This window comes from Podarcis filfolensis (genome assembly GCF_964270895.1).
Source record: "Podarcis filfolensis genome assembly, chromosome: 3".
Taxonomy (NCBI): Eukaryota; Metazoa; Chordata; class Lepidosauria; order Squamata; family Lacertidae; genus Podarcis; species Podarcis filfolensis.
This window is the reverse complement of record NC_139606.1, coordinates 62,525,377-62,669,555: the sequence shown is the minus strand read 5'-3', so window position 1 is coordinate 62,669,555 and position 144,179 is coordinate 62,525,377. Positions and strand designations below refer to the sequence as shown.

Sequence of the window (144,179 nt, the reverse complement as noted above, 5' to 3'; positions counted from 1 at the left end):
CAGAAAGGTATGCTGGACATAATAGTTATGATAAGCCCACCAAGCCCCATCACCTTCTGCCAGCAGGGCCAGTGTTCAAGGATGTTGGGAGTTGTACAGTAACTTTTGGAGTGCACTACATGGTCTATGCCTAGGGATGTAAAAAGGCATCATTTTCTTTTCCACCCTACATTTGTCAAATACAGCACTGTTTCCATTCTGCTGCAGTTCATTTTCTACCCAAAACATCTTTCATCTTTCTGTCCGCTGTTGTGAAAATATGTAACTTTTCCCAATACATGCAATTAATTATGTAAATTGCGTAACTAATATACTCATCCCATATGTGGTCCTCTCACATATTTACTTCTCATGCATTAAGGATGTTGAAGAGAGATACTATGGCTTAGATCCTAAGTTGTTCCTTGGTTTGTATAAGAGGGGAGCTATTTCCAAAAGTTTCACAACCTCTGAAGCAATATTTTGGGAGCACCAGGTGTGACGTTACCATATATGAGAGAGTGCTGGAGGGGAAATAGTTAAATAGATTGCACAGACAGGACCCAGGGGGGTGGAGTCAGTGGGTCTATAAAACTAGTTCTGGGAGGAGTCTGGAGAGAGTTCGTTGGGAGTTGTGGGTGGGTAGTTGGTTGGATTTCATGGGTTGGCTGGTTGGGAAAGGCAGTTGGTAATAGAGAGACAGTTAGGGCAGTTGGTTCTTGAGTGTGGGGGAGGTAGCAGAGATAGAGAGAGGAACATAAGACTAAGAAAGTAAAGAGGTATGCTGTAAAAGTTTTGTTTCATGTCTGAAATAAAATACACTCTTCTTTATGAATTGAAAAGCTGACTGAGACTGAAGTGAATTTACCAGGGAGGACCTGGTTGGTGGCAGCAGATTAGTGGTGTACGGGTCAATAGTCCGTGAGACGACCAGGGGCTCCATACGAACGCCACACCAGGGAGCAGGGAAAAGTTGGTAAGCCATGTTCTGTGAACATGAATCCTGTTCTGTTCATGGAAGGTAAGTTGGGTTCCAAGCCTTTAGCATTTTCCCTTCTACTAACCTAGCCTTTAACTAACTGGTGCCCTCCAGATGTTTGGACTACAATTCCCATCAGTTCCAGCCAGCGCAGGCTATGGGAATTCCGATTCAAAACATCTGGAGGGCGCCAGCTTGACAAAGGCTGTGCTAACCAATATCTATGTAGCACATTACCAGGGGAAGCGCTTGTGACTCTCCTGAGAAATATTACTGGCAGTACTTCAGTGTTATGTAAAATTGATATTACTGAGATCATTAGTGGGAAGGCTTAGCCTTTGTAATGCGCACCAGTTTTCATTCAAATAAATGATTTATCATTCTTTCCCTCTCACCCTCAAATAAAACATATCTCTTTGCCGCTAGGGAAAAGGAACATGGCATTAGAAATTAATCCTGCGGTATCTCATCTGCCCTTTCTACCACCAACCCTCTCTGCTTCTTGAAAATTTGTAACTGCAGATAGACCTGGCTGGTATCCACCATGAGGTATGCCCTACGGCTGGCTTCCTTGGTTGCTGTTTGCCTCAGCGTTACCTCAGTTTCAGAGATCACGTCTGCAAAAATCCACCAAACGGTTGCCATTGCAAGATACACTCAGGAAAGAAAATTGCAGGGTTCGGTATGTTTAGTCACTTGAGTGAGCTGATTGGCTGAACATTGCTAAGTGCCTATAATAAGTGCCCCTTTTTAAAATGTGAAAGGCCCATAATTGATGGACTTTGTGGGTTGGAGCAGGCAATTAACACACACACTCACACATATACAGTATGTACATACCCGGCTCTACAAGGAAACTTAATCTCATTTTAGTTCAATTGTTGAAGATTTCAACTTCAACGTTAAATTGTTTTCTTCTGTTATTTGTTAACAGAATTTGTAGGCAGACCTCCCACACATCACTGAGCATAATGCACTCCATATTGCACCATTATTCCTTTCGTAGTTAGGCAGGGATTTCATTATTATGTTACATGAAGTTTCACTGCATATGAAAGATGAACGAATAACTAGGTAGAACCACATGAAATGTTTGCACACACCTTTTCACTTCTGTGATATCCACATTATGGCCCATTAGAAGAAGCTTGATCATGACAAGAACATTTCTCTACTTTGTATCCTATCCCTCTGTTCTCAAGACCAGAACTGGAGATTGCAATTTGTTCCTGACAAGGGATACTTGGGGCATTTGACACTGCAGATTTCACATACACCTGCAGATTTCACATACACACTGGGAAAGAGGGGGACACACCTGCAGTATGTCAACCCAATGATTCTGTGTTCCAGATTTCATGGAATTCTTGAAACACTTCCCTCCATTTGTCAACACCAGGAAACAGGCTATTCAGCATGGTCCCACTTGTATGTTCTCCTTAACTTGCCAATATGCTGCCAGGCCATGTTCAACATTCTTGTGTTTATTCACAAAGCCCTAAATAACTTGGGTCCAAAGGAACTGATTTCTTATATTCCACTGACCACTGAGATATTTGCCCATCTCTCTGAGCTTCAGGCATCCTTTACCAGGAACCAAGCCTTTCATGTGGTAGGCTGTGCCCTGTAGAACTCCTTGCCAACTGAAGTCCAGCAAGAACCATCTTGCTTTCTTCCAGATGCCTTCAAAAAAACCCCAATCCTGTTCAGAGAAACTCCCAAAAAATGTTGAAGTATTTTCATGAGAATTTTTTTTATTGCAAATTGCTGCAGAAATACGAAGCACTGAATTTAATATTGGAAAAATGGGAAACTGAATGAAACTGAAGCGAACACATCCTTTCATCCCTACCAGTGAATAACCATTATATTAACATCTTGGCCACGGAGAATGAAAATACTGGATATTATATGAAGTGCCATATGGAAGCTCCATCTTAATCCCTCTTCCAGGTAATTATGCAAAAGCATTTTGCTTTTGGAATTCTCAGCAGCTAATATGGCAGCAACCAGCATTTCTGAAAGGTGGAGAAAACTGAATTGCACAACCATGTTCACCTGGTCATTTCTCTCTCTGTGTCAGTGTTCAGGCAATGACATACAAACATGCTCCACATGATGAAATCACAACTCATCATGCCCATGTACAGTACAATAATAAAGAAATCTCTTGATACAGGCCAGGAAGTCAAGACTCAGACCATTGCTTTTAAGAAAATAAGGTTGCAATCTCCGGTGCAACATAACCAGCTCACACTGTAACTTCTTAAGAGTCAGCTTCACTCCTGTTGATTGGATGGTGGCAAGTCCCTGAATGAACTATGACTCATGCGGGTAGAATTGCAGGATTAGCCTCTTAATTTACCTTGTGCTAATACACAAAAGGTGAATAATGTATAATAGATGTATGTAGATACCTCCCCAAGGGGTGTGTGGTGCAGAGGGTGCCCTCCCAGGCGTGGGATAGCCACTCAGGTGCCCAGAGCGGGGGGGGGCGCCCTGCAGCTGGGGGGCAGAACGAGCTGCTCACAGGGGCGGAGCAAGCTGCCCATGGCGGACATTCGGCACGCCGCCTCCCAAGCCTCCTCCAAGCTGTCAAAACAAAGGGGGAAGGGGGGAATGCCGCTGGGAAATCGGCGCATCTCCCCCCTTACCCTGACAGCTTGGGGTAGGCTTGGGAGTCGTGGGCAGGCAGTGCTCTGAATGTCACCCCCTCAGTGAGGGTACCCGGGGCATGTCCGCCCCCACCCCCTTCCTACGCCGCTGGATACCTCCTCTTTACAGCATTTTCTTTACAGGGGTTCTTCTTATTCTCATTTCAAGTTTAAGATGATTTAAATCCTGAGCATTAGGAAACCCATTTTTGCCTCGTGGAGGTTTATTAATAGAACAAAAGAGAACACTTACCAGTGTATCACATGAATATATCTCATTGTGTTGATCAGTACACTATATAGTCAATATCTCTTCCTTGTGAAGGGAAGGAGGAAGCCACCACCACCAAGCACAACACAGCTCTACTAATCAAAACGTTTTATAATGTGTGATCCTGACAAACCGAGTCAGACCATATGTTTAATGCAATAATATCGGAAGAGCTGAGAGGGGAAATATGCAATTCAAATTCAGATGAGGAAGCCAAAGAAAGCACAATGAGTGCTCTGAGAGCTAATTGTTCCAGACTGACAAAAGAGTATTCGTTCAAACTAATAAGCAAGCTTTCATTCCTGGAGAGGAGGGGAAAACAATAGAAGTCAAAACTGCTAGACAGCAAGAAGTCTGACTTCATTGCAGGGGCATCGCTGAAAGAAGAGAGCTTACAGAAATAGAACTATGTCTGTTGGCACAGACAGGAACAGAGGAAGATGCACTGGTCCATCTAACTCAGTATTGTTGACACAGACTAGCAGCAAATCTCCAGGATTTTGGACAAGGGATTCTCCCAGCCCTGCTTGGAGACCCCAGAGATTGCACCTCGGTCTTCTGAATTCAAAGCAGATGCTCTAACCACTGAGCGAAGGCCCAAATGCAAACACATTCATCACACGGTGACTATAACATCAAGTGATGATCTGCATTTATGAGTAGGCCATCATAGACCTAGCACCAGAGATGCAACTCATAGGATGCAACAAACATATTGATCTGACATATGCTGAGTGACAGGAGAGGTCCATCTAGTTCAGCATTCTGACTACAAGCAAGTCTCCAAGATCTTGGGCAGAATTATCCCTCACTCTTGCCATTTAAACTAGAGTATGCAATAGCTATGGTCCTTTCAGTGCTTTGCAGTCAAAGCAAGTCACATTTTCAAGCACTGGTTCCAAATAGTTGAATAATCAAGCATGCAGGATAAAAACAGAGACAAGAAGGAAGAGAATATTCAATGCAAGGTTGCTGTTTTAGGCAATAAATGTGGATTCATGCATTAGGCTGAGACTCAAACTTGTCCTCTCAACGCAATGCTCTAGTTCTGTGGTTTGAACGCTGCATCGTCTCCGCACTCAAAAGAACAATATAATGAGGATTTCCCCCTCATAGTGTCACCACTGATGTGATCTCCATCTGGAATGCGGCTCCACAACTGTTACTGCCACCTATTGCATATAATGCTTAGATGTAGATATCAGAAACAGGAACACACCTTTCTTCCTCATGTGACCATCCAGTTTTGTGGTATTCTATACAGTTGTTTGACCAAACTGCGGGAGGCAGTGGAGGACAGAAGTGCCTGGCGTGCTCTGGTCCATGGGGTCACGAAGAGTCGGACACGACTAAACGACTAAACAACAACATACAGTTGTTTGTTTTAAAATATATATCCTTAGAAGTTCCATGCTTCCCTGCAATGCCATTCAAGTGTAGGCATGTTCATCCTTTTAAAACAATAAATGACTAAAGTAAGCCCCCCAGTGATACAATTCAAGTATAAAAATGCTCAAAAAGTCCCTACCCAATGTAATGTTCTCCCTCAAATATCATAACACAGTTATATTATTTAGTTCTCTGAAGATTGGTGCGCTTAGGCACTGGAGAGAAAAAGTACACATCTCCCCACTTTCTTAAAGGGATGAAGAGGAGAGCAGTTATCCTCTAGCAACAAGGCTACATGTGGAATGAATATCATATTGTTGTTGTTTTTTAATTGTGACCGTTTGCCTTGTTGGGCAAACAAAGGATAATATGTGATTGGGCACTCGTTCATTGCCCTGGCACCCTTTTACTCGATTCACAGAAATTTGCTGTTAAATCCACAACGTAAGAAATTCAATTGTCATATTTTATTATGATACCAGCCCTCAGGATTTAGTGAAAAGCTTGGAGATAAACATGGAAGTGAGCAATCATCATGCAGTAAACAGATGATTGGTTTGGGGTGTGTTTCAAACACTTGTCATTTAAAGCTTTTAATGGCCCAGGACCACAACACCTCAAAGACCATTTCTCCCCATATGAACCAACCTGGACCCTGTGATCATCATCTGAGGCCTGTCTTTGTGTGCCTCCTCCGCAAGAGGTCCAGAGGGTGGTCACATGAGAACAGGCCCTTTCTGTGGAGGCTTCCCACTTGTGGAACGCTCTCCCTAGGGAGGCTTGCCTGGCGCTTTTGTTACATATCTTTATGTGCTGGGCAAAAACATTTCTCCCTTAGACTTTGGCTAATTAAACAATATATTGCCTTTTGCTTTTGTATATAATTTTTATTAAATTTTCTGTTTTACAGTTGAAAGTGCTCATTTTTACATCCTTAAGATATCAATGACTTCCCTTCTTCTCTTTCCATGGTTCATTTTACATATCATAAATCCCTGCATATTTTGCAAAAACTATACCACTCAGTATTCCCTTTTTGTATCCCTCAAAACTTATTTACACTGTTGAATTTATCTTAATGCTGCCAGCATTTTCCGCTGTACACAATTATTTCTCATATATTCAATAAACGCTTTCCAATCTTCTCTAAACATATGTTCTTCTTGTTCTCTTATTTTATACATTAAGTCTGCTAGCTCTGCATATTCTGTCAACTTAAGTTGCCATTCTTCTTTGGTTGGGACCTCACTCGTTTTCCATCTGAGGGCTATCAAAACATGGGCCGCAGTAGTGGCGTGCTTAAATAACCTTTTTTGACACCTGGGAATTTCAGTCTGAATTATCCCCAACGGAAAGGACTCTGGGTTTGGGGGGAAAGTACTGTGTACTTTAAAACATTTTTTTCAATTCATTATGGATCATTTCCCAATACCCTTTTACCCTTTTACAAGTCCACCACATATGAAAGAACATTCCCTCTATCTCTTTGAACAATCTATGGCCTTTTAAACTGTGTTGGGGGGCACATTTTGTTTCTTTGTTCCTATGTTATGTAGTTTTGCATTTTATATTCTAAACTGCCTTGTGTTTCTCAGATGGAGGGCGGTATAGAAATTTAATAAATAAAATTGATAAATAAATTTAGGAAGCCCATGAGGCAGTGTGTCTCTTGGAGGCAAATGTGTCAGATAAATCCTGCGTCATGACCCAATAGCACTGACTGGCAATAGATTCTGGACATACAAAAGAAAACACTTCATAAAAGGCATATGTTAATTCATGGAGTTAAGTGCCAATTTGAAAGAGGATTAACCAAAGACAATTGTTAAGCAGGGCATCCTTGATCAGAAGCAGTTTACCTGTAAACACCAGTTGCTGAGGGGTAAAACAAGGGCGTGCCATTGCCTTCATTATTTGCTTGTGAGAGTTTCAGATGCATCTGCCTGGCCACTGGTGGAAACAGGATGTGGGACTCGATGGGCTTTTCCTCTGATCCAACGTGGATTTTCTTAATATGTGCACTGGCTGTAACTCTGGCACTGTTCCCACGGTCCCTGACATGCCTGACATTTGAAGCCATCAAATCCCTGCAAACAACATTTAGAGCCACATGTGGGAACCAGCTGGAGGCAGCTGGCTCCCACTTTACCGCAGTGCTTTTCATGCCTCATTAAGTGCCCATCAGCATATAAACATTTATTCCCCACATAAACCTCCATCTTCAGAGGTTTATTATACAATCAAAAGGATGCGCTTTAGGCAACATCCTGATATTTCAGGGTTCAAACCCAAGTCCACATTCTTTGTTATATGGCTCAGAAGGGAGAATCCATGGGTCTCCTTTATCTCCATGGGCTTTAAGGGAGAGGAGAAAAAAAAGGTTCTCAATATTTGGTTTCCCTTTCTTTCATCAGAAAGCCACTTTTATGCTGAAAATGAAATTTCCCAAGCAATTCATTCATAATATGGGCCATTTGCTTTGGATGTTTCATTATTAAATATCATTATGCAGCCAAAGATATCACAACTTAATATCCAGTTTCTACACATGTGCAGTAAATAATATTGGCACAGTTGCTAGAAGAATTTTGCTAGCAAGTCTGTCACACTTTTCCTGCATGCATAATTGCATAATAAATCAGAACCATCTCCAGTCTAATGTTTAAATAACACACACATACACAGAGAGACGGGAAAGGAGGGGGGAAGAGAGATTTAAGCAACAAACTGGAAAAATTCCAAGTTTATTCAGTCTGCCTGATGATGTATACATATTCTTAAACCAGTCCTTTCCAGAGAGACCATAAATTGAGAAGCTACTGACATAAGCATGATATCTAGATTCTTGTCCTGGTGAATGTTTTTTCTTCAGAATCAGATATTTGGAAGGTCACCAATGAATAATCTAAACCAGCTCCCTGTTTAAATCCATTTCTACCTATTTCCCCTGTGAAAGCATAGGAGATCTTCTGGATCCCACCAGATTTAGCATTCTGCTACCAACTCAGCCAAATCCTTTGGAGGACCTTACATGAAGTGCATGAAGAGAAAAGTCTCTGCTGTTGTTCATCCAAAGCACCTGGAATTTACAGATACATTACCTCTGAACACAGAAGCTCCCTTGAAGTATTCTGGCTTGCAGAAAAATTCCATAAGCTTATCAGGGAATAAACCCCATTTAATTCAAGAGGATTTACTTCTGAGTGGGTGTGTGGTAAATTAGCTTTCTTTTATCAGTTGTGAACCTACTTCAAGCCAACTTCCCTGACTAACTCCATATTCTCAAATTCTACAAGAGCAAGAACATTTATCAAGGACAGGGATAAATTTTCTCATTCTTGTAAGATACTCACAAATTATGTCCCATTCTTGTCTCTCCTTTCCCCTTAGAAGTCCCCAATGCTTCAGGGACAGATTGATCAATCTACTTCTGCGCCGTGTCATTGCTTTATGTGTTCATTCATTGGTTCATTCCATCCCATTTCCACATTAAAATTTGATTTTTAAAAAATCAACCCCAAAAGCCGTATTTATGTCAATGTATGTCAATTTCTACTTTATCATGAAATATGCATTTTGGTACATTTGTTGAGCTGAGAAAAATGTATCCGAATTTGGAAAATGAGAAATCCAAAAAACAATCCATATGAGTTCACTTCAAAATGCTGACCAAATGAAATTCCTCTCCACCCCAAGTTCCAGGAAAGGAAAGTGCTCCAACTCCTTGATACTTCTGTTTGCCATTGTCTATACTGCACACGGTATTCATTGCATAGCATATTTCCTCTACCTGAAGTTTTTCCAGTATTTGTTTCTCCAGTTAGAGAGAATCCAAATTTCCCAGGCAGCTTCTGCTGAACAGGATCTATAAGATTCATAACTCTTCCTATCTCAATTACTATCACCACTGGTCCTGTCCTTGGTAGACTGCAAATAGTCCACCTCTTCATTCTAAAACTATTGAAGCAATTTCCTTCCCTTGCAAAAAGCAAAAAGCAAAAAAGCAGAAGGAAAGAGGAGTCTCCAAATGAGCTATCCAAATGGTGGGAATGTGCATGAAAACCATGGCCATTAAACTGGCCTGAAAATATGGAGAGAGATGAAGGATAGCAGCTCCAAGCTACATTCCTCTCCATTTTTTCTCCCTGCTTTGCCTCTGCTTCCTCTCCATCCTTCCATTGGGACCTTCATTTCTTTTCCTGTGCAGTCATTCATAATGAACTTCTTACATATCTACTCAGAAGTAAGTCCCACTGCGTTCAGTGAGCCACAGGGCCCTTTCAGACTTCGGGGGGGCATTCATGATGATTTGTGGTCATGACGGCATCAGGACAATCCCATTTTCAAGTCTCTGTGTGCTGGAGAAGTTTTGGGGCAGAAATGCTGCTTTATTTCCAATCAGCACATGTCCTGTAGCTCCCTGCTGAAATCCTCTAACTTTTCATACTACTACTACTACTTATTATTATTATTATTATTATTATTATTATTATTATTATTACTACTACTATTATTGTTTTATTTGTATACCACCATATATCCATAGATCTCAAGGCAGTTCACAACATAAAATTACAATATTAAAAACACAAAACACATAATAAAAATAAGAACAAGGACGACTCAATAACCCCCCTATATTTGTTCTCCTCCTCCTTTTGTCCCACTTTTGATCTGCTACAGTACAAGAATGCCCTTCCAGATGGCAATCATTCAAGAAACTTGGGGAAGCATTGCAGAATAACTAACAAAGCAGAATGATGTGTGGACCTTAATCCACCACTAATGCCCTATTGTTGTGTCAACATGTTGCCAAATAACCCCCCTCCCAAAGAAAACCCCCAGTCTGAATGGGTCCTCAAGTATAGACAGCAGCTGTACCAGTCCCTGCTCAGGTCTGCATACTCACACTCATTATCAGCCCTTTGCTTCCAGGATAGAAGCATAGCAGCCTTCCCCACACCCCTAGCCCTTGTAATGCAAGGTATGTTGTTTGCTAGGTGCTGAAGTAGGCCTGAGATGACAATAGAAACTAAAGGAATTGCTGCCATTTGTCACAAGTACCCTGATGCCTTCCAGCAGGGCAAAGTAGTATTCCTCAAGTTTCTATGGCGAAGGGTTGCTCTCCCAGATGAAAGCCTACAGATCCATCAGACCCCACATATCATCGCTCCCTGCAATTTTCAGAGAACACACTTTCTTTTCTTTCTGTGTTCTTCTCAGGCACAATCCAGCCTGCTTAAGCTCTTTCAAATCCTCTTCGTTTCCTAGCAGACTGCTCTCTGTGTCTCTCCTCCCCACCCTACTTCCTTGGGCGTTCATCCCAACTGAATTCAGAGAACTTTTCTCCCAAGGAAACATACACTGGATTACGCTTTCCACCCCCATTAAACACACTGCACTCTTCTTTGATTAGCGACTGCAGGGGTGTTCATGTTGTATTCCTTGTCTTTTGTCACTTTCATTCAGCCGCTAATGTCAGCTTATTGAAATGTTCATTTAGGGATGCAATTAACTGTCGCCTCTAAGGCATCATTGAGACACAGAATGGACTATCACTGTGTTCGCTGCAAGAAGAGAAAGATACATCATACAACCATTGTTCAGGGAAATTGCTACATCTTTTGTAGAGCTGTGGCTGCATGCGCACTATCGGTGTTCATTGGCCTCAGCATGGTGTATTTATCACTGCAAGGTGTTGTTAGCACAGCAAAGTTACTGTTTGATATGTTTAAACCATATTAAAAATAGCGATGGGCAAGTTTTCCTAGCTCAGCTGAGAACAGAGTCAACAGTTCTAAGCATCACTGAAAAACACTTGGGAATTATTTTATTTTTGTAGAGTTCTCCGACTTGTAATGCTTGTAGCACATTGCCTTGAAGTTTTGGACACTAATTGCAATTCAGGAAAAGTTAAGTAAATATACCCAAAGATTTGTTTGTTTGGTTTATAATTTTTATTTAAAAGCTCCATTGAACCAAGGAAAGGGAAAGGGCCCCAGGGTACAATCCCAGAGTGTATCTAACCAAACTGTAGAAAGATGATACAACACAGCCATCCTAAGCATTTTTATACATTCTTGGTTAGCTCTCCACCTGATCTGCTTCCTCCCAAAAGCCTCAGTGTTAAATGTAAATTAGATTACATATGCACATGATATACACAGAGTCCACTTTTGAGAAAGAAATCCAATCTCAGCCATCTATCTATCTATCTATCTATCTATCTATCTATCTATTTATAATCTATTCATCTGGCCATCTATCTGTCTAGTACCTATAACTGATTTTTGTTTATTATCTACATGGCTAGAAATCTACATCATACATTATGGTGGGAAAAGACTGCCAGCATACACAATGCTTCTCCAACTGCAAAATCAGCAGGCATCTTGAGTCCAACAAATCCAGGGCACACCAGAATATAGATGACATAATCTCCTTTTGGCACCCAATACAACCAGATTCCAACTACAAACTTTTTCTATCAAAATATAATAAAAATGGCCTTGGTCAATTGAAATGTCCTTTCAAATTAATCTGAATCACTTCAACTAATCAATAGTTTCTCTGCTAAATGCCCTGTTGTTCCAAGTGCAATTACTTTGGTCAGAGCAATGCTGTTCCATGGAATTTGTTAGGAAACTGAAAGGAAATCCAGCTTTCTGCTCTAGGTATTGCCCACAAGTTGTCATTGAAAGTGTTCATTAGGCTACTTACATTAAGCTATAGATCAGCCACTACATAAATACCCAATAAGACTGCTCTGGACTGCAGAGGTCTGAGTATCTAATGTGGTTTTCATCATCCCAGGAAGTGGGAGCAGATAAACAGATTAAGTTTTTTGTTTTTGTTTTTACTCTTTCATCCTTTTTTTAAAATAAAATCAATCTTGTCCAGGGTATCATTTCTTGAAAGCTAGCTGTCAAATTTATTGCTGGCTAGAAGCTGAGTCAAAGATCAATCTCCCCTCGCCATATTTCCATAAAGTGACTGCATGTGTATGCAAGGCCCTTGAAGATTGGAGAGAGGTCCAGGCAGACCCTCATCTGTCTTCCTTAATTGCCCCAGCCCTATTACAAACTGTACTATCCATATAAAAATATGTCTACTATATTACATTTATTGGTCTGCAAATTTCTGTCGTGGCAAGTTATTGACTCAAAGTAATTGTGTGTGGGCGGTCATAACTGGGGGAGAGGGAGAAGCCATGCTATGTCTTTCTTGAGGACAGTCACCTTTGAAATGAAATCCACCCAAGCAATGAGAGAGTCTAGACCAAAAAAGAAACGAAGGCACCACTCTTGGTACATCACACTTAATGGGGCCACACCAGCCCTACACATTGAAAAGGGATGCGGGTGACACTGTGGTTTAAACCACTGAGTCTCTTGGGCTTGCTGATCAGTGGGTCAGCAGTTCAAATCCCCGCAATGGGGTGAGCTCCCATCGCTCTGTCCCAGCTCCTGTCAACCTAGCAATTCGAAAGCACGCCAGTGCAAGTAGATAAAGAGGTACCACTGTGGTAGGAAGGTAAATGGCACTATGCACTATGCACTATGGCTTCCACCATGGTGTCCCATTGCGCCAGAAGCAGTTTAGTCATGCTGGCCACATGACCCGGAAACCTGTCTGTGGACAAACGCTGGCTCTCTCAGCATGAAAGCAAGATGAGCGCTGCAACCCCATAGTCACCTTTGACTGGACTTAACTGTCCAGGGGTCCTTTACCTTTTTTTTACCTACACATTGAAAGCACTATGATACCATTTTAATAGGCATGGCTTCCTTAAAAGAAACCTGGGAACTGTAGGGTGTTAAGGGTGCTGAGATTTGTTCCCCACACAGAGCTACATTTCCCAAGGTGGTTTTACAATCAATCCCTCTTTCTAGATGTATGGAAAAACAAATGTATCATGAGGAGGTAAGTGGCATCCAACAATTACAACCTTGATGTCTTATCAGACAGACATTGCAATATTTTGATCTTTTAGGCTGCGTCCTTTAAGGGGTTCATTTCACGAGGTAAACAAAGAATCAATATGCCATAGCTTATTTTTAGACTACAGAGATAAGGCAGAGGCAGTAACCTGCATTATCACTACATGAGGTCAACCAGGGATGAGATAGATGACTGAGTCATGGGTTTGCAGGATCAAAGCCATGAGAAGAACAGTGATTAGTATTCCCACACTAACAATAGATGAGGGGAGCTGCCCATCCCTTTGATGTACCTGAGATGATGCCAGGGGCACCTCCTGGCACAAGAAAATGGCTGCCTGCCATGTTCCCAGGCACAGCAGTATAAATATAAGTCCCAGGAAATGTTTCTCAGAGAACACAGCATAAGACCAGTGATCTGGAATGGTGCTTTGCAACAGCTCCAGGCAAGGGGGTTGCATTCACTGTCATTTCTACAGGATTCTCTGATGGCTGAAGAGGCACCATTAGATTATTTTAAGAAGGGCTTTGCCATAATAGTGCTTAACTGCACTGGCTACCAATTAGTTTCCGGGCCCAATTCAAAGTGCTGGTTTTGACCAATAAAGCAGGCATAGGCAACCTTGGCCCGCCAGATGATTTGGGACTACAATGCCCATCATCCCTGACCACTAGTCCTGTTAGCTAGGGATCATGGGAGTTGTAGTCCCAAAAATCTGGCGTGCCAAGGTTGCCTAAGCCTGCTATAAAGCCTTAAAGGGCTCAGGACCACGATACCTCAAAGAGCACCTCTTTCCATATGAACCTACTCAGACCCTGAGATCATCTTCTGAAGCCCTTCTTCGTGTGCCTCCTCCTTGAGAGGTCTGGAGGGTGGCAACACAAGAACGGGCCTTTTCTGCTGTGGCTCCCCGTCTGTGGAATGCTCTCCCCAGGGAAGTTTGCCTGGTACCTTCATTATACACCTTTATTAGGTATTTTGTGGTTTTATATCTTGATTTTATTCTGTGAACTGCCCTGAGACCCCAGGGCATAGGGCGGTATATAAATTCAATAAATAATAAACTGCTTTGCAACTTGCCTTAGACTTTGTGTAGATGGTTCATGTGTTTTTATGCATAAAACCCATAATTGTCTGTCAGAAGTGTGCTTATTGCCTTTGAATCCTTGGCCACACACCACAGAACTCTGGGAACTCTAGCTGTGTGAGGGGAATAGGGGTCTCCTAACACTTCTCAGCACCCTTAATGAACTACAGTGATTAGGCTTCTTTGGGGGAAGCTAGGACTACTAAAGTAGTATCATAGTGCTTTAAATGTATAGTGCAGATGTGGCCTAAGTGAGGTTCTGAACTTGCGCCAAGCTATGCACAGATGTGAATTCCCCATGCACCCACTTCAGAAATTATGCCCATGCATTGGTGGAAAGTAAGACATGAAATGACTGATCAGCTTTGGATTCAGACAAATAAGCAGAAGAAAATGTTTCACCGTATTTGCCTTTCTCTGACAATTAAACTCCCTGACATCAGTACTTTGTTTGTCTTGTAGAAGTCGGCCTCTATTTATCTGGCAGCTGAAGGTGCCTAAATCTTTTCAGTGGGAAATACTGGTGTTTTATCTGCATCGTTCAGCATTATTGTTTTGTTAAGCAAACATCTAAAGTAATTACTCATGATAATGTTTAAAATAAAAAAGCCAGTGTTGCTCTTGCTCTCAACCTCACATAATAAACCTATTAGGATGGGCTTAAGTTCTACAACAGCAGCTTATGTTTAATAACATATTTGTCAAGTGATTTATTGCTTATAGAGGGCTGCTGGAAGACCACTTACATTGTTGTAATCCCAGTGATTTCAAAAGAGGCAGTACGATGCCCAGTGAATAGCTCCTTTAGGTATAATCCTAATGTCTTTAACTCATATATAACAAGCCAACCTCATTTAGATTTTCTGTAAATTTGGCCACAATAGCCTGCAGCCTTAGTTAAGAGACACCGATATTCCTGACTTCTGTTAACTCATCTAGTTCATTTTGTGAGATGGCCATCTCCATTCAATTCCTCTTTGGATCCAAATTTACCCTGATTTGGGCTTCTTTCTAAACAAAGCCAAATAGGGCTGGGTTGAATGTTCACATAGTAATTTGTGTGTCACAGAGCACATGCTTGGTTGGTGATGGAGAATATTTTGCAAAACACCTAATCCAATGACACAAAAACTAAAAACTATTCTGGTTTTTTGTTGTTGTTCAAGATTTCCAAAGGACACTTGAGAAGAAGAAAAAATAAGCATTTACCTCCTTAATTTACCCATTTGAAAATCCAGCAGGCTTGGACTTACATTGTTGATGTATGGATGAACATTCAAAGCGTTACAGTTACTTTTATTTTTAATATCAGATCCTATCCGCAAAGATTGCACTGGAAAAGTAATTCAGAAAAGACCCACCTATCAATTTAACTGGCAGGAGCCTAAAAAAAAAAAAAAAAGACTACAGCAACACCATTTTTAAACGCCTCACAATCAAACTCCTGACTGAATATTTCCGTGTGGCTGATTTATAGCAAAGGAGAAGCAAGTTTTAAGTTATTTAAAAGCCCCACCACCTACACCAGCCAGCTTTAAGACAGCAATGTTTTGTTTTAAAATATGTCACCAGATGTTCAGCAGTATTGGTAGCATTTCAATGAAAAGCTCTCTTTTTTCTGGAAACCCACACTGAGTCTGGAAAGCAACTAGATGAGGCAGACGTGCCAAATAATATTAGGACCAGACTTTGACAGTAACATGTGCTTAGTACGTCAACTTCCATGAGGCAAACAAAAGCAAAACCCAGAATTGTTAAGATTTCACCCAACACCTGTTAAAAATGTGATATAAGGTATTAGCTAAGGAAAGTAACAAGCTGAAAATGTCTTTCTGGCACGCCATCTTTGTGTAGGCACCGGATGCCACTGGATTCACATGTTCTTCTAATGCGATGAGGTGGGGACTGCCACCAATGCAATGAAGATGAAGCTAGGCAGCAAGGCCAGACCACAGAGATGCCCCACAGGAGGTGGAGGCAGCTAACTCATCCCTTCTCTCCCTTCACACAAATCCAGTCACGTGAACATGCCCACACAGGCCATCCATCTCAGTGTAATGTCTCCCCATTTTAACTAGAATGGCTTAGGAATCAGCTCTTTAATAGACATCTTTAAACAGCACAAAGTATCAAACTGTGGAATGTCAAACTGAAGGTCTAAACTTTAGATATTTGATATGACATTCCTTAGTTTAATGGTTTAAACCTTCCATCCCCATGGACAACAGAGCAACAGCAAAGAGGACACTGTCCCCTTGAAAACCACTGTTTCAAGGCACTCTAGACACCTTGAGGTAATGGCTCCTCATGGGGCTGGTTCTTTCATCTCCTCGCCATTGTACCAAGTAATCTTTTTATTGATTATTACAGCTTTCTCCCATTTTCCCGCCAAGGAGCTCAGGGTATCATGCACACTTCTGCTCCTTGCCATGGTATGCTCACAACAACCTTGTAAGGCAGGTCAGGCAAACAGATAGTGGCTGACCCAAGGTCACCCGGTGGGTTTCATGGCCATGGCTTTGGATGCTAAAACGTGAGTGAAAAATGAAGGTATGGGTTACTCATGCTTCCACACTTCTGTAGCATATTGTAATGTCCAAAAGGGGATTGTTCCTCCATTTTGGGAGAAGCTGCCTATGTTGAATTTAGCCCTGTTGTGCAGAGTTTAGAGACAGAGGCTGTGTGTGCAGAAGAAATGGTCAAGCTAAGTGGCATTTTTAATTGTGATCTGGTTTCTAAACCCTGACACAAAATACAACTAGGTCTTTAAAATGCCCTCCTTGAAACCTTATAAGTTATATGCTGGGGGGAAACACCCCCGGATCTCAGAATTAAGTCCTTAATGTTGAAACCATGGAATGATTACCTTGTATGCGCAGTAAATCACACAAAATACTAGACCACATACAAAGAATTAGAGAAGCTATTAATAAGAAGTAGACAAGCCTCCCACTGGTTTATTATCATATATACTCTTTTTGAAAGAAATCTGCTGTCCTGAGCTGGTCTTGCCCCAACACTGCATATTTTGTGTGTGTGTGTTGCATCTAGAACTATGCAGATGTTAAGCAATCAAGATAAAAATTGGGTTAACTTTATAGGGGGGAAATTCCAGTGGCCTAGCACTCCCTTCTACATTGCAAAGCTAATTTTAACCACATAAATTAAACATTTCCTGAGAAGACGAACAGTACAAAAAACAAAACAAATTAGGATTGGGAGGTTAAAATAACAACCGCAAACAACTACATGAAAACTATGCTTTCTCTGAAAAGTTCAAGGTTCTGATTCTGGAAGAGGAATCAGAGGAAGAAGGGAGTAACTAATGTCCGCAGCTGGTGCTCCCCCCAACAAATGCCTGGCCTATATTTGGCCACCAAACCAGTTTTGAGAAGAGGCGTTTAGACTGGTGAAATGGCTCAGGGCAGGGGAAAGGGCTGAACTCCTTTGACAAAAAGGCTGGTCCAACCCAGTTTGAAGCTCTCTTGCCCCTTCTAAGTCAAAGTATCAGGAGATCTTACATATGTGATGCATGGAACACTTCCATAATATAATCCGGCTGTATCTTTCAGGGTTGCTTCCTGGTTGTTGGGTCTAGAGCTGTGAGTCCGTAGCAGCTAGGATGCTGTAGCCGTTCTCTCTTGTGTTTGTTGTTTTGCTATATGTTTTTCCTTTTTTAATATCCAGTTAAAATGCAGTTGAGCAGCTTTTAATACCTGCTGAGGGGAAGGGGCCATAGCTCAGTCACACAACATCTGCCTTGTGAGCAGAAGATCCCAGATTCAATCCCTGACATCTCCAGCTAAGGCTGGGCCAGAACACCATCTTAAATCCCAGAGAGCCTAGATGGACCAACTCCACAGGGGAGAACGAAACACAACCTATTTGTGCTTCTCCTTTCCCGCCATTGCTTCTCTGCAATGTAATGAACTGGCCCCCCAATTGTGTCACATTAAATGAAGATGATGACATTACTTACTCCAAGACTGGCAGATTGTGCACTCCTTTAACAACATGTCGAAATTTCATTTTAAAGAGGGAACAGTCCTTTCTCAGGTCATTTAGAGTCCTGAAATTGTTTATTAGTACAGTTTGTATGATTCATATTATTTTAGCAAACTTTTTTTAATAAAAAAAACTGGCAAGTATTTTACGTTGCACAGCTCCCCTTAATTCACTCAGATGTCTCCATACAGCATTACCAGAAACCAATATAAAAATACCTCCGATAACCCTATTTGTTATGTAGTACAATATTATGAGAGATGTTTCCTCCATATATTAGGTAAGTAATCTTATTAAGAATTGATAGATTATGCCCTGCTGGGCACTGTCATGATACAGTGTTTCATTTCCTATTATCAACACTATGCAAAATGCAGCTGTGTCTTGACAAGAGGGAAGGGGAAAACTATGGGGGAGCTGAAAACCAGTGAAGGTTGAACTACCATAACACGTCGGATCAATATATTTTAGATGGTGAATGTTTCAAAAGGTATGTGGTTTAGACAGTAATGCTACCATATCGTACCTCTTGACTTTCCTTGAGTTTGTGGGAATGTCAGGAAGTGGAACATAAGAACAGGGCAATGGGATTATTAACCCCACAGACCCCGGAGACTATTGAAAGCAGGTGGAGGTGGCTATGGAGTACAGCAATATTATACCTTTTTTAATGAGGGGTGGGGGTGGGAGTGGGTGGGGGGATTTAGTCATACCTCTAAGGACAGCTGCTCTGGCCCAAATCACATAGCATATGATAATCATATAAAAGCACTGAAAGTCATACTAGCAAATAAATCACATTGCTGAAATGGTTGAATAAAATTGTTGACACTTCCCTCCACTTAGCTGGCTGTATGCCCACATTGCATAGGGTAAAAAAAAGGTAAAGGTAAAGGACCCCTGGACGTTTAAGTCCAGTCCAAGGCGACTATGGGGCGTGGCACTCATCTCACTTTCAGGCCGAGGGAGCTGGTGTTTGTCCACATACAGCTTTCTGGGTCATGTGGTCAGCATGACTAAAACACTTCTGGCACAACGGGACACCATGACAGAAACCAGAGTGCATGGGAATGCTGTTTACCTTCCCGCCACAGCAGTACCTATTTATCCTTTCATACTGCTAGGTTGGCAGGAGCTGAGACAGAGCAACGGGAGCTCACCCCGTTGTGCAGATTCGAACCTCCAACATAGGATCAAGAGTGGATCTACTATGAAACTACTGAAGCTTCAGGGGCCCTAACCCTGCAGGAGCACCAGAAGTGACTGCAGTCCACATTGCTTTACAATGTTGGGTTTAGCAGACCCAAGTTGTGTCACACAACTCAAATTAATTTGTTGTTGTTGGGATGTTCACTCATCCCAAAGTCTGAGAGCCAGTAGCAAAGATATTATAAAGATGGAGTGCCACAGTAACTTGAAAACTCTAAGGGATGAGAAATTTTTTATTCACATCTCAGACTTTGACATGTGAGATAGTCCAGTACGGTAATTTTAATCAAAATCTGAGATGTAGTAGTAAACGTAAAGAAAATTGTGATGAACTGTCATGGAACAGCCCCACTGAAGAAGTTAACAGTAGTTACCCAGACCTGGTGTCTGGTTGCAAAGCGACCCTCATAACAGTTCAAGCTTCAGGGCCCCACAATTGAGAGCCCTCCGCTTCACAGGATATACTTTTTCTGAGTAGGCATGTATAGGACTGCTCTGTGAATCTGTCATTTTATAATATTAGTGTTCAAAATCTATACATCTGAAACACTGAACCTGAGCAATTCTTGAAAGAAAACATTGATTCCTCATTTTGTTACTCCCCGCAGAGAGTAGGCTGTTGTTGTTGTTTACCTGCCCTTCACCTGAAGGCCACAGAGTGGGTTACAACAATTAAAACCCTATTAAAAACAGTCCAAAACAACATCCAATACCCAAAATCTGGGCAAACTAACTTGCAAAGTTTGCCCAATCTAATCTTGTTTTGTGTAAAATGTGAGTTTTTAAACATGGACACAGCAATCCAAGTCCATTTGCATCAGTCAGGGGTTGGATTGGGCCAAGGTGTCCCTCTGTCCAGCCCAGCCAGGTTCCTTCAGCCTCCCACCAGCTGCTGCCTGCAGAGTGACACCACTGGCATTCTGATGGCACAGGCCCCACTTCTACTGTCTGTTTTGGGACTTCCCACTGGCTGCCAGCTTCAACCCCATTACATTTCTGGTTGTCTCTACAAGTTAGAGAGTGAATTTCCAAGGCCGGGTGCTCCTGTACTCCCTGTGTATTTTAGAACCATGAAACTCTGCTCCCCCTACCTGCATGATTACTTAAATCAGATGTGAAATGCCAGAAGGAGACTTCAGGGACTAATGATATCCATAAAAAATAGATCCCTTTGTTTATGGTGCCATCAAAATTCAGATATGTCAATGGCAGTTTGGCCATTGATTTAAATGGGATGTTGGCCACACCACCAGCCCACATGCATATCCTTATTATTTTGGGTCTGTTACTTTAAGATGTCAGATCCCTTCCCATGTGTACATGACTGATGGGAATAACTGTAGGAGGTCACATCCTGTGCAGTTTGGGCACTGCTCTCAGAATGGAAACATCTGCCTCTTACCTTGAGGACTTCCTACAATCCTACTTTTGCAGTACGGCACTGGAGGAAGTGCAATAGGAAGCTGTCCTAGGCATTTGCTCTTACTGAGAGGAGGATAACGATTGGTCTGAACTCATGATATCTGCAAATTATTCATGTGCTGCGGTTTGTCAGCACTGCATGATTCATTCCTGAGTTTTAATAGCAGGCCTTTATAAAGAGTGTTAAAGGAAAGTCTCCTGAGACATTTTCCTGTCACGAGACCATTGGAAAGACAGGAATGGCAAAAACGCATTATGGGATTATTATGTTGTCGCCCACCCCTCATTCCAGTGGGGCATGCACAGGGGAACAGAGAATTGTGCCGTTCAGTTTTAATAAAGTGTAACATTTCCTGCTACTGAGGACTGTATCAGCAGCCAACTGTAATTGGAACAGTTTATTTTGAAGCACTAATTCACTGTTAAAGCCAAAGAATCATTTTAAAGCCTTTCAGAAAAGCATTCTGTAAGCCAATTAAAAACTGTACTTTAACAAGAATTTTAGACAAACAAGCACTAAGAGCCAGCTTTGAAAGTGACAAGATCAACAAAGTGATCTAAAGTGCATTCTGCTCTCTAATTAAAATCAGTTTCGGACCACTATAATTGGTGCACGTTGAATTGTTTTGCCCTTTAATAATGGTTCTGATCTTCTCTTCTCCCTGCTCGTTTTTTGGAAGAAAATCATTGAAGTTATTTTAAAATTGGTTAATTAGTTGTATAGTTAGTCAAATGGCCAGAGGAACACAGGGGATCTGAAAATTAAGACATTGTACAAGGTACTTCAACATCCATTTTAAAGACAGAGCTTGACTTTTGGAAGCTTGGATTTAATGAGCAGTCCATTCTTTCATTTCAGTAAAGCATGCATACAGAAACCATGAATGAATGAGGCAGTTCTGGAGGACTGCAGACTTGCTTGTCTTGCATTGATAGGACAAGGTGGGCAAGAAAACACAAACCATAGATTGTCCTCCATGCAAAATTCCAGTTCTAGGACAGCATAACAAATGTTGAATATTATGCAATGGTAGTTAATTTACATTATAATTATATTAATCATTTGCATGTATGCAGAAATTTCATTATGTGAGGGTTGATGACTGTTTCCCAAACCTTTATGTAACATCTTCCCTCTTCCTCTAAAAAGGAAACAGCACAGCTGTTGCACACAAAAATCTTTTATGAAACCCAGAGCTTGGAAGAGGTGAGTCTCTTTTTCTTTTCTTTTCTTTTCTTTCTTTTTTTTTTACTCTACAAAACCACTGGCCATCAAGTTTGCACACAGCCGTAATAAAAGAAAACACTTTGAACTTCCCATCCCAATTGTTACACAAGGTTGTTTTTGAAACATTTGTCAGGGTTAGAGACTGTTTTGCACCATGTCTGTGTTATTCTTTACCTGGACAATACAAGGAATGGAAGATAGACAGGCCAATAAAGACTCTGTCAGGGACCTGATAGAACATTACCAGAAAGAATAACTGTGCTTTCCCCCATTATTCTAGTTCTTTCAAGGAACGGTAATAAAGACGCAAGACTGATCTATCCCCTTTTCATAACTCCCATTAATATTCCCTGAAGACTTAGACATGCTCTGTAAACATCCACCAAAACAGAGTCATGCCTTGAGAACTGAACAACAATGATGCATTCATATCTAGAGAGTGCCCTTCTTTACAAAAACTCAGTATTTGAGCCATGGAACTCAGAACACTCTCTCTTTCTCTGTTTGTGTGTGTGTGTGCATGCACACAATTTGGTCCTTTTCATTTCGTTTCAGTTCCCAAGAAATATCTTATCACTGCCATTGGGTTCAAGATGGTGCACTCAACATGGCTGGTCTAGTCTGTCTCATTAAAATTAAAATAGTTTCTCATTAAAATGCCAGAATCTGGATTAGGATCAAATGCAAAATAAAATCAACATAAATATTGATAAACCAATTTTCTATATTTCATGTGGCACACAATAATATTCTTCTAGCTAAAAACAACCATGTGTTCTTCACTTATTTCAGTGGTTCTGAGAATAATGCAAGTGGCTGTTCTTATTGCGATAATGTAGGAAAACGGAAAAAAAAAGAGTGAAGCATAAGTAGTAGTGGATTGAATCTCATTAGAATGGAACCAGGAAAGAATATCCTCTTAACTGCATCCAAAAAGTCCAAAGGCCCAAAGGGTGGCAACACGAAAATGGGAGCTTTTTCTTCGGTGGCTCCCCATTTGTGGAATGCTCTCTCCAAGGAGGCTCACCTGACTCTTTCATTACATATCTTTAGGCTCCAGGCAAAAACATTTCTCTATAACTCTGTAGCCTTGGGCTGATTAAACAATCTATGGCCTTTTAAATGTGTTTCTGGGAGAGGGGGTTATTGGCTTGTTTTTGTTTTATTATGTGTTTCTGTAATTATTAAGTTTGCAGATGCTACTACCATAATGGGTCTAATTACAGGTGGAGATGAATCAGCATACGGGGGGTAGGTTCAAAAAGTATCTACATGGTGCTTAGAGAATAACTTGCACCTAAATACAGTGGTACCTCAGGTTACACATGCTTCAGGTTACAGAAGCTTCAGGTTACAGACTCTACTAACCCAGAAATAGTACCTTGGGTAAAGAACTTTGCTTCAGGATGAGAACAGAAATTGTGCTCTGGTGGCACGGCAGCAGCAGGAGGCCCCATTAGCTAAAGTGGTGCTTCAGGTTAAGAACAGTTTCAGCTTAAGAACGGACCTCCGGAACAAATTAAGTACTTAACCCGAGGTACCACTGTATTAGCAAAACAAAGGAGATGGCGTTGGGCTTTCGGAGGAAGAAAGGGGAACTAGCCTCGTTGTATATTGGGGGGGGGTTGTGTGGAGAGAGTCTCTTCCTTTAAATTCCGGGGAGTTTACCTTACTGAAGACCTCACTTTGGAAAAACAATATAACTCAGGTTGTTCGGAAGGCCCAACAGAGACTCAATTTTCTGAGGGTCTTGTGAAAGAACAATGTTAAGCAACAATTGATGACCTCCTTCTACCGGTCCACAATAGAAAGTGTCCTCTCATATTGTATCACAGTGTGGTATGTTGGCTTGACAGCAATGGACAGAAAATCTTTACAGAGGGTGGCGAACACAGCACATGATATCATGGACTGTCCCCTGAGCCCGCTAGATGACATCTCAAGGGATTGTTGCCTTAGAAGAGCGAGAAAAATTCTCAGGGATGATTTACACCCCGGTTAGCACAATCTTCTACCCTCGGGCAGGAGATATAGAAGTATAATCAGTCGTACCAACAGGCTAAAAAACAGTTTCTATCCGTGGGCTGTTAGGCTGCTGAACGGAAAATAATATAGTGCAACTGACTTTCGGGGTTGGTGTGTTGTGCAACAAGCACACAGAGTGCAATGAGATTGAGTGTTTGGGGGGGGGGCTCGGTTAATTTCATTGTACACAGGTTGTACATTGACAATAAAGGTATTTTATTTTGTGAGCTTCCCTGTGATATTCAAATGAAGGGTGGTATACAAATGAAATGAAATGAATGAATGAATGAATGAATGAATGATTAATCATTTGGTGACTACTTGTATGCAACCAGTTTTTCAATACCTGTATTAATCATGGGGTGTTCAGGCAGCTAAAAGGAAATGTAGTCACATGGAAGGATTTCCTAGATGACTTTGGGGAGGATTAGAAGTGGAGTTGCTGGACTATTTTGAAGCTGCCGGAGGATTAGGCTTTGGGTTATGCTGGGTGAGGGAAAAGATAATCTTCTATGTACTGTGGATAGGGCAGGTTTGCCTGTGTGCTGCATTACATCTTGAGGCGAAGCTAAGTTTTCCTGGGTTCCTACTAGCACATGATAATTGCTAACACAGTTTTGGATTGTGGGGGTCTTTCAATTGGACAGTGGCTGTCACTTCCATAGTACTGCATGTGCCTGGGCCCCATTCTTTTCATATTGAAACCACTATTGACACAACAGTAGGAAAGGAAGCAAGGTGTACAGAAGCAGTTTGAAATCAAGGTCTCATTAGTGGTGTGGCAGATTTGTTATCAGATCATTACCCTGCCCAATGAGAACTTGAATTCTGGGCACAGTGAGGGATGTTGGGCACAGGCAAGCAATTGTCAGTGATCAGCAGGTGTAGCTGAACATCAACCAACGGGCCAACATGTATCAGTTTGGCTCCCAATGAATGTTACACAGCAGAAGATAAGACAGAACCATTTCTCCAGATGCTTGTAATACAAAGAACAACCTTTGAAATATCAGTACCTTTTTGAGGGATGTTGGGCCCATTCATTCTATACCACCTGGGCCTAGAATAACTCGGGTGAGAATGGTATTTAGGAATTCACACAGAGCAAGTGTGTTTGGGAGGCAAGGGCGCAGTAATTAAATAGCTAGGTATGGCAGCTTCTTCTTAGGGTGGATGGGATTCACCACTCTGAGAAGGGGTGTGGCATTTGTCCATTTGGAACTTGAGAATTTCTGGGGAAACTCTGGAGGAAGGTTAGACAGCCAAGCTACACTCTTTCTTCCCTACAGCACCCCGTTTGAGAGTTAAATGTTGTTAAACATGGATTGATACATTCCCAGTGATGTCAACTGTATTTTTAGATCATTGGAAGTAATTCCTGCACATACACAATTAATAGTTACATTGTTTTTTTGGTCATTCAGCTGAACACTGCATCTATGGGATCTCCTAATCAGCGAGTCCACCCAAGTGGTTTTCAGCCGATCTTGAAACATCAGATAGAACAGTACAAAGAAAACATTCCAAATGAAAATCAAAGAAGATACAATAAATATACACAGTGTAATTAGCAAAATATTCTTTTAGACATAAAAAATAAAAGTAAAAATAAAATACAATTAAAAGTAGAATATCACATCATTTGCAATTAAACAAAATAACTGCGACAGAAGCTGCATCCACACTTCCCTCTCCTGACAGAAACATCTCCCAAACACGTCCTTGGTAATCATCCACGTACAAAACTCACTCTCAAGCATTCCTACCAACCATACCCATAACGCAGCTAATCCCCAGCCAACCATTTGTCACAAAGTGAACATCTGGGCTACCAAAAATCCCCAGAAGCATTAAGCATAATTTACAACCACCTCCATCTAAGGTGATACGGTATTGTACAATCAGCAACCTAACCACTCCCTCTCTGTTTCCCACCCAGGTAGGACCTTGCTCTATGCTGGTTCAGTCTCCCACACTGAGTACTATTAAACAACTTTACAACACACAAAAACATTGTAGGGATGTGTACAGCATAGCTGTCAACGTTTCCCTTTTTTAAAGGGAAATTCCCTTACTCCGAATAGGATTCCTCGCAAGAAAAGGGAAAAGTTGACAGCTATGGTGTACAGATGCTAGGAAGGGAGTTCAGCAGAGTGCCATTCCTTTGCAGCTTAAAAGGGTAGGTTAGATAGGCTAGTTTTAGTCTTTTAGTTTAAGTAATCCAGGATACTTTAATATAGACTGGATTCTCCTGGTATTTCTCCCTTTTCTCCCCCTTAAAACAATAATCACACAGTATTGTAAAGGTAAAAAAAAGCATTTACTCATTCAGAATACTTGTTGAAGAGTAACAGATGCAGCAGCTTTGTTCAGGCAGGCTTAAAACGGTAAAATAGGGACAAAGACATGCTTAAATCTAGCTTAAAATGATGTCTGAGCAATAGAGCTCAGACATGCAGATGTTCTCACAATGCTGGAATGAGGTCAAAAAGCAAAAACGAAGTGTCTAGCCAGGTGAGGAGATTATATGTGACTCTGCCCTCCCCCTGTCAGAGCCCCATGGGAGTGGCTCTCCAAGTTCTCTCTGGAAAACTTACCGGTAAACTCTTTCAGCTTCAGCTCCTATCATGTACCTATCTAGCAAACATGCATTGTTGGTTTGACTGCATTGCAAATATCCCACAAACATTACAATTTGACACTCTTACCTGATGATAAATTCAGCAATACAAATTTATAGGGGGTTGTATCCCCACATACTGGTGACCCCAGAGGAATGCCCTCTCCTCCAGCTCAGCCCAAGAGCAGCCCATCAGCCCTCTTATCTAACCGGTGGGCTGGGATGCAAGCATAATCAAATGGGATGGAAGCTGGTCTGAGGAAAAGTGCATCAAACAGGAGCATTGCTCAAGAAGTGACAGGATACCTATGGATTGTGATTAACATGATGTGTACTGAGCTTCAAACACCAACGGTGGAAGTGCCCTGGACCTGGAGTAAATGCTAATGTGTGCAGAGCCTTAGTTACTAGCAGAGCTGGCCCACAGATGAGGTGGGCTGAAGCAGCGGCCTCGCGTGGCAGAAATGCAAGGGACACCACTTCTGCCGCTGGTGGAACACCCTTATCCTACCAAGTCTCAGGAAGAGCAGGGCAATCTGCCATTCTACTTTGCCACTGCTCTCAAGCCTCACCACCAGGTCAGAGGTGGGGGCAAGATAGGGGGGCAAGCCCTTACCGCTTGCCTTCTTTCCCATGCATGTGCCCAATGACAAGGCTTTGTGAGGGTCTTGTAGAGCCTCTTGCCCCACCTCACCCCCCATCACAGGGGCGGCAGTGGAGCTTTTCAGCTGAGAGAGAGAAAGAGAGAGAGAGAGAGAGAGAGAGAGAGAGAGAGAGAGAGAGAGAGAGAGGTGGAGAGTCATGGCAGGGGTTATTTCTTAGATTACTGACCATTTCAGTTTCTCTGGGTATCACTAAAGAGGCAGGGTCTTAACAGCTAGCATATTACTGCCATTTCCCATTAATCTAGATACGGACAGGAGACGTGACCTCTTGGTCTCTACCTCTTTATTTCCTCTCCCTTACAGGTGGCAAGCACATATCAAGCATTGCCACGCCGCCCCACTGCATAACAATAGAAGAAGCTTTTGCTTGTGCTTTGACCTTCAGATTCTAAACAAAGCACCAGATCTAAATGCCAAATTTTTCATGGAACAAAACATCACAACCTGAAGTCTGCTAGCAAAAGTCTTTGACACGTCTTTGGTGGCTGCATACTGAGATGTGTCCTGAGCATGACCTCCCAAATAAACAGGTTTTGCTCTTTTTTATTTCTCTGTTTTTACAAATCCTCAATTCTTCATCGTTTTTACACAACTGAAATTCCCCCAAGCCTATTTTAAAACAGTGCCATGGATATGTGGCTGTAATAGGACTATTGCTGGCTGGGAAATGAATCCCAACTTTAGTTTTCCCAGACCTTCTTTTACTGCACCTGGAGAACTGCAGCCTGTTGAGAATCCAGAACGTTGAGGCAACTAGCCCCACCTATGGAGAGCACCTTCAAGAATTTTGCCACAGCTGTAGCTCTTTCCAGGGAGAAGCCCATTCTGCAGGCAGTTGCTGGTGGATGGCAGTTGTGTTTGTGGCAAGAGCACATATACAACTCATGAGTGTATAAAGTATGATTCATGGTGTACCCGGGTTTTTGATTATTTATTTATTTATTTATTGTCTTTATTAATTGTACTTTTGCATTTCTTTTTACTGCAGCTTTGCTTTGTTCTTTCGTATTAATCTGTTCACCGCTTTGGGGGCCTTGGCCAAAAAGCAGCATACATACAAATAAGTCAGTGGTGATGGTTCATGAAGAAGTAAAAACCATATGATGTTTCTTTGGGTCCATCCAACTGGAGTTGATAGCTAAGTGGAACTTCTGAGTTCAGAGACAGAGTTCCTCAAGGCACTGGGAACAAGCATGGAAGCCTTAGGGTTCTGTTGGTTTTATGCCTTGCTTGAGTGGTTTTTTTGTGTGGCATCTCATTGGCCATTGTTTTGACTCTTGGTGGACTCTTAGTTTGACGCTTTAGGGCTTTTCTTACTCTTATAACTTGGAACTTCAGTTATTAAGAGCTTGTGAACACCACAGTGGAATTCTTGGGTGACAACAAACCATTCATATGGCCAAGGGCAAGTTAAAATAAACAGTGATTGTATGAATTGTGACCTTGGTTTGGAGGGGGGCATCTATTTGTGTGGCAAACTATATAAAGTGTTAGGTTTTGTTGCACAATGTCCAGGTTCAAGTCTAGACATAGAAGTGAGTGGGTGGCCTTGGCCTAATGTGACTTAACTCCACTGATTTCAATGGGTCTACTCTGAGGATGACTTAGGTATAATAAACCATTATTTTCTGCGTTATTTCACAAGGATCTTAGGAAATGAGATAAGGTCTATAAAAACACACAGGTAGAATATGGATAAATCCATGTCAATGAAAGGGCACCCTTTTTTCTTTTAAGCTAGTGTTTAACACACTATGGTTGCTGACTATAAGCAGTCAATCAGGAGAAAGAAGTTAGAAAGATACTGTAATTCATAGTACAGTAATTGACTTTCTCTGCCCCTGACCTCCACCCATAATTCACACAGAATGAAAAGTCTTCTTGGGAAGCAACAAAAAGGCAACTATTAGCATATATAGCAGAGAAAGAATGAAATCACCATCAATTAAGGTTGTTTTCATGTTTTTCTTCTATATTAATTCATGTTGGATTTCAGACAAAATAATAGTTAATTATTTTAGCCAAATGTTTAGTAAATAGGAGAGTGAAACCATCTTGTTGCAACTTGAAAGCACTCAGTGAAGAAAGTCATTCATTTTTTCATATTCCACTATAATGTCACAAGGATTTTCTGAAGTGCACCACTCTTGAGATTTCTGTCCTTTAGGTACCCTCAAACATAAACAGAATCTAAATTACTTAGTCTAAAAAGCAGAATTATTCCAATGCAAAACAAATACAGCTGTATCGGACTAGCAAATTGTATTTGTCCATAACATAAAATAAGGAATTGTTGTTGCTGCTCTTAACATTTTATTTCATCATCCAAGTCCCTTGCTTTTACAAAGGTTACACTCAATCAGCTACCAAACCATGCAAAAGTCACAAGAACAGAAAAAATCTAAAACCAACCACATTTTACTCCAACTAACCCAATAATTCTTGCACATGAACCCTGCAGAAAGCAAGATTAAACCTTCTGCCCATTAGCTGGTGTGTAGAGAGTTCAATCCTGCCTGGTCACCATATCCTCCCTCCCGCCAGCCTTGTGGAAAGCTGGCCCTCTGGAGTGGGGGGAGATAAAGATCTGGCCTGCTAGACCAAATACGTTCCACACTCATAAACAGAGCCACATGGATTGCCAGAGCCAACAGGATTAAATGGTACTGGCCAAAGCCTGAGAAGGAAAAGAGGGAAATGATGCTAAGAAGAATAGGTACCAAATTATGTTTGACAAGATGCATCCCTTTTTTAGCATTTGTCCAGCTGTAACAGTTGTGCTATTTTCACATCCCTCAATGGATTATTACCTGTTTCTACCTTAATGAATAAACACCATCAAACAAACATAATCTTGTATCCAGTGTTAGTCATAACACTGAAGTTATTGGACATGACTAACTTAGCACGTCAAAGTGCAAGTAGATAAATAGGTACCGCTCTGGCGGGAAGGTAAATGGCGTTTCCGTGCGCTGCTCTGGTTCGCCAGAAGCGGCTTAGTAATGCGGGCCACATGCTGTACGCCGGCTCCCTCGGCCAATAAAGCGAGATGAGCGCCGCAACCCCAGAGTCGGCCACGACTGGACCTAATGGTCAGGGGTCCTTTTACCTTTTTTAACTTAGGTTCAGACATTTCAGTGGGTCCACTCTAAGTAAAGCATCATTCAGAAATAGTGTGATTAGGTTTTGATTTCCATGCTTCCCTCTGACCATCAGGGTTATAGACCCACTTCCATTTGATCTGCAATTGGAAGGACTTGGGCTTCTGATGAGTTTAGCAAAAACAATGTGAGGAATCTAGAAGTCATAAACACAATCTGTTAATACGGAAAGAAATTCTGGAAGAACACTTTGCTTTTAATACATTGAATGGGGTTATGAAGCATATCTTTCAGCAGCATACTTTGGAGAGTTGGATTATCTAATGTAATAGTTCAGTGGTGCAATTCACACCTGACACAATTCCAAGAGCACATCTCAAAACGGATCTCTCAACTGCAGGAGTAGTTAACATGGTCTGCTGAAGGAAGCTGTTCTTTCACCCATTCTGCCTCATTATTACTGCAGCAATTTAACCATTATAAGAATCCACAGCATTTGGTTAAAGTGGAAATAAAATTAACTTCCTGTTTTATGCAAACTCTGTTAAAATACACTCTCAACTGTGATGATGGAAACAGCAATAGCAAATTTAAATGTTACATGAACATTTTTCTATCCCCCCCCCCAAATTTCGATAGGTGGCTTCCAGGGCATTCTAAGAGTTAGAAAATGCAAACTGCCATTTTCCCCCCTCCCCAAGAAAAACCTTCCCTCCCACCCCACCCCCCCAGACTTCCCTCAGCTCCTCTCTCTAGTTTTTCAACACATATTATTCTCTGCATATTATAAAATTGTAAAAATTCTTAAATTGTCTGTCTATTATGTTAACAATAATAAATTTGTGTATGTTTATTCAAAACCTGCCAAGGAGTCCAAATCATTTTGGGTTTTTTAAAAGTAATTTGTAAAAAGTTCCCATTCTTCTTTAAAGCCACAGTTGTCCTTGTCTCACAGTTTGTATGTCAATTTCACCATAAAAACTATTTTAAAAATAATAATAAATATATATATTTTTAAAAATGCAAACTGAATATTTCAATGGGACATTTCCCATTCATTTTCACATGCTAAAAATACTTTCCCCAGATCCCAACCCACATATAAATAGGACCACACTGTACAACAATACACCGAAGTGATGCCTCAGGCTGGAGCCACAAGTCAGATAACCAGAAGGTTTGGACACTCAACACTTTCAGCAGATGGTGTGGAGTATGTGCTAACAATTAATGTTCTGCTGGAAAATTACACTTGTCCTCTTTCAAGCAGACCTTGAAGTTAGCAATATAGAAAAAAGCATAAACTAGGAATCACTAAAGCTCAGTCCATTGTCTTAATCCAAAAAGGGCACCATGTTGCAGAAGCAACGATCCATAAATCGGCTTCACGCAGTGAAAAGAGTATAGCATGCACTGAACAAAATACCTGGGGATGGACAAATCCAGGTACAGGAACCATAGCATGAGAAGAGAAGTTGCTAAAATTGATTTCTTATTTGTACAAGGTTCCTAACAGATAGCTCAACCTCTAGCTCAGTAGTCTTCAATGTTTCCAGGCCTGTGACCGATCTTTGACCCAAACATGAATTTGGAGACACATTCCTTAATATTTTTTTTGCCATATACAGTCATACCTCGGGTTACCAATGCTGCGGGTTGCGCCTTTTCAGGTTGCGGACCGTGCCGAACCCAGAAGTACCAGATTACTTATGGGTTTTGGTGCTCGTGCATGCACAGAAGCACAAAATGACATCATGCGCATGTGCAGAAGTGCTGAATCGCACAGACACGGCGCTGAACGTTGCGAACACTGAGGGTTGCGAACGTGCCTCCCGCATGGATCACGTTCACAACCCAAGGTATGACTGTATTTGCATGATGGTAACCCACCTTGGAGTAGGCCACAACTCAGTATTGGCTCCTGACTCACCAGCAGAAGGCCACTGCTCTATCTCATGGCTGTAAATAACTATGCTATCCAATGCCTTGGGTTAGTTCAGTGCTTTTTTTCTGGGGGGACGCAGGGGAACGCATACCCCTAAACATTTTGTGAATCTCAGTTTGGCCTCATTGAGGGGCAGTATTTCAATATGAGTAGGAAAATGAGAGTACCCCTAAACATTTTTTTAGAAAAAAAGCACTGGGTAAGTTAATCAATATAATAAATGCCAATCTGCTTATTCTTGCATATACAGTACCTGTAACACAGAAAACAATGGTCTTCAATCACCAAAGACCAGTAGAATGTATTTTTTTAAGATGATTTTTTTCATTGATTAGTGTAGTTTATGTCCAGCATTTTCCTATGCAAGATATTTTCAGCCCTCTTTCTTTTTTGAAACTTACAAGCAAACATGTTTTGCCAACAGCCAAATAAGGATTTCGTTCTTTCCCTCTGTTAATAGGCAACATTTCCAAGTTGCTCATCTTTGTTTTTTGGGATGCAGGAAATATAAGACGCTGTCTTCTTTTGTGGCACCCCATGCAACTGACAGATGGACTCACATTGAGGCTTATTGTTGTTACCGTATCATTAGTTGGTCTGAAGTTGTAGCTGCGGGACTGTAGTTGATATAAATAGGTGTCTCGGTCCGAGCCACAGTGTTCTTCTTCATTGGGCTATTGTTTCACAGACCTTATCAACTGTCATATAGAAAAACACTACTGAAGAATGTGCTTTCTGGTGAATTCAGAATTCTTTCTCCTCTAAATTGGAAACAAGCCCCTCCCTTCCCACTTGTCTTCCTGGTGAAAAGCTACAGGAAGCCTTTTCTTTTTCTTTTTTAGGGTGCTGCAGGTGGAAGGAAAAAATGTGCTGCCCATATGCTATCAGGACTGCAGAACTGGATACAATCCATGAAAATTCATAGAACAAAAGCACATCAGAAATACTTTCTCAGGATCCTTGCTCATATATTGAATGCCATAAGAGTAGCATTGCAACCCTGAGCACGCTTATGAGGAACTCATTCCCGTTGAGCTCATCTATGAACTTCAGGCAAGTCACTACCTGTCATCTTCAGCACCTCATCTGCAACCTGAGCCTAAAAATGCTGGTCCACCTTACAAGTTTCTTATAGGGATCATTCAGAAAGTGTCTGAAGTGCTTTGAAAAGGCCTGCAAAGTGCCTTGCAAATGTGAAGCATGAGAAGTAAGTTTTGAATACACATGTATTCAAAGAGTAAGATGCAAGGTGAATAGTGAAGCATACCAAACATAGGAAAGCTGGCAAGCTTATGGCAAAAGTTTGGATTGTTTTAGTTGATAGGGTAATAGAAAAAGAATAAGCTAACAATGAAAAATGAGTTTTCTGGTGGGAGTTGAAGGCAGCTGGGTAGCCATCTAAAAGGGCAAACTTGTTCACAAGGTCTGCTGCCTGAACAAAACACCCAGCATGTAAGGAGCAAAATCAAATTAAAGCCATCCATGTCCACATATCATCACAAATCAATACAAATTTAGTAACTCATGTAAAGGAGGCATCATGCAGACAAAGGCTGGAAAGATCTATGGGCACATTGGCTTGTTGTTTCTATCCTTGATGTGCCATCCAAACATAACTACCATGATATATAAGGTGCAAAAACCTCGAGAGTATTTTATTACCATGAGGAAAGCAGGGCTTGGCTGATTCTGACAGATAACGATTCTATTAGCAGGCCTGTGAGACTAGGAGCTGATGGGAACCCAGCCAATCTATTGCTACTGCCTGCAGCCTGATCCAGCAGGGCTCATCTTCTGTTCTGCTGTCCTAGTTCAACTTCTGGCTCCTGCTTCCTGGCTCATCTTGGACTGCTGCCCATAGTCGCACTTTTAAAGTTCAAAAATCCTTGAATATTCTTGGATAACCTTTGGGAGGGGAGGCTAATCAATGGGTGTATTTTGAGTTTGAGAACATAATCAATACATTAATAATTAACTGCTCTTTACAGCATGACCCTAAAATGTTTCAGTGCTTAAACAGTGATTCCCAAGTTCTGCTAAATATAATAGCATTCATGAGACAGTATTATATCTTGCAGATAGTCTGATTTTGAGTGCAAGGAGAGAAAGTCAGCACAGTGTACTGTAAGAACATTAAGAGCCTGCTGGATATAAAAACAGCATCCTGTGCGCACAGTGGCTAACAAGATGCCTGTAGGAAACCCCCAAATAGGACCTGAGCACAAGAGCACTCTACCCCACTTCATGGTTTTCAGTAACTGGTATTCAGAAGCTGGATTCTGGAAAATTAAGAGGACCTCCAGAACAGCACGGGCAAGTAAAGGATAGATCATTCCATCAGGCAAGCAGAAATGCTTGCACAGATGGAACAATCTTGTTAGGGGCACGGGTGGTGCTGTGGTCTAAACCAGGCTTCCTCAACCTTGGGCCTCCAGATGTTTTTGGCCCACAACTCCCATGATCCCTAGCTAGCAGGACCAGTGGCCAGGAATGATGGGAACTGTAGTCTCAAAACATCTGGAGGCCCAAGGTTGAGGAAGCCTGGTCTAAACCACTGAGCCTCTTGGGCTTTCCAATCAGAAGGTCAGCAGTTTGAATCCCCACGATGGGGTGAGCTCCCATTGCTCTGTCCCAGCTCCTGCCAACCTAGCAGTTCAAAAGCAAGCCGCTACAAGTAGATAAATAGGTACCAATCCAGCAGGAAGGTAAACGGCGTTTCTGTGCATTCTGGTTTCTATCATGGTGTTCCATTGCACCAGAAGCAGTTTAGTCATGCTGGCCACATGACCCGGAAAGCTGTCTGCGGACAAGCGCCGGCTCCCTTGGCCTGAAAGCGAGATGAGCACCACAATCCCATAGTCACCTTTGACTGGACTTAACTGTCCAGGGGTCCTTTACCTTTACCTTTTTTACATTGAATTCCACCCAAATACACAGACTAATCGCAGCTTAGGACTAGCACATTTATTATGGCATAAGCCTAGGATAACCAATGTGGTGCCTTCCATATCTTGCTGGACTACAACTCCTATCACCCCAATTGTCGGTCATGTTTGTTGAGCTGATGGATGTTGAAATTGAACAATATCTGGAGAGTGCCACATTCTCTACCCCTGGCATGCTCTTTCATTGCACAGCTATAAGGAAGACATGAGCAAGTCTCTATTTCTCAACACAGACCACCTCACAAGGCTGTTGGGAGGATAGAAATGGGGGCAGAAAACCATGCATACCACCCTGATATCCTTGGGAGAATAGCAGGATAGAGATGAAATTGTTTCACTTTTCTGCTATAAAAAATGTTACTTTTAATTAAAACCTGTCATGACAGTTCATTCATTCATTGTTTTCACTGAGAAGGTGCTGATTAAATGTTTCAACAGGGAAACACGTTTTGATTTAGGGCTGAATTTAATTTTTAACTATTCCAAGGATTTTGTAGTGATTAAATGCAATGATTTAACATTATGATTTCATATTGCCAGTGCAAAAAAGGGAGCTATTTAACCGTAGTTGCTCTGGCTTTTAAAGTGTGCCGATCTGCATTGCTGTTGGTTTTCTGATTTGCTTTTACTTTTTAATAATCCAGAACAAACACAACCAGACTGGAAAATAAATAGGTATTTTGTAAGAACAAATTACTCGGATAAGGGCAGCTGGTATCCAAAGTCGTAAGTATCACTGGAGCATGAGCTGCTCAATTGGCATCGTATTTAAGCACTGCAAACATATTTGTGCTGCTGAGCAAATCGGATTTTCCCAGGGGATATGAATCTGTGGGCAAACAAAAACAGAGGGACTAGTGGTGAATAACATAAAATGCTCAAGTTAAAATTCATTAGCAGAGTCAAGTGAGGCCTTTGGTTTAATTTGCCTCTCTGTGTGTTGTGCAGTTTTCCCTGTAAACACTGAAATATCAACAAGATTTCTGGTGCGCATGGTTGTTACGCAATTTCAGATTTCATGATCAAATACGAATACATCTCCCCTTCCTCACACACATTTTTCTTCCACTGAGCAAAACCAGGAGCCCTGGTAGATCACCTCCATCCCGGAAGCTGATGAATAAAGGATTTTACTTCACTGTTGTTTCTTTGTAGGAAGTTGGAGAGAGAGATTCCTTTGTGTGGACAGGCGGAGTCCCCCCAACCCCAGGCAACCCCCCAAGCAGAATAATGACTCAAGACAACGTGCTGTGGAATTAAAATTAGCCACAACTTTATTAAGTGTCAGATGTAGGAAGACCTTGGCTCAGACATTGGGCGTTTATCCTTTCCAGTCCCATGCCACACAGCCAGAAAAGTTATTGACCTGAACAACACTAAGGCTGACTCCATTGCTATCTAATATTTCTCAGAAGCATGGTGGTTGTGTGGAAAGGACTATCATATGAGGGCAGTAAGGAAGATTACATCATGGGAGAATGTGGTTATTGTTCTGCACTGGAGGGATGACCTCAACCAGTAGAATGCTAAAGAACCATACCAGCTTTGCATCCTTTCCCTGTCTCCACAAATCTGTGCTTCTTCCCCCAGATGTAGCCATAGAACCACTGCAATTTCCGCATCATATCACCACCTGGCAGAGTAGAGGCTGGCATGGCAAAGCTCTCATCATTGTGTGTTCAGACCCAGAAACCTCCCCCCTAAATAAATTCACACTTGACTCAAATTTTGGTTTTGGTTTTTTTGGTAGAATTTAGGCCACAACTTTATTTATTACAGAAAGTGAGTGGTTGCATAGGCTCTGGTTCAACTAGCTCCCTGCACCCTTGCAGGTAGCGCTGACCCAGGGCACCAGCATAGGTCAGCCAAGGGTGAACACCTGGATAAGTGGAAAGCCGGGAACGGGCTATCTCCACCACCCAAATGTCCCCCTAGACTCAGGCATGGGCACAACCGCCTCACAGGGGTTGACCAAACCATCGAGTCCCTGGATTCCTTTAACGGAATACCCTTCACATAGGGATGGTGAGACCGTTCTCCCATCCTTATCACCTGAACAAGAGCCTATCCGCAACCTTACAAGTTGTGACGATTTGCTATGTGGCAGGTGAAACCCAAATGGCAACAGCCAATCAGCCAAGTGGGGAAAATTCCTGCTGTGCCCCTGTCCCAACGACAGACGACACACGACGGCATAGCAAGGTCAAGCGTAAAGCACTAAAAGTAAAAAGCGGTGGGTGGGTGTTCCGAATGCACGCACCGAAAGAGGAAGCTCTGTGTCACGTGCATGGGCATAAATAGGTCCCTCAAACCATTTGGACTGCGTCCCATTGGCCAGATTGCACCCAGCTTTGGGGGACCTACCAATCGGGTGTTGTGACTGACCAATCGTACACCCCCCCACAACACAGGGTGTCGGTTTTCCAGGTCTCACCGCAATACGTGCCCTCTTTAAGGGAGGACCTGATTTACTAGCCATTGACTATGCTGGCAGGAGATTATGGGACTGTAGTCCAACAGCTTCTGAAGGGCATCATGTTGTCTACCCATACAAAGGTCTGAAACAACCCTAGAAGAAAGGCACGGAAAATAACCAGCTGTTGGATTCTCCCAGCTGGGTAAATTTCCTATGTGCCCAATGTAAGACATAAAATTCTTGAATCTTACCATATGTGCGTTTGGTAAATGCCCACTGCACAAGTCCTATGCTGGAAGAACTCAGGTTGAACTGACCCAGGACCAGTTTTGGAAGGTATCTTTCAACATGGAGTTTTTTCACTCCAGAAAAAAAATATATAATAATCAAGCGAGTCTAACAAAAGAGCAACAAGAAGATGTCCCAGTAGCCAAACTGTCCTTTTGGAACCCATTCATTTGAAACAAATATGAGAGCACAGAAGTACTGCAAGAAGTTGGCGCTTGGCACACTCTCATTTTGGAATGGTTACACATTCTTTCTTTAGAAGCACTCTCAGCTCATTAATAGAGGGGCGTTGTTTTTCTTTTCTTTCGCCGAAGTTAAACAAATTGAGAGGAAAATATGTTGTAAATGTTGAGGCAGTCACAGCCTCGCTCCACACACACATGGGTAAAAACAAAATGAAGACAGCACTTTGGAACAAAGCTTGTCTACTCTCGACTGAATCAACAAAGGGTCCCATGACCTTGACTCGGCCTCTTTGACTAGCAGCTGAGAGTCATCGCAGTGACTCGAGACGAACTGGAAAATGACTGTGCTGCACGATGCAGTCCCAAAAATAAAAATAAAAAAGTGATGGATAAAATTAGATTTATCTAACAGAGCCACAATGAAGCCTCCCCACTCCCTTCCAGATCTTTTTCAAATAAGGGTGATGAGGAAAATGAGGTTGACATTTTTTATCAGTCAACCTGATAGGCTGTTTCCAACTACATTTTACTCTGAGTAGACCCATTGAAATTAATGGACCTGATTTAGTCATGCCCATTAATTTTTATGGGTCTACTCTGAGCATGACTAACATTGGATACAGTCCAGAGTAGAGATCAGGTTGCAAAAGCACTCTATGCAGTTCTAACACTAGTAAATGAAAATGTGTTTACTGTGGAAGAATGTCCCATTCTGGACTCAGATTAGAAGGAAGAAGGAGTTTATAGCACTCTGCAGTACCTTCTCTAGCCAGAGAAACTGATCTGGCTCCAAACTCTTCAGGGCGTCTTTCGCAGCCAAATTATTCTTTCTGAGGAAGTCTCTCGAACACGTTCCTCTAGCTGTTTCCTTTACTCTTTCATATTTTGTGTCACATACAACCCAGATAATTACCTTGTCTATAGGAGGGTTCAGAAATACATGTCTCATACACAGGTATACACAATGATCTGGTGCAGCTCCCAGAAAGCCACCCTTAGTTAAGAATCAGGTAGTTTTAGCACAGATGTAGGGAACTTTTGGCTCTTCCCAAACTACAACTCCCATCATGCCTAGCAAGCATGGACAATAACTAGGGATGATGAGATTCATAGTTCATCAACATGTGGAGGGTCAAAGATTCCCCAAACCAGCAATAATTTGTTTTGATACTTCCACTAAGACAGTACTATGGAAAAGCTCCAAGTATGAACTAAAGGTGGAGATGGACTGAGGGCTTCTGATTCCTTCCGTTGAGTCCACCACTCTTTTAAGCTCCATCCCCTCCCTGAAGAATGAGAATCCTTGAAGGGCTAACTCCTGGCCTGAAGCAAGCATTTCTCCTCCATCCTGTGGCCTCCTCCCTGGTACATTCCCCACAGTATTGGCTAGACTCTGCTCTTCCAATTGTTCTGTCGGCACAAGCATTTCAGCTTTCCTGGCAGAATGATCTCCCCCTCCTCCCCATGTGGGAAGGAGTTCTCTGTAACCTCTAAGCCAATTTAGGGGAGCATGAGAAGAGAGGGGGAAAGTCCATTGTGTGGCCACTAGTGTACCTACTTAGCTGTACCTAGCCCATGGTCCCCAACCTGAACATCTGAAAAAGAGAAGCCTAGTTGTGTGTGATTGGATCACACAGAAGTCTAGACATGTGGTGCTCTATGTTCATAGGCTTTACTTCTTCAGATGTCCACACGGACATCAGGGAATAGGGCTGGGCAGGGAACCCTCGTACCTATAGGACCGCCTCTCCTGGTATGCCCCACAGAGGACCTTAAGGTCCATAAATAGCAACACTCTAGATGTCCTGGGCCCTAAGGATTAGCCTCAATCAGGGCCAGGGCCTTTTCAACACTGGCTCCGGCCTGGTGGAACGCTCTGTCTCATGAGACCAGGGCCCTGTGGAATCAGATTTATTTCTGCAGGGCCTGTAAGACAGAGTTGTTCCACCTGGCCTTTGGCTTGGAACCAGCCTGATCTCCTCCCCCTCTTTCCTTTTCCTTCTGTGATGGAACCCCTATTTGGGGACTTCCCTGGCTTTCCTGGCCCATGTAGGACCAGTCTGGATAGTTGGCCTTGGTGAAGATTTGACGTTTTCTCCACCCAAACAGTTTTTGATCTGAGCTTCAACAGAAATGAGGCTGCATTTTAAGTAGTATTTTAATCAATTGATTTTATACCTGATGTTAGCCGTCCTGAACCCGGTCTTGGCTGGAGAGGGCAGGGTATAAATAAAATTAATGAATTAAATAAGTAAGTAAGTAAGTAAGTTGGAGACAGGCTAGCTGAGTGACCCTACAATTGCTTCTACGTGTGGATTTTCCTCACACATGAGATGAACATGTGATTTTAAAATAAAAGGTTGCATCCAAAGAAGGGCTAGGTAAGTCTTATTTTGGTGCAAGGACTCCCACATGAGCACTGGGACTCACTCCTCTCTCCTCCCATGTGCCCCCTAAATACATCCTGGGTCCCCCCATGCTCTGGAACAGATTTGGGGAGAGTACAGTGTGCTTGCAGTAGGGAGGGAGAAAGCCCTTTTGCACGAGTGGAACCTACCCAAAATGTTCAGACCTTATAATTATAGAACATAGTTTGACTGGTTCAGCTAACTATAAAGCCACAGTTGCGACTGTGCAATCATGTTGGACTGATAGGAGCACTGGAGAGGATGGGATGCAAAAAGAACATAATTGATGAAAAATACGTAAACTTGTCTGTCCATTGCCGTTCACCCTGTGAACTGCTATTCTATATGCTTGTGATTTCTCACTCTTGGCATTCCTTCTTTACATTATTTACTATCCTCCTCTCATTCATACCAATTTCAGTTGTTGTTCCAGCTGGCTGTATTATTTTCAGCTGGTATGCAATTTTTCAGTAACCATCTTCGGTCATCTGCCTCCCCAACTTCTTCAAAAACATCCCACAGAACCTTCAGCCAGCTCCACCCTGCTATTGGCTTTTGTCCAACATCTCCACTTTCTCCATGTTTGTTGCCTTTCCAAAGCAGATGAGTCTGGAGATAGCTGGATTTGTGGCAGCAGACATTCCTGCTATTCTTGCCCCCTGCATTTCCCCCCTCTGAGACAAAGGGATCCAGCATGACGCCTAACGGCTGCCATTCGCATGTTGGAAATGGTTTCCCTGTGCCAAGGGATCCATCCCTGCTCAACTCATACAATTTAGAAACACTTGCCCCATGGAGCTCAGCCTTCATTTTGAGTTCTTCCCCTGCTCCATGTTCTTGGTGGGTGTGGTAGGTCAGCTCAGAGACTCATTCTTTCCTAAATTTAGATGGTTTGTTTCCCCTTCTTAGATGGTACACGATAAAAATTGAAGAAAATAAAAACTAAAAGCTTAATATAAACATCAGATAACCAATGAGTAAACTCTCCAAGCCTGCTGAAAATGTTACCTGCCTGGAGAGCAGAGAGAGAGAGAGAGAGAGAGAGAGAGAGAGAGAGAGAGAACAAATGACTGCAGAAAGGCACCCAAAATTCATGGAACAAAGAATCAGCCCACTGGAAAGTAGGGTGCTGCACACTTGGCTTCCAGCAATGGCATCACTACAATTTACCAGGATGGAGGGAACAGGGAGGTTGGCACTGTGCGTATTATCAGCCCCTCCTTCTGGAACAGCCACACCCACTTCTAGCTGGAGATCAACTTAGCCTCCAAGTCGGATAGAACTTGAAATAGATCGCCTCAGGTAATTTTCACTGACAGAGAGGTTGATATGGGAATAGGCATCCCCTGAACTAGCTGGGGCCCAAACTGTTTAAGACTTTGAAGGCCAAAAACAGCACCTTGAACTAGGATAGCCAACACAGCAGTTTCAACATATGTGTAATATAGCTATAAAAGGTAAAGGTAAAGGACCTCTGGACAGTTAAGTCTAGTCAAAGGTGACTATGGGGTTGTGGTGCTCATCTTGCTTTCAGGCCAAGGGAGCCGGCGTTTGTCCAGATCATGTGGCCAGCATGACTAAACCACTTCTGGTGCAATGGAACACTGTGATGGAAACCAAAGCGCACGGAAATACCGTTTACATTCCCGCTGCAGCAGTATCTATTTATCTACTTGCACTTTGACGTGCTTTCGAACTGCTAGGTTGGCAGGAGCTGGGACAGAGCAACAGGAGCTCACACTGTCATGGGGATTCGAACTGCCGACCTTCTGATTACCAAGCCCCAAAGGCTCAGTGGTTTAGACCACAGCACCACCCTTGTCCAACATAGCATGATATACCAATAGCAGTTTCCCAACCTTCTTCATGAGGAGTTCCACACTGAAAACACTATAATAATTTGTTCTGGCTATCGCTATGGCACAAATTGCAGTGGTCATCTGACAGCAGAGGATACAGTTGGCATCCCAGGAAAGCTGTCGGCTGTGATCTGGGAGCAAAGTACCTCCAAGCTCACAGCCCCACTACTTAATGGGATGCCTCCTTCAACATGCAGCTACCCAGACCTTATGTTCACAGATGGAGGTCCACCTCCAAGTGACCCCTTTTTCTTAAATATGGAGGGTAACAACAAAAGAGAGTACTTTTTGGCAGTGTCCCGTCCCCTGGTCTGTTGTAGATATATTGCCAAACTTTTAGACATAGTTCAGCAAGAAGGAGCAGGTGCTTAAGCAAAGTTTCTTCTCCCTTTACTGTATTTAAGATAAGAGTGTCTAGTTTCCACTGGCAAGCTGGGGCTGCCACTTCTCTGCAAAATCACTGGGAAGTGAAACAGGTCCTATTATCCAGTCCAGGAGATTTTCTTTCCCCACCATTTGAGAAGTCCTGGCTTTGTATCCTCATTCTCATTCTGCAAAACAATTGCATTATCCTCAAGACTTGAAACAAGAAACATTTTGCAACCCTCTTTCCTATTCCTGATTAAATGCTTCTTGGCTACAGTATTCTAGGCGGATCTTTGTAAATCCAACCACAATTAGCCACCAGCCATTCAAAGGGGATCTTTTCTCCACTGTGTATATTTAATTCTTCTGTTCAGCCAAGCGGTAGCTAGAATCCGGTACAGATGCTCGGAGGCACTTACGAAAGTTTTTAATTTTACATTATGAATTGGTCATGCACTACACCCTGCAAATCATGCAAAAAATATCTTTGACAACAACAAAAAAGTGACATCCCTGATGGAAAGCAATTATTAATGAATTTGGCTCTCAATTAGAGTGCTTCAGTTGCAAAAGAGCCCTGGTACAGTTGAGCTCTTCATTTTAACTGCTCCCATCCTCAGAAGTCTGTAGAGAAATCATTATTACCCCCTTAAACTATTTCCCAATCTTGTATGCTTTACAAGGAAATGACACTCATGTTCACCAGAGCTGTCAGAGGAGAGGGTGAAAGCTTTGCCACATTAAAATATTTCTTTATTTGTGCTTTATTGTTTAGATTTTAACCTCACCAACTATATTATCAAGGTGGCTTACAATCAACATGTTTTTTTAATCCATAAAATAATGTCTGTAATAATATTAGCTAAACAGGCAACTCAGCCAAATAAAAAAGTACAGTAAAAGTAAAACTGCTATGAAGTCTGGTAAAGGAAATGATTCCCACCTGATGCCAGAAATAACGTAAAGGTGGGTGGCAGGAGAGCATTCCACAGCAAAATGCCACCACTGAAAATTAATTAAAACTAGACAAAAAATGCTCTACTACCAAAGTATAGTCCCAATCTCAGTGAATGTGAGAGATTTTATCCTCAAAATGCTTTGCACATGACACAGTGGGTGCCAGATGGCTACATAACAGGGTTTTCATTCCACAGATCTACCAAGGTTTGATAGAAGCACCAGCCGTATCATTTAGGAAAAGCCCAAAGTCCACTGGAAACCATCTAAATCCATTAGCTTCTGAGGAGCAGTGCCAACCTGAGAGGTAGCAGAACCGAGTTCCCTGAAAAAATGCCCTGCTGAGGAGAAGTGCAAATTGGGAGAAGTGTGAAATTCAAAGGATGGCTGTGTTTAAGCCCACACATTGTTTTGGAAAATGTGAATTTGGTAGCTTTGCCTTTAAATGTGAAATGAACTGAAATTCTCCCCAAAACCTAGTCCCAACCCTATGTTCTCTGTGAGCTGCGGATGTATCTATGGAGGCAACGTTTGTGTTTTGCCCCAAGCTTTCCCTGCAAAAACCTGCTCTTTAAAGCTGAAGGGGAACAAACATCAGTTTAGGTTTTCTGCAGAGGTTTGATGTTTGCTCTGACTGAGCTTTAAAGAGCAGGCTTTTTGCAAGGAAAGCTCTAAATCTCCAAATCTAAAGAAAAAAGGATGGGGGCTTTAAAGGCTGTGCCTGATTAGAGTGGCGGAAAGGTATGTGTGGATAAGCCCTTAGTCTGAGAAGAAATAGAAGAAGAGGAGGAGGAGGAGGAGTTTGGATTTGATATCCCGCTTTATCACTACCCAAAGGACTCTCAAAGTGGCTAACATTCTCCTTTCCCTTCCTCCCCCACAACAAATACTCTGTGAGGGCTGAGAGACTTCAAAGAAGTGAGCCTAGCCCAAGGTCACCCAGCAGCTGCATGTGGAGGAGCGGAGAAGCGAACCTGGTTCCCCAGATTACGAGTCTATCGCTCTTAACCACTACACCACACTGGCTCTCAAAGCTGCAAGTAGGAACAGGAGTGTGAGGCTCCAATTCCACACACACCTACATTCGCACCACCCAGAGAAGGCCTCTGCAAAGGTGTTCACAACTTTGCTGGAGATAGATTGGGAACAGCTTAAGGACTCCAATCAGTGTGAAGCTGGTTTGACAAACAACACATCTAATAGCAGGATTTTCTAAAAAAACCAAAAAAAAAGATGTACTTCAGATAATGTCCTGTGATCATGGATTAAAACCCTGCCACTGGAGTGAACGCACAGTAAATGGCAGTGTGATACACACACACACATCTTGGAGACAGGGAGTATACAGCATGGTCAAAGTACCAGAGAAGAAGTGGGGAGGGAGCTGACTTATGATATAGCATGAGATTAGCCCACTGAAGAAGATAGCTTTACTGCTCTTTATGAAGGCTGCATCCTATAAAGCACATAGGGAATATATGCTGCACACTGATGGAAATGTCACTGTATATATCTTATCCAAGCATTCCCGTGCTGAAGTGATACTACAGGAAGTCCTCAACAAATAATATGGTAAAATTAAAAATGCATGGGAAGTAAATTATTACTTTAGCTTTCTTAGCATGTTATGGGCCTTAGGAGGGGTGTGTCACATTGTACACATTACTTATAGGTGCCCAGGATATTCATGTAATTACATGCTACATAATATTTCAGCCTACCATAGGCAGGCTAGCTGAGCATCTCATTTTCCCAGCTGCAAAATCTCACCGACCGAGTCTCAAGAAAATATGGTTTCTCAGTAAGAGAAACACTAGCTAGGAACAAAAAAAAACCCCAAACATTTGGATTCCTTACAACAACTGAAGAACAGCTGTGCATTTACTGCACAATAAAATGATCATCTGGAAAGTCCCACTCAAACCACAGTCCTGTCTTGGGCGAAGGAACCCTTTTTCATAGGGTAAGATATGAAGAAAATCCAGTCAAATTATATTGCATCTAGCTGGGGCTTTCTCCCCACCTGATTTGTCATCCAACGAGCACACGGGAATGTTTGTGACTACATTTATTTTGGGTCTAACGATCACGTTGTACAAAGTACTGCAATAACAAATAACTGAGAGATTATTCCCTGCCCCCAAATTTCCTACAATCCAATTATAAAACAAGAGACAACAAGTGAAAACAGATGGATGCAGGGAAATAAATATGCAGCAAAGCTCAGCATATTAAGCAATGGTTTCTACACAGCAGCTGCTTTACTCGGATCCTATGCATATTTCTCCTCTCTCCCTTTTCTGAAACGGAATGCTGCTATTTGTCATGAAATATTTCCGGGTGTTTTCCATTTTTTAAAAAAAAAAAAACAACAAACCCTGCAAGGAAAAGTCATTGAATATGAACGAAATATTGCTTCTCAGAAGGAGTGGGGTTTTGCTTGTGCAAATTTCTAATGCCTGCCTCACACGACATGATCTTGCTGGTACCCTGCTCCGTAATATGTGGAAACAATGCGCACTGCCGAGATCCAAGGCCAATTTTGACTCACTATACGGTATGCAGACTGGTTCCGCTGAAATGCCAAACCATTCTTCAGTGCAGAGGCTGAGAACCATTCTGAGCCCAAGGGAGACAGACATGCCTGTGTAGGCCACCATCCAGTGGGTGGGGCCAGATGCAAAAGTGGGGAGAGCAATGAATGTGACTCTTGCCTTTGTACAGTAGGCTATGTTCCAGGCTGGCAGAAGTCATAGGTTTCACTACTCCTCTCCACATAGAGCTCTCCACCTGTAATCCAGGAAAGCAAGAGAGAGCATTACAGTTCAAGGATACATTGCAGCCAGGCAAAAGCTCTCAAGGAGGGTGCGACCTGGAGAGAGTCCCAAATGGCAAACGCAAAGCCTGAAGGAGGACATTTGGCTCCTTGGCTTACAGTTCCCACCCCTGCTCTAGTGTTACACACAATAAAGCCTGCTAGAGTCTCAGGTTTGAGTCTTCCGCTTTCCTTCTCTGACACGTGCCTGACATCTGCTTCTTAATTTGAAATAACTCCATTTCTCTTAAGTCTGAACTGGGAAATGCAATTCATTGAAATTGTAAACCATGGTTTCTTTGAAACAAATCAGAGATCACAGTTTATCTTGGCTTGTTTCAATAAAACATAGTTTAAACGAACCACAGTTTGCTGTTTGTCAGATGTTAGAAGAAAGTGACATTAGCTTAAACCTGGGGAAAGATGCTTCCACTCTCCTCCTCTGAGCCACAGCAGGGTAAGAATGGAGAGAAGGGAACATGCTTGAGAAGTTAATATAATAAATGGGCCGCCGACATATTTCAAACAGGTCACTGGCAATTGGGTTTTTTAACTGGATTTCCCTAAACACAGTTTCAACAGATGAAAATGGGGAATAACTTCTGATGCCACCGAGGTAAAAAAAAAAAAGAAAACTTGTATGTGTGAGGAACGCAATCACACAATCAACACCCATATGGAAGCATTGTGTTGTGCATTATGACACTGATACCGGATTCATTGAACTGGCTTGGCACATTGAATGACAAGAATCCCTTTCATTGGAGATGAAAGGCCTTGTTTTCTAGAAACATCTCAGCTCTTGTGTGGCGTGTATATGTACACACACACACACACACACACAATACACACCGATGGGGGTAGGACCAATTTTCCTTCCCAACCTATTTTAAGGAGAGCTTTATGACTGTAATTCTTGTTCTATTGTGGCTTTATTGTATGTTGTCTTAGTGGAAAGTAGCTAATACATGAGGCAAATGAGTACCGCTTGATAAAAGTACACGGGTGGGACATCTAGATGGAAAAGGCTGGATTGGTTTGGGGTGGGATTGGCTTGGAGCGATACATGCTTGACTCCACACCTGCCTGTTTTTATCGGCATGTGGCTTGGACCAGCCTGTCCTTGTTTTCCCTATCACTTAAGCTTGAAACCTGAAGCCTGGCAGTGCTTAAAAGTCAGGTTTGTTGTGTAAATAACAGTTCAGTGAGTGACTCAAGCACAGAAAACACAGAAGGCCACTGCCACATGGGAGCAGCTGGACCCTCGCTTTCTAGGCTGGTGAAGATCCAGCCCATTATATCAGTCTCTAGGAAAGTGGTAGGTTGGACTCTTTCACATGGATTCTTTTCATGCCAACTTTCGTGCCAAGGCTTGCATTTAATGAGCACTGGGAGGGCACACAAAATATCCTTTCCCTGTTCATATTAAAAGGGGGAAAGAAAATTCAAAGATTTTAGAGACAACAGCAAAGCTGACACAAAATGTATTCCAGTTCCAACATTTCAAGATTCAACACTGACTTTTTTTTTAAATTTCACATTTGAAATTTGTGCGTGGGATATTTTCCAAAAGGCATCTTGCTGAGTTTAAAGGCAAGTATCAATGCAACAAATTCAACACATTCAATTATAATTCCACATTATAATTGGGAATGTTGGGCAGTGCAGGAAGAGGGAGATAATTTTCAAATTGAGATAAGGCATTAGAACAGGGGTAGTCAACCCTCAGCCCAGGGTCCTGACAAACATTTTTTTCTCCTTTTCCCCCAAGACCCTACCAATTTTTATGCTTATTATGCAATTTTTATGCTTTTTATGCAATTTTTATCCTACAGGACCGCCTCTCCTGGTATGCCCCACAGAGAAACCTACGGTCTGCAAATAAAAACATCCTGAAGGTCCCAGGCCTCAGAGAGGTTAGGCTGGCCTCAACTAGAGCCAGGGCCTTCTCGGCTGCGGCTCCAATCTGGTGGAACGCTCTGTCACAAGAGACTAGGGCCCTGCGGGACCTGACATCTTTCCGCAGGGCCTGCAAGACAGAGTTGTTCCACCAGGCCTTTGGTCAGGGCGCAGCCTGACTCCCTCCTCTGGCAACCTGCACAGAATTTTGCTTAATGGTTGCCATCAACTTGATTTTAATTAATTTTTATAATGAAATATTTTTAAAATGTTGGATTATTTTGATTGTTTGACTATTTGATTGTTGTTAGCCGCCCTGAGCCCGGCTTCGGCTGGGGAGGGCGGGATATAAATAAAATTTATTATTATTATTATTATTGTAGCAAAAAGAAAAAAGAAAAGCAAATAAATAGACTTTTAACCTCTTTTTAAAACCCTGATGGAGATACAAAACAAGAGTAACAAATCACACGAGGAGGCCTCACGCAGACCTACAGAAGTGGCAACTGAAGCTCCCCTGGACTTGCAAGAAACTTGTAAACAAAAGCTTAGCAAGTCTTGTCAAATTCACTGCATTTTAAATTTATTGTAAGCTGCCTCAAGAACTGCAGCTAATATGCAGGATATAAATACTCCAAATAAATAGGCAGGCGTTTAAAATCCTTACAACTGCAGAAATTTGTAAAATGGGATAAATGAACAGAAGAAGGGGAAATGTATAGAATATGTTCTACTAATGTGTGAAGCCAGATTCTTAGCATCCTTATTTAGAAATAAATTCTATTTCTATCAATGAGATTTGCTTCCCATCTGAGGAGGTCAGGCTATTAACAATCTGGAAAGTATATTATTTAATACAAAGGGTTGAATGCAGTGCCACAGATGGAACAACCTTCCCTCTCCTCCCACAGCCTTTATTCCTGAGGGTCTCCCAACCCTACCAAACAGATTTGGGGGTCACACAGGGGAGGAGGGGTAAAGTCTGATTGTGCTAGCAGAACTTGTTGCTCTGGCTTCCACTAGTGCAGTGATGGCCAATCTTGGCCCTCCAGCTGTTGACTACAATTCCCATCATCCCTGACCACTGGTCCTGTTAGCGAAGGATGATGGGAGTTGTAGTCCAAAAACTGCTGGAGGGCCAAGTTTGGCCATCACTGCACTAGCAGAACAACTTGGTTGTATCCAGCCCATGGTGCGGTTGTTCTGTTTCTGAAATGCCAACAATATCACTGCAGCTATATATCACTACAACAGTACAGATCCGCCTAACATGCATTTTTAATGGAGTCAGATGGTATATATAGATATATAGATATTCATGCACACATACATACATAAATATATATACATACCGACACATACTAAATATATTAGATATTTAAAACTCCATCCCATTGGAAACCACTGCATCTTTGGGGGACCCTAAAGAAATGGTTTAATTAATCTTTTTCAGAATGCCTTTAAAAAATGAATTATGTGCACTGAAAACCTGCCAATTATAGCAAATTAAGGAACCTGGCAAGAACATTCCTTGGAAGCAGATGGTAAATAATATTCAGATTCTTATTTGAAATAGGAGTAGTAGAGATTAGCTGCTACAGCACTGAGAAGCAGTCCAACTATAAGAAATGAAGTCTTTTAATATGCGTGCAAGGACTCTGGGTTGTATTATAATAATGGCACTAAAAATATTGACGATTCATAATTAATCTGCTGTGTCCCATGAGTGGCAGCAGTATTTAAGAGCCTGCTTGTTACTACTTCAGAAAACTGTAACCATTTATTTTGCTTTTCTGCAAATAACTGCCTCCCCACCATAAAAAATGCACTCCAGTTAACATGACATTATCATGTGCATCAGTATAAAGCGATGATATATGTTGTATACCCTTCTCTAGAAAACACAACAACAACCAAAGCAGTCTTGGGGGATTGTCTCTTGCATAATTCCTATACAAATGAATGTGTGTTGTTGTTGTTGTTTTGTCTAGTTGATGGGTATAAAAAGTGCAGTCTTTGATCCACAGGTGCCATATCATCAGGCAGGATTAATTGGGCAGGAGCAAATGTAGTTGGCATCTCTCTGTCTTAAGAGAAAATGGAAGTGTGTGACATTGGGGGTAAAGTCAAACAGTTGGAGAATTACGGCGCCTGCTGTGGCTGTAGAGACCAATTCAGGGGAGACATGTTTTGTTACAGCTGGAGCAAATGAAGGCACCCGGTTTCGCTGGTGCAGATGAACCATGACCTTTCCTCTCTGCGCTCCTCCCAGCAGTCATTTCTTCTCTGATCATTGTTGTGATGAGCAGCAGGCGATGGTGTCATTAAAGAGCAACAAACTGTTGTCGTTGAGGATGTTGATTCAATGTAATAATCATATTTTTCTGTTATATATCATTAAGAGTTAAGACAAATGTTACAAAAAATGAACTTACATAGAAATGGAGCTATGGTTTTTATGCACATGCTTTTTATTTTATAAAGGTGCTATGTGGGCCTTGGCAGGCACATTAATAAGCTGTAAATTGGTCCACGGAGACCTTTGCTGGCTGAGAGGATCATAGTCCATGGAACTCCATGTACATTATGAAAGGCAACCATATGCTCATGAAATGATTGTGATGCCTGACCCCTGCTAAGCCTGTGATATGGCATTAGTTTTTCAGACACAGAGATATGACTCTTTGTCATATCTCTTAGACCTACCCACAGGCTGTAAGCTCACCTTGTTACTTCCAGTGCTGTACAACTACCCTGTAGGTTTGCTGACAATGAAAAGAGCCTGAGATTCTTGTATAGTGCTGGCCTCTGCTCTGTTAAGTGGGACAGATAGGGAAGCCAGGGCTGGAACTGACATGACCTACTGGCATGTAAATTCTGATATCATCCCAAGTGCTTTCTACCCAAAGACCAGATGTGTTGGCCTGTTTCAGGTAGGTAGCTAAAATTGGACCGCCTGACATTGAATTCTTGCTGAGCTGTGAAACTCCCCTGTAATATCTTGGGCAGTTTCCCTGTGGAACTCACTTGTGATCTTGCTTTATTTACTCAGCTATTATTTAATTTAGATTACCGGTATATCTCTCCCACCTTTCCACTAAAGCATCCAAGATGGTCCTGAGATGGCTGTCTGAATTCAATTGGATCTAACCCCCTGCCCCAAGTCTTACGTATTCTTTGGGATTGGTGTGTAAATTCTCTGTTTGCGGTTAATTATTATTATTAATCATGGTTTTAAAAGGAAATTGTAAAGGTAGATTGACAGTGCAAAATATTCAATACAATACAGTCTTTCGATATCGTACATAGTTCAATCCAACAACAAAAAATAAAATAAAAAGAAGGGGAAGAAAGAATGAAATGATAAAAATAAATGAATAAATAAAATTGGATATATATTGATCATCGGAGTCTCTTTTTTAGCTGTTTAATCTTTTTAGCACTGTTTAGCAAATGCAGTTGGAAATACCTGCAGCTCATATGGTCTATTATTCCTATGAAGTGTCATATATTTGCATAACTAGTTGGAATTGCTAGAACCTCTGTTTCTTCATTGATATATTTAACAAAACCACTCGTAAAATGTCTTATTTTGTTATACCTTTATATGAATGCATAATTGGGGATAACTTTCCTAATAGAGGGGGAAAAAACAGTGTCTGTCATACTCATATTCAAAAATTGCATTTTCCAAGAATTTCCAGTAATATATAATAGTTAATCTAGCTGTTAATAAAATAAAGATGATTAGATCTTTTATACTTGCAGTCCATAATTCACCCATTCCAAATATTTAATAATGCTCGGGATTAAATTAGGAGAACATTTTGATGAGCAATCTTCTTTATTACATCACAAACCTAGCGCCAGAATCCTTCCAGTGGGATAAAACCACCCCATGTTGAAGTGATCTACTAAAAAATTTTCCACATGTCTTCCTTGAGTTGATAACTAGAATCTTGTTCCCAGTATTCTCATGATCCTTTATGCATGACAACATGTGGCTTGATGAGATCCATGCAGCAGTTGGATATATGGTGAAATAACTACGTAATCACTTCATCAAAAGCACAATGCTTCTTTATTATCTGACAAACTGATCAGAGGTTGACAGATTAGCTGGGGTTGCGCTGAAACTGCCTGATTAAATGATTTTAATTGATTGGACTAACAACTTAATATATTCTAATAAATTTAAATAAAATTGCATATTAGGTCTAGATAGGTGAGATAATTTACAATAACCATGATCTCTGTTGGAAAACAGCATCTAATCATTGCTAGAAATAAATGTTATCTTTGGGGTGTTTTTTTAAAAAAATTCTTTATAATAACTCCAGCTCTGTTGAGAACAACACTTAGTCATTGCTAGAAAGCAATGCCATCTTTAATATTTTCTCCTTGTTTTATCACTTATTAGAGTAACGCACCAGAACCAATATAGGAAATTATTGTTATTTACTTAACTTTCAGCTCCACAGACTAGCATTTGTCCTTACCAATTAAAACTGACTTCTAGGGAATAAACTCCTAAAGATTCATATGCTTAATCTAACTATTCAAACCTGGAAGCCTAATATGCATTTTGCCCTGCATGCAGCTGCAACATCACTCCACTCAAACCCACATCCCATCAGATCCATTTGGTTGTAGGAATCAGCCCTTAGCTCTCCTAAACCCTGACATGAACTCCAATTTCAATTTGATTTAGAACTCAAGTAGGGGAAGATGAAGCTAAAAGTACAAAGATCCTCTTAGGACTGAAGTCGCTGATAAGATGACAAAGTCAAGTGTGCCTTAGTCATTTAATTTGTACTCTTCTTGGGATGCTAAATTTAGGAAATGACTCAATCGCCATACACAATTACAGCTATTTTCAGGCTGCGAGTGATGTGGCACAGCCGTACTGTTGCAAAAGCACACCCCAATTAGTTCCTGAAAGAGCTCTCGCAACAACATATTGTCTCCTAGGAACCCTGAATCGAATTACATAGTCCAGTTCTCCCCACCACCACCACCACCCAAAAAGATACATTTCATGACACAGTTTCATCTTGCACATGCATTTACCTGCAAAGGATGTTACTGGACTGCTCCTTCTCTTGCTATGCATAGGTTAAAAAAAAAGGTCAGCTGTCCTGTCATACACGTGGGCACTGCCAGGAAGTTTGGTGGAGCTTAGATGATAGTAAAACAATGCACAAACAACAGGAACCAAACATCATCCTATATGAGGAAAATTAAAAAGAAAACATATACATGCTATACCTTTAAAACACATTCCAACTCTGTGAGGGGTAAACTACAGTGCCCAGAATTCCTTGAAGGAAAGAATGTGCTTTGAATGTAATTTAAAGGTATAGTGTATATGCAGTTATAATCTCTCAGGCTCCAATACTATATTCCCAGGACTGGCATATAGGAACTATAGCAGTGGTTTCCAACCTTCTTCTTTTTTTGGCCATGCCCCATCTAAGTATCTCTAAAACCCTGTTGCGCCCCCACCCCATGACATATAATTCTTATTATTCAAAAAATGAACTCATATTCATGTGGAGGAAGCCTAAAAGGCCACTCACTGTTAATAACTCATTCTCGAATTGCCCCCCTTAAAAATCAAATTGCCCCCCTATGGGAACCATGGAGCTACAGTGGTACCTTGGGCTACATACGCTTCAGGTTACATACGCTTCAGGTTACAGACTCTGCTAACCCAGAAATAGTGCTTCAGTTTAAGAACTTTGCTTCAGGATGAGAACAGAAATCGCGCAGCAGTGGCGCGGCGGCAACAGGAGGCCCCATTAGCTAAACTGGTGCTTCAGGTCAAGAACAGTTTCAGGTTAAGAATGGACCTCCAGAACGAATTAAGTAATTAACCCGAGGTACCACAGTATAGGATATATCAAATTCCCCTCCCCAGTGTTTTTCCTGTCCTGGCCCAACCTAAAACAAATATGTCATGGTGGTTTGGGAGCATGTGAGTGACCACTCCCACCCCCACACGCCTTAATATCATAGCCTATGCCTTCATGAGTAAAAAGTATGTGCAGGCGCACTGAGTTGCGCCAAACATGGGGGTGGGCTGTTGCATGTGCATGACATCATACGTGTGACACACACACACCCTAGTCCGGCCAGGCCAACTCAGCCTGCCATCCCCCACGCAATGCAAGCAGCCTTACCTTGTGAAAGGGGCACACAGGGAGAAGACGCTTCGCCCCACATGTCCCGGGTGGAGATTGCCAGCCCGCCTTCTGGGAGGGTGCTCTGGGGATCCTCAAAAGTATGTTTGGGGCAAAGACGTTTCACTCTGCCACATCCCTGGCAGGGCCAAGCATCTTCATCCTGGCATGTCCTTTTGAAGATCACCGCAGAATGTTGGGGGGGTAGCCCCTTTCTTGAAAATATCGGGGAGCCTGGCCCCTCAGCATCCCTCAGATGGCACCCCTGGGTATATGTCTCCCTGCATATGAGCTTCAAGGTAGTCATGGTGTTAATTGCATGAATGCAATTAAAATGGAACGTTTTTGTTATGTAAATAGTAGCAGAAGGTGGGTCTGAGCAGCACTGGAGCCACAGGGAATGAGGAGGGAGAACTCAGCCCTTTCTCTCTTGCTGGTTCTTGACAAAAATCCCCCCCCCCCCTCCTCAGTGCTATTTGCATTGTTCCAGTCCAATGTGAGGAGGCATTTTTGCTTGGGTTGAGATTCTGGGGAGGGTGAAACTTCTCATCAGCTCCAGCTGCCATCTATGGAACAAAAAACACACAAAGCCATAGGGTGAAGCAGCAGTGTCTTAGAACCACCTTCTGAGAGCTACTCACCAGGATGTCTTATCATTTTTCTTTCCTCTTTATTGTTTACTTTTTGGGGGAAACTGGGTAATACACAATTTACTATAGACCAATCCACTCCACTATGCTTCATTTCAACATTTATGCTGCTGACATCTTGTTTGCGGTTGACAAGCTTGCTTGTATCTATAGGTAGCACAATGAAGTTCAGTGTGAATTGCAGAAAGCCTTCATAGTAAGTCAAAATAGAACATCTCTGCATGCTGTACTTTTCCTTTATGTGTGATATCAAACAGGGGATGCTAATAGTTACTTGTCTTTGTTTTTATTTCTTCCTTGAGAGAATTAATGTTGAATTAACTCCTTTGAGGCAAAAGCATATTGTGATACAGAAAGCTAATTTAACAGTCAATGTCAACATGAGCATAAGAGTACACAACTGCCTATCTCTCTAAGTATAGGGACTAGGTTGACTTCTTACATGTTCTTGACTCACCCAAGGTGGAAGGGCTCTTGGTGATCAAAGCACTAAACTGTGACGCCACCCCTCCCACCAATGACTTCTGCTAAGAGGCTATCACTTGAAAGGCCCTCTCTCTCATTGTCACCCTCCAAACTTACTATTGGTGACCTTAAGGTTGGATAGATGCATACAGGAGAACGCATTCCATTAGGTTCTGAGGTCTCAGGTCTGGCTAGCCCCAGACAAACAGGTACATTTTGATAATGCTATTTGGGATTAAGTGAAGGCTTAGGAGAATACTACTCTGTATGGCACATACATAAAATAGTAGGAACATCATTTCAGCCATTCGAGAAATGAGTCCTTTAAACACAGTCCCTGTTTTGCAGCCATGGACCCTTTTTTTACTGGTCTGAAATACTCCTTATTTAGGCGACTGGGAAGGGAGGTAGCAGCAGCAGTTGAATGAAATGCCTTTCTAAATCTTTTCAATTCATTTCCATGCCCGGGGTGTTTTGGCCGGGAAGGTTCTTTATGAAACAATGATAATAACTCTTTGGATGAATAAAAATGTTATGCTAGTATGAAAAGGGGTGTTGGAAATGAACATATGCAAGCTGTGTATTGGTGCATAAATGCACACAGAAAGTGCATACTCAGTTGGAAAATACCTGAAGCACAGCTAAAAGTCATTCAAAGCAGCCGAGGAATGTGCAATAGGCCTGCACTGTGTTTATGAGTTTAGAAATATGTCGGCACAAATCTGCAGTGTCATTGATCACTTTGCGTACCGGGTCTTCCTTCCACCTCCTTTCCCATTTCTGTTTTTAGACTCCAGATTTAATGGGCATCCAAAAAGGACTGAGTTTTAACAACTGTATCCAATTTTTCTTTGGGGAATGCAGCAAATATCAAGAGTGACAAGATGATTCCTAGGCATCGTAAATCTGTGTCATTCCACAGGGGAGGAAAACACTTCCTCAGAATCATACACATGATCTTATTAAATGTTAGCAAAAGGCTAGTCAAATCTGATGGACCAGGGATGGAAAAAGGATACAGAGTTCCACTCACTCCCCCTGCTTCTCAAGTTTCCCTCCTGTTCACCACCCTCACTGCCACAAGTGGAGCACATCAGGTTTCCCCAGCCTGGCACCCTCCACGTGTTTTGAATTATAACTACCATCTTCCCTGACCATTTGCATCCTGCAGGGGCTTGGTGGAGGCTGTGCGAGGGTTTGATGGAAAGTTAGGAACAGAATGTCATAAAAAGAAAATGTTGAGTAGTCTCTATTCTATTGAAGAGAAAAAAATCTCCTCTTTGATCAGGGGGGGAAAACTCACAGAGGCTGCAATCTGGCCCACAGTGAGGCTGCTTAAATCCCTTTTACTTCAACGGTATGTAAGCAGTTTAACTGCGTGAAGGATTGCAGCCCACAGGAGCTAACTCTGTGCAATTACAAACCAAGCATCTGTTCTCAGGGCATATATAACACTGCTTGCTAATAGATGTAGAAATAGTTTGAGGTGCCCCCAATACTTAAATAAGGATCTTTGCACAAAATGTTCTAGTGTACCCTGTGACAAATCCTATGAGCCAGAGATCCGTGTTCACCAAGTGATTAGATAACCCATTCATTTGCTCCCTCCTCCCATTTTTAAAAGAAGGCCTTTATTATAATCTCAAATTGCCAAGAATTTAGCATAGTAGAAACGTTTGTTCCTTGTTTCAGGGGAATACACTGAGCATATTGATGGGAAAACAGAGCAGATAACATGTGTAACTTGAAGTGCTTTTATGATGATCTGTGTGTCTTCTTCTTTTACAAAGACCTCATATCTAAGAAGCAATTCAGTGACTGTTTAGACTCACACAGTGCCACTGATTTAAATAAGACGACACAATGGTCAGAGGGATTGAAATGCATTGAACCAAATAGAGGGCCTAATGGGATCTCTGCCTGCTTGCTTTTGTTCTTTGGGCTCAAGAAGCACTAATAGCCCAAAGAAAACATCTCTTTGCCCCCTTGCAGCCACATAGCTGTAGATAACATCCACTAGCCATCCAACATGAGGCCTATGTTAAGCAAACGGATTGCAAATCATCAAGGTCTTGTGAAATCAAGACATATTCCCCAGCCTCGAAGCCTTTTGCTTTGCAGCCTATGCTCCTCCTCATCCAGACAGGACTGCCCTTGATCCCCCATGTACTTTGTTTTACTCAGCAGTAGAGAGGGCTCCCTTCATGTCATGAAGGACATAGGCCACACAAGGGCCTAGATGGCTTCAAACGCAGTACATCAAGTGAGGGCACTAAATCATGGAATGTGTGGGCAATGTCTGACTGACCAATAGTGCCTTGTAATGATTGCAAATGGTGAGGTGCCATCTATTTGTACTCCAGTTAAAATACAGACACCCTATTCCATTACCCTCCAACATTTCTCAAGTGAAAATAGGGACATTCTGACCTCCTGCCTCCAATACCATCACATACTTTGTTAAGGACATGAGTACACCTCCATATCAGACACCACACAGTGATGATAGATGGCTCCTGCTGCTTCACCTCAGTAGCGACCATTTATGTCCTTGCACTTTTTAACCTCTGCCTTTCCCCCTCCCTAACATACAGGTGCAACAGATTCTCAGCAGTCCATTGACACATTTAGCTGCGATAGAGTTTTCTACATCTCTTGGCTTTACAAGAGCCGAGCTTACAGAAATCTTTATTGGCTTCTCTAGATTTATGCAGAGACAAGCTAGTTCCTTTTCACAGGATTTGAGACAAATAAGGTGATGGCGGTCCATTTGTGAGGCACCTGGAAATACAAAATAACCCCCAAATTATCATTCTGGACAAAAGGGAGTTCTAAAAAAAAATCTAGGTATTTTAGTTGACCCACTATCCAAAAGAAATACAGAGGTGTCCATTGCTTTGTGAATGCAACTTTACTTTCCAAAATTGTGATCGATCAGTGTGATTGATTAAGCAAATAAGCATATAGTTAGGTAAGTAGAAGAACCATTCATTTCAGTGGGTCTTAAATGCACATACCTGTGAACTGCATTGTGACCATTTGCTCTAGGTCTACACATGATTTGTCTTCTTTTCTTATCCCTCACCTTACCCAATTTTGGAAAACAGTGCCCTTCTTTGCATGAGAAGATTAAAAAGTCACACTGTAAGTAAAACTTATTGGACTCCTCTGGTTTCTAGCAACATTGTCAACACCATATTCTTTATAGCAAAAATAATATTTGAGAGTAGAAGAAAAAGGGTCCCACGAATCATACTGTCAGGTCATCTTCTGTCATCTAATGAAAGATGTTGCTCAGGATTCCTAATAAATCACTTTTTGGTTCATAAAAAGTTGTGTCAACCTCCTTCAGGGCATATCACTCCTTTGTTAATGAAAAGGCTGAAGGACAGCAGCTAAAGTCTCCATCTCCTCCATGAATTACGCATTTCTCTTTCTCCAAGGACTTATTTACAAATAGATAAAGTGTCCTTCCTTGGCAACATGAATTGCGATATATCAATTCTAAAGAAGTTAGGCTGAGATACTCGCTTGAGTCTGAGCTGAATAGTGAAAAAGAATGGAGCTGCCTTTAAGCATACAAAAAAGGATAACAACCCACGAGGGTTGTTATGGTTCAGAATGACTATTGCATCAGGACTGTTGCCCTTTTTCTATGCTTTGACCTCAATTTTATTGGGCTTTGTGACTATCCAATGGACCTCCAGAGAACTAAGAGTCCAGCAGGAGGCTCCATCTACCTGAGATGTGGCCAGTCACCTATTAGGAGAATGTGTGCCTGGATTGATCCTCAAGAACTTAATTAGAGATCAGATGCTCAAAAGTACATGAAAGAAGTGTCCTTTTTGCTGCATTGTGGGAACCTGGGGGAGGAAGTGCCTATTGCAGTGGTGGCAGAGCAGGTTTTTTTCTTCTTCTCACAGAGCATTCCTTCTTGGAATAGTGGAAGCAAAATGTATTATTTAAAGGATTACGATATGATTACTTCAGGTAGCCTTATCACTAAAGATGGATGAATCTGTCTGCGTTCTTTCTCATCTTTAAATCCAGTCCCCCATATTTCTGCAACATTTTGCGATTAAAAAAAAAATCATCAGGAAAATTAATTAGCATTTTAGTGTAGATTTACACATTTTTTGTATGTGTAATACAATAATATAACTAATATACCCATTTTAACAAGCAATTTCCCCTCATATAATGTATTTTGTTATTTTCACTCATATATGTGTTTTATTCACATACCCCTTGTATGCCTCTTTGTACATCACAAAAATGTGGTTTTGTGCATTGCTGCATTCTGAGTAGTGTGAATTTCAAAGGATAGCTGTGTTTTGGTTTGTGTATTAGTTCAAGAAGTGTGAATTAGGTAGTTTCTCATTAAAATGCAAACAAAATGAAATTTCTCCTGCATCATTAACTGTCACTATGTTTCCCCCTTAATTCCTGGCCAGAGTCTGTGACTTGACTGGGAATGTTAATGGATTGAAACGGGTGCTTGATGCTTTTTCAAGAGAGGAGATAGCATATATCTTTCGGGAGGACAGAAATATTTTCTCTCCCCACTCCACTCCCAACTAAGATGGTGTAAACTAGATCTGTGTGAGAGAAGACCAACAGAAGCAGGCTAGGGGTAAGTAAGAGAAGGAATCTGCACTTGAGAATAAGAAAAGGTCTGCACCACCTGAAATCCCGGTTACCACATTTTTTGTTTGAGGGAAGGGGGAATATAGGTTTTGTTTTGTTATGTTATGTATTTTGTGTTTGTTTGTTTCTTTCTTTGTTTGTTTGTTTGTTTGTTTGTTTTTTAAAACTGCCCTGAGATCTCCAGATAAAGGGTGGTATACAAATTTAATAAATAAATTTCCCCAGAGGGAGAAAGTAGATTCTACACAGTGTAACCGAGTGCCCTACGTGCCGCCGTCACGCTGCGGAGATTCATCGACTGGCTCCAACGTAAATCAGCGACTCAAGCTTGCTGACTTGAGCACACTATACGCAGCAGAGTAAACTGCACAACAGAAGAGGCTGAGGCTGTGGATACATACTAAAACTACAGATTTAGTTTACATAAATCAGAACAAAGAAACATGTTGTCTCTCCTTGCTGTCTTCTCGGAGAGAGAGCGGGGGGGGGGAGCAATACACAGAGCGGAAGTTCCACTCATAGCACCCAGCAATCTGTGCTGGAATGTAAACAGACATGTGACATGCTACAATCCCATGTCTGCAACAACCCCATGTCTTCAAAAAAAAGGTGGAATGGAATCTCCAACACGTGCCTCCTCCATTTGCTCTCCAGGTAAGAGATTTTGGTGGGCAACTTCAAGGCCCTTGCTCTTCCTTCTAAGGGCTCTCCTAGACATGGATCAGACAGTCAAAGTGGTGAGTGCCCTCTGACCACTGGTCCTGTTAGCTAGGGATGATGGGAGTTGTGGTCCCAAAACATCTGGAGGGTCGAGTTTGCCTATGCCTGGTCTATCCTCTGTAAAGTCGGGCACACAGTCACCCTAAGCCTGACCTCTTTTGTGGCTTTAACCAAATCAAGCAACACCAGTGAGTTGTAAGTCACCTGTAGCTTGGAAGGAGATCCTAGCTCTGGAAACAGGAGCACTTGGAATGACATCCATTGCCTGGAGTAGCTCCCCACAAGGAGCAGCAAAGATTAACACCTCTGGTGTCAGTAGCTGCTGACATTATGTAAAGGATTAACTTGCGCCATTCTTTAGAAGAGCCATTTTGAGAGAAGAGATCAAAATGAAATTTGAAAAGCTGGCAGCAGCAGCACAGGTTATCAAAAATGCTCAGTAACCTTAGCTGGGGTAAGGGAAAGGCAGATAGATAAATGAAGTGTGAAATAATGTATTTTTTTCCCCAAGAGAGAGAAATGTAAATCTTTTCAGAGTCGTATAAAACTTCATAAAGTCACACATATCTTTTTTTAATACCACATGATAAAGATTATAGTGCCCTACAAGGAGATAGGTATAAATATGAGAGATGATCTCCTTATCTTATTTTTCTCTTTTCTTCATTCCAGCTTTCAAAAAACACTGAACTGATTAAAATGGAAATATATTTCCCTTTTTGTTTTGAATTTGATGATAAGAATTAAAAATCCTTTTGTAATGCAAATCTTTGAGCCAAATGAAATGTCTATTGAATACCTGAAAAGTAGAATATTTTATATAAAACCAGCGTCATTGAATATATTCATTGAATGCTAGATTTAAATATTACTAGGTTTGCAATGAATACTATATTTAAATGTTACTAAGACTGATCAAAAGCAATGGACATAAAAAATCTAAATTTTTAATCTCATCTTAATGATGCAACATTAAATATCAATAATGCTGAAATGAGATGTCTGGACAAAACGTATTGATGAAATCAATGCCATTTCACTCATACTTGCATTGATAATGTTTCATTCTCATTCTGGTAGCTTTTAAGTTAACTTTTGTGCTGCAGAAAATCTTGACTGTTAAAAGGGTATAATTACTCATTCTCATGTTTATATGTTTGTGGAACTCTTAAAGGAAATGCTTGCCAAAAATTGTATGAGAAATATCTTATGAGTTTGATTTTATTCCAAAATAAATTAATTACGTGAGCCATAATTTCTGTGATATATGAAAAATAAAAACTTTTAATCTGGAAACTAATATACTACTGCCAACCTGGCAAATCCTCTGAGTTGTTGTTGTTGTTGTTGTTGTTGAAAAATCCTTCACCCATCCACCCTTCATCTGAGGATCAGAGGGCAATTTACAATATAAAAGCACTAAAATACATAACATAGTAACAAACAAAAACAATAATACTCCCTCCCTAATTTAAAAGGCAATAGATTGTTTACTTTGTCAAAGGCCTGGGAGAAGAGGAATGTTTTTGCCTGGCACCTAAAGCTATGTAACAAAAGCACCAGGCGAGCCTCCCTGGGGAGAGAATTTCACAAGCAGGGAGCCACCACAAAAAGGCCCATTCTCATGTTGCCACCCTCTCATGAAGGAGGCACATGAAGACAAGCCTCAGATGATGATTGCAGGATGATGCTAAATATGCAGAAACCACTACCTTGTTTTTGAATGGCCCAGTTTCACTGCCCATTAGAAAGGCATGGGACCACCTAAATTCAATGTTAAAAGAAATGATTACTTCAGAAAGCAACAAACAAAGAGACAGTCTCTGCCCAAAGGCACTTACAGTCTAAACTTTGACAAATGAAAGAGTCTGCAGATGGAGGAGAGGAAAATGGAAGCACATGTAACAAGGAAGAATATGTGTGGACAAAGGTGGGGGTCCCTTTAACCTAGGAGTAATCCCCATTGAATTCAATATGATTTATTTCTGACTAGACATTGTTAGGATTTTGCTTTAAAGAGTTAAGTATGGTGGTGGTGAGCTGGCACATGCCACATAGCACAGATAAACTTATTTGCCCCATGGCTGGAGTGACAATGGAAAACTATGAAGCAGTCTCCATGTGGATAGCAGTCATCTGAATCCAAGCTAAGAATGACCACTTTGGGACATTCTCAGAGCCTCTTTCCCAAAATTTCAGTGGCCAATTGTGGCATGCAAATCAGTGAAGATGCAACCCTATGATTCCTAGGAGGGTGTCCTAAATACTATAGGATTTTTTGGCTCTCCCACTCTGTGGACAAAATAGAGGTTCACCCTCACAGAGAAAAATCTTTTTCTTCCAGTAGCACCTTAAAGACCAACTAAGTTAGTTCTTGATATGAGCTTTCGTGTGCATGCACACTTCTTCAGATACACATGTGTGCATGCACACGAAAGCTCATACCAAGAACTAACTTAGTTGGTCTTTAAGGTGCTACTGGAAGAAAAAAAAATTTTTTTGTTTTGACTATGGCAGACCAACACGGCTACCTATCTGTAAGAGAAAAATCTGGTGGTGAAGGATCCTACCACTGTGGGAACATCTACAACTGCACATTTCTGACATCAAAGAACACCAAAAAAGGCTTGTAGGGGGTGTGCCAGATCCATGCCAAAAGAGTTTGTGAATCAACAGAATCCAAAGTCCGCCCATGCTATTGGCACAACTCTGGAAAATAGGTAAAACTGCAACCACTGTGGAGCTGGCACAGCTTATTTCCCTCTCATTGGTCTCAATAGAAAAGGGAATCATTTTTTGAGGGGAAAGCCTCCAAAAGAAGGCAAAATTACAAGGAACAATGATCTCAGCATCTTCTGCCCTGTGTGGTTCAACAGCCTTTTATTTTCCTTACTTGGAACCAGTAGGATTGATCTGTACTTTATCTTGTGTGTAGTACTTTATCTTGTGTACTTAGCCATCAATATCATGAGATACAATAAACTGATGAAAGGTTGTGTAATTCACCACAGATGTGGGCCACTGAAGTCACATCCATACCATACATTTGAACCACATTTAAAGCACATGGCTTTCCTCAAAGTATCATGGGAACTGTAGTATATTAAGGGTGCTGGGTGCTGTAGATTTGTGAGGAGTAGGCTACCATTCCTAGGATTCATTGAGGGAATCTATGTGGTTTAAATGTGCTTTAAATATATGTTGTGGATGTGTCCTATGGCACAGGATGACTTCTTGTGATAACTTCAGATTGACACCATACTCATGGGTCTTCCGTGTGCAATTTCCAATAAACTGTTCATATAGCATGATAAATATTGCTTCCATTGTTTGGACCTTCTCCTCTGGAGATGGACTGTAATCGTTAAGGCACAGTGTATTCTGTGAACAATACCAACAGTGTGTACGTCAGGCTAGCATCTAATTATGAAACTTTGGCCCTTTCTGTGCATTGCCAATTTTTTTTGTCGTACTTGTTGTTGCTGAAGACATTAAATTAGAAGTGCCCTTCTATTGCAAGAGGTTACTGAATAATATATTGCCATTTAAAAGCAAAAAATGAATGCCAGCTTGCCAAGCAAGCTATGCAGACTGAAAAAGACCTTAAAAATATGAAGAAACAGCAGAGCCCTCAAAATATATTGATTATATCTCTCTCTTCATTCAGAAAGGAAAGCATTCCTGACATATTCTTGAAGGAATATAAATAGATGCTTCCACATACAAATATACATCTGGGAAGGCAGGTGCCATTAGTAATGCACTATGCAAATTATCAAAGTCAGATAGCTGCTCAGGCCCAAGCTCTAGAAGAGAGGGACCCACTTTGGAGAGAACTTTTCCTCCTCACCATTGCTGCCTGTTGGTTAAGAACGTAAGAGGAGCCTGCCGGGTCAGGCCAATGGCCCATCTAGTCCAGCATCCTGTTCTCACAGTAGCCAACCAGATGCAAGCAGGACTCAGGCACAAGAGCATTCTCCCCCACTGTGGTACCCAGCAACTGCTCTTAGAAGCATTACTGCCTCTGACTATGGAGGCAGAGCAGAGGTCCTTTCCTTCTGGTCCAGATGAGCTTAGCAAGAAAACAAATGTTGCAGCAGATTGGGTGGGGAGTGAAGAGCAGCAACACTGGCTTTGTCTGGCCAGCAGACAGCAAGAAGACAAAGTATCTGAGGAGGAGATGGGCTAACCACTGGTCCCCTGTTTACATGATGTAGCACAGCTATTGTCTCAAGGAGGATTTGCCTGTCCCCCAGTTGGCTGGATCCTGCCATTATCTCCCAATTCAACCCCGCCTGGTATATAACCATCACCCCACAAAAAGCCACAGTTTGGAAAATAACCCGTCTCAATCTTTGTTAGCTCAGAGGTACTCTGTCCTCTTCCACTGATGGGAGGGAGAGCTATTGTTTTGTTGTTGTTATTTGTTTTAACTACTTACTTGTATTTTCATCTTGTGAACCGCCCTGAGATAGTTTGAAGGGTGGTATATAAATCTAATAAACAACAACAAAGTTTCAATTGAAAGAGCTATTTTAAGCATTCTATAAATGAAGTGCAACTCAGCTTGTGTTTTATTTTCTCATATAATCCACTTCCATTTATATACTCCTCTCTGCCTTACAGCTTCAATAAATAGATTTCATTTGAAATTGGTGGAAGTGCCTGGTGCATTACAACACAGATTGTGTCCCACTCAGTCGCCTAAATCACTTAGCCAAGTTGTTCATAATTTTTGGAAGAGGAAGTACAGAGGAATCGCAGGGTGAAGCCTAGATGACAGTGACTAGCTTCTCTGTAAAAGACAGGTGGGAGTGCGAGTCTGATTCAACACATAAGCATAACACTCTGTAACACCACATTACATTGGCTCTCTTGGAGTGCTATGAGGCAGGTGTTTATTATGGGACTTGCGCTCCCCGCACATGCAAGCTTTTTGCAAATTCCATGTGGCATCTTTGTCAGCATTAAAATGCAATTATTTTCATTTATTTAAGACCATGGAGCAGTGGTCTTAAATATTTTTATTTATTTTTATTTATTTAGGACCACGGGGCAGTTCACAATTCAGTTGAATATAAATTGATTATATTTGTGAATGATGTTTATTACGAAACCTCATACTAGTATCCCAATGTTGATGCAAACAATAGATATTTTTGGTCAAATCTCTGGATATTCTATTAATTGTGTCAAGTTGGAACTGATGCCAATAGGTGAAAAGGTGCTTACGTATTCATTCAGAAATATCATTTCCGTATTTGTTCAGAATTAGTTAAAGTTTGGGCCCCAATTCATGGTTCGTTAGAAGGAAAAGCCAGAGATGAAAGTTGCAGTGATGTAAGCAAGAGGAAAAAAGCAACAAACTGGAGAATCAGAGCAATGTTGGATTTCTGTTTGAATCCAAGGCTGCAGCCATGGGAGAAGCAAGACCCTATTGGGTGTTAATGCTGTGAACCCCTGCATCGTATGCTCAGGTTGCCTGTATGTGTAAATAAACCACCTATATTAGACACCACAGTCTTAGCTGTGCCTCATTCCAACTCTGCCTTTTCCTTCTAACTAATCGCAACCCCATCCATATGCCATCTCACACAAATCCACTTCCTTTGTTCCCCTTAATTGCCCATCACCCAGGTGATCACCTCATCAAGAAGATAGCCAGGCTTATATTTTAACACTTGCTGGATCCAGGGGTTAGAAAGGTCTCAGCATACAGCCTACTTCCCCAAACTCATAACAATAGGTTATATAGTATGTGTATTAAGTCCAGGACTGAATGTGGCCCTCTCTGTCTGGTCCTGGGACCTCTCCTCGGGCCACACTCCCTTCCCAGCCACACTCCACCCTGACCCTCCTTCACATGCTCTTTGGCTGTTATGTCCAGTTGAGATGTGTCTTTGAACACTGATCATGCCTCTCGCTTGCCTGGATGGAAGCTAGAGGTGGGTGGGGGTTGAGTATATGTAGAAACTAGCCTCCTGTACCAAGGCAACTTTGCCACTTTTACCGCTGGCCCTGCCAACCACAGGTATGTGCCCCTCAGAAACGAACGTGAGACTTTTGGGCTGAAAGAGATTCCCCAGCCCAGCTATAAATGAAATGTATGGACCCTGTCAAGGCAAATGACAACTTCACTTTGCTAAGGATGATTTGAAGTGTCCTGGAGTTTATGTATTTTTTCACATGCCCTCCACTGCCTCAAGGAACAAGTCCACAGAAAAGCAAAAAGCAGACAACAACAGCAACAAAAACTCTCATTAGAGTAGCGTCCAATCCAAGTTTATTGGTCAACCAAGTTCAGGTTATAGCCAAAAAATAAAAAGAGGGGGGAAATGAGGGTAGTAGTAGTAGTAGTAGTAGTAGTAATAATAACTAATAATACCCATTAGGGTAGTAGTAGTAATAATAACATTTTAAAAAACTTAATCCATAATGTGAGCTGTTGTTGGCATTATTAATATTATGCAGTGTTTTTTCTTTTAGAAAAATTGTGTCAGTACGCACTATGAAGTGCCACACTTTTAATATTTGGAAGGGGAAAGAGGTGCTGGTACTGCATACTCTTGAGTACCCCTAGAAAAAAAGCACTGGTGTTTTTATTTGTATGTTATTTTTTATTTTTTATTGTTTATTTTTTATTAAAAAATTATTATTTTTTATTTTATTTATGTTATTTTTTATTTTTTATTTTTTTATTTTTAGATAATCTTTTTTATTTTGCATTGTTTTATTTATCTCTGTTAAATTTGCAAATAAAAACATCGATTAAAAACAGCAGCAATGAAAAATCTCTCAGCCTTCTGAGAGAGAGAGAGAGAGAGAGAGAGAGAGGCATTGTGATCCAACTCCTTCTACTCCGGGGGGGGGGGGGGAGAGAGAAAGGACATACACAAGCCTGTCCCACACACCGTATGACGCACAGACTTCCTTCTAAACATAGAGCATATTATCAGCGTGGCTGTACATATAAACAAGTGAGTGACTGTTCAACACCATGTTTATCTAATGGCCCATAATAGAACGACAGAACACAATAGGAGAGAGGGAGCTGAAAAAAGTACATTTTGAGCGAGCACAATTCTCTCCTTTTTTCCCCCCTGCTTCCCCTTCCCCCAAAAGGAGAAAGGGTGGGAGGGAGCATTACACAAGACAGATCACACAGCTGTCCAGCGGGCACTGAACCGTAGCACAAGGGCCTTGTTTAGATAACTAGTGGATCCTTTACTTTATTCTGCGTAGAAAAGCACCAGGACGGAGGCTGGCTGGGCAAGAAACACTTATATAAACAGTTTTCAGAGGGATAGCTGTCTCAGTCTGTTGCTGCTTAAAGCAACAAAGAGGTATGTGGCAGCTTAAAGTGTAACACATTTGTTAGTGTTCCATTTGTGGAATACGGTCCACTTCACCAGATGCTGGGTGCGTTACACTGAGTTGCAGGAACACACGTACACACAGGTTGTTTCTTAATAAAAGTATTGATAGACTTCCCTCTCACATAGTTGGTGGGATGGGGGTGTTAATCAGGGAGGTCAGAAGGAAATTAAATGCAGAGATTGCAACAGTTCTCCTAAAGAACATTTGCTATGCCAACCTGAGCCAACTAGGGAACAAATAAATAGCACAGGATGAGAAAGCTCCCACGAGAAGCGTTTGAATTGTTATCTTTGTTTATCACAGCATTCCTTTTCGGGAGGATAATTGGGGAACACTTTTAACATGCAGTTTCATAATGGCCAACTGCTTTAGTTATAGAAATTACATATCCTTCCTAAACTTGGGCAACATGCAATGAATCAATATTTCACTGAAAAAGAATAACAGTGCAGAATGTGCCTTGTCCTAACATTTATAGAGCTGTTACAACCATTGTGACCAGCCTGGTGCTTTTTGATATGACTATTGGGAAAGAAGGAATTGGCAACAGCAACTGGAATGGAATCTTACTTTTGTCTATACCTTGTTATTGCCAACATACTCTTTCGACAAAAAATAAATGTAAAACATCATGGAGGCACCCTCGGTCTAACCACTGGCACCTCTTAGACTATGTAATTGTCTGAGCTGAAGATCGCTGTGATGTGCTCCTTACCAGAGCTATGACGAGTGTTGCCAACTGCTGGACAGATCACCGATTAATACATTCCACAATGGCTATCAAGATTATATCTCAATGCAGGCTTCAAGGAAGGAAACCAAGGCACAAAATGAACACTCAAGCCCTTCAAGATCTTATTAAGCGGGATTGCTTCCAAACAACTCTTAAGGATCATCTGCTTTTGGAGTTCCCTGACAACATCAAGGAACGCTAGACCAAGCTAAAAACATCCATGATTGCAGCCTACGAACAAGCAATTGGATACCAAACACCAAGAAATGGTTTGATGAGAATGACAGTGAGATTGAATGCATTGCGTGGACAGGCGGAGTCCCCCAGATCCCGAGCGCCCCCCCGTCATGTTGAATAACGACTCAAGACAACGTGCTATGGGATTAAATTGGCCACAACTTTATTAAATTTCAAATGTGGGTAGACCTTGGCTCAGGCATTGGGCGTTATCCCTCCCCAGTCCCCAGCCGGGGACCTAGGGAGCATCAGGGTTATCCAGTGTGTGGGGGGGGATGGGCCGGCTCTGGAGAACATATGTTCAAGCAGAGATAGCCGCCCCCGTTATGCCGCCGCCGCAGGGGAGAGCAATGACGACCTTTCGGCGTACGGTCAAAGCCTCCCTTCAGAAACCCCTTTAACGGGGAGCCCTGGTATCGCCGCTGCAAAGAGGAAGATAAACTAAAGGATTCCGCCCAAGGCCTGATACCGCCAAAGTTGTGATGTTTTGCTATGGGAAAGGCGAAACCTGCCAATGCAGGGAAATTCCTTTCCGGCACTTTAACAGCGACCTTGACGTAGCAGCGCCCACATACCTGTGAAGAAAAGTTAACCTGCAAACCTGTGAAGAAAAGTTAACCTGCAAAACAAGACATTAACTGAGGGTGGGTAGGGTGGGAGAAGCTCTGGAGCCAAGTGAGGATTCCCAGGTAAGATCCTCCTTCTATTGTGTGGGCAGGTAGTCCCTCCCCTACCTGGCCTGGTCTCCTTGGCAACGCTTCCCCCAGGCGGGATTGGACAGCTGACTGAGGTAGGCGGAGACCTCCAGGTATTCCACCTGAGGGAAGGCGAAGCCAAGCCTATGATGATGGAGCCGTTCCAGATCCAGGGGCTGCGCGCGTCCACACAAACGGCGCCCCCTGTTTTTATGCGGGGAGCGGTCATTATTGACAAGAAAAAGAAGGCCTTTCAGATCTGGCAAAGAAATAGAAACTGCGCCACTAAGACAAAAACCTATGGCAACGCTAAGGCTGAGGTTCAAAGAAGAACCAGAGAACTAAACAGCACCTGGTGGATTAAAAAAACTCAAGAGATCCAGCACTTAGCCGACACTCATGATGCACAGAGTTTCTTTAAAGCCACAAAGACCATCTATGGGCCAATAAATCATGGCATATGCCCCCTACACTCAAAAGATGGTACCACACTTCTAAAAGATAAAGAAGCTATCGCACTGTGCTGGAAAGAACATTTCCAGCATCTCCTAAACCGCAACTCCTCCGTAGCTGCTAAGTTCCTCTCACAAATTCTACAAAAACAAATTAGAAATGAGCTTGCAGTATCTCCATATCTGGGAGAGTTGTATACAGCTATTAACCAAATGAAAAACAACAAAGCCAGAGGACCTGATGGGATACCTGCCGAAGTCTTCAAAGTGGGTGGAATTGAACTTACACAACAACTTCACAAGCTCATTGAAAAATCTGGGAGCGAGAGGAGATCACAGCAGGGATGCCAAAATTATCAATCTCATTTTAAAAATGTGATAGAATGGATTGCAGAAACTATCAATGCATCCCTTTATTAGCTGTGGCCGGCAAAATTCTTGCAAGAATCTTAGCAAACTGCCTCCTAACAATAGCCAAGGTTACCCTTCCTGAATCCCCAAATGGTTTTCGACCTTTTAGGGGGACAGTGGACATGATTTTCACCACATGAAATTTGCCTTTTTTGCAGCTGCCACACACTGGGTCTACATCTTCATCAGACTATCCACTATGACCTCAATGCCTTATTCCTGGTTGGTCACCACCAGTTGCATACTTTTTTTTTTTTTGTGGCAACATACATCACTCTGCACCTGTTTATATTAAATTGCATTTGCCATTTTACTGCCCAGTTTGAAGAGGTCCTTTGTTTTAACGACCCTGAACAATTTAGTATCATCAGCAAACTGATTTCTGAGAATGCATTGATAAGTTTCTAAGTGCATTCACCCTTCATTCCTTCCTGATCAACCTGTGAAGGCTGGAGGGTGTGTGGATGCAGAAAGCACAGGAGGGGTCATTGGGGGTCAAAGGCTTCTATTTGAATGCCTTTGAATGCATGAAGAGAGCTAAATATGAAATCAAATCAAAACCAATAATCAGGGGTACAGACATATAGAACAGATTTCCTCCCCCCTCCCAACCCCCAGCTATTTCTGGTGTGTGTGTTAATTCCTTTAAACGCATGCAGACCTAAATAGCCTTTTAACAACTGTTGGCCAAAACTGGGCAATTTGTAATCAGCATACGATTACATTGGCCAACATAAACCAGAAATGTGTGGGCATTGGTGGCAACCCTCCTATATGGGTCCAGTTCCCATTGCTCAATGGAGAGATCTGCGGTCACTGTCCTTTGTTTCTTTAAAGAAGCCTTCACCATGCGACTTACCTCTGTGACTCCCTACACAGAGTGATGGATGTGCTATTAAAACAAAAGGGCTGAAGCTTCCTGTTGCTCACTATTATTGAGTGTCCATTAAGACATGCACCCAACTGAGTCTCCAGTCCTTCTTATGTGTAACCATTCAGTCCTTTTCCTGCTGGGTTTATCCCCACTCTCTAGAGACACAGCTGCCTGCTAGCAATTACCTTTGATACACTAGTAGGCATTTCCTGAGGGCAATGAGAAACCTGAGGGGAAAGCTGTCAGCTGGGGCCTCTGAGCCTGGCTTTGTGATTCCTGTCACACTGGGCCTTTGCCTGCCGCCGATTAGCCTTTTTATAGGTGTTAACAATGTAGCTGAGGGGTCAGCGCACTTGGAAAGATATACCATGTATCTGCATAAGATAAAAAGCTTTCTGTCCTTTTCATCAAAATAACAACAAATTAGTAGATACCTAGAAAAGAGCTTTCATCCTTTGTCATTTGAATACCAGATCAGGACACGTTTTGTTTCAGTATTTTTCACACTTTCAGGCTGTTTTACTAATGTCCAAAACACATGGAGGGAGGGGGCTCCATTTCCTCCACGGCCCCCCTCCCAGCATTCGTTGACTTTCTTACATTAAACCAATGTGAATTTGGGTTTGATGACTGATCATGTGAAAGGAGCATTATTCCAGATGAAGGGTCTGCGGTTTTAAATGCATTGAGCTTTGTGTTTCATGCTGGTAGGTTAAAAATGTTTCAAGCAGTAGCTGATTTTATGAATATATTGTGCCGTTATGGGGCCCTTTCCTTTTCCTTTCCCCTTTGCTCAGCAGAAGTTATATTGTTGGCTCCTTTATGAAGCAAAAATCTAGGATAGGCAACTTCCTGTATCCCTGAGGATTTACTCATTTGTTCTCCAAGATGCAACAAAACAGAACAGAACCTAAGTCCTCAGGCCAGTTCCAAAGATGTGCTGCCCTAGCAAATGCTTAGGATAGGTTATTAGGGCATGACCAGCACAATATCACAAAACTTGATGCTATGCTCATATTTCAACAAAATTATGACAGTGCAGGCAGCTACATATGTGTAGGATGATAGCGACGGGGTGCTGCATCAAAGACTTTGAGAAATAACCACCAGGACTTTGGAAAACTCACATCTACAAGGGACCTAAGAGAACACCACACATTGCATCTGGCACCTCTTTGCTTATGAGTTCTTTAAAATACAACTTAAACAAGCCATGGCAAACTTTTTCAGCCCAACAACCACCTTCCCTCATGGGGGCCACATGTCACTAGTGGATGGGGCCAGCAGTAAAAGTGGATATGGAGACAAGCAAAAGTGGGTGGAGAAATGGATAGGACACTTGCCTCTGTACAGTAGGGTACATTTTAGACACACAAAAGCCAGAGGTTTCTACACAAGGCCAAGGCCACATTTGCAACATACACTATACCACTTTAAACAGTCAAGGCTTCCCCCCAAGAATCCAAGCAGCTATAGTTTGCTAAGGGCTGTCAGGAGATCCCAATGCTGCTATCAGAGTGGTTTAACAACCAATCCCTCTTCACAGAGAACTCTGGGAATTGTAGTTCTGGGAAGGGAGTAGGGGGTCTCCTAACAGCTCTCAGCACCCTTAACAAACAACAGCTCCTAGCATTCTTTGCTGGTAAAATGGTATTGTCAGCCTGGATAGCTCAGTTGGTTAGAGCATGGTGCTGATAACGACAAGGTTGCAGGTTTGATCCCCATTTGCAGCAGCTGCATTTCAGGGGGTTAGACTAGATGGTCCTCAGGTTCCCTTCCGACTCTATGATTCTATGAAAGTGCTTTCTATGTATGGTGTGCATGTGGCCCAAGAGGCATTATCACAGTTTATGGACACATTCTAGCCAGGCAAAGGCACCTGAGGAGGGTTCAGAGCAGGGATGGAGAGGGGTGTGGCCTAGGGAGGGGCATGGCCAGGTAGAGAGGCTTGAAGAAGTCCATTCAGTCCCAGTCCATTCAGTCCCTGCCCCTCCCTTGAAATGAAATGCATGAATGGGACAGACTATATTTTGGAAACATATATCGTTCATACAGGTACGCATACCAAAAAGCCAAGACTAACTGCATATCCCTGTTTTGTGACTAAGGTATGCTGACACCTAATATGCGGAATGGCCCTCAACTATATTCTTGTATCTTTAAGTGCCCCTAAATATTGTTCCCATCGAACTATCTATTAATGACTTCTGCTTCTTCCAAGCATGTTATTTGCTCAAAACCTATCCCGCATATAAGCAAAATTAAGGCACTGAGCATGCATGATAGTGATACAGAGGTAATCAGCTGGTCTGCTGGTCTATATTACTTTTATTTCTTATTTAAGTAGAATATATCAAGTTCCAATGAACTGCCATTTGGGAAACTGTAATGGACAAATACCCTTGAAATTTTGGAAGAAAGGATGTTCAGCTTATTCTACGTCTCAGTAAGATAATGTTAATAATTTCACAGTGAGGATGAATGACAGGGGTTTTTGGCTTTTTCCTCTCACGGGAAAATTAAAGAGCTGCTGGTTCTGTTTACTTAAGTGTTTCCGAATGCTCTGATGGAGACAAGGCTTCTCGCAATCTTGCTAATTCTCCCCCATTGATATATACTGCCAACTCTGCACAACAGCAGTTCTATCAGCTAAACTGAAGTTTGTCTCCACAAACTGTGACTGTGGTGCCAAAAATGTTTAGATCTAAAACAATTTTACTGGTGTCAATGGATTTATCCTATAAAATGTGAGATAACAGACATTATTATTATTATTATTATTATTATTATTATTATTATTATTATTTCCATTTCCATTTCCACTTAAAAGGCCCATTCTCATGTTGCCATGCTAAGGATATAATATGGAGAAAGCCAATGTAGTGCAATGCTTAGAGTGTTGGACTATTACTGGGAAGACTCAGGCCCCCATGTCCATTCAGTTATGAAGATTACTGGATGACCATGGCAAAAATGTTATGCTTGAAACATTGATACCCAGCTTACGATTGACCCTTTTGAACAAACCAGACCATAAGCATGTTATTGTCTCCATGTGGTAACAGCAAAAAGTCCTAGTACACTTGGGAAAACTGTGATCACTATGATTTCTTTCTGTCCACCATCCTTGTACATTTTGGGGAGAAGCTATGAAACTCGCATCTGCGTCTAGTCTCAACCAAATTGCTGTTTCTCTCCATCTACATTGTGTTTCTAGCTGTACAGTTCATCAAATAATCTGTATTTTGAAATGGTAGTGAATTTCTTTATAGTAGCTCTTGTAGTAAAAAAGAAGCCTCTAGGCTCTACATACTGTTACATACTGAAATGTGCAACCTGAACAGGCCAGGGAAAAATAGAATTAGAATCCGAGTCTCTTTGTCTGATAGGACATCATTATATGTGCAAAAGGCCAGTTCCCGGGTTCCATTTCTTATCACACAGAAACACCTGAAGCCTGTGTCGGATTATGCAGATCATCTATGCAGATAGCAACAGCATTTCTCAATAGCTTTCACTGATTTCTATGAAACAGTGTGAAGGGGCTATAATCTGGAACAACAAGTGGCTCCAACTTCCTAGCATATGGATCACCATTATATGGAGTCTACCTCCTCTAGATATTTTGGATTGTAACTTCCATCAGCCCAGCCAGCACAGCTAATAAACCAGGATGATGGGACTTGTAGTCCACAACAGTTTTCTAGTTGGCTATGCTTTGTCGACTCCCTTTCAGATCCCATTGAAGCTATACTCTTGTCTCATTTCATCTTTCCATTTTGAATCATTTTCTTTTTCATTTAAAATCATTTCATTATGTAAACAGTGGCATGAAATCAAATTATAAGTCTTTCACATATCTTTTCCAGTTGACACCCCCCCCAAAAATGTGAACATATCTACAACACTTGAAAATGGGCAGATAAGGTTGCATTTTGAAATCCAGCAAAAATGTAACTTTGGTACTCTGAACTTAGGTCAGAGATATATTGTCTTGTTTTGGACATGTCTTTTAGATGTCTTAGTTAGTGAACTGTTTCATCAATTGCCAACAAATATAATGGCTTTCAAGGGAAACTGGGTTAACCGGCTCTCTCTGCATAAGATTTCTCAACCTTAAGTGATTCATTTTATACATAACATTATGGGATATTTAGCTCACTCCAAGCCTTTGTTACAAAATTGGAGCCTATCTACTTGTTCCATGCAAACCTAGCAATTAGTCTGAATTAGAGTTGAAAGCTGTCTTTGCATGGAAAGGGTACAGGCACTTCAAATGTGCAAGCCAGGATTCATGTACAGTTTCATTCGCTTTCCAATCTTGATGAAAGACCCATATTAGGAAGGCTTGCTTGACCATAAGAATGTATATGTTATACTCTGAAGTGGGAGTGGTGCACAAAAATAACACAGACTTTAAATACTCTCCTGATTCAAATATATGAAATATAACAACAGTTTTGATCATCTGACATTTAAGCTGGAAATGCAAAGGATGTAAATTCTCCTTGGTGTCTATGCATTAAATTTCAGAATCTAGGAGAGAAAGAAGACAGATTACTGCCTATGGCCAGAATCCAGAGACAGCTTGGAACACCCAGCAGGGCTTAGGTTTGTGTGCGTTTTCTAATTGTAACCCACCATGCATGGCAAATTGCTTTGGAAATTCAGGAGAATTTCCAAAGCATTCTGTGGTGGAAGAGTTTGGGCAAACGCCCCCAAAGACAATTTACATTGGCTCAGAATAAGTCAAGCTATTCTCCCCTCCCAAACTGGAATGTAACTCATCTTATCACAAGGATCCATGCCACGAGTCATGCTCGACTCCAGAATTGTGACCTTCTACTAGAACAAAGGTGACTGCCATGACTGTAACAACTACCGTGAAATCTCCCTGTTGAGTACTGTGGGGAAAGCCTTCACCTATGTAGTTCTCAACAGATTACAGTCACTTGCTGATAGGATCTATCCTGAGCCACAAAGCTTAGAGGTCAACAGTCAACATTATTTTCTCACTCCACCAGCTGCCGGAGAAATGCCAAGATCGGAGATGCCCCTTGAAAATCTACATAGACCTGACAAAGGCCTTTGACCTCGTCAGCCAAAAAATACTCTTCATACTGCTCAGCAAGATAGGATACTCACCTAAGCTTCATAAGGTGATTGTATCCTTCCATGAGAACGTGTGAGGTACTATCCAGTATGGTGGCTCATCCTTGGACCCCTTCAAACAAAGATGTGCTATCCCAAGCACTTATTCCCAGCATGTTCGCACTCCTGTCTCAGCGACGTCTACACTGGCTTGGTCATGTCCACAGAATGGAGGATGGCAGGATCCTCAGGATGTGCTCTAAGGGGAGCAGGCTCCAGGCACCAGGCCCACTGGCAGACCAATGTCTGCAAACGTGACGTGATGGGAATCCTTTGCAGACAACCACAGTGCCTGGAGACAGTCAGTTTGTGCATCCACAGCAGTAACCAAAGGAGGAATGGCCGCTGGGAGGAGCACAGAGAGAAGAAATGCCATGGTGCATCTGCAGCAGCACAACTGGATGCCTTCATCTGCCCTAGTTTCAACAAAACATGTCTGCCCCATATCAGTCTCTACAGCCACAGCAAACACAGTAACCTTCCAACAGTTTGACTTCACTACCAAAGGCACACTCCTCGATTGTCTCCCAAGACAGACGGATGTCAACCAAGTCCTAATAGAACAGGGCCCCATACTGTTTCAAATCACTAAAGCATGACAAACTTGTTTGTGTTCAATCACTTCCCCTCCCACAAACCTTCTCCCCCCTCTACCAGACAAAAGTGGGGCTTTGAGCAAGATATATCGCTTTGAGCAAGAACAAAACCCTCCCCAGATATGTCTTATTTTCACAATAAGTATTATTATTCTGCACTCTCTTGGCTCAGTTCCCTGTATGGGGAAACCATTCACACCACCCTAAATCCAGCACTGACTTGGAGAATCATGTGTGAATGGGAAAGAGGAAAGAACTTTGGGGACTGCATGGTAGGAATAGAATTCCATTCCAACTTAGATTAAAATCAGATCTGATGGGGGAAATATGGTTTCAGATACTTACTTCATGTTTCAGGTGAGCATTATAAACCCCAAAGGTTACTATTCCTGTGACAGGTAACAGGAGCTTCAGTGACATCTAATTTACTACATGGTAGTCAAGTCTGCCATCAAATCTGTCACTTAAAATATTAGAATTAACTTCCCCAGACATGAAGTGTATCTAAAGAAGATTCCTGGATTGTCAACATCCAGATACCTGCACCGTGAAGGTGAAGGAGGGAATAATTCCTCTCAGAAGCTGCCTCAAACAGAACCCTAAATTGCTTTTTCAACTTCCTCTGCAAACATTTACATGGAAATATTCAAAGCACACGATGAACAGCTTAATGTGAACCAATTCTGCATGTTATAAACTGGAAGTTGGGAAGAAAAGTCATTCTAGAACAGGCATCCCCAAACTCAGCCCTCCAGATGTTTTGGGACCACAATTCCCATCATCCCTGACCACTAGTCCTGTTAGCTAGGGGTGATGGGAGTTGTAGTCCCAAAACATTTGTAGGGCCAAGTTTGGGGATGCCTGTTCTAGAATCACGTTGGGGAACCTGTGGCCCTCCATATGTTTCTGAACTAAAACTCACATCATCCCTCACCATTGGCCCCACTGATTGAGGTTGCTCAGAGCTGGAGACCATCAACATTTGAGAAACCAAAGGTTTCCCACCACTGAGCTAGAACATTATCCCTGATATATAGTTTATACATGCAGAATATATAACCCGCCACTTGCTTTTCACAATGTTCTTTGATGTCTTCAATCCCCTATAAGGTTTGTTTGTTGTTGTTTTTGCAGACAACCACACCAATGCATGCATATCCAGAGCTGGGGTCAGGTAGCATGTTCCTGATCTTGGTTTGAGGCCAGGAGTGCAGCCTTATTCCTCAGTACTGGCATGATGCCCCCTCCACACAAATACAAGGGGCTTCAGCCTCTCTCTTATCTACATTGCTGTGTCGCAGATTCTTCCTGTAGTTCAAAGTCTAAATAGCATGAACTTACTGAATTCTTTCCTTCCTCCCACAAACCATACTACATCATCTCCTGTTTCCCTTGTTCAATGCAGTGTTGCAGAGTTTGTGAGAGGAAACCTTCAGCTTCCACCCAAAAGTATCTTTCTGCAGCCCCCTTTAACCATTTGGATAAAGGGAATGTATCTACTCTTTCTGCAGGAAATAGGTATGAAGTCAGGGAGGTGTTGCCAGGCCTTCTTGATATATGATATGTTCAATCAAACCCTTCCATGGCCAGTTTCTAGGGAAGATGTAGGCGATCAGTGGTAGCAAATGCACAGGTGCCATGGACTTTGTGTGGACCATTGCTGAATTCATGATTCTTATAACCTAGTTAAGTTGTCACTGATTAAGAACAGGATACCAACAACCTTGGTTCAGGACTAATAGCAGCAGCACAACAGAAGCTATCTTGTTTGGACCATAACATTGGTCTAACCATTTTCAACCCCTTCAGAGAGCAGCTGAGAACTATGTGAACATTTCACAAATAACCCAACACTTCTTTCTTTTCATGATACTCCACCTTCCAATTCCCCAAATGAATACTGGATCAAGCAGAAGCAAAATTAATAGTGAAAAATGCCAATCTTTGATGATGATGTTGATTAACAATATTATTAATTACATTTATATACCGCCCTATACCAGCAGTCTCAGGGCGGATCATTCACTCCTATATTATCTAGTTTGTTGCCACTAAACATTGATTTTCTTTGAGTAACTGAAAGTTTTATATTGATTTACTGTTTGACAGTTCATTGTTTGTTCCCTTTGTGAGCCGTTACTTCTATTTTAGAAGACAGCTTCTAAAGGTCATAAATGTGGAACCAAGTACAAGACAGATTATTATTGGTTTATAAGATATTGTACATATGTCTGTGCTATATACTTTATACCTTGTATGAGTAAATAATGCATTATTTAATTGTGGTGTGCAATAAATGTAGTTGTTGTGTATTTATTAGAAAAAAATATGGAACCAGGGGCTTTTGTGTCAGCACACAGTTATTCTTATTTGGTCTGGAAAATCAAAGCAACCATTTCATTTCAGCTCTGCTAACAAGACCTCCCTCAAGAGACCTTTGTCTTGCAAATGGAGAGTCTTTGTCATATATTTTTAATTAATTTTTTTAAGTAATTCCTCCTCCCATTGTTTTCTTTGCCATTATCCTGTCTGTCTCCTTCCTTTTTTTCTAGGGAGTTCTGTCTGGTTCTTTTCAGTCTTTTCAGTCTTTTTCTCCTTTTCTCCATTCCTTTATGGTGCATCCATCCTCCTGAAAGCTACCAATCCATAAATCATGGTTATAAACCCTGGCAGTGAACATCGATTTGGTTGGAAGCCAAAAATCTGGATGGATAAATTCAGAAAGACTGTTATTTTCCCTGATCAGCTCTAAGCAAGAGAATGCCCAGTGCTACAACAACTGCCAAATAATTTCAGATACATTATCAATTCAACCCAATGCCTCTTTGCAATGTTCAGTTGAATCAGAAGCAAGCTTTTATGATTTCCATTACTTTCCATATGTATATTTGAAAACAATAAGACTGTGTACAACTCTTGCAGTTTTTATGGAGCAATGATAGGATTGATGTGCCTTTTATGCGCATTGTATGAATTGTTGCTGACACATTTTTTTTAATACACAGAGTAGTGCACTGTTGTCCATATTATAAAACACATTCGGTGGCCTCTGTGTCCTTCCATTTCTTTTCTGCTGGATGCTTTGATGAAAGATATTCTATGAATACCATCACACCTAAATCAAAATGTATTTTATAGTCATTTCTCTTGTTGATGTTGGAGCCACTGAGTGATGAACATGAATATGTGAACTTGTCCTATTTCTTCTTGACCTATTCATTGTCACAGGCAGCTCCCCAGTTCTGCCACACACATACCCATTTCTATAATGTGCACCATTTTATTGCTTCACGTGCTTTGGAATTCTGCATTCCTTGAAACTGCAAGAAAATGCCTGTACAAAAATTTCAGATAAATGCAGTTACAGGACAATGGTTGCATTCATGGAACGATTTGGAGGTGTTTGATCAGGAAGGGCAAGGGATGTGTACAGGTAGGAAATATTTCACATTCCAAATCATCTGCCTGATCTAGTATCTCTCACTAGCTAATTAAGATGCGCTAGTTTTATTGGATTTGGGTTTTGCAAGAAGGCATGGAGGGGTGCATTATTAGGAGGAATCTTATCCAGTTTGATCCTGTCAGTTTCTGGGCAGCCTGTGTAAATAAAACAGGCAGCCCTTAAAATCAATATTCTTTTCAGCTCATGGAATCAAGCTGCTTTGGAAACAAACAGCAGGCACTTACACCTTTGAGACATCAGTGTCATCAGCCCAAGCAACAAAAGGGAATTCAAGATTTTTAAATTAGCCAAAGAAGCATACAGGCTTAGTGATTACATGCTGAAAAGGTTTACCCAGCATGGATGGAGGGGTTGTGAGGATACACTTAGATGTTTCTGTTACTGATAGCTTTTAGTCCTAGGGAAGTAGTAAGGTTGCCCATTTGTTTTCATCCCCCTTCTTTGCTGTTAATTGGTTTCTTTTATCATCCAGATTTTGAAGTGCTATTGGCTCCCAGGAAAAGATTTGGTCTGCTGGAAGAATTAACAAAATAAATCCTTTTTCATCAATGTGTCTTTCAAGAATGTGTGAAATTCCACACCTCCATCTTTATTCCCAGTAGAGCATGCGGGGGGGGGGGGTAGGTTGATGGGAAAGGACTGCTATTAATTAAGCAATTATTGTGAAGCCACTTCCTTACAGAATTGTCAGACAAGATAACTAGATATTAACCTGCTTGCTTCTTATTTCACATTATCATAATGTTGATATTATCTGCAGCTACAGGTTATGTGGTTTAAATTCTTCCTAATAAGATAAAGCTTTTGTTGCTTTTCTCCTACTGATATTCATTTAACCTCACTCTGTCCTTCCTCACCAACCCCCACTCCTTTCAGGCACCAAACAGACCTTTCTAAGAAATGTCACTCCTTTTCAGTTCGGGAGAGGTTGACGAGACAGCTGTCTTTCAGCTACAAAAGATATAATATTTATGCCACACACTGGTCATTCTAGAACTAATATTTATGTGTGAAATTCAATATGGCCTGTTTAAGGATACCTTTTCAGATGGGAATATAAAGAAGGGAGGGGATTTTATTACAAATCACTTATTTCAGTTCATGTTAAGTACCTAAGTAAAATTTGTCAAGGTGAGCCCCTGTGAATATCGGAAGTAATAGAATTCAATAAAATATGATCCCATTTTGAGAAGCAATTAAGAGTCAACTTCCTGAGATATTAACATTACATCATTAATATAATGGTGTTTATTTTGGTTCAATCTTTGTAGTATCTGTTAACGCATTAATGATTTGTTAATATCTATGACTTTCCTCAAGGCTAACAAATGAGGAAGCCATCTTGTTTTCCACATCACTGGTTTTAACATGCTATAACAGATTACCATGGCAACAAAGGCTAGTGAGCCTGGTGTGAAGACAACAATATAGGCCTCATTTCCTAAAAGCATGTTTCTGCTAAGGTTGAATCACCAATTAAAATATTCTTTCTAGTCCTTTGGGGCTTCAGAGGTGCAATAGAGTTGTGAAGACTGCTTGACAAGCTGGTGTAGCTAGTAACCATTATTATATCCCTATAATGTTATGGAAAAGACTCCATGCTTTCTGGAATTTCAGCTAGTTCTGGCTGAATTTTCAAATACTAAAATATTTCCTTGACATCATGGACTGAAAACTACTTGGCTATATATTAACTAAGGGAAGGTTTTTTATCTCTTTCTGAACCATCCTAGATTGAAGCTTCTGTAATATCTAGAATAACTTGATCAGCATCATTTTCTGACAGTGTATATGAGTGACTCACATTCAGTGTGTAAGCAAGGATTAATTATAGCTATGTTTAAAATAAACTCTGATACTAGTCTGTGGGATGACTCTTCCAACGTAGCTTTCAGGCATCATTCATCTTTTCATAAATTCAGAACTATGACACATTTCCTTCTGTCTATTTTAAAATATGTAGAGATAAAATTAGAAGTTACAATGTGTGTTTATCAGATCAAAACTCCTAAATACTTTACAAATCCCAGGAAAATACATTTATGAAAGATGCTATATATTTTTAAATACATCATGATCAAGACTTCTTTTTTCAAAGGCTTATTAGCCTGCAAACAAAAAAACAAAACAAAAACCAAACAAACCTTGACTGTAGTCCTGATCTCAGGCTTCTTAAATGAAAAAAAAGGTGTGATTTATCCCCTCTGTTGTGTGCAGGATTGCAACCCTTAATTTGTTCAAGAATGAGTATAAATAAGGGTTGCAATCCTAAACTTAGGATTCTAAATTGCATGCAGCACTGAGTTCAATAGGACTTACTTCCAGAAAAGTGTGGTTCGGATTGCAGCCTTAAAGAGATATTTACAGGACACAGTGGGAATAAGTCATTGATCAAGTACCAAAGCTGCAAACCTCTTTTCCTTTCAACAGAAAACGTTTTGCAAGCTTCACTGAAAATAACAGAAATTGCAGAGTAATGTTAAATATTAGCCTGGGTCATCATTTTCTTGCAAATCTCCCTGGGAACTGTCATGCTAAAGAACAGTGTAGTAATGTTCTTTCTTACTTACTTATGTACTTACATAAGTAAGTAAGTAAGTAGGAAAGTAGGAAAGTAAACAAATAAAACCTAGTCATTGCATTTTTCAAGCAATAGCCATTTCCAGTGGTTCAATGCACATACTGAAGCATAAGCTAGGTACAGTAAACGATGAATATGAGTCAGGTCAGGTATAATGGTAACAATGACAACTGTGGACAGGAAATTCAACTTCATTAAAATACTCTCTGAATATCATCACAGACCTTTAATGTCTGAGACACCTTCTAGGACTCAGCCTGTTCTTTTCTTCAGAGAAATCGTGTTCTCCCTAAAAGAGGGCACGTGTTGCGGTGAGACCTGGAGACTGACCTCCTGTGTTGTGGGCGGATAAGATTGGTCAGCCACAACACCTGATTGGTAAGTCCCTCGATGCCGGGTTCAATCTGGCCAATGGGGCACAGTCCAAACGGATCGAGGGACCTATATATACCCATGTACTTGACTCAGATCTTCCTCTTTCGGCACGTGCGTTCGGAACACCCACCCACCTCTCCCTATTTTTAGGGCTTTTGCGTTTGACCTTGCTATGCCGTCGTGTGTCATCTGTCGTTGGGACAGGGGCACGACAGGAATTTTCCCCACTTGGCTGATTGGCTGTTGCCATTTGGGTTTCACCTGCCTTGTAGCAAATCGTCACAACTTGTAAGGTTGCGGATAGGCTCTGATTTAGGTGATAGGGATGGGGAAACGCTCTCGCCATCCCTATGTGAAGGGCATTCCGTTAAAGGAATCCAGGGACTCAACTGGTTTGGTCAACCCCTGAGAGTGGGTTGTGCCCATGCCTGAGTGCAGGGGAACATCTGGGTGGCGGACATAGTCTGTTCCCGGCTTTCCGCCTATCCAGCTGTTCACCCTTGGCTGACCTATGCTGGTGCCCTGGGTCAGCGCTACCTGCAAGGGTACAGGGAGCTAGTTGAACCAGAGCCTATGCAACCACTCACTTTCTGTAATCAATAAAGTTGTGGCCTAAATTCTGCCAAAAACCAAACTAAAATTTGAGTCAAGTGTGAATTTATTTAGGGGGGAGGTATCTGTCTCTGAACACGCAAAGTATTTTCAAGTGGAAGTAATGCTAGTTTCCATGCATGTGGGGAGCGGAGGAAGGCTTGTACATCTTATATATTAGAAAGTGCAAATATATGCAAGTACATGATAGATTCACATATGCAGGGGAACCATTCTCAGAAGTGGCAGGCCACAGAAGACAAACTAAACTTTCACGAACTGAGGGATTGACAAATAGATAGAGACTATTGGGACCTTCAGTATCTCCAGCCTCTAAGAGGAGAGCACCTGTCCGCAGCCAGTCTGGAACAAGAGCCTTGTAGCTCTATTTAGGCATTGTGGGTGGTGCAGAAAGGCTTCTTTCCATCTATCACAGAATTGTAAGGTAGTTTAGAAGTGCTAATAACAGGGTGTTATGAGTGCTAGAGAGCTTCCAGCTCGAAACTTGATGTTTTATATCTGTACAATGTGAGACTCCAAAGTGTGGGAAAGGAGTCCTCTTTCTATTTTTCTCCAAAAACACGGTGCTGTGGTCTAAACCACTGAGCCTCTTGGGCTTGCTGATCAGAAGGTCTGCGGTTCAAATCCTCGTGACGGGGTGAGCTCCCATTGCTCTGTCCCAGCTCCTTACAACCTAGCAGTTTGAAAGCATGCCAGTGCAAGTAGATAAATAGATACCGCTGTGACGGGAAGGTAAACGGCGTTTCCGTGTGCTCTGTTTTTTGTCACGGTGTTCCATTGTGCCAGAAGTGGTTTAGTCATGTTAGCCACATGACTCAGAAAGCCGGCTGCAGACAAACGCCAGCTCCCTTGGCCTGAAAGCAGAGATGAGCGCTGCACCTCATAGTTGAATTTGACTAGACTTAATCGTCCAGGGGTCCTTTACCTTTACCTTCTAGTGCATAAGGCAAACACTACTACCACCCCAACTCTTATTTCTCCTTCAGGGTATTCAGTATAACCTTGAGGCGGGGAAACTTGGTGAAATTTGGCCTATCATTTTATTGAAAAGCACCAATCAGCTGAAATCACTCTGAAGGAGGGATGATGAGGATATGATTCTGTGTTGGCTGTGCATGCCTTTTCCTCCACTGGGAACAGGCACACCCAGCCAAACTTAAAGCCCTTCTGCTTGTCCGGAGGGTTGGGGACTCTGGAGGGGTACAGGGGTCATGTGGGGAGAAGAAAGGAAGTCCCGTTACACAGGCAAAAATCCTTGTGCTAATAGGATGGTGTTGTTAGATACAAGATAAAACATGCAAGAAAGGAAAAATCATCCCTATGTCTTTCCACTGCCCTGATTACATTAAAATGTAACAAAACTATTAAAAGTATATTATGAAAGTATAAAACATATAACACAGGGATGTGCAAACAGCAAAGCCTGATTTTCCTAAGATGTGGTTCCTATTTCTTGAAAGAATTTGAAATAACCCTTTTATTAAACTAACAGGGAACCACGTTCACGGCCTGTAGGTCTGGTATCTAGACTCACAAACAGCAACCCCAAATCATTAACAATAAGCTGTAGACACAGGCTTGGGTCCAAAGAATTGTGCAACTAGTTCTATATGCCCAAGGGGGCTTTGGACGTTTCTTGAATAGCAACTCAAATAGTGCTGCAGGACAAACTTGTTTTGAAACTAACAGGCAATCAAAAGCAGTTTGTGATGTGGCATAGAGGTTTACTGATCAAATAGGAACATGCATAGCTCCTTGGATCCAATTGGTATGTCTCTTTATTGCAACTATTCAGAATGTACGTCATGTGTTAGTTGGATGGAACAGTCCCTATCTGTTATAATCATTACTTTGCAATGACTAAATGAAATAAACTTGCTTTCCATCAATTGCAAGTACAATACTGTAACTTCAAACTTTTTCAAATTTCAAACTTCTTTAGAAAAAGCATTGTAAATAAAATTTTAAAAACCCTCTTTTTCATTGGAATCTTAAACATGTCTACTCAGAAGTAATTCCTGTTGAATTAAGTGGCTTTTACTCCCACGGAAGTTGGGTGAAGCTTTCAGTCTTAAAGAGTTTTATTAACTTTATAAATTAAAAAGAATGTATCATCCAATATAAAACTGATGATAAAATCCTAAAAGATTGCTCTTGTCTACTGCAAGTGAGTCACCTTTTCCAAAGATACAATAAAAGTCAGAAGACGTCCAAAGATGAACAGTTCAGGAAAGTCCATGAACTGCTATGGAGACAAATTCAACCATGACAAGAGTTCTCCAGAGTAATGACTAAGGTGGAATCTACGCACATATAAAAACCATTCTGATAATGTTTTTTTAAAAAAATATTTTTTAAAAATACATTGAATTTTCCATAAGGCTCACCATCACCATCTAGTGTCACATTGTATATTGCACTTAAAACACACTTAAAACGTTTTATTTGAAGCTGTATAGCTGAGTCCTAAGACATGCAAATTGTTATAGGCTAGCAAGAATTTTATTAATCATTCTTTTAAATAGAACTTTTGTGTAAAGCACTTTTCATACACTTTTACCCAGATCCTATCCTCGTTGGACATGTAAAAAAGCCCCCCCTCCAAAAAAAAATACAAATACAATGATATGGAGAATTTTGAAGGTTAATTTTCAACTGAAACCAGAACTCTTCCTTCTGGGGCTTTTGGATATACATTTAGAAAAAGACTATGGAACTTTGTTTCAATATATGATTATGGCAGCGAGACTTTTATATGCACAAAGATGGAAAGATTCATCATTACCAACTATGGGTGAATGGTTGTTAAAATTAATGGACTTAGCCTAGATGGCAAAAATGACACCTCTGAGCTAAAACCTCCAGATATTTGTGCTATTAAGACTGGAAGCAGAGCTGCTCTTCTCCAAAGGACTGTTTCCATTCGTGGAAGGGACTGAGACTCAGGGAAGTTTCTGGTTGAGAAAGACAAAGGATGAAATTTTTGCCAATTCCCCCTTCCATTCGCAGCACCACCTACTGCCTTGCGAAGTCCCCTAACTCCCTGGAACAACTTTTCAGGGGGCACAGGGGGTCTCCCCACTTCCTCCAGTTGGAGCATCCTGTGAGCAGAACTCTAAATCTATGCTGTTTGTTTGTTGAACTATTTGATGGAAGAACACTCCACTGCTGTGTTATTTTGTCACAGGAATTATCTTATGTCTGGGGCAGTTTCAGATACAGGGGGAGATCTGGAGAATCCCTTTCTTTCCATCAGCGAGAGATTGTCCAGCTAAATCTGAAATATAAAGCATGTGGTAGAGTTTCCCATTACAACCAAGTTCCAAATTTCTTTGAAGGTTGTTGTTGTTGTCGTCGTCATCGTCGTCATTTTGCAAGGGAGGGCTGTGCCAACAGCTAACCTGCATTAGAACCAGCTGCTTTTGATTCTACCTTCAGTTAATTCTGTTCAACTAAGCTATGGTATTTGATAGAAGTGCTACAGAAATGACAAATAATAATGTTGATGGTGTTTTAAAATGCTAAAGTCTTCTGTGTACATATCCAGAGCCATATTTGAAGTGGAGTTATCTGCACTTTCCTCAATTAATGCAGGAGCCAAGCACATACATACATTCTAAACTTAGGGGTACAACCTTAGTAGATCTGAAACACATTCAAACCTGGAGCGTAGTCTCACTCAGCTATTTTTACATAAATTTTGTTCAGTTCATAAATAAATAGATGTTTAAGCTAGATGCCAACTCTGCAAACAATCTGGGATTTGAAGGTCAAACAGGTTTGTTAATGTGCTGAGCATTCCAAGCAAGAAAGAGCCTTTATATTAGTCCAAGGTTGTGTGTTTGCACAATCCTTCCCCCCACCCATCAAATTGGTTGTACATGTCTAATTAAGGATGCATCAAAAGGGCGAGCAGAGGAACACATGTCTTCATCCAAACTGAAGATGTGGGAGGAGGGGAGAACGGCTTTCCTAAACAAGTGTCTGCCTATTATTGAGTCCCTTGATTATTTCACCCTCCGACTCATCAGAATATACTGTAAAGTTGCATGGACGAATCTCCAAGGATAGAACATCACTGGGGACTCTTAATGGGAGGAGAACATTTCTAAACATAAGCAAAATTTGGCTGTATGGCTATAATAAATAATGAGGCTAAATGCCCCAAACTTAGAAAACACATCCTATTCACATGCCTAGGTAGCACTATGAACATAATGCACAGATCACAGTCAGTTGCATGTCACCAGAGGTGAATTTTCCTCCAACAGGTGGGTCCACCCTGGTGCTCTTCTACTGCAATTTTTATTTCAGCTTAATACATTGTTCTTTATGTAGTATGTTAAAGGTAAAGGTAAAGGACCCCTGACAGCTAAGTCCAGTCATGAACGACTCTGGGGTTGTGGCGCTCATCTCGCTTTACAGGCCGAGGGAGCCAGCGTTTGTCCGCAGACAGTTTTTCTGGGTCATGTGACCAGCATGATTAAGCTGCTTCTGGCAAACCAGAGCAGCACACGGAAATGCCGCTTACCTTCCCGCCAAAGCGGTACCTATTTATCTACTTGCACTGGTATACTTTCGAACTGCTAGGTTCGCAGGAGCTGTGACCGAACAATGGGAGCTCACCTTGTTGCAGGGATTCGAACCATCGACCTTCTGATCGCCAAGCCCTAGGCTCTGTGGTTTACACCACAGAGCCATGCGCAACCCTTATGTAGTCCTGTATTCTACCCAATTCTGGTGTGCAGCTGCTACAGTGATACAGTTAAAAGCATGAGCCCACCCATCTTCAAATCTCACACAGCCAAATCTCACTGAGGCTTCTACCATCTTGCAGCCTCAGCTTTTCACATGTATTATGGAGATGATAATAAACAACTGGCTGCTGACACTATTACTGGCCGAGTACAAGGTGGATGGAGATCTACCTCCGTCTTTTCTTTTCTTCCCTTTCTCACGGATACACCTTAATGACATCACCTTCAGCCAGAAGTGGGAGAAGAAAGGCATGCTGCTTTCCAGAAGGCTTTCCGACCATTGGCTCCTTTGACAAGAAATCAACCGTACTTGGCCAGCTGTTTAGTTATGCCAAGGCCATTCCTCCCAATCAATCTGCCAGGCTAAGCTTGTCCAACGGATTTGACCTCTTTAGATGTCTCTTTTTACAGCCAGGGTTATGGACAGGGATCCCAAAAACCTATTTAGTCTAACTTCATTTCATTACCTTGTTAAATTCATAGAGCTATACAAATAGAGAAGGGAGGGAAGTTTTTTTTTTAATCAGCTATGCATAAAAGCCTACAAAGAGCAAGTTAGTTAGTTAGTTAGTTAGTTAGTTAGTTAGTTAGTTAGTTAGTTAGTTTAACCATCTATATTGGACTGTCTGGTTCAAAGACACCTCTCAAAATGCCTTACAACATTTAAAAATTGCAATTTTATAAAACAACTTTTTTTTTAAGATGCCAAAGTAACAGAATCAGTGGTTAAAAATCAGAAACAAAACAAAAAAAATATATAGCAAAAGCCTACCAGAGTAAAAAAAAAAAAGTCTTCAAGAACTAGCAGGGGAGAGTGCTAACTACCTTTCAAAATGTTCCATGATCTGGGCGCAGTCAGGAGGAGGGCCTTCATTTCAGCTAGGGATGGGGGAGAAATTCAATTCAGTTCAGATTTAAAGGCAAACTTGCACTTTTTAAAAGCAACACACAAACCACAGCTATCCTCCAAAATTCTCACTTTTGTGAATTTTGTAATGACGTTCTCTAGGCAAATCAAGTGTACCAAGATGCATATGGAGGTAAGGTATACATAAAAACTCATATATCAATGGGATAGCCTACAAAAGTGCATTACAGTGGTACCTTGGTTCTCAAACTTAATCCATTCCGGAGGTCCGTTCCAAAACTGAAGCGTTCCAAAACCAAGGCACGCTTTCTCAGAGAAAGCAATGCTAAACAGATTAATCCATTCCAGACTTTTAAAAACAACCCCTAAAGCAGATATTTAACATGATTTTTACTATCTAACGAGACCATTGATCCATAAAACGAAAGCAATAATCAACACACTGTACCATAAATTAAATAAGACAGTATTGTAGATGATAAAAATTAAAATTAAAATTAAAATTATTTCTTTCCTGCACTATTATAGTCATCGTATGGATGGGGGGCTTTTATCCAATTCTGCAGTCACACAATCAGTCAATCAATCAGTGCTGAACTGTTCGGAGTTCAGCCTACACTTGAGTAGGACCCTGGCAGAGACACATGCCCGACTGGCATGTACTCTCCCTTCCTGGTCGATCGTTCAGGAGCTTCAAAAGCTTTCTTCAGCCCGAACATCACAGCGACCAATGCCAACCAACACCAGCACACTTAGGGATCCGCAGAGTTTGTGCATCATGCGCAACAGACCTCAGCAACTCAGCATTTTGGCTAATCTACTTTATTTACATATAAACACACACGGAGCACTGCAACATGGCTCCCTCTCTCTCTAGCATCAGACAGCAAAGAAAAAAAGAACAAAGGACAATAGTTCCACTTCACGGAACACAGTAACACAAACATCTTGTCTCCGTCACTACCCACTCTGTGGAGTCAAAACATACCACGTCATGTGAAAGACAAAAATCCCATGACTGCAATCACTGAGTAGGAATTCTAACATGAACTGGGTTCCACACAGTCACAAAAAGAAATTAACCGAAAAAGCCTCACGCGTGCCCAAGAAGCAATGTACAGTACCCTGCCCACCCCACCACCTCTGCCACTGATGGAGAAGTAGCGCCAGCCACAGTTTTGGGCAAGTCCTTGCCAAAATCTTGCAAGAGCTCACTGAAATCTCACCAGAATCTCACACTATTTCAGCAGAACTTGCCACTGCTTCTTGAGGGCTGGCACACAACCCAGGAAAGGGGGCCTACAGCCCCTGACTAGGAACCAGATGGCAGCACTATACCACCCAAAGCAGCCTGAACCCACAGTCCAGGATCTGTGTCATCTTTCTTTTAGGACTACTTTATGTCTTGCCTCAGCTAAATCTGTTTGTTAGGCCTCATCCAGATCAGTACCACCAGCAGAAACTGATTCAAAATATTAACAACTTTATTGGTATGAGATTAGAAGAAGAAACAGATAAATGTGTAGGGAGAAGGACACAGGAACAGATGGAATGTACACCAAAATGCTAATTGTAACAATCTCTCCTAGTACAAAGTGAAATCATAGGTTGGTTTCTACGTTTAAGATTTTGATTTTTAATTTTTACGGGGAGGAGCAGGCGAAAGAAGAAAATGAGACAAAATTGCAATAGAACACAGTGTTAAGAAAGACTGCAAGATTTTAACAGCATGTAAGAGAAGAAATCATGTGAAAATGGATCAATGTAGACGTATACTAAGATAACATTTGGGCCTGTTAAAGAAGCCATTTAGTCTATCTCCATTTTCCTTTCAGGCTTTTTTTAAAAAAAAACAAACAACAATCTGCATTGCACTATGCAATAGCTTATGGTTGTTTTAGTTTTGACCCAGGCAAAGTTAGAAAAGCAAAAGTGAGCAATAAATCCCTTTCTGCTGATAGGTTATGTTTTTGTAGAGGGGCAATTTAAATTGAATGATAAGCAAAATAATTTTCCGTCGGATGGCTGAAGAAGGAAATCATTGGTGCTTCGTGCCCAGTGAACCATGAAAACCAACCTGACACAGGTTGATTTGACTGTGCTATACCAAAACCAATTGGGAGGGGGCCGGGGGGGAGAGAAGGCAATGTTTTCTTATTGCAAATAAACAAAAGCTGAAAACAGATAGGCTACTTTTTGAAACTAGGCCTAGTGCCAAATCCAAATGATTTGTATTTCAAAAAATTCATCCCTGATAATCACACACACCAGCCAAAGCTTGAAGACAAGCGCACTGACTATGATTCAGAGGAGCATAAAAGCATTGACTTTTTATAAGGCTGCAATCCTACTTCTGAATGGACGTGCTTAGAATCAAGATACCAAGGAATCCCCCAAGCTAAAACTAAAAACTAGCAATCGTAAGGTGGCAGAATTGCTAATTACATCTGGGTATAGATATACCACAGCAATACATATTGCACCACGAAACAAAATACATTGCAAACATAACATGGTTTTTGTTTAGTTTTAATGCAATGTATCAACATGGCAATCCACATGATAGAGAATTCAGGTTAATTTGCTACTATGTTTCACATTGTGGGCTGTTTTATATCTAATTATTCATTTAATTTGTTACCTGTCTTGAGTTTCCTTTGAAAATCAATCACAATGGTGAAATTTGCCAATGCATCTATTCATTCTGCTTGTATGTAACTTATTGATAATGCTTTGGGGGAGGTTGTAGCTATTAGGTTGTTGTCAGGGTGTCTCTCCCAGTTGTTGTCTTGGTGGGCTGTCTCCCCTAAGTTGTGTTGATCTTAGCATTTTTTATCATTATATATTAATTTTACTATGAATTGCCTTGAGGGCTCCGGTTGGCTCAAAAATTGTTACATACCAGAACGTACGAGAACTCACCATGAGCGCCTCCCTTGTTCTCTTAAAAATGGCAACAGTGCCCAGCTGAGAGGTGCCGGAACCGAGTTCCAGTGAGTTCTGGTGTTATATATATAGGCCCTGCATACAACTAAAAACTAAATAAATAGAAACATCCGAAACCTGTGAGGTCATTAGGTTTGGAAAATGCTGATATTTTAGTAATAACATTGGACAAAAAAAAAATGTCTGAGTGATAGGCACTCACACCATCTCTCAAGAAAGCCAGCTGGATTGACAGAACAAATGGTAATCCAGGAAGAGGGTGAAATTACAGGCACAAACTATTGGCCAGTGAATCATCCGCAGTGGTTGAGCTGTAAAGGAAGACAGGTGGGCTGGGTAGCTTTGAAGGAAGAAAGCCTCGAAAGGGCAGGGGGCAGGATTTAGAAATGAAAGGAAATGATTGCAGCAGTGAGAAAGATTTGAGCAGGAAGCAGGAATAGGTGTACCAAGTCCATAACCTGATCTGCGACAGAAGGGTGGGTTTGATCTTTTGGAAGCAGTGTTTAATTGTAGGCAAATTTAACTCTTCTTTCCCCAGTGTCCACATTCATTTGTAGTTCCATGTATTCCATATATAAGTGTACAGCACGCATATATGCCACTCAGATAAAACATTAAAAGCATCAGATACAGAGCCAGGGAAGAGCTGGATAATCCCTGGCTATAAAATCCAGTCAGGCCTCAAACCAAATGTATTGTTCTCCTCAGTTTGAAAGTGGGAAGAGAAGCTAGAGCACATTAAAGACAGAGAGGGATTTCTTCTCTAGTCACCTTGAAAAGCAGCGATTCAGTCACAAGGCTCAGAACTGAAGCAGTATTGGAGGTGTGTCTAACAGAGGACCATCCTTGTTGAAAACAACGCTCTAAAAGGAATAGCCTGGGATAAAGTTTCCCAGACTTTTATTAAAGGGAACCACTAGTGTTGGCTTTGTATATGAAACACCAATTAATCCTCACCAGGCTGGGGAAAATGTACAGTAGTATGTTATTTCCCCATTTGACCTTGTAAGCTCCAATGGCAAGGCAACATGAGATCAAATAAGAAACCAGAACGGCTTCTCTAAATCAGGAATGTCCCTGGAAAATTGGGCTCCTTGAGGGTCTGAAATTGGTGCTTTCCAGTTCTGAAGTACAAAGGCTAATCTTATGGACAAGTTACATATTTTTGTCAGAAGATCAAGGAATTCACATATGAGTACTGTTGGGAAGATGCCATCTGGACCGGGTGATTTGTTCTTAATTTGTCAATAAGCCCTAGAACTTCTTTTTACCACCATTTGCCTCATTTCCTCATACTCCCTTCCTGATACCTGCATCCTGATAGGCAGATATTATTTTAAGATATTTATTTTTTGCAATCCTAGTCTTAAAAGATATTATTTTAAGATATATATTTTTGCAATTCTATTTTTAAAAGTATCCGGTGGGCGGGGAGGAGAACCAATGAATTGCACAGCCCCACAAGACAGAACGGAAATTTAGCCACACAAATTTACCAAACAGCGGAGAAGATAATGTCACAACAGCAGAGGAAAATGCACTTTGTGCAACAGAATTTCCCTGCTCTTTTCCCCTCATGCATAACCTGCACCCTTCCCAAATCTGCTCTATAAGACTGGGGAGGGGGAGAGAGAAGAGATTTAATTGGTGCATAGGAGAGGAGGGAGGAGTTCCTTTGTGCAAGGGCAAATCATTGCACTGATAGACTGATAGAATGAGTTAGTTTGATAATGTCCAATGTTCATGCTCTGAGAAGTTTCAGAGGTCTCAGTACCTTATGTTTGATTTAAAAGCTTAGGTATGAGTCCACTGGAAGCTTATGATGTCTTGTGAGATATATATACACACAGAGAGAACTTAAGATAGAAAATTCATGCCAACAGATCCTGCTCCACCATTAGACTTGAAAGGAAGGGAATACCAAAGCTATAGCTTTGTATTGTCGCAAAGAAAAAAATCAGGACTCTGTCTCCAGCCCCATTCCAACTCTGACTGACTGCTTTTTATATTTCCTTTTCAAATATATACCTTGGTGATATCACCTCCATCCACAGGGACATGTTCTTAACAGAAACACTGGCCACTTCTCCAAAACCATCAAGACAACCTCTAGCAGTCCTACTGGTTCCATTAACCCTCTCCTGACCAAACCCAAGTCTTACAACCAAGAATCATGGAGCTGTGAGGGAGTCCTCAGGTTGCATCTAGATAAGCTCCCCAAGCATACAATATTGTTTCATGCCTTCTTAATTCAATGAAAATGCCATTTCAATGTATTCAAGCATCTTTAGAGTCAAGATATCTTCCAAGTCAATCGAATGATTCTCAACCTACTGAATGTTCTTCAATGTCAAATATATCCATTTAAATCTGGCTCCACAGGTCATTTCTTCCTGTCACATAACTTCTTGTAGTCTTCTAAATATTGGCACACTATTTTGTCCTTCCTAGCCTTGAAAATAACACAGATCAATGCCAAATGCTGTTAAATGTTTTAAATTTTAATTAGCCTCCTAGTGTGGACAAGATGGGCAGGTTCTTCCAATGCTTTGTCCGAGCAAAAAAGAAAAACCCTGTCGATCTTTAATAAAAGCCCATTACAGTTTTGCCCTGCATTTATACAAAATTTCTTCTCAAAACTATCACATCAATCAATCATTTCTGTTAATTTGTGGGGGGACTTTATCATTATCCCTGGTGTGTTTCCTTTGTGAATAGGAAAACATATTCCTTGTACAGAATGATATTATTTTCAGCCCAGGGGCTGCAACTGAGAATGGAAAAAAGATGCATAGTTCATACTAGCAGTCATCCCTATAAGCAACCATCTGTTTCAGCTGCAGAGAATGATCTGTCGGCTTCATTATATTTACTAAGATGCACAAACCTTTCCAGGTCTTCCTTTGGAAGCGTCCACAATTCTGCCAGGCACTTGCAACCTCCCGAGGGCAGGCCTAGGACCAGTGGGCAGGAAAATGCAGAGAATAAGATGCTGGATAAATATGAGGAGGACCATCCTAACGGTGCAAGCTGTTTGACTGCCTCGGGAAGCGATGGGGGTCCTCCGATGTGGGAGGTATTTAAGCAGAAGTTGAGAACACCATCTGTCAGTGATGCTGTAGATCATGGGTAGGCAAACTAAGGCCAGGGGCCGGATCCGGCCCAATCACCTTCTAAATCCAGCCCCTGTACGGTCCAGGAATCAGCGTGTTTTTACGTGAGTAAAATGTGTTCTTTTATTTAAAATGCATCTCTGGGTTATTTGTGGGGCATAGGAATTCATTCATTCCCCCCCCCCAAAAAAATATAGTCCGGCCCCCTACAAAGTCTGAGGGACAGTGGACCGGCCCCCTGCTGGTGACCCCTGCTGTAGATACGTCTTAAATTGCAGATCCTACACTGAGCAGAGGGTGGGGGGCTGAATGACCTTTAATGTCCCATCCAACTCTTTGATTCTCTATGGTCTTTTTGTTTTCATACCTCAACATATACCACCAAAGTGGCCATCACTTCTTTCCACTATTGAATGCAGATATGGTTGGCCTATACATACAAAATACTTGCCTCTCATAAAAGTTCCTCAGCATTTGGGTGTGCTTTTTTGGCAAGTGATTCCCCCCGATATAAAGGATTTTTGTTTGTGCTTTTCCCTGATTCATGCGTTTTTATGCACACTTTCCCCTGCTATACATGTTTTCAGACACATTATATGGCTGGAGAACCACATCACAAAAGATGGAGAAGTGTGGATTTTGAAGGGTGGCCGTGTTTCTGTTTGTGGTGTAGTAGCTTGGGTACTGAGCTAGGACATGAGAGACCAGGGTTCAAATCTCCACTGAGCCATGAAGCATGCTAGGTGATCTTGGCCAGTCACCATCTCTCAGCCTAACAAACCTCACAGAGTTGTTCTGTGGATAAAAAAAAATGGGAAGGAGGAAAACCATGCACATCGCCTTGAGCTCACTGGAGGTACACGTGGGATATAAATATATGATAAGAAATAAATACTGCTACAGGCACTGCAAAATAAAGGTAAAGGGACCCCTGACCATTAGGTCCAGTCGCGGACAACTCTGGGGTTGCGGTGCTCATCTCGCTTTACTGGCCGAGGGAGCCGGCATACAACTTCCGGGTCGTGTGGCCAGCGTGACTAAGCTGCTTCTGGCGAACCAGAGCAGCACATGGAAACACCGTTTACCTTCCTGCTACAGTAGTACCTATTTATCTACTTACAATTTGAAGGGCTTTCAAACTAGGTTGGCAGGAGCTGGGACCGAGCAACGGAAGCTCACCCCGTCGCAGGGATTCGAACCGCCGATCTTCTGATCGGCAAGCCCTAGGCTCAGTGGTTTAGACCACAGTGCCACCCACGTCCCTGCACTGCAAATTAGGTAAGTTCATAATAGAGTGTGAATGTAAATAAATTTCTTCCCCATTTCTACTGAAAACTCCTGATCACAGAACACAAAAGAATGAATTAGTAACCTTTCCATTTCATTAAACTCTGAGTCCCTTCCCTGGTTTGACTTTATAGGCAAAAACTTTTTGAAAGTGAAGAACCAATACTTTTATTCTCCTGGATGGAAGCAAACAATCTGTCCTTTGCTAATGCGCTTAAAATATAAAATACAGAACTATGTTAGTTGAGAAAGATCACCCAGGCCATGCCACAAAGGGTTTTTCCTGCATCCCTAATTAGCTGAACTAGACCCATAAAGGGAAAGGTCATCAGAAGCCATTTTATTTCACTTTCTCATACCAAGACGAATCATAATTTTAAAGCATACTTTAAAAACAAAAGATCTTTCCTGATCATCTGTTATGCTGAAATATGAACTTACCCAATGACAGCCAAGGGAGAATGGGATGGGAGCATGGTTTGCTTTTCAGCACAATTCCCATAATTACCTCTGTTGCTCTGTGCCAGAGGGCAAATTGTGGGTCCCCTCCCTTACCTGGGTAGCCCTTCCCTTGTAGTTTCAGGTTGCATATGTGTGTAACTAAGCCATATACAGTGGTACCTCTGGTTAAGAACTTAATTCGTTCTGGAGATCCGTTCTTAACCTGAAACTGTTCTTAACCTGAGGTACCACTTTAGCTAATGGGGCCTCCTGCTGCTGCTGCGCAATTTCTGTTCTCATCCCAAAGCAAAGTTCTTAACCCGAGGTACTATTTCTGGGTTAGCAGAGTCTGTAACCTGAAGCGTAGGTAACCTGAAGCGTATGTAACCCGAGGTACCACTGTATCATAAAAACACCACAGTCTGCACTTCCCTCATTAAAAATGATAAGCCATCTTGCCAAGTATGGTTATAAATACAGATCAGGCAGCCAGAAATCTAAAGATATTACATAGAACTAAAAAAAGTAAGGGCAGCAAACAGTTGGCTCACAAATTTGTACCTGAGTCCAGAGAAATGGTATCTCAGAAGAATACATCAAAGATGTGTTGATAATCTTTTTGCCCAATTCGCCCCTTACATTTAAAAATGAAGATGAGCTTAGTGTTTTATTCACCAAACTCTATATTTTGCATGCATTGTTTAAATTTAGAAAGCAATCTAGCAAGAAATATTTGTGCATATAAGCAGACTTCTATGCATGTGGTTGATTTCGATAGAGTGATAATTATACAATGATAATGATGGTCACCCAAACCATATTCAATCTTGTTGAAATTTCATAGGAAAGTGTATCCAGTCCACATTTAAAAAAAAAAGTTTAACATTTATTTATAATGTAAAACACACTTTTCAAAAATATTTATATTTAAGTTTTCAGAGTTCCAGATTCAAATAAGACACAACAGACCTTCAAACCATTTTGTTTCTATGTGACAGCTAGTTTTGAAACTGTGTCAGTGTGCACATGTTCAATAACACAAACACGCACAAAGGCAAGTCAGCATTTCAGAACCGCAGGGACATGAAAAGCAGAGAGAGCACCACGAGTGCTGTTGCAGCAATTTTTCACTGTATTGATGTTAGTTATCAGAATCTGCCACTGTCATTGCATAATGTTCCATTTAAACTTGCTTCTTTTAAAGGGAGCAGTTGAAAACCTCACCACTTCCTGAGGAAATACTGTTAAGGTGGAACTTCTCAATCCTTTGGCCATTATCTCTGGAAAATGGGTTCTTGAGATGGAGAAGACTGCACCCTCTTTGGCTAAAATTCAAGTTCGCCTCATGATCTCATCTCAGTTTATTTCTTTCATGCTTATTGGATTGCCCAGTATTATATCAAACATTCTGGCACTGGTTCCAACCCTTGAACATCTGTTAACTAGACTTCAAAGTTTGCCATTTTCATGCTATTCTGCATAAATATAAGAGTCATTTTACTCTTTTTGGTTTTAAAAGTCTCCTTGCTTTCTTCCAAGACCGTTCTTAGAGAGCCAGTGTGGTGTAGTGGTTAAGAGCGGTAGTCTCGTAATCTGGGGAACCGGGTTCGCGTCTCCGCTCCTCCACATGCAGCTGCTGGGTGACCTTGGGCCAGTCACACTTCTTTGAAGTCTCTCAGCCCCACTCACCTCACAGAGTGTTTGTTGTGGGGGAGGAAGGGAAAGGAGAATGTTAGCCGCTTTGAGACTCCTGAAGGGGAGTGAAAGGTGGGATATCAAATCCAAACTCTCATTCTATCTCAACCAGCAGAGCAGTGGGGCTGGAGCTGCCTTGCTCTTCTGGGTTCTCAACACTGCACATGGTTGCCGCTTACTGGTGGTGGGGGGAGCTGCAAGGCAGCAGGGAGCTTAGCATGATGTCATAGCTAATAAAATGTAAAAGGTAAAGGACCCCTGGACGGTTAGGTCCAGTCAAAAGTGGCTATGGGGTGTGGTGCTCATCTCCCTTTCAGGCTGAGGGAGCTGGTGTTTGTCCACAGACAGCCTTCCGGGTCATGGGGCCAGCAGGACTAAACCGCTTCTGGTGCAATGGAACACTGTGGTGGAAACCAGAGCACACGGAAATGCTGTTTACCTTCCCGCTGCAGTGGTACCTATTTATCTACTTGCATTGGCGTGTTTTCAAACTGCTAAGTTGGCAGAAGCTAGGGCAGAGCAACGGGAGCTCACCCCGTCATGGAGATTCGAACCACTGACCTTCTGATTGGCAAGAGGCTCAGTGGTTTAGACCACAGTGCCACCGCATCCTAATACAAGGCTCCCCTTGTATTAGGATGCGGGTGTTGAGTTCCCCACTACATTGTTCTACCTCCTCTCCCCTGGAGCAACGCAGTCCCACGCACATCCCTCAAATCACAGAAAACTCTGAAGGTGTTGAACACTATCAAAGAGGCCTGAGTATGCAAACCAAAGAATAGTGGTGAACACCGCCCTTTAAAAGTTAAGGTATACTTTGTTCAATTCTGTTTGTGAGAACCTGACGGATATATGAATCATTCACAAAATGTGTTGGGTGTCATATCTGTTTGTTAAAATAAAAAGTGAGATAATGGCTTAAAGCATGATTATTCAGCGAATGATCCAGCCAATGTTGTCTTTCATATTCCATTGATTTCAGGCAGAGCACTTGCTTAACACTTCATCATAGAAATTAATGGTACGTTTTTAGGTGCTCTTGATTTCAGTAACAGAGAATTGTGCAAGTGCTTTACTGAAACCAAAAGTGTGTAACACTGGCTAGGTTGTGCCCTGTAAAAAGATCAAAATAAAATGGGTTTAAGGGTTTGTTGGAAGTGCAAATAATGTTTATCTGTGAAAATGAGTGCAAACAATATATTAAGAAAAGTGAATACAGCAACAGCATCCATCATTAAGAAATAACACTACAAACGACACTGGCACCGGAGGAAGTCAATACTAAGATTTATTGATCTGACAAATATTGACCAAGACAAACCCAAAGTCCATATTTAACTTCAGGGAAAATAAATCTTGATGGTGTCTGCAACTAGCAGGTAGTTACAGACTTGTTGACAGATTCGCTACTTCATTTTACAAGGGCATTTAGGCTTCAAAGGCAAAAGTGATTAGTTGTGGAGGGTTTTAAAGAACTGCCTGCTTTTGCGGCTCAAGGATAGAATGTATAAATCTTGGACATCATAGAGTCAGACTTAAGCACTTTAAAGCCCCATTTAATTCAATGGAAGAATTAAGCCAATAGGCATGATTCTCTCACATACACAGGGTGTCAGCATAAGTCTCAGTTTTATTGTGAATGGTCGGGGATGATGGGAGCTACAATCGAACAACACTGGAGAACTACAGGTTCCCTATCCTTACCCTGCATGGTTTGTGTCCAGGTTTTTGAAGGGCTGCCTACACCTGTATGAACCTGTTTTAAGATGACACCAAAGGCTCTGTGAATCTGCCCACCTTCGATAACAATAAGATTGGCAGGAATCAGAGTTTGGGCCACCTTCGCCGTAGTTTCCTACAACCTCCTGAGAGAGATCCAGCTGGTTCCTACAATTCAGGTTTTTAAGGAAGTTTCAAAAAGCAATCTGTTTTACTCGTCTTTGAATTGGAGAGGTTTTATTATACAACTTGTTGCTAGGTTTCTGTTGGTGTTTATTGATTTTTAAAAAACTGGCTGTTTTATTGTGATTTGTATTATATGTTCTAATGGTCATTTTCAATGGAACTGTACATTGGTATTAATATAATCCACTTTAGGAAGGCTACAGTCTTGAAAAATAACTTTATTTTTACATGAAATAAATAAGTAAAATACAACAAACCACCACCCCTCACATTAGGTAAAGTGTATCCATCTGAATATTTAAATAGGGTTTCATGCTACCCTCCCCAGGCCTGTGAGTCATTCAGCTGGAGCAACAACAGTCTGGCAATGTGAGGCATCAGTTACAACTGTGCCTCTTCTTTCTTTCTTTCTTTCTTTCTTTCTTTCTTTCTTTCTTTTATTTATTTATTAAATTTCTATACTACACTTCATCTGAGGATCACAGGGCAGTTTACAATATAAAGATACAAAAATACACAACAAAACAAAAGCAATAACCCCCCCAATAACCATTTAAAAGACCACACATGCACACAGATCATTTTGCCCAAAGTAGATGGCTGAAAATTCACAAAATAGCCCAATGATGACTTAGCATGTTCAATGACCGTGTAATGCTGACTGAGTGTTGGGTGGTGGGGTGGAGTATTCTGAAATGACATGGCAGGCTGGAACAGCTCACACTGCAATATTTTGTGGAACACCCCACTTATTTCATCCTGTAAATCAAGCTTGGATCTTTGCCAGACATTTGTCCAGCTGGTCCCCTGCCCCAAAACACTCATATTTTGCTTCAGCCTGATATATTCTCTGAGGTGAGATATGGTCTCAGTAACTGTGCATTGCTTCATCTTGGACACCTGCATCCTGGACATACCTGTTGGACTTGTCCAAGCAAAGATCTGCAGGCCTCTCAGAGGATGGATGCTGCATAGAGGCAGAAAAAGGTTTTGGCAGTGAAACTGCTATCTAAGTACAAACACTAAAGCAACTCTCCCATAAACCTGGGGGGAGTTCGGGAGCCTTGATGCATATTAATAAATTCAAAACATTAAGCTAAAAAAAAATCAAATATCATATTGGTAAACTATTGATATGTTAGTTAACAGCCTTGGGGCAACAAGTGTTCTCAACATCATTAGTGATTTCTGTCATTTTATCATAAAGTGGGGGGAGGAGTGATGCTCCATATTTAAATGTATACTTTCTGAAATAAAAATAAACATGTTTATGATGAAACAAGTAAATACAGCTTGCATTCTGAAAGTACAGACTGGTTCTTGGCGCTACTGAAAAACCCCTCACCCCTTTTCACAAAACTGGGAATTGTATTGAAAGGGGAAGTCCCAGGCAGGTTTAACTTATTTTACTTGTTACCACAGTAAATTGACCTAACCCAATCTGAGGCAGTTTTTGGGAATATCTATCCATATGGCTTTGCTCTGTGCCAGAGTGCTGGCTAATATTAGGAAGATGACTCCATATCCCACATTTCAAGGAAGAAGATGCCATATTTTTGGTTTTCCAATGTTTCTAGTAAGCAAGGTAGACTGACATACATAAGCACAGTGCTTTTTTCTGGGGGGACGGAGGGGTACGCATACCCCTAAACAATTTGCGAATCTAAGTTTGGCCTCATTGAGGGGCAGTATTTCAATATGAGTAGGAAAATGAGAGTTCCCCCAAACATTTTTTTTTAAAAAGCAAGTGCGTCAAATGTAGCTTTATTTGCTGAAGCGCCTTAGCTATGTGATAATCCTGTCAGTGAGCCCTTAAAATATCCCAGTAAATAATGCTATCATTCTGTAAAGCAGGAGAGGGAGAATGTTTTTCTCAGCCCAAGGGCTGAAAATGTCCAGCAGCCCAATGTCAATGCTGGGCCCAGCTAGAAGCAAAAGTGGGTGGGCCAATGTAAATATAACCTTTGTAAGATTAGAATAGTTTCTAGACTCACTCAGCCTTCTCTCTGTTTCATCCAAGCAAACAAGAGCCATTGCTTGAGTTGAGTTCAAGGATACATTCCCACCAAGCAAAGACACTCAAGGAGCACATGAAGCAAGGCCAGTGAAGGGTGTGGCTGGAGAGAGTCCCAAGAGAAAGGCTTGCAGAGCTAAATCTGGGAGCCAGGCCTACTGCAATGCTGAGCGGGACATACACCTCATACTTTCCCCCAGAAATCCAGGGAAATGAAAAGATGAGACTTGAACAAAACTGTCCAGTGTGATGTAAAATGTGACACTCATTTCCTTCCTTTCCTTCTTTGGTGTAAACATGAGGTTTAGTTGGGTCTCTTGGAGCCACAATGTAGTGCTCTCTCACAGTTGCCTTGAAAAACAGAATCCAAAGTCCATTATTATAGCTTCCTGGGGAGTCGAGTATTTTAGGCATCTGCTGTTAAAAGCAACTGTGATGATAAAAACAAATTAAATCACTTCAGAGCAGGAAAGGAGTGAGAGTGCATTATGAATCAGGAAAAAGATTCCAAAGAGAGCATTATTAGCATGGCTTTGCAGGCTCTGCACTTTAAGAAATCCAAATTCTGCCTGGAGGAAACCCAAACTCTGTGTCAAGAGAAGCAGAATTATGTGGCCTATAAGTGATGCAAATTAGCGTCCTCTTCTTCCTTTGACTGGTTGATTTCTCAGGTTGTGGGAAAGTCATGGTTTCCGTACCACTGGAAATATTAATCAAACTAGACCACTAAAACTTATTCACCATTGGATTTGGAAAAGCTACTGAGGTTGAAGTCAAATCATAATTCATGATGGTAACTGATTTTCAACATGTAAATTGTTTATCTGCAGACTAAGTTGTAAGCCTTCTTGCTGATATTTATAAGCAGTTCAGCTTTTAACTTCTTCCTGCCTGCGTAACAGCTCTGTGAAACTCAAAAGCCTTGCTAGCATACGTTACCAGTGAAATTGTTTCCAAAAGATATCCCATTATCTCTGTTTTTGATTTAATTTACACAGCAATCCATCCTGGAAATAATTTTTTTTTCCCCAGACAAGATTTCTGTTCTTATTTATTTGCTTTACACAAATAGTCTCTGGGTGACTTACAACCCTTTAAAAAATAAAACCTTGAAACCAGCAACACAGCACAAACCTAAAAAGAAAAAAGAAAACACCTCAGAAATTGTCACTAGCAGCTCCAAACATCAGCAGCAGGTAGGCCTACTGAAGAAGAAGAAGAAGAAGAAGAAGAAGAGGAGGAGGAGGAGGAGGAGTAGTAGTAGTAGTAGTTTGGATTTGATATCCCGCCTTTCACTCCCTTTAAGGAGTCTCAAAGTGGCTAACATTCTCCTTTCCCTTCCTCCCCCACAACAAACACTCTGTGAGGTGAGTGGGGCTGAGAAACTTCAGAGAAGTGTGACTAGCCCAAGGTCACCCAGTAGCTGCATGTGGAGGAGCGGAGACGCGAACCCGGTTCCCCAGATTACGAGACTACCGCTCTTAACCACTGCACCACACTGGTTCTACTGACCATAACAACCAGTTTGTTATATTCAATGAAATGCCTGGCACTGAAAAGATATACATGTAGGTAGGAAGAGCATTCCATAGTCAGGGGACCAAAACCAAAAAAAAGGTGGGTACCCTTGTTGCCACCTTCCAACACTCTTTCGGAGGGGGCACCCAGAAAGCATATCCTTCAACATTTCTCCAGTGAAAAATGGGATGTCCCATTCCATGTTGATGATTTTACTATTTATACCCCACACATCTGATTGGGTTGCTCTAGCCACTCTGGGCAGCTTCCAACATATATAAAAACCTAATAAAACATTAAACTTTTGTATTTTTTAAAAAAAACCTTCCCAATACAGGATTGCCTTCAGATGGCTTGGGGGTCAGATAACTCCATACCCCCAACATTTCTCCAATGAAAATAGAGCCGTCCCCTCTAACATTTCTCTGATGAAAAAAGGAATGTTCTATTCCACACTGTCCAACGTTTCTCCAAGGAAAATAAGGATAACCTACCATGCCCTCCAGTTGAAATAGGGACATCCTAAGTAAAAGCGGGACATTCCGGGATCAAGTCAGAAACCAGGGCGGCTTCTGTAAATCTGGAACTGTCCGTGGAAAATAGGAACATTTGGAGGGTCTGTGACCATCTTAAGGTCCAAATAAATTAATGTTGGGAGAGTTGTGGGGTCCTAACACTTGCTCTTAACCTCTCTAAATCTAGAAAGACTGAGATTGTTTAATCCAGTGGTTTTCAACCAGTGTGCCGTGGCACCCTGGGGTGCCTTAAATGATGGTCAGGGGTGCCGCAGCCAACCTTTCTTTCCTTCCCTCCCTCCTCTGATGCCCTCTCACGTCTCTGCCTCCCAAAAGCTTGCACAGCTGTTTATAAAAGCAGCCCTGGCTATAAGCTCTGCAGGTGAATGGGGCCTCTGGGGTGGGGGGGCAGCTCAGAAATCAGGGGCGGCGGCAACAGCTGCCTGGAGGATTCCCAAGAAGAGGGGAGAGGAGGCTGAGGGAACACTCCACAAGGGAGGGTATTCGAGAAAGGGTGAGGGGCTGCCAGCTCTGCAGGCAAAGGGTGACATAACTGGGCTGCTAAGCCCCACAGTGGTGCCACAGAAAGAATGTAGTTGGTCAAGGAAGCCGTGGACTCAAAAAAGTTGAAAACCTCTGGTTTAATCTCTCTAAATCTAGAGGAAGTATGATGTGTGAATCCTCATGGCTTCCATAGTATGTTTCCCCTCCCTCCTTTTTCTTGGCATTTTGGCAGGTTTTCAGAGTTCTTTTAGCATTAAACCTGTGTGTGTGTGTGTGTGTGTGTGTGTGTGTGTTTCTTTTAACACAGGCAGCTTGGAATAAAGGGTCTGAACAGCAAAGAAAATCCATCACGTCTTTGAGGGATTTTTTTTTTTTTTTTTGTCAGAACGTCTAACAGCACAAATAAAGAGATACTGTTAAGTGTGGCAAAAGCAATGCCATTTGGTGAGGTTGCAGTGACTTCTTGCCTCTAGGCTCCACCCTGCTTTTCTTTTCATGTCTTTAATCTGTATTGTCTGGAGGTTTGCTCAGTTAATCTGCTGTCAATATGTGATGAACAATCTGCCTATTGACTGTCTCAGCAGTTTCTAGGCCTTCCCCACCCCCACCCCCACCCCATGTTGAGATTCATCAAATTTCTGCTGGTTGCTTGGTTAGTTAGTTGAGGTGGGGGTGGAGAGTTACAGGCCTTTCTTCCTATCCTCTAACATAAATTGCCACCCCCTTCTGTGCCTTTCCCTTCACCCATCTTTATCTGATTCTTCACATATGTCACGCATTCTGGCATCTAAAAAATTCTGCCCATGTTGTGGTTTGCTCTTGGTAGTTTTTCGCACACTTTGAGACTGGCTAGCCCAGAAGGGTCTCTTTCTTGATTATCATTTCACACAAAGCAAAACAACTGTAGACTGGGAATGTTTCAGTAACAATGATAACCCAACCATTCATGGATTGGAATTGGTGCATTGCTCATATAGAGAACTTATTTCACGGTTAGGTTCCCAGAGACAAAATACATATAGGAATATATATACAGGGGTACCTTGGTTCTCAAACTTAATCTGTTCCGGGAGTATGTTCGACTCCCAAAACCATTCCAAAATCAAGGAGCAGCTTCCGATTGGCTGCAGGAGCTTCCTGCACTCAAGCTAAAGCTGCGACGGACGTTTGGCTTCCGAAAAAAGTTCGCAAATTGGAACGATTACTTCCGAGTTTGTGGTGTTTGGGACCTGATTTGTTCAGTAACTAAGCCATTCGGGAACCAAGGAGCCACTGTATATAGTTTCAAATCTGAAGCATAATTATAGCATAAAATTTCCAGTTTATTCTCATTCAGTCCCATCTTAGAGCTCCAGAAGTTTTCTCCGTTGACCTGGGCCTCCTGCTTTTTTCCTGCACAACTATACCTAAAGTTAGGAGAGATTCCTTAAATCCACTCAAAATTTGCCTTGCTGCTAGCAAAACCCATTGCATTCTGACCTTCCTTCAGCGTCCCAGGAAACAGATGTCCCAAGTTTCCTTTCTAGCAACTTTTGTGATAGGAGAAAACAGTTCATCACATCTCTTCTTATTCTTTTCGTACTTTGAGGGAAGGGCTATAGTTCAGTGGTACAGTGTCCGACCGGCATGCAGAACACCCCAGTTCAGTTCCTAGCATCTCTAGGGACAGAGAATGTTCTCTGTCCAAAACCTATGAGAGGCAGCCCTGTTTAGGAAAGCTTTAATGTTTAATAGACTATTGTATTTTAATATTCTGTTGGAAGCTGCCCAGAGTGGCTGGGGAAACCCAGCCAGATGGGTGTGGTATAAATAAATTATTATTATTATTATTACTATTATTATTATTACTATTATTATTATTACTATTATTATTATTATTATTATTATTGCTGCCAGTCAATGTAGTCAATACTGAGCTAGATTAGGCAAAGGTGTGACTTCTGGACTCCAGGGGGTTGAACCAGGTGACCTTTGGGGTCCCTTCCAACTCTGTAATTCTGTGATTCTATGACTCAGCACAGAGGCTTCCCATGTTCCTAAATACACCTGGTTTCTTTTCTTATGTGACATACATTCCAAATCATTTATTTTCTTTATCAATACTGAACAGGGTGATAACGGTATTCTTTCAGCAAAATCCTATACCTGTTTACTCAGATGTAAGTCTGTTCAATGTGACTTACAATGGATTGTAGCCTACCGCTAACTGAGCATAAGTCCTCCTGAACTCAATGTTACTACAGATGTACCTTGGAAGTCAAACGGAATCTGTTCCGGAAGTCCATTTGACTTCCAAAACGTTTGGAAACCAAAGTGCGTCTGACCAAAAAAAAAAATCCCTCAAAGACCTCTGGATGTTTGGCTTCCAAAAGAACATTCAAAAACTGGAACACTCACTTCCGGGTTTCAATCGTTTGGGAGCCAATTTGTTCAGGAGCCAAGGCGTTTGAGATCCAAGCTACGACTGTACTTCAAAGTAGTTCTGTATAGGATCGAGCTATCGGTTTTTCTTCCTACTTTACATGCATATTCTCCATTTCCATTTTAAGTTTCTTCCAGTATATTGGACATTCTCTGCAGATTGCCTAAAATATGACTTGTCTTGCCATGAGATTAGCTGTTTACATATGTAAAATATAATTTCTCATTTAATAATCAAACTTGGGAACAAAAATTGTGTGCATTCCTGACTCTTCCATCCCCGTTAACTTTAAGGTTCATCTAATATTCTTACATAAGATTGTGGTTAAAATAAAAATGAATATATTTTCTCTAAATTTTAGCACTTATGCTTTATTCAGTGCTTGGTTCTCATGAGACGTAAATCCTCGTGGGATCTTTTTGGTAGAAATGTGTTCGTGTTTCCCTTGGCAAGGGCAAATTATGTTGTTTTGCAGAAGAGATTTAGCAGTGCATAAACTGACAATTTTCTTTCATGCAATGGTTTATGTTTTGAAATTCTTTAGAACCTTGAACTGAAGCTATTATCTGCAGCCGTATTTCTACTGCTACCCAATAAAACACTTGAATAAAATACACTCAGTTCACCTTCGCTCATTTTCTTCGGTGAACCTCTTCCAAAAGTTCCACCAAGGAAGAAATTTGCTAAAGTAAATTAAAAATGCTCTATATAATTAACTAAAGAATTGCTAATGAAATGGAGATGTGTTAGGGTTGTGTGTGCCTCATCGTTTTCTGTTACACTTCAGAATCTCATTCACACATTCTTAAGATGATGATTAATCAAATGCAAGGTGTTAAATAAGATGTTTTAATTAACTTGATTTCAAAAGTTTCTCGAAGCCAAAGAAAGGCAAAAGTTGCACACACACAAAATTGCTTTCTTCTTTCTCAAGAACGGGGATGTGGGTGGCGCTGTGGTTTAAACCACTGTGACGCTTGGACTTGCCAATCAGAAGGTCGGCGGTCCGAATCTCCGTGAGGGGGTGAGCTCCCGTTGCTCAGTCCCAGCTCCTGCCAACCTAGCAGTTTGAAAGCATGCAGTGAAGGTAGATAAATAGGTACCCCTCCGGCGGGAAGGTAAATGGCATTGCCGTGCACTGCTCTGGTTTCATCAGAAGTGGCTTAGTCATGCTGGCCACATGACCTGGAAAAACTGTGGAAGCGGGCAAACGCTGGCTCCCTCGGCCTTTAAAGCGAGATGAGCGCTGCAACCCCAGAGTCTTTCACGACTGGACTTAACTGTCAGGGGTCCCTTTACCTTTACCTTCTCAAGAACAACTTGAGAATGAGCAACTTGAATGAGCTCCTGAACTCCCAGGGAACTGTTTACCTCAGGCATCAGACCTCTTTCCACTACCATTATCCCTCCCAGGTTTCTGCATATGCCAAATCCATATGTTTAATGAAGTTGTGCCTGCTTCATTCTCCCAGCTCTCCATTACTCACCCTATAATCACTGTGAGCACAATAACCATTTTGAAGAAGAAGAAGAAGATTTATTAAATTTATATACCGTCCTATATCCAGGGCTCTCAGGGTGGTTCATAGAATAAAATCAAAATATAAAACCACAAAATATCTTATCAGATGCCCTTGTGCTTCTCACATTTCATTACTGCCCTCTTTGCAATGCACAAACCTATCAAGGTACACTAGGCAGGGGTTCAGAATATCTTAAAAATCTGTTCTGCAAACTTGGGTCTAGCTCAGAGATCAATGAACATATGCCCACTGGATTCAAATCATTGTGCTATGACTTCACGCATGAATAAATGCCATCTCTTTGAGAAGAGCAGCTCTGCTGGTCCATTTCCTGCACAGGTGGAATAAATGTTGGCCTAGAAGGGGCATCAAGCAGCTAGAAGCTGAGGGTCCTGCCAACACACACAATCAATCATTTCCGGTCTAAGGGATAAATAACTACAGTATCTATTCAGCTGCCTTTGGTATTAACAGTGCTATTTTTCTAGAAAAAGAAACTCACCATGAATACCTCCCTCGTTCTCTTAGAATGGCAGCGGCACCCACCTGAGAAGTGCCAGAACTGAGTTCCACTGAGTTCTGCTTGTGGGGAAAATATATTCCTGGGTGTCAACATTCAGTAATGTATTTTGTTATGATGACCTTATAGTGAGTGTGGCAGATGGAGAGGGGCATGGCCTGATCCAAAGTGGGTCACAACAGAAGCACTGTCGATATAGTAAAAAGATGAATAAATAGGTCCCCAAACACATGTCTGGATGAAAAGTGGGTCCTGAGTCTGAAAAGGTTGAATATAATCTGATCTTAGTGACCTTACAGGCTATAAAGGTGCAGGCAGTCTTTCAGGTAGCCTGGCACTGCATTGCTCAAGGCTTTATATGTTAACAACAAGCCCTTGTTTACAATCAGGGCATTGGCAACAGGTTTCTTTTTTTAAAAAAATAATTTTTATTAACTGGCCAATCACATCAAATTAAATCACATCACATAAATTCCAAATTACAAAGCCAAATTTTTAAATTTTGTTGGGGGAACCCATACTTCAAGATCCAAAGGGGGATTCAAATCATCTTCTTATTACTGCGTTAGTGTCCAAATCAGTCCCAATCAGTCCAGACAAAGTTCATAATTCTATCCAGTCTTATCTTGGTGTTTCCACATCATATCTTGTTCATATAATTTCTCTTTTTCTTTTACGATCTCTTCTGTTAGTCTCCTTAAGCCGATAAGTGGCAACAGGTTTCTTTCTACTCAGAAGTAAATCTATTTGTGGTCAATTAGATAAGCGTGTATAGGACTGCAACCACACTTGCCTCATAATTATGACTGGTAACCTAAATTGTAAATGACAAGAAGCTTTGTTATTCTGCAATGAAAACATTTTCACCAAGGCTGCTAAGCTTTGAAGCCTATTTACAGTGTCAGGATCAGCCCTGGAATATAAGAAGTGGTAATAAAGTCTGCAGTTTATCAGGTTCAGCCTTTTTCTCTTCCCGGCCTGGGCAGCTTATATAGAAACACTGCCTTTGAATAAAGACTTACTTTATGAAATTGTGCTGCATTCATCAGCAGTAACCCAGATTCAAAAACCATGTCATGAACAAATGTCCAAGGCTTTGCATCAAGTTAACTGCTAGTGAGCAGCATATATCGGGTGCTTTTGCAGCACTACAGAATTCTGTAGAAATGGTACACAAAAGCACAGCCCATAATGTTATTAGTGATGATTTGGAACGTTGCTAGTTTTCTATAGAGCTAAGAGCTTTTAACAGTGACAGAGAAATCGGCTGGTAACACATAGTGCTTTTACATGCCTGGCATATAGCAAAGAGGTCACAGTGATACCCGCATATCAGGGAGAGACCAACACAGTAATTACAGTATTGCATTCTACCTGACAAAATGCAGACCTGAATCAAAAGAGCTTGCTCACATTAGGTTAGCAAAAGGCTTACCCAAGACTTAACCAGCAGCCTAGGAAAATATGATCTATGTTCCACACGGGTATATAAACGCACAGTGGTTTATTGGACAAAATAAAAGATCAAGGGTCCATGCTGTGCACAGCAGTGGATATATAGGACTTAATCTTGGAGGGTCCCGCTGTCAATCTGTAAACCATATTAGTGGGTGGGGCACATTCTAGAGTGACTTTTAAGCTTGAGCCTGTGGAATAAGGTCTTCCCTTTAGGGCTGGCTCTTAAGAGCCTGGGTCATCGAAATTTTATATGTTTTATTTTTCTTGAGTGTATGTGCATTGAAATATTTCTAAATTTTAAATGAAATACAACTTTTTTGCAACATTTTCCCATGGAACTGTACTGCTGGTTTGAGTCCCTACTGAGTCAAGAATTCATACCATTAATGGCTACCCTTGGCTTTATTTTTAGAAGCTAAAAATACAGTGCCCTTAGCTAGACCATGGTTTTTTCAGTATCCCAGGCATCTACAGCAGTCAGCACTACCATAGAAACCTTTTCGAGGATGCTCATTACTGTCTGTCATAGGTTCCTACTGAGCATTTTCCAACATGTATGTTGTTACTCAAAGGTCAAAAAAATCTATGAGTTTTGGAGAAAGTTCACCTTAGTGGCTGAAAACCAGGGGCACCAACTATAGGGGCAGAAGGAGCTTCAGTCCCTTGAATATTTGTGAGTAGGGGGCTTAGGGGCCCCCCATATTGAGGGGGTCGCCCCCCCCTCAGCCTGATGCTGCCGGCCAGTGCTTGGATGTATGACGTCACGTGGCACCAGGCCTCCTCAATGTGGGGGGCAAGTGAGTGCCCCTACTTAAACCATTTCAAATGGTTTGAATAGAGCATATACCCTTCAAATGGTTTGAATAGACCTTTGGAATAGAGCATTCTAAGAAATTAAGTTTGAGTTTGACCAAACTGCAGGAGGCAGTGGAAGACAGGAGTGCCTGGCGTGCTCTGGTCCATGGGGTCACGAAGAGTCGGACACGACTAAGCGACTAAACAACAAAGAAATCAAGTATGACAGGCAGCCACACAAACAGCTTAAATAGCAAGTTTCCTTTCCCATCCTCCTCAAATTTACTGTCAAGCCCATCACCCTGCCAAAATATCTCCTTTTGATGAACTGTGAATTGAATCATGGTGGGTAGGAGCATTTTCACTGACCTCTAGCTTGAACAAACTATAGCTATTATTATTATTATTATTATTATTATTATTATTATTATTATTAATTTTTCTATACCATCCTTCATCCCAGGACCATGGAGTGGTTTACAACAGAAAAATACCAAAACACATAACAAAGTAACAAACAAAAACAATACCCAGTTTTTTGTCTTTATATAAAACACTAGCTCTTGAAATGTCCTCTCTTCATTCACAAAAGAAGGGGAGAGGAGGGAAAATACATGGGCCCAAATAAGAAGCTCCATGGATTCCTGAGATGAATGAAGGCTATTGTTACTTAGGAATGGAAATATGGAGTCTGGAAAAGAAAGTTGCACAAGGTAGATTCTGATATATTGTCTATTTTATCCTACTGGGAATCATTCTGAAGGAGACACATACATGGATACTTTGGTCACATCCAAAGCATTCTGGAAGCTGCAGTTTACCCTCACAGAGCTATAATTTCCCAGCACCCTTAACAAACTACAGTTCCCATGATTCTTTGGAAAGGGAGCCAGGTGCTTTAAATGCATAACGTGGATGTGGCCTACATCAGAACTGAAAATCCCCAAGGCTGCCTCAGTAAAGATCCATCTGTAAAATACTACAGGATACAATTTCAAAATAAAACGTGATCCCTTCGTGTTAGCTGGGATGCATTGTCAGTGACACAGTGTTCCAATGTAGTACACAAGGGATAAAGAAATTATCGCTTTGGGGAAACAGCCATCCATTGGTCTTTTTTGTTTGTTTGGGGGTTCTTTGGTGATGGACGGGTTAGAGACATATATTAGGAGACATTATTTCCAACACTGGTAAGGGAAAACAGAAACCTCCCACACAGGAATAAAGGCACATGCATACATGCATGTGAATGCAAGCGCCTTCTGCACAGCATTTATTACCACAATCCATGAAGTTGGGAAGTTAGGTGAGTAGTGCAGCAAGTCACATTTCCCCAGCAACAACAAATTGTACCATTTGAGCACTGGGGAATTGCAGGTTCCCTGCATTAGCTTGAGGAAAGACACTTCGGCACCCAGCAACAGCTGAGCAACAACCAAGCATTTATTGCACAACAAAGCAATTGTCTCGAGAAGCCATAGAATCATGCCAGCTCTCGCTAAAGGATCTTTCTTGAAAAATCCGTGTGGATTCTTTTTTTTTTTTCATTCCAACATAACATTTTCCATGGGCTGGCCTCCATGAGAATGATTTTGACAGTGCTCCCATGGAAGATTATACACCAGAGGAGGCCTGGATGTGTGTGTATCTGTGTGTCTGTGTGCAGAAATGTATAGCACCAATTGAGAATAATTGTGCAAAGACAGAGGGAAATTGGCTATTCCCCCCACAGCCTAGCAGTTTTATGCTATTCATTACACATACATAAGAAGTCTTGCTTTAAAAGAGATTTAAGGATTTTCCAATAGTCTACAGTAAATACTTTATTCATTTCTAAAGGACTGCTATGATAACTGGCCTTCTTTTCCCCTTCAGTAATCATTGTCTAAAAAAAGAAAACCTCCAGGAGCACTTCACTTCTGTCCCTTCCCCTGGCTGGCTGCCCAGTCTCAGTATGATGTTTTTAAACCCTTCCCCCCACATGCTACAAGCTTTCTTCAACATTATTATCCTGTGCAGTGCAGCAGGCAGAGAGAGCTGGATGATATGATACCATCCAGGCAGCGATCCACCAAAAGCGGCTTCTTTTTGGCCGAAGATGTAAATAAATACTCAGCGGTATGCACATGCGTGTGTGTGTAAATCTTCCTAGTTATACTGACCAAATGAATCTGCAGAAACCAACATTCATTTCATGAGCCCAGAGAACAAAGAACTTCCATGGTTGTTTTGCTGAAATTCAGCCGTGATTTCAATCTGCAAGCAACAGCCAGCTGACAGTGAGAGGAATATCTGTTACCAAATAAACATTCCCAGGCTGATCTTGCATGCCTTTCAGAATGAAGCTGATAGTGAGAAGCAAGGGGTGGATACGAAACTTCAAACTTTTCCTGTAACTTTTGATAGCTCCACATATATTGGACCTAGATCAGCTTAGGCTGGACTGATATAGGGTCATTTTCACTTCATGTGCATGAATCTGGCCCTGGGCATTTTGGTGAAAAATTCAAATGGCATGTAATCAACCCGGGTCACAAACCACTGAAAAGTTCTCCAGCAGAAGCCAAATTCAGATGAGCAAGATTGCACAAGAGCACCCATGGCTCAGATCTGTAAAATCCGTCATGATCTGCCACTGGAGAGAGCTGCCTCACTGCATGTTGAGGGTGGAGACATCCAACTCCCTCCAAACCCAGCCAACATGGCTAATGAAGACAGTTACAGCTCAACAACATATCAGGGCCACAGGTTTCCATCTCTGCTATATGTATATCTGCTAATCCTGAAATGGAGGACCTGTTGCTCTCTAGATATCACTGAACTCCAGCTTTCATTAGCCCTAACCATACAGCCATGGTCATGGATGATGGGATTTGTGATCCAGTAACACAGGGAAAGCCACATATTCCCCATCCCTGTACTAATAGCACAAGATGAAGATTATGAGTTTAGTTCTCCCAGTAGAAGCAGACCTATGCCTGGTCTGTACCACTTCATGCTGAAGATCATAGGACCAAATATTCCTTCCTATAAAATAAATCTCTGCATTGTAGAAGGGATATCAGGGAGCACTTTTCTCTGACAAACTAATTACATATGTCTGAGTGTAATGTATATCATTCAGTTACGAGAGTCCGCACAAGCCATCTGAAGTAATAGTGTCACAACAGGTTTACCATCTCTGAGAATTAGGCCTAAGGTTGTCTGAGTGAATATTAAAATATCAGCATTGTTAAGCTTCAAGATTAGCCCCGAAAATTTGCCCCAAATGAAATGAGTGAACATAAAACCCAACAGAAACCAATATAAAAATTAGAACAGAACTGGAAAGAGCTAGTTTGTCCTGAGATTTCAGAAAAGGTAAGGCCTTTGTCCCTAACTATCTTTAAGACCTAGTTAGATTTTGAAGCTTTCAACAAAAGTATATATTTATTGTTCCTGTTCTTTTTTCAAAGTTCATAAAGACAAAACCCAAAATGTCACCTAGGGCTTTTTGCACCATAAGAGAGGAAACCGTGAATGGAAGGAGGTTGCCGCATCAATAACAAAGGTGTGCAACCTTTTGTCGGATCAAGCATGCAAAACCTGTCAGAGAGGCACTGAAAAGGTCTCTCTTCCTTGACAGACTCTGAGGTGTGTGGGGTTTATATTTCTTTGTTCCTCAGCATGACACGTATTGTGTCTTGATACACCACGATTATCTTTGCCTTATTGTTAGCCTTGGGCAAAGGTATCATTTACTGTGCCACCCTTGTGACTTCCCCAGTATTGGATAACCTACTTAAATGCTTAGCATCCAGCTCCTGAGAAATATGGACATTGCAGGGCTGTGTCATGCTCCACAGCGCTCATTTTAGCATCCAAATTGTTCTCTCCCTCCATCCTCTCCCCTCCCTTTTCCACTATGGAGAAGTGTTTCTGCAAAGCGTGCCAAAGGGACAATAAGGGAAAGGGAAAGTAGCACAACCATTCTGCGTCTGCTTTTGCACTCTTTGTGCTCTTATTCCCTCTCCCTCTCTCTCCACCCCTCTCCAGAGATCCTCTGCCTTAATTTTTCTCCATGATTGCACTAGATTTATTGCTCCAGTAAATTCTGCAAAAGGAGGAAAAGGTGGGGGGGCAGCGTAGGTACTCGAAGACCCCAGGGAATGCCAGCATAAGATCACCTGACTGCTCTGCACTCACATTGCAGTAAAAAACATTCCTGAGGCTTCCATTGCTTCTCCAGGACTAATCCTGAGCAAAATATGAGAAAGGTAGTAGCAGTGGTGGAGGAATATACCTGCATTTGAAAGAGAAAAGGTAAGAGACATTGACAAGCAGGCAAGGGAATCCCACCTGTCCCTTGGGAATATAAGAGACAAAGGAAGCCGTGAAAAAAATGCATATTGTATTATTTTTAAAATTTATACCCCGCCTTTCTCCTCCAAAAAGAGGCACTCAAAACAGCTAAGTACAACCTGAAAAATAAAATTAACAAATATTGCATCATTAAAGCAACACATCCACGTCAATTAAAGTGCACTGAAAGCACATGGCTTTCTGCAGAGAATCCTAGGAGTTATGGTAATCACTTTTCTCATCTATTGTCAAGGAGAAAGGAACAGTGTATATTTTGTACCACGGTTGATGACTCCTTCACCAGTGTCAATGAGTTATTATACACACTCGATCTAGAGTAGTCCATAGGTCTTCAGAGACATTTGGTCAAATCTTTTTGCAGCTTTGGACTTCCATACCCTGATTCAGAATTCTGTAAGCATGGAGACAGGGAAGGCCAAACCAATACGCAGAGTGAGGCAGCCACTCCAGGCAGCAGATTTTAGATGTCATGAAAGTGCAGAAAATTGTTAGTTAGTTATTTTAACATGGTTGTATATTTACTCTCAGGGACGCGGGTGGTGCTATGGTCTAAACCACAGAGCCTAGGGCTTGGCAAGCAGAAGGTTGGCGGTTCGAATCCCAGCAATGGGGTGAGCTCCCATTGCTCGGTCCCAGCTCCTGCCCACCTAGCAGCTCGAAAGCACATCAAAGTACAAATAGATAAATAGGTACCACTCCGGCAGGAAGGTAAATTGTGTTTCTGTGCGCTGCTCTGGTTCGCCAGAAGCGGCTTAGTCATGGTGGCCACATGATCCGGAAGCTGTGCACTGGCTCCATCGGCCAGTAAAGCAAGATGAGCGCTGCAACCCCAGAGTCATCCGCGACTGAACAGTCAGGGGTCCCTTTATTTACTCTCGGGGAGAGGCACTTGCAGGATTTTCTCACTCAGGTGTCAATACAACTTTCTACAAGGGCACATGGTGGTCAGAAAGAACTATTATCATTGATGTGCTGAGCAACCCAAAGGAGACCACAGGTCTGAGGAGCTGTTGCCTTGAAAGTGACTACCTTCAAGCAGCTGTCTAGAGAAACCACTATTAATTTGTCTAATCCTCTTGTCTAATCCCAAGCCATTTAGGGTTTTAAATGTCAAAACCAGCACTTTAAACTGAGCATCAACACCATGAGCCCAAACTGGTGCCATGGAATAATACTTGCTTAGCTACTTGATGGAGGCATTCCGGAGATGTCATCTCTCTCTTGTGCCACTCTTGTGTGCACACCAATAAATTGAGGTCCACAAAAAAGATTCCATTTATGTACTGATAGGTGCAGTTCCAGGAAGGCCCCCACCACCCAAAAAGAGGAGGTAACCAAACAGAGAACCTGTCCCTTCTGCACACAAAAAGAAATCCTGTTTGCATTGCTTCAGAAATAAAGGTTGGTGTCATAATGAAATTGCGCAGATAAAGTGAACAGATTTGCTCCCATGCTCAAGAAGGCATCTCACATTATTTTTAAGTAAAATGATGAATGCCAGGAGCTCAGCCTACACTCAAGTAGGACCCTGGCAGAGACACATGCCCGACTGGCATGTACTCTCCCTCCTGGTCGATCATTTGGGAGCTTCAAAAGCTTTCTTCTACGCAAACATCACAGCGACCAATGCCAACAGACATCAGCACACTTAGGGATCCGCAGAGTTTGCGCAACATGCGTAACAGACCTCAGCAACTCAGCATTTTGGCTAATCTACTTTATTTGCATATAAACACACACGGAGCACTGCAACATGGCTCCCTCTCTCTCTAGCACCAGACAGCAAAGAGAGAAAGAACAAAGGACAATAGTCCCACTTCACGGAACACAGTAACACAAACATCCTGTCTTTGTCACTTCCCACTCTGTGGAGTCAAAACATATACCGTCATGTGAAAGACAACAATCCCATGACAGCAATCATGGAGCAGGGATTCTGACAACTTGCTTATCACCCATTTGCAACTTTTTATTGCCAATGCAGAGGATGAAAGCGTATGTAACTTTCATGTGCCTGTCTCGGAGCAGTTGCAAAGTGGGTGTGGCTTAGGGACTGAAACAGTTCCAGATATAGCAAGTGACAAAAATCACTTGGGTGGAAAAAGCCTCTCTTGTGTATGCGTATACTTGACTCAGTTGATAACCATGCTATACCCAGAATATAAGGGAAAAGATCCCTATCTCAACACCCATAAAATGCTTACTTTCAGCCCTTATCACAGTTGTGAACTTTATGTATTGCTCAGTTTCAGAACGTATGAGCTGTTTTTATTTGTACCTCATTTATGGGGAAGAAAAGAGGAGCCTGCCACTGTAAACTGTCAATCCAGAAATGCATGCAGGATGCACACACAGAAGCCTCCTTAACTATCTCATCACAGCTGTACAACATCAAGCTAAACAAAATGTCTCAGAAAGCTGCTGTCTTTGCTGCTTGGCATGTCGCAGATTCTAAATTCTTTTTTTACATCACGGGAAAAACGAAATAAAGGGAAGTGGCGAGAAGCCCAGCGCCAGCCTGCCGCTTAGCATTTTCATGAACACCAAGGCATAAGAATCAACCTTTTTTTGTCAATGTTATCCCATTGTTTGAAACAGTGATCTGAAAAGCCTAACCTCCACTCTCCTTGCTACTGGATTAGAGGATTAAAATAAAGGACACTTGAGTTTATTGATTTAATGAGCTATGGGGGAAGAAGGGGGGAAGCTTCCCTAGTGAATAAAGGAGAAGAATACAGGGTGCTCACAGGTACCATCTCTCAGGGATGTCTTTCCCAATCTTCCATGCTCGGCTTTATTTATGTATTTGGCTGAAATAGAATGACCCTCAACATTCCATGTTGTTCAGTATCATGTGTAGCAGGCAAATAAGGGCATGCCTTGGTCTCCAATTTTCTCTTTCAGTGTGGGAGGAAGAGGGGAGGCAATATCAAGAGATACAGGGATGCTACACGTTCCTTCACACTCAAGTTAGCAATCCTTAATAATCGAGACAAAGCAGGGCAGAAGGCAAAGAAATAACACCTCATGCCTACAAAATAACGGTGGGCGGACTTCATTATTTTCCTAAGCAATTTCATTAGCAAAGAATCCCCTGCCTCACCCACACATGGCACAAGCTCTGAGCAGCAAAATAAGTTGTAATGCTTCATGCATGTTGATGAAGCTCGGGGTCATCCAGACAGAGTTTGGTAAATTAATCTCCTCCCATGGATCTCTCTAACCATTTGTGGGTTCTCCCTTCCACTCCCTTCATATTTAATACGATACACCTCATATTTTTTCATAATAATAGCATAATATGTGTCATTAACAATTAAGTAAAAGAAGTCATCTTGGTTCCCTTTGTACCCAGCATGACCAGAAAGTATCTTATTAAGAAATGGTCATTTGTCCTTCTATCAGGATGCATTTTAAAATTCGCTAGATTGAATTTCACTACTAATTTTCTCCATAAGAACAGCTGAGGACACATAGGAACACACCTGGAGGATGCTTAATATGATCACATTCGGCACTGTCCACATAGGGAACCAGCAGCCATCTTCCTACATGAGGCTAATAAACTACCCAACATGAACAGCCACCCCTCATACTGTCTGCATCTACACCTGTTAGGCGGGGTTCACCTAATATACCCTGTCAGTGGAACCTGTGCACAACAGCTTCTCTTTGTGCTACAGGGCTCTCTCCCCTCTCCTCCCCCCATACTCCCTGAAATTCACTCGGAGGAGTCAGAAGAACCCGCCAGAGCAGCTCTGGGGCAGGGAGATTGTTCCGTTGGGGAAGCTGATATGCTTGCACAAATAATGATGATGATGATGACGGTGATGATAATGATAATAATAATAATTTATTACTTATACCCCACCCATCTGGCTGGGTTTCCCCAGCCACAAAGAGAACATTTGCAATAGTGCAATGTTGAATTCTTCCCATTACGTTTGTGTTGGTATAATTTGAAGACTTCCTGCATATGCTGTTAAAATATGACATGGCGCTCGTAGAGCAAGTTATTCCTTAGCAGTATGGAAAAGTCTCTGGAATCCTAGATAGGTGTATTATATATAATATGCTATTTCAACAATACTGTTAAATAAATCATATGCCCTGTGATAATTTTGCTGCCCCAGTGTGTGGTATCTTGCAAAAAGAGACTATCTAGGAGAAGATCATTTTCAAAAGACAGCTTTTAACCCTATTAAATGATCTCCTTATCCTTCCCCTTCCCCACAGCTCCTTTGCTTTTTAAAGGCGAGCACTGCTGAATCCAGGGGGCAAAATCATTACTTCCCAATTATCTTTAGCCACAGAAGATAACCTCTCTCTGTCAGTGCTGTTAAAATATGTGCACAGTTCTGATGTATAGACAGTTGTGAAATACAGGCGGAAGAACTCCACAAATGCCGAACAGAAAAGCATCCCAAATGAAGCGCTTTTATTAAAGAAGTATAATCGCTAGGATAACTAATCACATCAATACCACATAGCTAATTAAACCCATTATAGTTACAATTCCCATGGAGGAGAGGTCATACAAAGCAGCCATCCCCCTTGACTCTGCTATGCTAACAAAAGCTGTAGAAATTAAATAAAGTACACTGCGTTTCATTCAGGTTCAAAAGAGAAAAGTTGAACAACTACACAGTGGTTAAACAAAGGAACCCCAGGAAGGCGGGTTGTGGCTGTACATTCGTCGGTGAGATTTTCAAAGGCCTCCTCATAATTCACCTAAGATGCCATTAAGGTAAAAGAAATGAACTGGAGAAAGTATCACGCCAACCAATTTGGAGGGGGGGAGGGGGAAACCCAAACAAAGGTCTGTTGTAAGAACACAAAGAATGAAGGCAATCCACCAGCTTCATAAAAGAACTATTGATAATGGTGTTTAAAAGGCTGATAAATTAAGGAGGGTATGAAAAAGTTGGCCTGCATGTGTAAATGAGTATGAACTAGGCCTCAGGAGTTACAGTTGGCTTGGAGCATGTTTGGCACCCTTTCTCTGTGGCACGTCTGCTGTAACATTCAGAAAAGATGGTGGACAGGAGGAAAGCAGAAAGTAAAGAGGGCTTTTCAGGAACAGTTTCATTTCCCTGTGTTGCTTTTCTGCAGGGCATTCTGCCAGCCTGTTCTACTCCTACCCTTCATGTCTTTGACGACTGACTCCCCTTTATCCAGCGTTCCCAACTGTTCCAACATTATCTATGAGGACTTCAAGGTTTTCAGTGATAATCCTTAGCCTTTTCATTGCTTTTCCACAGACAACACCTCCTCTTCCTCTGGATCATTTAACTCACTTATTTGTGCCCCATCGAGATCCAGCACAGCCTCCCCCAACTTTGTGGCCCCCAAATATTTTGGACCACAGCACCCATTATATCCATCTATTTGCTATGCTGGCATGGGCTGATAGAAGATGCATGGGGTAGATAGATGAATCATCCATGTGGATTAATTAATGAAAGAAGTGGCTTGATCTCTAGATCCAAAGTGTGGGGCTAAACACACACACATCAGCAAGAGAAAGCCCACAGCAGAGTATTAAAATCACAGAATCATGCAACACAGTGAAATGTGAGGAATATAGGCTGTTAGACCCTTTAAATATCCTGTTTAGGTCATTTACACTACTTCCCCTCTCTGTCCCTCTTGCAACGAACAAATCACATCATTTAGTAAGTTTAAATGCTCTACTTACAAAACTCCAAAGGTCAGATTCATGTGTTATTCCATGCAGCAACAATTAAACACAGGCAGAAATCTTGGGATACAAAACACAGTGAAATAGTTCTAAGCATGTGGTCTGAGCTTGTAGCAAGAAAGCTCAGGCACATCTTATCTTGGTGAGTTCACATGGTGATAGAGAATGAACAAAGGAAGAAACAACTTCCTTTCTTCCAGGTGAGGAGTGTGACCTAGTGGAGTCTAGGAATACAATTGGTCTTAACCCCTTCACGCATTAACTAGCCCTATGCTTGCTAGTTATATTTGACAACAATTTCCCACAAGTTGGAAGTCCAAATCATCAGGAAGACAACAGGTTGGGGAAGGCTGCTCTAGGATGACTCTCTCTCTCTCAAACACACACACACACACAGAGGGGGGGTGTACTAGGCCTGCCAGAGATCTCTTATGCTCTCCCTACATCCATTACAGAGATGTATAAGTTTTATAAATAAGTAAAACTGAGGAGACTGCCAGACCAATATGTGCTATGCAAAATGCAAGAGGTTCAGAGCCCCCGCATGCTCCTGGGTAAAATGCCATCAATGTTCATCAGGGCCTAAGCAAGACCAAATTAACCTTCATCAGGACCAAATTAACCTCCAGATTAAAAACCAGATGTACAGTGGACACATGGGGAAATAATCTGATCAGACCTGATTATGAGTTTTAACTGGGACTGAGCGTTCACCTCCTGCTAATCGTAACTTGCTCAAGGAAGTCCTAGGAGAAGCGCGAGTTAAAACTGAAATCTCCTAGGTCCACATTCAGTTCTTTATCACCAGACCATAATGGATCTTAGCTCCAGTGTATAATTCACACAATGAGAGATGTAGCAGCTCCTTTTTCAAGGCTGTCTGTTCTGGACTACCAGAGACTGCTCTTTTCTGGATGTTATGACTGGCACTAGTGGACTCTTATCTCTCATGGCTTCACATCTGCTTTATCGAGCTCTTTTCGTCTCTTCTTCGTAGTTTCTGTTTCTGTCCTATTTGAAATAAGAAACTGTCTGCAGAGGGCCCGTGTGATTCTTTTGCTTTGTACTGTTCCCAGCATACGATTACCATATGATTAACACTAAACAGGATATTGTAATGACCATGTTATCATGCAGAGTGGAAAGAACTGCTTTCTCACCTGGCAGTTGTCTAGCTTGCTAGCTGGTGGGCATAATCACAACATATTTGTGGCCAATTAGTTGCCAGAGGAAGCTTCTGAATTACATTTGGATGACTAGCCACCAGCAGTGCACCCAGAACCCACAGGGCGCCTCCGGAAATCACACCCTCCTGCAGGTTGAGGCTGGAAATATCTGCTTGGTTCTAACTCAGTTTTCCCAACCTGCTCCCCTCCAGATGTTTTGGTCTGCAGCTCCTATCATCCTTAGCTATTGACCATGCAAGGCACCAGGAAGGGGGAGGATGTTTTAACTGAAAGCTAGCTAGAGACATGAAGAGCTTCTACACAAATGCCTTTGAAAGCTTTAAATCAGTTCCAATCATTCACAGACATTCTCATTCCTAACAGTGTACAAGGACTGGCTGAATTAACACAAGAGGACATGGCATCCATCAAAACATACTATTAATTTTAAGTCCCAAAACAGAAAGTACCTCTTTAATTAGGTGCTTTGCATTGCACTTCCTCTTTAATTAGATATTTTGAGTTGTACTTCCCATTTCCTGGATACTGTTGCCAAATGGGTGGACTCTGGAATCATGGAGGGAGATCCTAAATTCAATCCCTGGCATCTCCAGGCAGGGCTGGGAAGGAATCCTGCCTGAAACCCTGGAAAACTGCTTCCAGTCAGGGTTGACAGTCCTGAGCTACATGGAACAGTGATCTGACTCTGCAAAAGCCAGATTCCTTTGTTCCTATGGAACTCTGAATCAAAACCAATGACAGGAGCAATTTGATTTGTATTATTACAAACACTGCTGCTTGGGTTTCTGGAGTTATATTGCTGTGGGACTAGTACCATGTGTTTGCAGTAAACTATCATAATGTTAACTGGAAGTCAATGATTTTCAATAAATAAATGCCTTATTACAGGAACACTGGCAATCTGTGGTCCTCTTTCCTGCAGAGGAAACTCATCCTGAACTTTCCATTGCTTGTTGAAGAGGAGACATTAAGAGATACGCTGCCCTTTCAGGAAGGTGGAAGAGAGAGGAAATACCTTGTCTTTTTTTTTTTTTTAGTTGTGTCAATCTGTCTCTCAGCAGAGACACTTTCTGCAGGTGCACACACTCAAATTCTCTATCCAGATAAAAGTCACCCTCTTCCACAAGCACTAAAACTATGCTCAGATTTTGAGATGCACGTGAAGTCTAGAGAGCTTCCACTCTGTCTGCAGTGAGTTAAAGGGAGTTAAGCTATTTTGGAAAAGGGGATATTACATTTTTCCACATGTTTTCAAAACCAGGTCCTTTTTCCAACGAGGACCTGAAATTAGCCCTTTGCCATGCAAAGAACTGCGCATGATATGAAGAGTCATGGCAATGTTTATTTTCTGACCCCGGCACTGGAGAAAAAAGGAGAGTTCTGTGAATGTGCTTCTATCCTTCCACATCAGCGCTGCAAGCAACTCATTGCAAACTCAAGCTCCCAGAAGCTTTGACTGATTTTTGCCACATTGGAACAGTTTATTCTATTAAGCACACAGCATTCTAAAAAGTCGTGTACATGGGGGAGAGGCCAATTTTATTCTGTCCTGTTTAGAAAAGTTGTCTTGGCAAGCATTCCCAAAAATTTAAGAACAGGAAAAACAAACATCAAAAATGAGTACACGCTCTTCCTGAACAATGACTGGCACGTAAATATATCATCCTTGAAAATTCACAATTAAGGGAAATATAAAATAATTAAAAATACCCACAACAAAACAGAACCTCAGGAACAGGATACTAACCCAGAGTTTTAGCTTTAAATGTTGTACATTTTCTATTACTCAAACAGCTAAGACAAGCATAAAGTTCATAATGTCATGCATATTCCAGATATTCTGGTAAAGTCATTTAACATTCTACAACTTGAATACAGTTCAAGTTCCAGTTTCGTTAATGTACTGTTGTTCCTTATTCATACCACAACAGTTCTATGAAATGGACTGGGACATACTTTAAATGAATTGACTTCCAGAGCAACAGCCTTCCTGATAGATTCCACATTGGGGCAGCCATTCAGATTAACTTCCAGTTCTTGTTTTGACAGTACCCGCTTCTAGATTGTCATACTTTTTCACCGATCTCTCCCACATTTGGAGTGCACCTTCATATAACCATGCAGCCACATACCACAGAGAAGTGATGGATAAAAAGTAGGAAGTGATGGATAAAAAGCACTTGATGGTGGCATGTGAATCACCATACAAAATTTGGTAAAAACAAATCAGGAGGGTTGCTCAGTATATGTTTTGTCTGGAAGTTTTCCCTTGGCCGAGGTCAACTAATATGATCAACTTGCTATAGTAGCATGTGTTTAAAATCATCCTGGCTGCCCATTGCAGAATCAGCTACCACTTCACTACAGAGCCAATATTGCATGTCAAATTCACAGTGTATGACTAGACCCTCATGCACAAATGCATCTTGGGTGCACATACACTTATGCTGCTGAATATGCATCTAGCCCTTTGGTAACCAGTATCTTTATCCAGTATTGTATCACCAACTCATTAGCTCTGTACAGGGCCATAGCTAGGGGGTGGTGAGGTGGGCCCCTGCCAGGGGTCAGGTGATTGGGGGGCACAAAACTGGCTAAAAAATATGTCCATAAATATAAATATTGATTATTGCCTCATAAGAAATGGTTTTAAATAGAGGGTGAATTGAATGGGTGAAGGAGGCAGGTTGGAGGAGAGGCGGAAGGAAGAGCTAATTTGTTCGTGGCCAGGGGGCACAATCTGGGAGGTTCTGCCAGGGGCGCAAGATCATCTAGCTACGGCTCTGGCTCTGTAGGCCACATTGCCACTACTCTCCATCACATGATTAGCAACCCTCTCACAAAGGTCATTTTATTGCACAAAATTCTACCAGTAAAGCAGCACAAGCTTTCAAAACTTATACTACATCATAAAAAAAAATTCATAAAGCTGAAATTCACTGGATAGCGGTCCATTTTATCTGGTTAAACAATATCTTATTCTTGGTAAAACAGGATATATTATACATACCTGCTGAGATTCCTCCAAAATGCACCTTGTAACTTGGGGTCGCCATCCCATAAACCTGGGGTCCCCCAAATGGCATTCGTGGGCACCATGGCACATTAGACAACCCCTTGGTGTCCAGCAAGTCCCTGTTTTATTATATTTTTAAAGTTATACTTTTTAGGGGGCTTGCTTGGTTGTGGAGGTTGCATTTAAAAAAAAAAAAAGCTGAAACAAACCAAAGTTGGCAGATTGCCCCATTTCTATTGGTAATGTAATGCTGAGAATGCCTCTTTGAGGCATATGATGTGGACATGTCCTGAAATGCAGACTTCAAAAGAAAGATGGTTACCTCCATCCATGGTATGTATGCTTTTCCCTGAGGCAACTTTTAAAACAAACCATGCCTAATCACCAGTGGAGAATTTCTAATAACAGTCATAGTCAATTTATTTCTAGATCACATTTTTCCTCAAATACATCTGTGCTCATGGTGGTTCACATAAAAAACCAAATACATAAGTACATTAATAACACGTAATAAAAAGCACAACAACACTACAATATAGCACTGAAGAAAACCAGCAATTAGCAGTTCGTTTAACAAGCATCAAAATTTAAGTGAGCATAAAGCTTAGAAATAGGTCCAGTTAAAATATCCTGATTTCACATCCAAAAGTAGTCCCAAAGCAGGTGACATTAATACCTAGCATCCACGCATGCACACACACCAGCCCCAACCACTTAATGTATGAACCCCAACGTCCAGAAAGTCCCCTCAGGGTTCTTCTGAAAGCAGTTCACTCATGAAGATGTTCAGGGATGGAGAGTGAAGACAAGGCAGGGGGGATGAGCCTATTTTTCTTCATGGCCCTCCCAACTTCCTTATTCACCAACTAACTTAATGGTTAAGCATAGCCATTCTTAACTGCTTATCTACTGCATATTGAGATGTCCTTCAAGCATAGTAATGTACTAGTTGCAAGGATACAGCTGCAAAACCACAATTCTACGATTCTATTGAGTTTTTCTCTTTCAAGATCTGTTTCTCATACAGTTCATATCGGAATTGTCACTGAACGAAGCTCAGTGCAGATTGATCAGATGACAGTTCCCCAAGTGAAGATTCAATCCAGGAGGAAGCCTGGTTTGTGGTCATTTCAATCCATTGTGACATTTGAGATGCAGGAGTTTTTGCTTTGTGGCATTTTAAAGTGGCTTGTGTACCTCCTTGCATGTTTAAATGTAGAGACTCCCTTGTGTTTAAAAGAGTCACCGCCTCCAACCCAACTTACTAGTTGCCAGTTTTTCATTCTCCTAATAATGCATTTTTATAGTTTATCAAGTGGTGCCTGCTAGTAATACAATCAAAAGTAGTGGATCAAATAATTTCAAATGTTCCCTTGCTTCCGCTCTGCATCGTTTGCTGTCAATACCTACTCCATTCCATCATTGCGGTTGTCTGGCCTGGTACCACATTTCTCAACCGACAGGAACGTTGAGCGCAGGGGAATGTAGTTGAAATGTCTCCAAGCATCACCTTTAGGAATGCCATTTGTTCAATATTCATATCATTTAGTCTTCCTCAGAAGTCAATAGCAACATTTGCAGCAGCACCAAATATGTAGCTGGAACAAAAAAAACAGAAGAAAGCTTTGAATATTATTGCTGTTTTCAAATGTTTCAATGAGCAAAGGTACATCCAATGTATGCTTCACAGCTTGTGATGGAATCAAAACTTGGAAACATTCAGAAATTAATCCCCCTCCCCAACAGTTCCAAAAAGCAATCAATTTCATGAATTTCTAACCTTCCAAAAGCTGTCTGGGTAAGAAACATTGGAGCCTTGTAATGAGCCTAGGTGACTCCTTGCAAAGTAATCCACAAGATCCAGTTATCAGTGGATTGTTGAGTCTTGTGGGGCACTTTACAAGGGGCTCCACAGGACTTGACAATCAGCTTACTGTTTGTGCTTTGCAGCTTGTAACTTTGTCCACAGATTTCATAATAAAAGCCCACCTGACATCAAACTTGGCCTACAGGGTGGGGGAGTCCATCAATCAGATACAGTTTCCCACCTCTAACCCATGAGTTCAATAATAGCTAGACATGGCTCATCCCATGTTGCCAGCATTCCCTACCCAGACAGACCTCTCTGCCACCAATTCCACCCCTTTACCTAGGAACAGGGCTGCCCTGCCCATGACGTGGGCTGAGGCAGCTGCCTCAGGTGGGGGGACTCCCAGATGCGACACCCCTGAGAGCATGATACCTGCCCTGCCACCTTTGCTGCTGGTGGAGGAGAAGTGACAGCAGATTCCAGTGAGATCTCATGGAAAACTTGAGCGATCTAGTGCTGCTTTGGCACGAGTGCAGGACGGCACTTTCACGTTTTGCCTCAGGCAGCAAAATGGAATGGGCCACTCCTGACTAGGAAACAGTGGCAGTGGAAAGGCATCATTTTTAACCACTACTGGGAGAGTCTGGGAAATAGAATTAGCTAACAGATTAACTAGCAACTATGGGAACTCTAGGTGCCGCCACCACCCTAGCAGAAATAGATAGTTCTGAGCATGCTCAGTAGTGTCTACTACAACAGGTAACCCTGGGAAAGAGTTTCCAAATCCTACTGGCTCACTCCAGTGAGAGAGAGAATTCCAGTAGTAGAGTAGCAGCAATAGAGAAGGTGTTTGGTTGAGAAATTCAGAAGAAGAAGACCAATAGTGTAGAGAGAAAGGTGATAGCGGCACAAGGAAGGAAGGAAGGAAGGAAGGAAGGAAGGAAGGAAGGAAGGAAGGAAGGTGTTATATATGCAGGCATTGTAGGCCAAAGCCAGGCTTGCAGCCTGAGCTCAGGAGCTTCATCTGCATAACAAAAGACAGAGAGGATTCTAAAATCCTCCAGTGACATTGTTAGTAGCTGGCAGGTTGCCAATCCCTGCTGAGATAGGGCCAGTGTTGTGATTTGCTAATTGCAGTATTAAAGCGACCTATCACAGGTGGTGTGTGTGTGTGTGTGTGTGTGTGTGTGTGTGTGTGTGTGTGTGTGTGTTGCCTGGGCCGGCTTAAGGTATATATACTGGCCAAGTGCCCCTGTTTTTCATTCTTGTTCTTATTGTTCCTGATGTTCCAATAAATCAGTTTTGAGCTGAATCTCGGTCTTGGGTCATGCCTGAACCCACCTACACTTCAAAAGGAAGGAAGGAAGGAAGGAATAGATGGAGAAAAGGAGTGTGGGCATGTAAAAGAAGGATAAAAGAGAATGTGAGGGGAAGGGGGGAAATCATGGCAAACATTTGACAGCTTCCTCAGCACTAACGCGGCTGGATAGAGCTTACCTGTTATTAACTGGCTTTCCAAATGCAATCCCTTACAACCACAGCTAAAGTATGACGACTGTGGTAGCTGTCAACCTGGTGTGCTGAAATAAAATATTTTGCTATGTGTTCTACAAAAACCTTTGAATGTTTAATCCTTTGGGGATTAGAAACAAGAAAGTAGCCTTTTTGAAGTATTTAGGTGAATAAAAATGAAATTAAATGCATTTTAAGGAGCTGCTGATTTTTGCTGATGGCCTACCAATTTTGTTATTATTACAACTGAATTTATTCCAGGCACATTATAGTTCTCAGCTAACTCTCACCTCATGGTATCTCATCCTGTCGGTTTCTTGTATCTGTATTTTGTGGACAAAGGCTCTTCTTTTACAGGGCTGGGAGCCTGTGGCCTTACAGTTGTTGCTGAACTACAACTCCCATCACCCCTGGCCATCTTGACTGGGGCTGATGGAAGAATGTACAGCAGAAAGGTCTGAAAGACAACCATGTATATTTTGTTCTTAGAAGACACTTTACTATTATATATTCAACTTCACTTTGCAGTTACATGAATGAGAAAAGGGTGAGGTAAAATTCAATGCAATTTAATTATGACATATAAATGTGTTGAGGAAAAGAAGGGTACATAATCTTAGTGCCCTTCAGACAAGCTGTCATTGAGAAAAACAAAATCTGACTATGGGAAGAGGTCTTGACTGAAGCATCATTCTGCTATCAGCACACAAACAATGAGTTGAAACATCATCATCAAAGTGGTGAATGGCAATGATTAACTTATCATCATCATCATTTAAACAGATTTATAAACCTTTCAAAATCTCCAGTATTACAAATATCAGAGTGGTGTACACAAAACCCAAAATAAGTATGAAATGCATACTAAAAATAACACTTCTATATACTATTATAAAACTGTCCCACAAGGACCCACTTGCAAAGTCACGTAGCTCACGCTTAAGCTGTCAGTGGATACCTTCTTGCCGGAGGAAAGAGGAGTGCTGGGGGAGCGCACTGCCCCCGGCAGCACAATCCCGGTGGCATGCCATCGTGGCTGCCCCCACCCGCCCGTGCTGGGCGCCACGCCTCTGCAGGTGGCATACCACACCCCCGGGATGCACGTCACGAACTTGCGGACAGCGCATCACGCCCACGGGATGCATGCCAGCCGCGCCCCCACCTGCTGTCTGCCCCCCGGTGCCGGAACATGAAGCTCCGCCACTGTCTACACTGAAGAGGGTCCTGGCTGTCCACTTCTGTGCTATGTATTTGTGTGTACCATGTTGTGTGTATCATGTTGGCTGATCTCACAGAATTGTTTATCCATCCCTGTGCACTGATTGGTACTTTCCCTGCACAATACATTGCCATGGAGGGCATGTTGCTGTCATCACAAAGGAACCTCATGATTGGGCGTGGCGGTTAAGTTAATACTATTGTTCAGTAGTGGTTGAGACAGAGAATGGGGAAGGGTAGGTGGCAGGGAGGCTGGTGTAGTGTGTGTGCACTGGCAGGAGCACCACATTGACTCCACTAACACGCCTGCACCACACCAAGGCCCCCGTTGCCTCATTCCTCCCACATCTCCACGCCACCAGTCAAGTCACTTCTGCTATGGTCATGGTATTGCTTCTGTGCTGCTGGCTGAACATAGGAACCATGACTACATGATGCTGGTCTCAGCAACCACCCAGCACAAAAGGGATCACCCTTCCCATTTACTAGTGACAGAATATAAAGACTATGGATCTTGTAATTGCAAGATTACAACATAAAAGAGGCAACACCGGAAGAATATAATATGACTAGCAGTTCCTTGCATACAAAGGAACCAAAACTCTAGAGTAAATATGCGGGGGAGCAAAGTACAGGATAAGCATGAAAAGCAATGATTATATTAAAAGGCTAGGAATGTACATACTATGAGACTGCATTGGTTACAAAGCAGATTAAGCAAACGGAACAATGTTTAACAAAGCAAACGCTCACTCAAGTCAAATGGGAGAGAGAAGATAAATTGTATTTCTTTTTACACAAACCTGAAACTATACACTGGAAAATCTGTGTGTTCCTCCCCTCTTGTTGTTTTTCAGACCTGATGTGTCTATTTTAAATAATAATAAAACACAATTGCAGCAGCAACTTGTCTGGTGAAGATAGGCAAAGTGCTATTGGCGTTTATGGGCTCTTGTACCTTCAATTATACACTTCCTGTTTGCAGGTTCAGCCTATTATATTATATCCTAATTGGTGCAAACTGAAGATGACTTGCCCTTTAATAGACTCTCTTAATTGTTCCATTGTTAGTTCATTTTCCCATGGGGGTGGCTTTGCTAACTTTAACTACTAACGCACACACACTTTCCACAAATCCCTCAGCCATATTTTATACATAAATATCACAACCCTCATTTGATAGTTGCACCTAACTGCCTATGAATTTCTGAAATTTACAGAAAACAATCCTAGCTGCTCTATTACTACTCCATGCTGCCTAACCATCATCCTCTCAACACCCCTATCAACTGGTGAAAAGTGCCTGAGAACAACAATAGCCTTATCAACTCCTTATCTCCAAAGCTCTAAAGGTCCTGAGGCTTAGTGTACTTCTGGTGCCAAAGACGAGCACTCTATGATCTGAAATAGAGGCAGGACATCCACAATCTCATTATCTGCCTCAGGAACACAACATGCCTGGTTGTAAACAGAACAGTAAATTCTTAACAAGTTAAACCAGTACAGAATTGGATGACTGGGAGTTAATAATGTGCACTTCAGGTTTACTGTCACACCAAAAGAGCACAGTGTTATTATAGAACTGCTTGATCCAAAAGACTATAGCTACCAAAACAGGGGAAATTGCAAGAAATGTAAGAATTCAAGTTAAACTGAGCTTTGGCCAGCCTGGGGATTCCTGCTTTGCACTTGATCTGCTTCAAACTAAACATACTCTAAACTGCCATGTCTCCTATGGCTTCAGACACCCTGATGTAAGTTCTACCATAGAGGTGCAAGAGTGACCACAAAAAGCTCTTGCCAGAACAACCCAGTAAACAAAATTAAGATGCTCAGTAAAGATGTGAAAATCCTTTAATACATCTTGCACCCAGCTACTCATCTTCTTGATCTTCTGCCTTAAATTATAAAGCTTCTCCTGAGACAGCCTTGAAATACACCCCCCTGCCTCCGCCCCTAGAGACCAGCTCAATACCAAGAAAGATCAATTTCATTACAGGACCTGCTGCCTTCTTTTGAGCAAAAGTTTGAAACACTACTGAGGAGTCTCAACACTCTATGGTCTCCACCACTATACCTTCAACATTATTCTAAGAACACACTAAATTTCTCAAAGGTAGAACATGAATTGAACAGCCAATTAAGAGCCTTTTGCCAAAACATTGTACATATTTTATTGTAAAACCCAGAAGGTCAAAGTTATCTGGATACAATGGCAAAACTCTTTGGGCCACTTTTATTTCATAGGATTGTTCCATACCATAGCTACTGTCCCCAGAACATATTTTCGAGAACATAGCTCTGGATCAATCATATCATTAATGGATGCTCCCATTTGGTTAAGATAGATGATGAATGAGAGTTTTCTATGCACCACCCCAAAATGTGAGATCTGCAGATAAAGGACTGGGATTGTTGGCTTTTGAGCATGGTGGGTCTTCTGCAACAGACCTTGGAGAGCTTCTGTCAGTCCAGCTCAGGATGAAACAATTTCATGTGTCCAGAACAGGCATTTAAAGAACCCACTGCAAACCTTTCTTTTGCTTCCTAATCTTCTCCCTCACAACCTGTCCCATAACTGTAAGTGGGTTCTTAGCCAGCATATAAACACACACAGTATTTTATATGGTATCCTGTCATAAAACTTGACTCCAGCCTTGAGTATTTTTCATCCTACCTTAATAGGATAATAACAAAAGCATACAGGCAAAACCTCCACCTTGTCCTTTTCTCCATGAAGAGCATCTCCACCAACTCCTGTTTCTTTGTTTCCTTGATCATCCTCTGAAATAAATGGAATTGTGCTGAGTCATTCCATCACCTGTAGGAAGAATGAAAATACTCAATCAGATTGTTACTTTCCCAGCACATCTGCTTGAGAACATTGAAGATAGTTAATCTAACAATGACTGCCATCACTTGTCAGCCCTGGGGTCCATGAATAGGCCTGGCTAGGGTCATTCACTCCAACCCAAACTTAATTTGTTTAATCTTCCAAAATATTGCCTGAGACCTAGATACCCAGCAAAGCATCTTCTCTTATAAAGACCTGCTTGTGTATTAAGAACCATGGAGGAGAGCCTCATAACTGATGCATGGCAATGCAAGAGAGGAGTTTCTCTGTAATGGCATCTTGATTATAGAATTCCCTCCCTTCCCAGGTGCAGCTGCTACTGAGTCTTAAAAGCTTTTGGTGCCCACAGAAGGTGTCCTTTTTGGCCAGGCTTTTGCTGCATTGTTGCTTTATTTCACTGGTCACTTTCCTGCCATTCATGTGTAATGTTTTTGAATTTTAATATAACTCATTCTGGGACTACTTGAGCAATGAAGAATGGGCAAGATATACTTTAAATGAATGAATGAATAAAATCAATGAAGATTAGGGTTTAAAGAGACCCCGTGTTTCATTTGATCTGAGCCAATTGGGTCAGACAAAATCCCAGAATTTAGCCTCTGTACTCTAAATATGCCATCACCCTTCTCTCCATTGCTCGCCTGTCTGGTACCACTGATACCTCTACTAGGCAAGATTTGTGCTTGCTTGATATAATGATACTCAGTGGTTAGGCCAAAAGCCTCACATAACAAGAAGGAAAATCATCAGCCTCTTGCTGGCAGGTGGGATTCAGTAGGAAGGTGTCTACTCACATAGAAATAAACTTTGATTAACAGTAACCAGAACTTTCCTGGTTTGACTGTGAGGTGGAGAATGGGCAAAAGGGAAGAGTCATAAAATCCAAAATGCATTATTATTATTATTATTATTATTATTATTATTATTATTATTAACTCAGAATAAATGAATAGTAAATTGGAACAAAGACTTTTACGCTTCATATAGTGTTGGCCAAGACAACCACATTCTCATTTGCTGTATCCGTTATCATCTTTTCACACCTCATAAATGACAACATTATTTCCAGCTGAATGCACACATTGCTGAATATTCATCAAGTAATCAATAATTGCGTAACCCACCCCCAGTCCCCATTTTGTGTCAATTTGTTTCTGTGGAACATATGCAATTTCATGGAAAATATTTAAACGAAGCCACATGGGAAGTTGTACAGAGGGGGAGAGGCTGATGCAGGGAAAGATACAGCAGCAACAGCGGCGGGGTTCTCTCCTGATGCTGGCTTTCCCTGTGAGCCTTCTGATATCTTTGAAAGCACAAAAGGCCAGGGTAACGCAAGATATAGAAAAGCAACAGAGAGATTTTTCAAGTACAACCCAACAGATAGCCCGAGTGCCCTTCCCTACTATCCAATTAAAATTTAACTTCTGATTCAGCATATCCAGTTTGGCAGGCCAAAGGCTAATATAAACTATACCAGCCTAAGATTCATACGTCAGATGTTGGTTTTGGTAAAGCAGCTGGAGAAGACAGTAGGCATCTAACACTAAAAAATAATATATATAAGAAATAATAATAATAATAAATTGTCCAGTAGCACCTTAGAGACCAACTAAGTTTGTTCTTGGTATGAGCTTTCGTGTGCATGCACACTTCTTCAGATTCACAAAAGCTCATACCAAGAACAAACTTAGTTGGTCGGGTGGCGCTGTGGTCTAAACCATTGAGCCTAGGGCTTGCCAATGAGAAGGTCAGTGGTTCAATTCCCCGCAACAGGGTGAGCTCCCATTGCTCGGTCCCTGCTCCTGCCAACCTAGCAATTCAAAAGCACGTCAAAGTGCAAGTAGATAAATAGGTACCGCTCCAGCAGGAAGGTAAACGGCATTTCCGTGCGCTGCTCTGGTTCACCAGAAGCGGCTTAGTCATGCTGGCCACATGACCCAGAAGCTCTACGCCGGCTCCCTCGACCAGTAAAGCGAGATGAGCACCGCAACCCCAGAGTCATCCGCGTCTGGACCTAACAGTCAGGGGTCCCTTTACCCTTTACTTTTTAAGGTGCTACTGGACTATCTATCTATCATCTGTCTATCTATATATATATATATACTGCGTCAGACCAACACAGCTACCTACCTGAAACTAAAAAAATAAGTTTCTCTAGCTTCAATGCACCTCTAGTAAGTGTGTTGATGATTGCAGCCCTAGATAACACTACACTGGCATTAGTTAACGTTACAAAACAAGGGAGTTCTGTGATACGATTCCCCATCACTTCACTGTTACATCTCTTGTATTTAAATGGCTGCATTCATACAAGACAGCAGCCTTATCCATGCTTACCTGTACCCAATGAGACTTAACTTCTAACTAAATGGGCACAGGATTGGGCTGCAAGTGAACATTCGGTGTAGCAGTGAATTGATTTGACTCTTGAAATCCCGCTTCAGGGAAGATCGTGGAATTTGATTTGTGCTTCTGACATTTCCATGCACTGGCAAAGTGCACAACTGAAGGTCACCCTCAGGTGCAAATGCAGTGTAGAGGGTGCTCTGAAATGGACACAGGAACAAAAAATAGAGTCACTGAATCATTCCCCTGAGGAAACCAATGTAATAAATAGGATTCTCTGGTTTGACTTCAGTTGATTTGAGCAGTCCCTGACGGCAGTAAATTGCTATAACCTGACACCTTGATAGCATTTTAATTTCCAAAGTGCTTTAAAATCCATAATCAGCCTGAACCAAAGAGAGAGATCTGTTTGTGGAATCAGGTCTCCAGCATGATCTGCAAGCTGCTGCACTATGATTTGGGGGTGGGGGCAGAATCTGCCAACATCTCTGCCTTAAAGCAGTTGTAAGGAACATGGCCTTATGATCCCTGTATCAGTTTGGTGGTATCAAGGGCTTCTAAAAGTTCATTTATCCTGCTGATATTGTCTGTTTCTAGGTCTGTGTGTCACAGCTAATGCACGTAGTTATGCATCAAGAGACCCGTCTCAGTATTGTGCAAGGAACTAAGGAGTTTGTGAATGTGCTTTGTGGTCTTGTTAGTATGAGCTATAAAATGGGCAAATATGTATCCAGTTGTAATTATTTATGAATCAGAAAATGAATCTCACAGTGGAAATGAGCTGATCAGATGTTAGGGTAGTCAAGAGGAAGAGAACGTTTCGACTCAGAGCCAGGCTGCACAAGACCTCATTTACCCAATTAGCAATTACTTGAATGACATTTAAAAAGGAAATAGCAAGTGTGGGATCTAAACTGGAAGGTCAGGGTGGGTGCTTTAACCCTTTGTCCCTCACTGCAGTCCCAGTGCAGGTGTGCACCCCAAATCTGCAACTTGCATGGAAAGAAAAGTTTCCATTGGTGCAAATGGGAGCTTCCTTCCTATACAAATAGCAGGTTGGGAGCCTTGACTCAGATCAAGACAGCAACAGGGACAAAGGGTTGAAGCCCTCCTGATCCGCTCCAAGTTCCCAAATCTGATACCTGCTATTTGTTTTTTTTTAAAGCCATTCAAGCAATTGTTCATTTGGCCTTCAATATGGTTATTGCATTTCTCAGTCCCTCCACCTCCCAAGTGATCAGAGCCTTGGAGTCTTCACTCAGAACCTCATCACAGTGCTGGTATATTATGAGAGGAAAGGTAAGTTTGTGCATACACTTGCACACAAATGCCAAGTCCAAGTGCTTGTTACCTGTTATTGCTGCCCTGCCTTAGGTTGTCTAAATAGGTTGAAAGAGGCTTCAGCTCCCCAGTCCAGGTTGAACTCTGGGACTACAAGGACCCAGCCACCTGTTGTGCTCTCAGGTAGGCATAATGTATTCATTTTCCCAAGACCCCTTGGAAAGTCCAGAGGGAAGGTTTTCTTCTTCTCCAGTGGATAGTGGATCACTAATACTGGTAACTATTATTCTTTTTTGTTGTCGTAAATTTATTTATTTGGTTTTTCAGATTATAATTTTACAGTCATATCTCAGACATAGATCATAAAAAGAAGATTCCAAGGAATTGCCTGGACTTCTATCCTCCCCTTTGTGGGTCCTATTATTAATCATTTCCTCCTGCATCTTTTATGATGATCTTTTACATCTCCATTATATCCAAAAATTCACCATTAAACTACAAGTGATATTAACTGTTTACAGTTAATGATTTTAACTGTTTACAACGGTTTTAACAATTTCCCCCATTCTTTATTAAAATTTTGGTCTTCCTGATTTCTGATTCTTCTAGCCATTTTAGCCATTTCAGCATAGTCCATCAACTTCATCTGCCATTCTTCTCTGGTAGGGACTTTATCTTCTTTCCTTCTCTGGGCCAATAACATCCGTGCAGCCATGGTCACATACCTAAAAAGTCTTTTCTGCTCCCTTGGGATTTTGGTGCTTGGTAACTATTATTCTTGGTTTTAGAATGGAGGTACAACCTGGAACGATTTCTATGTCAGTAAAAGCCACTCAGAATCCTGCCAAAAGCATATTTAGAATTCAATCAATAAGTGAATGTTCAGATTAACAATATTCATGAATGATATTATTTATTTATCTAAAGCATTTCTTAATCCCTCTCTTTAGCCAAAAAGGCTCTCAGAGCAGTTTACGTAAGATTAATAAAGTTATAACAATCATTTCCTACAGGCTTACAATCTAAGAAGCATGGCACAAAAGGAGGGGGGGAGATGAGGGAAGAGGAAAACAAGCAAATTCAGGTATTCATTCTTTTAAAGTTTCATAATAACATATACTGACCAGCTGGAACAGAAACAGTTCAGGGAGAGGAGGAGTCAAACTAAGCTTGGTCTCCCAAGAGAGTGGACCTCCTACTTTCTCTTCTCTCCTCGCAGCCTGATGGAATGGCTGCTGCCAGGGAACAATTCAGAGAGAGAAGGGACCCCAAAGGAGCTGGTCTTTTAGCAGTGCTGGTAGAATGAGTCCTGCTTCCCAGCTTTCCTTCTACAGCAGCCAGATGGAATGGAACAGATGAGCAAAATATATAAAGAATAAGCAAGCACTATTAGACTTATAATAGCAAAGAGATGGTGCTTTCTGTCCGTTATCCATTTGGTTACATTGTGTACTGAAGAAAACGAAACACAGAAAGAGTATATTTGCAGTTTTTCATTTTCAGTGGCAGGAGACGAAGAAGAGACAGCTACCAGTTCTTGAGGGCAAAGTTTGAATTTTAGTCTGCACAATCTGGGTGTAACCCACTTCTGCTCACAGCCATGTGGGTGTGCTGCAAATTCCCACACGGTATATTTAATTTGGTCACGTAGCCCACTGACCTTGTTGCCAGTGCGGAAAACAACAGGGTTGTCAGTCATGCTTCAGGCAACCAGAGCAGTGTGATGATCCCCTTGCAATACTTGCAGTGCAACCTCAACACAAAGATGCACATCACCCAAGAGCAAATCAATGCTGTTCAAAGTTCATAAGCAAGTTCTGAATATCATATCGAACGTACAAATCATTAGCCATCATGTGCATTGTGTAGTAAGCAAGAGCATTGCAGAAGGCACTGAAAGCACAATTGCATTTCCCTCATGCCCGACAGTTTCCTTCAGAATGACTCTGCAAAAGGGGGGGGGACCAGCATATTGAAAAAGTAAACAGTGTTTATTTTTACTGTGGTTTCCCCACTGCCAATCACACTTCCTTAGCCTCACCCGTCTCTTCTCAGTATCTAGACTAAAACAAAAACACATGATAATTACCGGACTTGCTTTGGTTTGAAGGAACAAAAAAGCCTCCACAGAACCTCAAAAACAAACACTTAATGCACACACTCTTTAAGCTTAAGCCTTGGGATACTGGTATGAACCGGAATCCTAGGGAAACAACATCTATCTAGGGGAGAGGCGGTGAAGCTGTGGCCTTCAGGCCAGATCTTGCCCACAGCGCCACTTCTCAGAGCCACAGGCCAGATCCAGTCCATTGCTGCAATCAGTCACTTCTTCTTAAAATATACTATTGTATGACACCATTGCAAAAGGGTCTTAAAGACTCAGAAAACAAGGAGCCCTCCTTTCTCTTTCCTGAGCTATATAACCTTCTTGTAATGCAGCCATGCTAGAGGTGAAAGGGGTGCTTTTCCACAGTAAGTGGAATGTTTTCTTCCCCATCTCAGTGCTGGGCTATGGAGAAAACCCACCTCTGCTGATCACCAGTAGGCTGTGAAAGGCAAGCATTGGGGGGGAGGGCAAAGTGAAAGAGCCATACAATCCACTGGCTTCAAAGCCCCCTCTGTTTCTCTGAGAAATCCCAGACTTGTCCACATCACTTGCATAATAACTTTTTTTTGCACAATAAAAACTGCCCCCAACTTCCTGGATTGGCCAGCATGAACTGGCAAGAGTTTGGAAGTAGTGGAACATTCACTATTACAATCCTCCCCACTCACCTAATATTGGTCTGCTTACAGCACGGTCACAACCATCTCAACTCAGAAGTAACTCCTACAGAATTCAACCAGTCTTACTCCCAAGTAAGTGGGGTTAGGATTGCAAACTTTGCTACAAATGTCACCCCACTGCTACCTCCAATTAAATACCTGGCATTTTTTTTAGTACAGTGGTACCTCTGGTTAAGAACTTAATTCATTCTGGAAGTCCGTTCTTAACTTGAAACTGTTCTTTACCTGAAGCACCACTTTAGCTAATGGGGCCTCCCGCTGCCGCCGTGCCGCCACCGCATGAATTCTGTTCTCATCCTGAAGCAAAGTTCTTAACCCGAGGTACTGTTTCTGGGTTAGCGGAGTCTGTAACCTGAAGCGTCTGTAACCCTAGGTACCACTGTACTTGTAGAATTCAGGATTCTCTCTCCCTGACTGAAATATATTTTGCTTTGATGTTTGCTTTTGTGGTAGAGAGGCCAATTCATTCTTAATTTTTTTTGTAAAGCACCCAGGTGATTTTTTTTTAAGCACCAAAACATTCTATATTGGTCATTTAATTCTCATAGCAAAGTTTTGTTGTATCTACTTTGTAAATGTTGTTTAGATGAAGGGAAGAAGAACTGTAACCCTCTAGATAGTGCTGAACTAGTACTGACAGCATCCCTGACCATTGGCCATGCTAGCTGTGGAGGATGAGAGCAGGACAATAGCTGGAGGGCAGCAGGTTCCCCATCCCTGGTTTAGATGGTCAAATAAGGTAGAGTAAGAGGAGGAAATCCAGGCCTAGGGCCCTCCAGCCTAGAGGCATAGGAAGGTCAGTTGATACCCGGTGCGGAAAATTTCTTCCCCCCCCCCACCCACACTGAATTTATTTTTATTTTATTTTTTGCCTGCAAAAATAGTTCTACGTTATTTCATATTTTCTTACAAAGGAATGTGGATTATGGGCCTCTGATAACAAGGAGGTGACTATGGACAGATACTTAAATCTACAGGATGGATTGTGTTTTGGCTCCACTGAATTGAAATTTCTTTTTTTTTTTTAAATAATTTTTTATTAAAGGTTTTTATAACAATAACGAACATATAACAAATACATAAACAGACAAAAACAAAAACAAAACAAAAAACATGTACCATTTCATATCTTAATTTCTTATACCTTTCTTCCCCGACTTCCTCATGCCTCCCTTTTCTGTATTCCAAATTCTTATCAATTACTCAGCAAATCTTCCCTTATTTTAATTTAAATTTAATCTAATCTTCCTTATTCTCCTTGTCTTAACCCTTGCTAATAGTAACCGTTTACTTTCCAGTCCAACATCATTCTAACTTTCATTAATTTTGTAGTATTTCTTTAAATAGTCCTTGAACTTTTTCCATTCTTCTTGCGCTGCTTCTCTTCCCTGGTTTCGGATTCTGCTCGTCATTTCTGCCAGGCCCATGTAGTCTATCACCTTCATCTGCCATTCTTCCAGTGTGGGTAGTTCTTGTGTCTTCCAGTACTTCGCAATAAGTATTCTAGCTGCTGTTGTAGCGTACAAAAAGAAAGTTATGTCCGTCTTTAACACCCCCTGTCCGACAATACCCAAGAGAAAGGCCTCTGGTTTCTTAGGGAAAGTATATTTAAATACCTTTTTAAGTTCATTATAGATCATTTCCCAGAATGCCTTAATCTTCGGGCACGTCCACCAAAGGTGAAAGAATGTACCTTCCTTTTCTTTACATTTCCAACATTTATTATCAGGCAAATGGTAAATCTTTGCAAGCTTGACTGGGGTTATGTACCACCTATATATCATTTTCATAATGTTTTCTCTTAGAGCATTACATGCCGTAAATTTCATCCCGGTGGTCCACAACTTTTCCCAATCAGCAAACAAAATATTATGACCAATGTCCTGAGCCCATTTAATCATAGCTGATTTAACCGTTTCATCTTGTGTATTCCATTTCAGCAGCAAGTTGTACATTTTTGACAAATTCTTAGTACTGGGTTCTAACAATTCTGTCTCCAATTTTGATTTTTCCACCTGGAAGCCAATTTTACTGTCCAATTTAAACGCTTCATTTATTTGATGATAGTGCAGCCAATCTCTCACCTTCCCTTTTAATTTCTCAAAACTCTGCAATCTCAATTTATCCCCTTCCTTTTCCAAAATTTCCCAGTATCTTGGCCACTTCGACTCCATGTTTAACTTTTTAACTGCCTTAGCTTCCATTGGCGACAGCCACCTTGGAGTTTTATTTTCCAGCAGATCTTTATATCTAATCCAAACATTTAATAATGCTTTTCTGACAATATGGTTTTTAAAACTTTTGTGTGCTTTAACCTTGTCATACCACAAATATGCATGCCACCCAAAAATGTTATTAAAACCTTCCAAATCCAAAATGTCTGTGTTTTCAAGAAGTAGCCATTCTTTCAGCCAGCAGAAAGCTGCCGCTTCATAATAGAGTTTAAAGTCTGGCAGGGCAAACCCCCCTCTTTCCTTTGAATCCGTTAATATCTTAAATTTAATTCTGGGCCTCTTGCCCTGCCAGACAAATTTAGATATATCTTTTTGCCACTTCTTGAAACAGTCCATTTTTCCCATTATTTGCAATGCTTGGAACAAAAACAACATTCTTGGCAGTACATTCATCTTTATAACTGCGATTCGACCTAACAAGGAAAGCTTTAAGTTTGACCAAATCTCCAAATCTTTTTTCACTTCTGTCCAAGTTTTTTCATAATTGTCTTTAAATAGGTTCACATTCTTAGCTGTCATGTTTATACCCAAATATTTCACTTTTTTAACCACGGTCAACCCTGTCTCATTCTGAAACCTTTCTTTTTCAGTCTGTGTTAAATTTTTCTCTAATACCTTTGTCTTTAACTTATTCAATTTAAATCCTGCCAATTGACCAAACTCTTGGATTATTTCCAAAACTCTTTTCGTACTAGCTTCTGGCTCTTG

General features: G+C 41.6%; 1 long non-coding RNA gene across 1 annotated transcript in view; it reads left to right on the top strand.

Moving 5' to 3' along the window:
• The window catches only part of LOC310758977, a 15,827-nt gene extending 14,827 nt beyond the window's left edge, over positions 1-1,000 (top strand). Inside the window, exons 2-3 of the long non-coding RNA XR_014546145.1 lie at positions 362-475; positions 939-1,000. This is a non-coding gene — a long non-coding RNA (uncharacterized lncRNA). The remainder of the gene's footprint in view (positions 1-361; positions 476-938) is intronic.
• Positions 1,001-144,179: the final 143,179 nt, after the last annotated feature.